Source organism: Vidua macroura, chromosome Z (genome assembly GCF_024509145.1).
Source record: "Vidua macroura isolate BioBank_ID:100142 chromosome Z, ASM2450914v1, whole genome shotgun sequence".
NCBI classification, from domain to species: Eukaryota; Metazoa; Chordata; class Aves; order Passeriformes; family Viduidae; genus Vidua; species Vidua macroura.
This window is the reverse complement of record NC_071611.1, coordinates 29,994,676-30,138,854: the sequence shown is the minus strand read 5'-3', so window position 1 is coordinate 30,138,854 and position 144,179 is coordinate 29,994,676. Positions and strand designations below refer to the sequence as shown.

Sequence of the window (144,179 nt, the reverse complement as noted above, 5' to 3'; positions counted from 1 at the left end):
GAGATTTTGCAGTCCCCTACAGTTAATGATTAATATATATTCAATAACAAGACATGATCTGTTCATATATCTTTCTATACATTTTTTATCTTAATGTAATTATGGTAATTAAAACATCAGGTTTAAAAAGAAAGGCTATTGTGCTCTTGGCCCTTATTTAGTATTTGGCAAAGTTTGAGTAGTATATATTGTGTAAAGGATTATAAACGAGTTTTTACATTTTTAATAGCAAGCTTTCTATTTGTACACTAAGAAAAGCCTAGAAATAACTTCTATATTCCTATTTTATCTGTCTCATATTTCTCTGTTGTGATTCTTCAAACATTGTCCCATTAGGAAAAAGCCTGTAAAATTCTTTTTCCCAAGAGGTTTCACTTTGATAAATGTGAAATATTCACCTGAGGAGGTAATTTAGTTACTGTTTCCAGTAACAAATTCAGAAGAGCATTATCAGTAGCTACTTCTATAAACAGCTTTTCTCTCTCCTTGAGTTACCTTAGTCAGTGAAGGTAGTTTGGAGCAAACTTTTATTTCTGTACAGTATTTGGTTTCTCTTGCACCCATTTTTTGGTGGTTAGGTAGAGAAATCTATTTCAAGCCTTTTCAAGAAGTAGTAGCACTGGCCATATTTTTAATTGAGAGGGCAGATGGAAATTCATATCAGTATTTAAATTAAAAAGTTTAGAAAATTGTTCCTGGATTAAGAACAGTGGAATTTATTTGGAATAAATCTAACTATTAAGAGGTTTGAGTTTGGTTTCCTAGCTACTGTAAATCAGGATAGTTAAATCAAAATGTAAGGGCCACAAATTATAACAAACCTGAGAACACAGTTAGATTCAATGGAGTCTGTGACAGCTAAAATTCAATATCCTCAGTCACATGGACACGAACAACAATGTAGCACTCATTGCTGTTGAAGCTGGTCAGTGAGTGTAGCATGAAGATCTTGGCTGCTCTACATATTAATCCGTTGTTCCACGTTTAAGTTTGTTGAATGGAAGAAAGAAGGTAGACTGAAAAAAGATGTTGTTGAATTGTTTCTTGATTACTCTCTACCACAATAATAGTTGTATCTTTTTAATCTAATTAAGCATGTTCCACCTTTCTTAATGAGATGCAAATGAAGGGGATAGCACCAGATGCAAGATACTGAGTGCAAAAGTGTCATTCCTTTAAAGCACAAGTAGTGTAAAAATGCATATATCCAAGACCAGTAAAATCCAATGGATATATCCAAGACCAACTGCAAACTCTTCTATGAGACAATCATGATTTATTTCTCCATGATGCCTGTAACCCTGAAGGCATCACTATTCACTCACAGGATCACCTCTGTTAGAGCTACATTCCTGACTTTGGGCATATACCAGGTTTTTTTTCACTCTATAATTGTTGTGACCTATGTAAAAATCTGTTTGTCTGCTGTTTTGGGGACCATTGTAATGAAGGCCGCCTCAAAAGTTCTGGTTATGGCATATACATGCTACTTTTTCTAACATATTTTTCCATTTTTTATTTGTCCTCTGTTGAGATTCACTGAAAGCAAATCTTTATTAGTTTAATTATTCTATATTAGATTACTGTTTTCCTTCATACCTGAGGTGGATCTTACAATTTCTCATAGGATGATGCTCACAGAATGACCACAACAGGAATGTAGTTAGTCATAACTTAAAGCAACTTGTGCTTCAGGGAAACTACCACTGATTTTAGTGTAAGTTCTACAGCTGTAAGGGCAACAGGTTTATCAAGTGTATATGGACAGCTTCTCAATACAGTTTTTCTGCAGAACTACATTAAAATAAAGACTGAGGTAAGCAAAAATCAATTAATAAATGGATTCTTGGAATTAGAGTCTTCATCAAACAACAAATTGTTTTCTTCTTTCCTCAACTGCTGTTTATTTCAGCCAGAGAGTTGAGTATGCTGGTTTTGCAAAGCATTTTAAGCACATATGTAATACTCATAAAACATATAGTTCTGCTTGCGTGGATATGTCCCTCTGATATATATAGGTAAGCCAGCTCCCCCAAAAATATTCAGAATTCAAACAGAAAAGCAATAGGTTAAGCTCTGATCATATTAAAAACAAGATGGTTTTGCACTGAAGATAATTTCATTGTCTTAAATGAGGACAGGCTTTTTTTCAACATTTTGTTTTTATGTTTATAATTGCTAGGTGACACAAATTTATTCCTTATTTCTTAAATGGATAAGAATAGTAAAAGAAGTACAAAGCTAGAATTTCTCTTTCTAATTTTCTCTTGATCAAAAGTATTTTAATTTCTGTAAATAAATAAAGATTTATTAGTCCACAGGGAGAGTTATTCACAAGCAGGATCACCTTCTGTAGACAAGGTTGCTCAGAGTCTTATCCAGCTTGGCCTCCAGCATTTCTGGGAGATGGGCATTCACAGCTTCTCCAAGTAACCTGTTCCAGTGCCTCACCACACTTTTGGTAATGAATTTCTTCCTAATATCCAATTTAAATCTACCCTCCATTAGCTTAAAGCCATTCCCCTTTATCCTATCACTCCTTGAATTTCTAAAAAGTCCCTTTCCATCTCTCTTTTCAGTACTGGAGGGTGCTACAAGGTCCCACCAGAGCCTTCTCTTTTCTAGGCTGAACAACCCCAGCTGTCTGAGACTGTCTTTACAGGAGAAGCATTCCAGCCCTCTGATCAACTCTAGACTTCTTTGGACTGGCTGCAACAGGTCCACATCTCACAGTCATTGCAATCAAGATTTCTGCACGAGGATGGAGTTTTCCCAAGAATTTAGAATAAAGCAAACTAGCCAGGTATTTTCTTCCTGGAAGATCAGTTGTGGTAATTTAACATCTTTCTCTGGATTTGTCATGGTAATGGCCTGATTTCAAAGGTCCAGGATGCGCATTTGTCTCTACACTTTTGGTTTTAGACTGGTAAACCATGATTTGTGTAAGAGACCAGAAGTTTTGGATATCTACAAGCAATATCTTCTTTTTTCCACAACAGGATTCTTAATTGGACTAAATGTCTAATACTTCCCTGAGTGCATGTATGTGGTCACACCTCTTTACCTGTTCACTGGATACTAAGTGTAGTAGGGTTTGTGTTTTTCAAAAATATCAACCTGCAGCCCACAGCTGCATAAAATGGACATAAAATATAAAATAAAAGAGATAAGATAAAAATAAAATAAAGAGAGTTTAAAGTATTAGTTTATTTGTTAATGGTACAAAAATATTCTCTTCCCACGCTCCAACAGATTTTCTTGTGCATACCTTGGGGGGCACACACCACTCTAAAGACCATTGTCCTAAAGTTCTGTCATTGCTGTTTTTTTTTTTTCTAAGCAAAGTCTTGTGTAACTTACAAGTCACTATGAAAATGTTTTTCTGCATTATGCTTTAAATATGGGGGAGCATTCAGCAGTTTAAAGTGTACAACAGTAATGAAGCAAAGCCTGCCAGCTCTGCCATCAGGGTTTCTATAAGAGTAAATGTCCTACTTGTTGTCCAGGAAAACAATGCAGAGCTGGTTTTTTTCTGCAAAGACATCACATGTCACCATGTCAAACAACTGCAAACATACAATTGCAGATGAAAATGTAGATGTCACTGTAGACACCACATATGATGCAAAATATCTATAAGTCAGAGAAACAAACCAGAAAATGACCAAAAATAATCTAATAGATAAGAGTATGAAACTTGTGAATAAAATCCTAGTTCCACTGAAATTCAAAATTCTCACACACTCCCACAAGGTAAAAATTCTGCATCAAATACAGACCGCAAGCAGCAGACTCTAAGTCAAAGACAGGCAAGATTTCAAACAGGAACACTGGAACTTAGATCAATGCATATCCTTAGAAAGATAAAATATGTTTTTTTTGCTGGAAAGACACTAGTCTGGTGGAATGCATTAGGTAACAAGCTGTCAGAAAGGAATTCCATCTTTTGAAATTGAATGAAAATGTGCTTAAATGTATTTCAGCTGGCAAACAGAAACTGCCAGTTTAATTAAGTTTTAAATACATCTCAGCTGCAGGAAGGTAATCCAAATTTTGAGCATTCTATTTAGAATTCGGCTAATAGCTATGAAAAAGAGCACAGAAGAAGCAAAAGCTATGCCAGTTCTCTTCAAAAAGGTATAATGTGGAGATTGAAGTGGAATGGTAGATGTTCTGCTTTTGGCAAGCCTTTTTTTGAAGAGTTTAAAGCCCATAATTAGAGTAGCAAAACAGATCCTTTAACATATAGTGATTCCAGGGACCAGGGATTATCTGAATGCTTAGAGATAACTCCTGATTCAGCAAAATACTTATAAAAATGTTGAAACTGGCAGGAATTTACATTTTTCAGGGCTACTGAGTGAAATCACACAGTCTCATGTCTGCTTGATGTTACAGGTCAGTACTCTTCACTGATTCAGTGGTGTTTCTGCCTTAGGGAAGCACATAAATCTGTCAAATGTCTAAATCAGATCAACACATTAAATGATGATATGGACACAATAGGGAGTTACTTGAGCATGAGTCTTGAAACAAAGGTAGGTAGAATACTTTAAATATGTATGTGCAAACAGTGGCTGGGATGAAGCACCAAACTGTGGTACTCCAGAGAGGCATCTTTAGTTTTTCCTTTCAGACACCTGTGATTAGCAATCAGTTATTAGGAAAAATGCAAGAAGCCTGGGAGTATGTAATACTTAATCCTCAGAAGTTCCAGGATGAAACGCCTCAGGTTTGAGCTTGACTAATAGAATTTTGTAATCTTCCTATAGAGTTCGCTCTCTCTTAGTCATCATTTCAGTTCAGGTTAGTGATCCTAAAATTGAATCAGATCTCAGCTGCTGCCTAGGCTGCAATGAGGTACAGAGAATTGCCAGAGATGCTGCCAATACCCTCACGTGCACCTGAAAACACTGAAATGGGTTGAAATTGATGTGGAAACTTACACAAACCACTTCTGTCTTAACAGAAGTAATCCAAGCACTGCAGTACCAGTGAAATACATTGAATAGATCTAAATATGAAATGAGCTCAGTTTATGTCATATTCTCTAGGACGTGTTTATTTGGGGCTGGGAAGGGGGATTTTTCTGTTGATGATGTAAAAAAAAATATATTTGGTATTAGTGCGTATGGGACTGGGAAAATACAGGTTAGTAAATATTTAAAGAGGAACCTAATAGATCGATTACAGATTTCAGGAAGTCAATTTCACAAAGACAGTAGAAACAGGAAGAACTGTTTTCACAATGTAGAAGAATCAATTAATCAGCACTCTAATGAAAGAAGTGTCCTGGCTGACTTGAGCTACTAAAATTCATTGTTTAGCTGAGAAACTGCCAAATGGTCCTCATATACAGACAGTGGAAATACTAAAAAAAAAAAAGAATGAACAAATAAAAGCTGGTAGGATATTAATCTCTTATGCAAGTAAGTCTGTGAGCATAATGGAATTAAGCTGGGGAGAACTTTGTCACTAAATTATTGGTAACTGAACTTTTAATACCCTGGTCAAGGGTTTATGCTATGTGCATTTTACAGCTGGAGTTGAAAGAAGTACAATAAAAAATATTATCTGGAATGAATATACTCTACCATCAAAGAAAGTCATCATTTAAAGAACAATCCTTCCTTTAAAAGGAAATGATCAAATGACTCTATGTAAGTTATACCAGTCATAGCTATATATATATTATATATGCAAATATTGGAGCTTGTCAGTCAAAAACAGAAGACCATCTCTGCTCCAGAAATCCTTTCTGCTCATATTCAATAAGTTTCTCATGCCTGTAGGCATAGAGGTCAAACACTGTAGAATCTGCCTATGTGCTAGGACCAAGAGACAGCCAGCTCACATCTTAGTGTTTTCTCCAGGATCATCTCCCCTCAGGAAGCCAGGCTGGTTTTGACAAATGGTGAGAAAATGGACAGAAATATGTCTGATCAATTTTTAGCTACGCATATCCACTATTTATCATTCTGAGATGTGGGGTCACAGCTGACATGAAGTAAAACAAACATTTTTGTAGTTGATTAATATTTATGGGCTGGAATTTAATGGACATCAGGGGAAGAAATTAGGCTAACACTGAGTACAACTAAAAGTGTTGCTCTAATGGAAAGAAAGCAGTAGCAGAACAAGTAGGCATTTTATTGTATTTATTTACTACTTAACTACTTAACTACTAGTTATTAGTTTCTATTAATAATTTAAACAGTTTGGGAATCATCAGCCATTGACAGCACCCAGTTCCATAACCACATTTAGTATAAACTGAGGCAGGTATTTCACACTATTCCGGTCAGTTAAATTGGAATGCTCTTGGGCACTGAAATGAGATGTGTGAAAAGGCCTGCAGCTGTTCTGACAAACTCTTAGCACCCAGAAGGTGGTAGTTGATACCATATGTCTTTTAGTAACACCATGGAGGCACAGGAATAGACTGGAAGTGCAAATGACCAGAGATGAAGGCATCCCAGGAGAAGTACATCTGAGGGAAAGTAGATTCTAGTGCATGGGCACATTTTAGCCACTGTTTAGCAATTGGGAAGCAATGGTAATTCAGGTGTATTTGTACATTGCAGCACCTTGAGTGCTGTGTCCAGTTCTGGCCCCTCAGTTTGGGAAGGACGTTAAGACACTTGAGCACGTCCAGAGGAGGGCAAGGAGGCTGGTGAGGGGCTTGGAACACAAACCCTGTGAGGAACGGCTGAGGGAGCTGGGGGTGCTCAGCCTGGAGAAAAGGAGACTCAGGGGTGACCTTATCAATCTCTACAACTCCCTGAAATGTGTTTGTAGTCAGGTGGGGGTTGGTCTCTTTCACCAGGCAGCAACTGACAGAATGAGAGGACACAGCCTTAAGCTGCACCAAGGGAAATACAGGTTGGATATTAGGAAAAAGTTTTTTATGGAAAGAGTGATAAAGTACTGGAATGGTCTGTCCGAGGAGGTGGTGCAGTCACCAGCCCTGGATGTGTTTAAAACAGACTGGATGTGGCACTCAGTGCCATGGCTTAGTTGGGATGTTAGGGAAGGGGTTGTACTCCATGATCTTGAAGGTCTCTTCCAACCTAGTCATTCTTTGAATTCTGTGAATTTGTGACTTGATGCCCAATGTGTCATGTACACACCCCTGTACCCAAACCTGAATACTTACAGTTGCACACTTCAAGAATTTTCTGTGATGCACTGCCTGGACTATGGGAGAAGAGGGATTGCTCCTTTATCTAAACAGATACAAATTCATATAGCTCTGAATATTGTTAATCTACTTCACTTCCACACCCAGATTTTCTTCTGTTCATTTTGTTCCACGTTGGCACTAAACTAGGCTGCAGCCTTGGCACAGGACTGCTACAATGGGATATTGCTGAAATTAGCAATATTCATAAAATGAGAAAATGTGTAAGGTCTGTTTATGCAGAATCTTCAGCTAGTGAAAGTGCAGGTTTAGCAGTAGTGGAAAAAAAAAAAAAAAAACCTTTTCCCAGAAATTGATAACATTAAATCCTGAAGGAATTTCTGATCATTTAGCCTGGTCGTTTACATGGCAGAGGCTGTTCTGTTTCTGCCAATTACACCAACACTTATCCAAATAATTTTGATTTGTAGGCATTTGATCATTAAAAAAAAAACCAAAACTTTGGTTTGTCTCCATATTTCATACTTATTTTGTTACAGCCCATGCTCAACATCCAGTTTTAATTAGTCTCATTTGAGCTTCAAGTTCTAATTTACAGCAATTACACTTCTAATTTTTTTTTATATAGACAGAGAAAAGAATGTTTAGCTGTAGACTATTCCACGGCAGGCAAATTGAAGGATTATAGTAACTTTTAGAATAATCATCTCTCCCAGTTTAGAAAAGCCTTTTAAAATTTTGTGGTACATTATTTCACTATACATCTCCATAAAGAGTCATATTCACCAGCAGGTTTGGAGATATTTTACACCTGTTCATAAGCATTCAGCTGCTTCCCCTGGTTTATTGTTGGATCATTAAAGTACTCACCCATTTTAAAAATAAAAACATTCAAAACCACCTTTCTTTTAAAGGAAAATCTGTATTTAGTGTATTTTTAATCTTAACAATGACTCTTCCAGTCTGTGAATACATAATAATTCATAAATTATTTTCACACTAACTGGATATGATAAATGCATATTTAATACACAAATTTCTCTGATTATTAAAAAAAACAAAACTGTGATATTCAGTAACTAATTTGCTTTGCAGAGCTTTTGCGGCCATCTGCAGACTACTGGTCATTTCAGGCAACCTGAAAACTGGTAGACTCAGGGCAAAGACAAGGTTATGGCTGCAGTCAATCAGTGTATGTTACTTTGCCCCTTCCCTTCTTCTTTCCATGGTAATTTTAGTAGTTGTCATACATGGGTTTGCACCTTGTCTCCCACAATAAACCTTGTTTTGGCCAGAAGAGCTTCTTAGTTTTGTTATGCATGATATGCTACACACAACTATGACTACTCATTCCTACCTCATGCCACCGGGCGTCACACCTCATTTGGTTTTGCACAGCTTAGTGGAATCTGTAGATTTAATCATTGAACCACTGAAATTTCCCAGTCTAAAAAGGATTAAACAAGGAATAACATTTTGGAGTACACTCAATTCCCATGGCCCAGGGTGCAGCCCAGCTCATGCATTCTGACAATGCCAAAAGTGAGTTGTGACAAACTGCAATGTAGAAATACGAACATGCATCCTGTCCTGATTTTGGCTGGGGTAAAGATCATTGTCTTCCTCCTAACTGGTACATTCAGCATGAGAATAAACTTGATAACACACTGATGTTTTAGTAGTTGTTAATTTGTGCTTACCCTAAATCAAGGATTTTTCAGTTTCACATTCTCTGTCAACAAGCAGGTGCATAAGACACTGAGAGGGACCATGGCCAGGAGACCTGATCAAACTGGTCAAAGAGATGTTCCATAACACAGCAAATCATGCCCAGGATGTTAATTGAGGAAAGGTGATTAGGAGGATAGGGAATGGGCTAGGAAGTGGTCAGCAGAGGGTAAGATCTTGTATTGTGTGTCACTTGTTTCTCTTGGGTTTTATTCCTCTCTCACAGTCTCTTTCTCCCTCTCTTTTTCATAACAGTCATTGCTATTATTATTGTTATCATTGTCATTGATATTATTGTAATAACGGTACTTTTCTTCAATTAACAAATTGTTCTTATCTCAACGAACAAATTTTACTTTTCTTTTCCATTTTCCTCCCCACTGGAGGGGAGGCAGGCAGCAGGGGAGTGAGCAAGCAGCTGCGTGGTACTCAAGTGTGGGTTAAACCATGACACATGAAAGGAGGAGTTTTTTATACCAGTTGGGATGTACTTGCAAAAATAACTGCAACTGAGGCATTAGTCCACAGTTTCATCACACACTGAGTCTGACTTTAGATCTCCCAGTAACAGATCAAAATCAGTACCATCATATGACACAAAGCAGTGAACCATCACAAATTATTGGCAGTTTGAGATATTTCTACAGCTTTTGATGGGCTGACTTTGTACAATAAGGCCAGTATTATTTAATCTCTTATATCTGTTTTTTGGCTCAAAAGCTGTCACGAATTTCACATAAGCAGTCTAGCACAATGATGAAGGAAGGTTGTTGTCCACACAGCTTTCCTGGTCAAATCACTCTCTTTACAGCCCTCACAGGAAAAGTGGACCAAGGATTCTACTAATCTATTGTCTTACAGTAGAGAAAGTACAAAAGGTTCCCCCAATATCTTGCCCCTTCAGCTCAGAAAACATACACACAAAAAAAATTACAGATAGAAATGTTAAAGGGATCCCCCTATCTTTGTTTATTCTAATGAAAAGCTTTAGAATCACATGTCATGGAACACCACTGCAGACTGTATTCCTCCATTTCACACCAAATGGTAGGTGGTCAGATGCGTCTCCACTGACACATTTCCAAGAAAAAATCTAATGCAGCTGCACTGAGGGAGCACAAAAGGAGTCTGCAATACCAAACACAGTTAGGAAAAAGTTCACAGTTGATTACAGGAGTCCTTTTCCACACAGAAAATCCACAAAGGAGAAAGAGATATCAGGAATATCTTGTTTTGCTGTGATAAAATTATCCTCCATTTGTATAAATTGGTGTTGTCAGTTTACACAGCCTGATGGTTTGTTTATGTATCCTCTCCCTAGCAGTAACAATATGGCCTGTTGTGCAGAATAGGGCATTAGCTGTTCTTTTAGATTTCCTTTCTCACTGTCATCCTATAATAATAGACTCTATCCCTTCTGTTCTCCTCCCATCACATTCCAATAGTATCTCCCCTCAGAGTAATCAGTTCTGTGATTTTTGCCCATATATTTTATATATGCAGGGCCAGGAGTTGCTCAATGATCCTGATGGATCCCTTCCAACTCAGTATATTCCATGATTCTGTAATTCTGTGCTCATATGATGTGTGATTATGCTTGATTGCTTGTTCCTAAATGGGCACTACCGCTTATTTCATCTATCCAGCCTGGTTTTCTGGGCTAAGTTAAAACAGCTTTTAATCACGTCAGTTGCTCAAATAATAATGAGAATCTTACTCAGATATCCCTCAAAAATATATGGGCATCTTTGTTGTGTTGTGGGGTTTAGTGCAACGAATACCAGGGTTACTCAGTTCTGTGAAGATGACTGACTGCTAATTAAGTTTCCCTAGTGTCTATATACTCATGCCTTTAATTTAAAGAAAAACTAATCTTTAACAACATAGTCTATACAAATAAAGCTAATATTATTTGCCTTTTTTTTTTTTTTTAATGGGATTCACACAAGGAATCACAGGAATGTCCTTTGCAGTTGAATCACAGGAATGTCCTTTGCAGTTTCAACTATATTATAATAAGAACACTTTGAATGCCAAAAAGCATTTAATCCCTAAATATTCCAGAAATATCTGCAGACTTTCTCAATATGTTCTGTTTTCCTCCCTCCAGGCCATTAACTAAAATCTTGAACATAAGCATGCTCTAGACAGGCTTATGCAGTACTGGAATGACTTCCCAGACTGAGAGCTACAGTTGAGAAGGGTACACTGTTTCCCCACTGGATGACCATTTCATCTGGACCATCTTTCCTTAACTTGCAAATAAGAATGTCAAGCAGGAGGATGACATACCAAAGCTAGTATCTCATACAATCTGTTTGTCCCTTGTTTGCTAGTCTTTTCTACCAAAAGAAGAATTGCACTGGGTTCCACTATTTGATATTGAGGAATCTACTTTGGAGAGTTAATTGGTATTTGGTCCCACAGACACTCACAAAAGTGGTTGTTCTTGGACTTTAACCAATGCTAACATTAGGCTGAAAAACTTAAAATTCTACAAGTTCTTTCCTGCTACTTTTCAAGTTGTGTTTCATACATGCCTTATATTTTGAAGCAGTAATCTCGATCAGTTTCAAGACTGCTCAGGACTTTTTCAACAAATAAAACTGAGCTTCACCAGCTCTTGCAACCTGTAGTCATGCAGCACATCCACATACTTTATTTTTCATTATGTTATGGTCTGGTTACCATTGTAAAGAGAATTCATTAACCAAGTTGTAATAAACAGCACTTTGACAGCTGTTTCATCCTTTCCTGACACTTATGATTATTTAACCATCACTCCCCTTTACAGAATAGGTCTCAGTTTCATTCTCTTACAAAATAATGCCTGATTCTCAATGGGGGGTTTTGTTTCATTTATTCTTATTTAGCCTATTTAATTCTGACCTTATATATCTGGTTTTTCTCATCCATTAAATAACAGCACATGCAACCATATTTCTCCCTTTTTGTTACTATTTTTTTTCTCCACAGCAGGTCAGTTTGCCATCCAGATTTCAATGAAGTTTCTTTTATACGTATTTTCTCTTATATATTCCTTTAAATGATCATGCCAAGATCCCACTGACTAGCTCTTTACATTCATTCAGGTATTCTTTCAGGAAAGTAAGAACAGCTGAATTCTGTCTTATATCAAAGTACTCCCAATTTCTAGTCTAACTGTATTCTTACTTCTACTTTCATGGTTATGATTGCTAAATATGTGAGTCTAAACAGTTTCTAGCTGCTATATAGTAATTTCTCTTCCCTAAGGAATTATCCTTTTCTTCAAAAATATGGTTATTCCAATTGGTTCTCTGATATAATGCATTAGCAAACACCTCCTACTAGTAAACAGTTGTTTCCCAATTAGTTGTTTCCTAATTTTCTATTTGTTTCTCCTAGAAATTACTCTAGACACAAATTCAGAACAATACCAGATTCATTCAGGATTGTGTCTTGCAATAAAAAACCTAAAAAGAAAAGAAATTTTATTACCCCTTATCTCAAGAAAACACAGATGATTCAAGCCAAAAGGTAATAGTTCTGTCGTTTGTGGGTTACTTATGTATTATGCAATATATATTGGGGGAACACTCACATGATTGGTAGGTAAGATGCTCTGGTGTGGTACTTCACAGAGGTTATAATCTCACTAATTTGGTAGGCTAAATTAAAACCGAGCTGATTTTTGAGTGGTCAGGTGGATTTACTTTAAAGCCAGCAGTGCTGTCAATGAGCTAGGCTGGAAGGTTAGGCCAGGAAGGTGTTTGATTTTGCTGTGACATCATCTGTGACATGTTAAAGGGATGCAGCTATGGCAAGTTGCTCAGGACTACTCCAAATTTGAGTTGTGTGGAGCCATTAGATTAGGACTTTGCTCAGCGGCAGATCTGTTCAAAAATCCATCCATACATGTCTTCTTCAAGACTAATTTGAGCATTAACAGCACCCAAGTTTTACCACACTTCCAGGGTAGGCCAGTTGGTGAAAACTTAAAACATTGCCTATCTGTCTCTAAGTACTTCTGGGTTCTCCTAGTGCTAAAAGGACAAGTTTTTATAATTTAATACTTTGTCTTTATGCTATGCAAGTCATATATGCCCACTGCAACAGGGCAGAACAGACAGACTTGTGCTGAAATATTACAAAGGTATATAATCTTAAAAACCTCATACACATAAGTCTGTACTACACAGAACTTATTTCTCTTCTTGTGGATGATTTTTATCCTTTATTACCTTTAAAATTCTCCACTTTACAATAATACATAGCAAATGCTAAAATGCTGCAAATATCAGATGAAGTATTTTATGTTCCTTTTGCTTTGATGCATACAATATTATGCGTGATAATAGTGACTTATTCTGTTAAGGGCCTAATCTTCATATAAAATGTAGCAATAAAGAAGTTTCTATTTCACATTTTTTAAATGACAATAGAAAAATGACGCTCAGTTTGTAATTTCTGTTTGCCTAAAGGTAGTGAATCACTCTTGCTATGCAACACTTAAAAGCTGTCAGCAATAACTTTCAGAGGCATCTAATCTTTTAGAAATCTCTCTGCAGTATTTACTGATTATAGAAATAATATATAGCTGTATGCCATGCATCACGTGGGGGAAAGGGTCTATTGTTTAACATAGATTTATTCAGCTATTGTATAATAGTGTCTGCAGTGGAACTCATGTTTAGTGATAGATCAGATTCTACTGCATCTGTATGAAATCACTAAAATAATTAGTCAAGATTGTAAGTCAAATAAACCTACTAGATGCAACACCAAAGCTGTCTTAGTCTCATTGTTTCTTGATATTTTTCCAGCTGAAAAGGATACCAGAAAGAATAAGACAGGTAAAGCTTCTCAGAACTATACAGACTTTATGCAGCCAAAGATGTGGCAACTACACAGCCAGACACACAACGTGAAGTAAAACTCTTTCCATTAGCAATCCTCATGCTTGTTACAAATCAATCTCATTAATAGGGAAGGAGAACAAAGTTCCTCTTTGTTGTTCCTCTTTCCTTCTCAGCATTTAGATCTTTAACATTTTGTGACATCCTTCAAAACAGGGCAACCACTGTGTTTCCATAAGCAGGATCCCAAAGGCCACGCTGATGCCACAGGTGGATTGTCTATTAGTTCCCTCGTGAGTATTGCACCCAGATGTCCGGCAGGACTCATCCACTCACAGGTCTTCACTTGTGTTATTAGCATTTTGCCAGGGCCTATTCTCATGTGGCCCAGGTAATCCAAATGTCAATACAATGGCATGAGGGAGGAATCCTTCCCTTGTTATTAATGTTTGCCAGGTGTAAATTCAGAAGGAATCTGCAGATTCTGGCATATCTTTATGAAAAGTGTAAGTATGAATCTTGCATGTGATACACACTCCCATTGAACAGCTATGCTTCCCTTCCAGTATTAAAAGCATGTTTGGGGATTTTTGCTGGGTTAAGTAATTCCTGGAGATGTCATCATGTGTGTCTTCTCCTTAGCAGCTGTTCTGATCCTTTCAGAAAAAAAAAATCATCTTGTTATCACAGGTGTTAATTCCACAGTTAATCAAACCAGCTATAACTAAGTTTTTTAATCTGTGGGAAGATGCTTGCCCCTTCTCCCCTGGGGTGCTCTGTTCTCTCATTCTTTTGCCTGTGTCTTTGATGATGACATTTACCACTTGTATGGTCAGTTTTATACAATTATAACTCAAGAAATGTAACTGACATTGAAACCCCAACCTTACTGGCCAGTTTTTTTCTTCCACAGTGACTTACACAAGCATATTTGTGGTATAATCTTCTAGGAATAGAACTTTTAGTACTATCTGTGAGAAGCAAGTGAATGTCTGCACACTAATATTTTTCATGTGCTCTTCCCATGAGAACTTTACGGTCAGTTTTCCCTTTAGTCAAGATACTTCCTTCTCAATGTTTGCCACTGAGTGAGGTAGATTCTGTACCATCAACAAATGTTAATAAGTATATTTTTATTCACCAATACATAAAAGTGCAAGGTTTTGCATGAAGATGGACAGAGATCAAAGTGAAATATATGCAGGAAATATTTTTCCCAAAGCCTGAAAAAGCACAAAACAGAGCAAATGCCTCTAAAAGTTGCACAGATAAAAAATAGAAAACAAAACATTAAAATTACATTATTATAATGAGCAGTTGCCTCTTTTTTGTACACAGTTCACAGAAGTGAAAATAATTGCTTTCTTCTCAAAATAGGGCTTAGTTATAGCCCTAGTGATGAAAATATTGTATATTTTTACACTTTTATCTGTATACACAGTATAAAATTTTATTCTCTTTTGATCACAGATGAGTGAACTTTTGCATTAATACAGAATTCTCATATGCATTAACAGAAATGTAATCCTGCACATCTGTCCTTTATTTGATCAAAATTCATGATTGATACACATTGATGTTTACTTCATCTCTATTTTATCCAGAGTGATTTCTCCTATGCAGTTCACTGGCATAGAATCATAAAATTAAAGAGCAAGATTAGGTTGGCCTTTGAAAACAGGTCTTTTGACTTCACTCCAACTGTGGGAACTTTTCCCTGGTGATTCTGTGGTAAGCATTTACTGCAGTTTTGCTGCCTTTAAAGTTCAGTCACGTTTAGATAACTATCTTTTGAAAAAATCTAAATCAACTTATTCTCCCAAAGATGTTAGTTTATTTTCTTGATCATAAAACCCATTAACAAATATAATGTAGCACAGATCCTTATGAAGTGAGGTGGTTTTTTTGTATCTTTAACTTGAGTCTTTACACCAGTTAGAAAATTAAGAGTCCATGATGTTTCAAAAAAAAAAAAAAAATCTGTTTTCCCTTAAGGAAAAAAGAAACAAAAATCCGACCTTGGCACTAAGCTTGGGTAAAGTTGCGCAGTCTTCTACACCCAACAGATTCGTATCTCATAATAAAAAACAGTTCTTCAATATGCAGATGTCTGTTATGATTCAGGATACCAGGAGTTGTTTAGATGTTTAGTTGTTTAGTTGTAAGAGCAACTCCCTGGGAAAGTCCTATGGAATGCAAAAGTGAAGACAAGGAAGAAGTTAGAAAATTGGATTGCAGAAATTGTTCAAACAAAATATAATTTATACTCTAGAACGACATCCCTCCAAAATTATTTTATTCAAATAATGGTACATTTTTTTGATGACTATTAAAAGCTCAATCATTTTTCCATTAAGTTCTGTTGATATTTCTCCTTATAAGTGTTACTTCAGAAAAAGTGAATAGTATCTGATGTTAGGATAAGTTAATTTGATATAAAAATTTTAAAAACAGAAATTAGTCCTCAGTAGTTGAACACTAAAAAATCCTAGGAGAAAGGTCATTGTCTTCCAGAACACTGGGAAATAAAAAAAAAAAAACCTCTATTATTGTAATATTTTCTTATTTTCTTATACTTCAGGTTTCACATGTTCTAGAAAACAGGTTTTCAGTTTTAGATCGGTGAACAGATAGTGGGGTATTAAGAACTTCTTTGTCTTAATAACTAGATAAGGATGATGAAATTCGGGCCAAGAATACTTGAGAACAAAGCCCATGATAGGCTGATGACAGCAGCACTAACACACCTTCCTTGGCCAAACTTTCAGAGATTTCATGTCTCTATTTTATTCTACTTAAATATTTCCTTTTTACTTTTTTATCCTGAAAAGTCTCATTCACAATCTATTGGTTAAGATACTGAACTATTAAAAAGATACCAAAAGTGGTATCTTCCAAGGGCAAATCTACCTTACAGAAAAATTAATACGATTAAACTGTTTTACAGAAAGCTAGCTTTTACTGGAAGCATGTGTATTGCATGGCCAGGTCTTGGTAGCAGGGGGCAACAGAGATGGCTTCTGTGAGAAGCTGCAAGAAACTTCCTCTATGCCTGACAGAGCCAGAGCCAGCTGGGTCCAAGGCCAGGTCCATCAGTGACCATGGTAGTGCCTCTGGGATAATGTATTTTAGAAAGAAGGAAAAAAACTTTGTGCAATTGTAGCCAGAAGAAAGGCGTGAAAATATGTGAGAAGAACAGCCCTGTAGATACCAAGGTCACTGCAGAAGGAAAGGAAGGAGGTAATCTAGATCCTGGAGCAGAGATTCTCCTGCAGCACATGGAGAGGCATCTGAGGCCCTGCAGTCCATGGAGGTCCACAGGTGTCATGGTTTGGGAATAGCACTCCCCAAGCTGAGTCCCCCCTCAAGTAAGACTCTTCCAAACCAGACACTGTTTGTTCACTCCCCTCACTCCTCTAGTGAGAGGGAAAAAAGGCTGAAGTAATGAGCAGAGATAAGAACAATTTGCTGGAAAGAGCAACTAGACAAGTAAACAAACAGTAACAGAAACAATACTGAAAAGTATACCAAAAGAGGGTGACTTACAAGCAAAAAACCCTCACCAGCTGATCCAATGCAGCACCACCCTGAGACAGTTAACCATGGTGGATGGACCCTCTGTGTCTATGCAAGAAATCCCCTTCTTCTGAGCCTGGGGATGACATGAGGAGGTATAAAACAACAACCTAGACACGTTCACACAGCTCCAGTCTCTTCCTCCTCATGACTACTGCAAAATATTAACATTGTTCTGGCCAAAAACCAGGACAACAGGGAAGCAGAGTCTGTAAGTGTAAAGAAAATATGTGATATGTGATTTTTATGGTTTATTGAGTGCAGCCTATCATATCAGCACAGGGATAATTCTAACTAAACTGCAGAATAAGAAGGACAACATTTTTCCTTGGAAAATGTTTTGCCTCTGTGTACTTCTGCTAATTAGCCCTAACAAGATTGACTTTCTAAAGCAAAACATCTTTACTGGACTTCCATTTTTGAGCCTCTGAAGATGAGCATTTTCACATTTTTACATACTGGTCACCAAACTACAAAAAGGGCCTTAATGTACAGGCACTTAAATTAGTTGAATACTTGTTTACATCTATTTTGCATGAGTAACTTATAGACTCAAGTTAATTCAGTCAAATGATAATTACCTCCATTTTTTTTTTCTTAGGTCTTTAAACTGCTGTAAACTTCAGTTTGCCCTATTGCAACATTTTGCATATGTAGAAAATCCAAAAGGATCACAATTTGTAAAGACTGCCTGCTGCTCAGCACACAAGGACAAAATGAAGGATTTCTGTAACTGGAAGAATCAATGTTGCTGCAATTTGAGCTAAGAATTGGCTCAAACTGCAATGGTTCGAAGGGCTAGGCACAAAAAGGAAATTCAAATATATATGCAAGCATATAGACAAATCAGCCAGGCAAATCTATTGCTACATGCTCTCCCATATGTGGTAAATCACTAGGGTACATGAAGCACAGCACTGCTGCAGAGTTGAGGAAGGTGATTTTCCCACTGTGCTCTGCACTGGTACTGGAGACTGACCTTGAGTGCCATCTGTAGTTTTGGGTGCCTCAGTAGAAGGAGAACATAAAGATATTGAAGAGTGTCCATGGGAGGGCAAAGAAGATGGTGAAGGGCCTTGAGGTGAAGAGCAGCTTGAGCAAGACAGCTTGGTCTGTTCAACCTGGAGCAAAGTGACAGGAATGCCTTATCACAGTCTACAGCTTCCTCATGAGGGTAAGAGGAGGCACTGATTTCTCTCTGCTGAATACTGAAACAACCAAAGGGAACTGCATGAAGCAGTGTTGGGGTACGTAGGTTGGATATTAGGAAAGGTTTTTTCACCTGAAGGGTGGCTGGGCACTGGAACAGGCTCATCAGGGAAGTGGTCACAGCACCAAGTCTGCCAGGGTTCAAGGAACTTTTAAAAACGTTTCTTAGGCACATGGTGATTCTGTGATTCTTGGGGTGTCCTATGCAGGGCTAGGAATCGGACTCAATGATTCTTGGAGGTCCTCAAGATATTCTATGATTCTAAGACTCTATTACATTATAATATTCTAATATAATTTCATAATCATAAATCATAGTAAATATTAATAGTATCATATTTACTATAACTACAGAAAATTAATATTAATATAGTACAAAATAGAAGTAAGCATGTGGTATCAAATTCTTAAGCCCAACTAGAATAAATAAATTATTCAAAGTCCCAAGGGCTGTCAATTTTACTGTGTACAGCTCTTCACCAGGAGACCAAGTGAAAACTGAAGAAGCAGGAAAAGGAGCAAAACTCCAACCGATGGGGCTGAAGAAGAGAAATCAACATATTCCACCATGGAACAATTATCTCTTGCTTTTCCTATTAGAAATTAATACGCAATAGATACAGAGAAACTTCATAATTTACTCTTCTACAAAGAAAAACTATTGATAATTTCTCTTTCTCAAACCATAATTGATTTTGGATGGTTGCAATTTTTAGCTAGTTACATTACCTTGAGATTGTTCTTCAAATTATTTGTTTCATTCCACAGTGTTTTTCTATGTCCTTCACAGTTACTTTGTCAGATATCAGCAACATTAATGGAACTTTTGAAAAGTTTGAACTCTGGTCCTCACAGATAATTTCTTAAATGTAACAACAAAAGCAATACTTCAATGCTACTGCAACTGTAAGCAAAGTGGTGGGAAGCAGTTTCATTTTTACCTATGATTTCCCTAGTAAATTTGACCTTCAAGTGGGTTGTTAGGTAAGACAGATTGTTCCAAGCCAAGGTTGCAATACAAAATCTGGTGTATTGTTGTTCCAAAAAGTGTCCTCATAAAAATGTATTATTTGGATCTTCAGTGCTCAGTATGTTTTGTGGCCATAATGCAGTGCTTTGATTTAATTACTTGAAGGGCCCACTTTAAAAATCAGAAATTAAAAAATCAAAATATCATATTAAGTTCATATACAAAGCCATAGCTCAAATTCAAGGGAGTCATCAATATAATGATCTATATAAGAGTGGTCTAAACAATTAGTAGGATTCAGCACTGTTGTGCTTTCCCATTTAAAAAGCAAGGTAGGATGTTTGGTTTTGTATCATTAGACTTCTTAGATCATATATAAAGTCTGACTCCCATGGATGTCAGTAATAAAAAAGCCATAATGAAAAAATTCAAATCTGTCAAGAGTTCAGTGAAAATCATTCAGTGAGACAAACTTGCAAGTCACTTTATTGTAATTCATAACCCATGTAGCCATATAAAGAAAATAACATTTGTGACTGTGTACTGACTACATACTGCATTTTCCCTCCTCATCCATCGTCTTTTCCTTATGGTCATACTGAAAGTTCCTAATGTGGAGACTCTAATATTTCTTACTAATACTTTGAACTACTGGTGATCAGTCAGTTTCCTGCTCATCTCTCCAGAGCTATACAGCATACTTTACATGAGGAGAAGGATCAAAAGAGCTGTCCTTATGCTCCAAATCTTTTCTATCTGTGAGTCCAACTGCTTTTGCTTTTAACTTCTCTTCAGGGTACACTAGTCTGAGAATGATGAAAAGATAAAACTGAGGAGAGATTGCAAGAGCAGTTGCCTAAGAGAAGTGGCTGTGTACTTTTCCTGAGGTGTTTATTATTTGTGGAATATATGACTTGCAGTCAGAAGAATTGCAATATTTTTGTCTCCCTTTCTGTCAAATCCAAAAGTAAGTAACTGTAGGACTTCCTAATACCTCATTTCTATGCAATTTTAACATGACTAATTATAAGGTGGAATGATGGAAATAGACTCAACTTTTAAAAAAAATCTATATAGATTAAAGGCAGATGGAGATACTGTCAATGAACAGACATCACACTAATATGCAGTCCCCATTCCAGTTTTGTCTATGCTTTGTATTAATTATCTTTAGAGGGAAGGAAAGAAAGTTTTCAAACTGGTATCTTCAAACAGATAATCCTTGAAATTACTTAAATCTTCAAAATAGTTTTCCAGACAAGACAAAGAAATGCTGCTCAGAAATAGTCTCAGATATTCCCACATTTATGGCAGTAAAGTTCCAGCCACTCTTGATTATGTACCTTCATTATTTGGCTCTTTGATTTTTTCACTAGAAGCTGCAACACCACAAATGTAGTATATGACAAGCAGAATATTGTGCTGTCCAGGAGGAAGAATGAAGCTGCTCCAGGATGAAAGAAGGCATCAGGAAAAGGGAAAAAGGATGCCTTAAGAACTAGCAGTCACAGTATGAGACTGGTGTCTCAAAAAAGGAATTCCATTACTATCATTGGCGATGAGATGAAATGTTTGGCTACTTACTTGGACTTTTGCAGAATCTATTTAACTTTGATGGGTGTGATTAACTTGTAAATCTTTTGCCTTCTTTATGCTTAAGAGTTTCTTTTATACCTCTATATTTAAGCATGTAGGAAATTGCCCTTGAGAATATAACTTAATTCATTCAGCTACATCACTCTATTAGCAATTGTTTTTAAGTAAAACTAATTTATCTCCCCAGAGTCCCTTACATCACAGTAGTTTGCACTTTGATCATCTTTAGTAGTTGACCTAAATTGGATGGGTAAGCACAAAACAGATAGGAACATGTTTTAAAGTGATATTCAGAAACATAGTTTGTACTTTGCCTGGTTTATGTCTTTGGGATTTCTCTCTTATAAGACCTAATTAAATTTGCTGCAATAGCCTATATTGTCTGTGATTTTTAGTGTACATTTGCAGTTTTACGTTGATGTTTTCTGCCTAGTTTGAATGAGAAAAGGTACTCACAGATGCAATTTAAGAAGCAGGATCACTACTTTCACACTAGGAAATCTTATGACTAAGAGCTGGTAACAAGTTGCTTGTGCCTTAGTAAGCAAAGAGTTTTTAAAATTAGCATCATCACTTCTAGTTGAGATTTGAGGGAAGGAGATAAAACTTGTGTATCAGCTGGTCTTAGGTCACTCAGACAGATGTAAAGGAGACATGGTCGTTCTGGCTGGCTACTCTGAAAAAGGGAATAAGTGAGCCTTACAAAGTGAGATTGTTACTAGCCCTTCCTTATGCCAATGAAAAAAAATTATGTAGTCTCTCTTGAGACATTTTTTATACTGTAAGTTTAGTTAAATGTTCCTGAGTTATGGTTGCTGACACACACTAGGAGAGAACAGCTTACTTCCACACTCCTAAATAATTTTAGCCAATAAAGCCGCTTTGGGGCATGCAAACTGACTAGTGGAAATGATCCATAATATATCACAAACTGAGCTTGGAAATAATTTGGAGCAGTGCAAACTCACGTGGGACAAAGATAAACTACTGACTTGTGCTGGCTTTGGCTAGGGTAGAGTTAATTTTCTTCACAGTGGCTGCATAGGAATGTGTTTTGGATTTGTGCTGAGCAAAGGGTTAAGAATATAGAGATTTTTTTAATCAATGAACAGTTCTTATTCAGCACCAAGCCCTTTTCTTATTTAGCACCAAGCTTTTCGTACTGCCATAGTGCTGAGGATGTTGAGGGTGCCTGGGACACTGGAAGGAGACACAGCCAGGACAGGTGACCCCAGATGATCAAAGGGATATTCCAGACCATGTGACATCATGCTCACTATATTAAGTGGGGAGAAAAAAGGAAAAAGGGGGAATATGTTTGGAGAGATGGTGTTTGTCTTCCCAAATCACTATTACATATGATAGGGCCCTGCACTCCTGGACATGCTGAACACTTGCCTGCTCATGGGAAGCAGTGAATTCATTCCTTTGTTTTGCTTTGTTTGTGTGCATGACTTTTGCTTTTCCTATTAAGCTGTCTTTACCTCAACCCACAAGTATTCCAACTTTTACCCTTCCGATTCTGCCCCAGATCCTGCTGGTGGGGAAGTGAGCAGGTGGCTGTGTGGTGCTTGATTGCTGACTGCTGTTAAACCCCAACAGAACCACAGCAAAAATTTCACAGTATGTACAATTGAATTTCAGCTCTCAGGAGTACTCCCCACACAGTTCAATTTACTAGAAGGTTTCAAAAAGACAACTCATGACAGTGATGTTCTTATGTCCCTTAGAACTGTTTGAGGTAGTTTATTCAGTTAATATAATTGTTAACATAATCTAGACAGTGATGCAAATGTCTCTGTGTATGAAGAATAATGGCTACACTTCCTGTAATAACAATCACGAAGACAAGAGGTGTGTTAGGTAGATACCACACTGAAAGAAAGATGTTTATTGTTTTTCTCTACAAGAAACTTGTAGATATAATTGCACCCTTGTATGAGCAATTCCACACAATTTCTGCGCAAGAATACTAGTAGCTACAAGGTAAACAGTATCAAAAGGTTTTTTTTCCAACACTCCTATTCACACTGTGTAGCAGAGTGCTGGAGAACCAGGCAGTCTCTGATGCAGTAACAGCTCTCCAGAGTTTCCTCAAAATTTACAGAAGAAAGAAGGGGAAAAAAGCCTAGTCTGAAACATACTGAATTCCCAAAGATATTCTAAGCAAAAGAAAATGGCTGATATTAAAGAAGTTCAACTTTTAACTGACTTAAGTATGTCTTTATGATCCATGACCTTGCTGCTTATCTAAAAGTATTTGGGGTATTACTGCTAAAGCTGCATTTAGAAGGAAAAAGTATCTTAAAGATGAAAAGGATAAATTCAGAATGATTTTTTTTATTCCCATCCCCCTTCTAGGCCATCTCCTATTTTCATATGAGCCTAAGAACTCTCAAACCAGAAAAAGTAGAACTAATGAGCTTTCCAGCAGAAACCTTCAATGAGACAGAAAAAGAAATAAAATAATCTTACTTATGATGCTTTCACTGAGAAAATACTATAAGAGAGATGTCAAATGTTATGAAAATCCAGCTCAACCAAACAGATCAATGGTCTATCTGTGCATTTTTAATATATCCTAAATTTCTACCTAGTATCTAAACTTTCTTGCTTCCTCTTTCCTATTGTTTGTCTGGGGGCTTTTTTCTCTTCTTTTTTTCTTGTTTTCTTTTGTGTTTTTTTACCAAAGATGAAAAACTTCTCAATGTTTTCTGAATTTCAAAGATTTCTATCAGGACTTCCTTAAATTTTGTGTGCCTAGCAGTCTTGCAGATCACGCCTTTCAGATTCTATATGCAGCTGTGATTCTGGGCTTGAAATGTCTGTGTGATCCAAATGAGAATGCAGATCAGTGATGGGGAACAAAAGTTCTGAGAAAAGACTTCAAATGGCTCATTTATGTCTGAGGTCTTAAATGTGGAGTCAAATGTAGACATTTGAAATACCAATAGTGTTAATTATGTTATATTCAGATGAGAAAAATTAATCTGAAAGGACATTCCGGGAGGGGATGACAAATCATTAGCCTTGAGGGTGTTATGTCTCACTAAGAATACCATTACCAGCTCCAGAAGTAGAGGAAATGTAGCTGTTACACTGGTGTGTTTGCCTAGGCTGGGGACTCCTGTCCCCTGGTCAACTGTAACAGTTAACAGAGGGTAGAACTGGAAGAGTTAAGCTTTGGATTCAGATTTCTTCTACAGGCACTGAGATTATTCCATGTTTTCAGTAGTTCTGGCAGCAAACTCACGGGCATGGAATAGGATTCTGTGAAAGGCAAGTAAGTAGCAACCACTTCTGAAGAGGTGGAAAATAGCTTCCTTCTGGTCTTGCTCTGCTGCATGATACTACCTCAAAAATAAGGAATTTTAACTGAGGGTTTGGAAAGTACAAAGCACTGAATTGTCTCTTTTTGTACAGAGGTAAATATTACCTATATGTAGAAGCAACCACATTACGTTCCTGGACAACACCTAGAACAAAAGGACTCTACTATGCCATGATCCCAGTTGCAAAAAACAGCCACAGCAAGGTGGAGTATAATCTAAACAAGACACCAGTGTATTCTCATTCCTGCATTTTCTAAATTGTAAATGTGGGTTTACAGCTGATTTGCCTTATTACTAGATACTTTTGCCCACCCTCCCTTTCACCATGCTTTAAGAAACCACTAGCTGTTACAGTAACTTTTGAGCAACACCTTTCATTTTGGGAACAGAGACTGTTGTCTAGAATTAACATGTTAAACTTTTTGCATCCACTGAGGAAGCTCTGGTGACGAAGCCCAGAATATAAGGCAAATTTCAGCCCAGCTGTTTTTATGACAAGACAGCAGAAAAGTTCATCATAGGCTAACAGGGTGGGGATTTTTTACCATATGTGTTTCTTCAATTTTACCATCCTTCTGTTTTGATTACTGATACTACTCTACTGGAATGCAAGAAGGGTTAGATCTCAGTGTAATGAATCCAAGACAGGTTCCAAAAGAGCAATAAGCAGTGCACTCATCCCTAACATGAAGAAGATATCCAACCAAAAGTTAAAATTATATTAAGAAATTATCAAATTGTTTTCATTTTCTAGTCTTTCATATGCTGTGTCCTGGGATTTGCAGTGTCCAAAGAAGTGGGGAAAGGCAACCATAAGCTTTTAAGTATATTCATGTTAAATTAGTATTAATTAGCATTAATATCAGCATTTAGCTACATATTCAAATCCATAAGACAGCTGGCAACTTCAAGAAGACTTCTCAGGTGCACTGTAAGACAAGTGTCTCCTCTGTGTCTCTTCATTCCAAGCTGCAGTATTATTACTTCTACTCTTTCTCAATGCCTTCATCCCGTTCTTGTCTGTGCTGTTCTTCATTCAGGTAGTTGACTTCTACAGATGGGGGAGGAGCACCCAAATGGCAAACTCATTCAGCCAAAGATGAAGACAAACATATATATTCTTTATATCTATGAAGAAGTAAGGGCCTTTCATTGGATTTCAGAATAAGATAAACAATTGGAATATCTCACTGAAAGTCAGAAATACTCTTACAATAAAAGTAGCCTAGAAGAGCTCTGTGATTTCCAGATCAGTTTTAGAATTTTAAGAAGAGGTCTATCTGACAACTTATGGCGCAGTGTTCTTCTGCATATCTTCAAAATGAGGAAAAGGATGGCCGGTATCTAGCCCTTAAAAAACAACCATGGTTGTGGTGCTACAACCATGGTGCTACAACCACGGTTGTTTTGGGCTATGAAGTGCTTTAAGATGAGCCATAAAAACCATCACCCTTCCTGGTAGTCCCTTGGTTTAGTTTTGATGAAGAAAAGGCATCCATCTTTAGTTTTTTTCCCTCAGGAATAGTCTGGAAGGAAAGAGGTTCATTGCACTCTGTTGATGGCTCATCATGGTTTTTTGCTATTCACAGAAAAATCTGTGACTTCTGGGCAGTATTGAAGAGCTAATAATCAGAGAATTATGTGTTGATTTGATCTGTTTGTTTGGTGTGATGTGAATTCTAAAGTTATGGCAGGCATGCTGGGAAGGCCAGTTACAGTGTACCCAGACCCATACACACTTTACACAGGAAACCAGTCCGAGCCAGTAGAATTAGTAAATACACACTTGGAGCATCCTGTACCAAGACACATTGCAGTTTGTACTTAAAGATACAGACTAGATATTTAGAGGCATCTGAAGAAGAGTTATTATTCAAGTTTTTTATATTTTTGATGTCTAACATCTGAAAGCACTTTTCATGCCACAGGGTAAATTCTGACAAAAAAAAATAGGTAAAAACAGGGCCTCACCTAAATTCTCTAGATAAACTGAAGGCACTATTTCCTATCAATGCACTTAAAAATAATGGTAACTTTTAAACTAATGAAAATAACAACAATGTGAACCACAATTCAGAGTGAAAGCCTGCTGCAATGGTGCTTGGGAAACCCTCAAGTATATATGTCTGTGAATACTCATCACCATTCAGCATAGCAATCATCACAACTTTAAAGAAGCTAGCTCAGGAACCTTTGACAGTCTAGCCACAGTCACACACCTCAACAGAAAATGAATTTACCCTGACAAATGCTGGTTCTTAATGTTGTTTTCAGTGGACAGTTCTTGATTTTCAGGCCAAATTTGGTATACCTTTATAGTTTAGAGCAGGTCATAACCTTTAAGAGCCTATAGAAAGAACCCCAGAATGACCAGAGCAGTATGCCTTCCTGAAAGATAGTGCCTGATCTACAAGAGGACACAACTGACTTTTTGGAAAGGACTGCTAACACATATGACTTCTTTTCACTGACATGCAAGATTTTTGGTTAACTGATGTGTGCTAATATTTGTTTACCATATATTCACACATTGAGTATTTCTTTGAGTGTTTCTCATTATTGGACCTAACTTCCTAAACATTGCTCCCTTAGACCTTTTAGAAACTACACAACTACTGTACTTTGCAAACGTATTGCTACCACATGATATTCTTACTAACAGTGTGCCCATGGACACTAAATTTTTTAAATTGACATAAAAGTCAGTATCTTTTTAGGAATACTGTCTGCCCAGGGAAGCAGTGGAGTCCCCACATAGCATTTGGTGCTGTAGTTTATTTGATGGTGGTGTCAGTCAAAAGTTGGACTCAATGATCTTGGATGTCTTTTCCAACCTGAATAGTGATTCTGTGGGATAAGCAAGCAATAACATCCATCTTCTTTTTAAGCTACTACAAGTTTTTCTTGAGGTAAATACTACTGGTATTGAGCTGACAGCTAATTATACCAAATATAAATGATGACTACAGAAAATCTAACAAAACCCATTAAATATACCTTAGGTAACTACCTAGAACAATGCTTGACAGAGCAAGGAAAGCTCTTCAGAAAGGTCTAATAGGGAACTAACATCTCTGAAAACACCAATTTTTACTGGTACTTGTTGCACTTGGGAAGACCTAATTATAAACACTAGGTTTTCCCATTTCTTCATTAGATTCTGCTATCCCTTGAAGCCTGCCCCAAGTATTTACTAAATAATATGTTATTAATTTCCAGAGCTGGGGAGTGGCGGGGGGAAGGGTAAACCATCACAATCATTTCACAAACCATACATTTTTATTTCCTCTTGAAAATATAGAAAAGTTGAATATATACTTTTTGGTCAATTTGCATTAGCAGTCTTCTCCAACATACACTATTTTCCTTGGAAGAAGTATCCCTAGAATATAAACAATGCCATAATGCCAGTGCACTTTGTATTTTGGAGGCTATTTTGGAGACAGCTTGATGGTGAGACAACAATGGGAGTTAACATACATGATTAAAATGTTATTGATATATGTCACATTTTAAAAAGGTAATTCATTGACACAATTATCAAGAACTTAATTAACCTGGTGACACTGCAGAAGATGCTTTTTGAGGATAAAAAATCAGTGCAAATTCATACAGTTTGTCAAAATATCCCTGTGGATGAAGATGAAGTAAGTATAGATACATGTCTTGAATAAAGTCTCTGTCTTGATCTTGTCCTCACATATACCTAAGCCATTTACATCATGGTATTGGGATGCTCTCCTCAGTCTGTTTGTATCTCTTTTTAAAGAAGAGCAGCCTTCTGAAATACTGTTTAATTTTTTTTCTGATCATATCATTTAGCCTAAGATAAGTTATCAAACCCTCCCTCAGAAACCTGTTCACCCTCTCCCCTAAAAATAAAAGGAACTGTCTCAAATCTAAAAAATATCCTAAGAATGGCACCTGCTGCCAAAACACTTCCAAATACTCACTCTGTCAGAAATTTATATATATTCCTTCACATATTAATATCACACTATGTCTTTTAAACCCCATATTTATATTAAGAAGAAATTCACAGTAATTGCTTTCCTTAATTCTATATAAAAATAATTACAGCAGGTAGTGTCATAAATAACTAGTGGATCAGCCACCAGTTATCACTGTCAATATTTCAGTTTGTTCTTGTGAATGTTACATATTGCAGACCCAATGATATAATTCAGAAATCTTCACAGTAATCATCACATCCTTTTGAGAGGTCCACTGCATACAGTCTTTGCCATCCCTTAGTACTTCAGTTTTATTGTTTTTCACTGCTAACAACTTCAATTTCCCTTATTTTTTTTTTATTTTGATTTTCTGTTTAGATCTAGATTATAGGTATTCTAGTCAAAAAAAGAAATTAAGGAAAACATTACCTAGTATCACTTTGCTTTCTGAGAAGAATACAAATTTGGCTAATGTTATCAAACCACTAATTCCAAGCCTTATTTTCAGACTGTAACAGACTGTGAAAAGAAGTCACAGGTGTTCATCACTTGATACCATGTTTCTGTTTTATTAGATGACAATACCTGTATTACTCACTGACGGTTCACAGTTTCAGATGAGCTATTTAAGAAAACATTCTGTCTTAATATGGAATGAAGCACAATCTGCCTCCCTGCCTCAGCTGTGGCTACTGTGAAATTACCACAATATTTTGCAAATAATTATGGTGAGCAAGATGCTTCTGAATTCTTCCTTTGAATTTTAATACCAGATATCCTTAATGTAGCTCTTAATGACCAAAGCTATGCTGAGTTCTATGGTGGCAGGTGCTGAACAAAAACATAGCAAGTAAGTAGACAATGTTGATAATTTCCAGATAAATTTGCTTGGGGGGTTCCATCTACTTTGTGTTGAATTCTAGAAGTATTTCCAAATATTAAATGAGTAACAGTTGTGCACACTCGATAACATGGTTTTCATAAAGTGAGATAATGCTATAAAAACAATGTAATCCTTTCTCCAACCAAATAAAATATCCTTTTACTACCCAGCCCATTGACAACAGTGTAGGTTAAGTATTACTTCAGTGTTTGGCATGACCTAAAGATCAACAAGACTAAGCCTCCTTACTTTGCCCAAGTTTCAATCAATCTATACATATTATAGATTGGATTACTTACCCAGAACTCCACTAGGTGTGTTTTAGGTTGTGACTTAGCATTCCCTATTGTTAACAAACTTTGCTACCCTATGCTTTTTGAAAATGACACACTTTCTATAATTTACTTTTATCTTGTGTTTTGATCCTAGAACATTGGCAATCCATACATTAAAATGTTATTTAAATCATTAACAAGTTTGTATTTTTTCTAACATTGACTTTTTTTGAATCTTGAAACTTACCTCTGCAAACACAGTTTAAATAATTATTTTTTAGCTCATAATCCAAGTTTTGTTTCCAATCTAGAGCTATTAAGGGATTGTTGCCCAGCAGCCTTATTTTTTACAGAACTGAAAATTAATTTCAGTAAATTATGGAAGGAAGGAAGGATATCAAACATAATAAAAACCTGATTTGGGTCAATTTAATTTCTGGGTTGCTTTTCAGGTTAGTCCACTTTGTCTGTGCCTCACGTCTATTCACCCTTGTCTGCTTCCAGTCAAAACTGAGAGAAAGCAATAGCTAAATACTTCAGTACAGTCAACACCTTTTTAATGCTAATTACACATAGAGATCAATGACTGCTTTCAAAATGTTGACAACTCATGGATAAATTGACTTGACTTTTCTATTCATTCCCAGGAAGTTACCTTGGGAAAACCTTTGGAGTCATTAGTAACAAGCATTAGGCAAAACACTCAGAGATTCTTGCCTTGCTACTGGGCCAGTACATATTGAACAAATACCAGGCACTACCAGTGAATTAATTTCTCTTTACATATGTCAGTTTTTATATGTTGTTTGTTTTTTTATCATTTATTTACATCATTATCATAGTTAGTGGTAAAATTTTTGTTAACCAATAAGTATTTCAACAAAAAGAGGTAGCATTTTAGTCTACCCTTTAATGAACTGGTATGATAAATTACATGTTCCAGTAACTAAATAAATTTACAGATTTAAAATCACTTCATCAATATTTGATTTGTGGCAATTGTGAAGACAAATATCACCACCACTGTTAAAAATATTTCTTGCACAATACTTCACACTTCTAGTTAGCTGGGGGTTTGGCTGGCATAGAATTGATTTTCTTAGTCACTGGTTCAGTGCCATGTTTTGGATCCAGCATGAGAGTAATGCTGGTAGCATGCTGATGTTTTAGCTGCTGCTGAGCAGTGTTTACCCTTTGCCAAGGACCTTCAGCATCCCATTCCCCGTCAGTGAACACGTGCACAAGACACTGGGAGGGAGCATGGCCGGGATACTGACCTGAACAGCACAAAGGGATGTTCCACACCACAGAACATCGTGTCCAGGATGTAAACTGCAGGGAGCTGGCCAGAAGGGGCTGACTGCAGCTGGGGGCTGGGCTGGGCATTGGTCGGCAGCTGGTAAACAATTGAATTGTGCATCACTTGTTTCTCTTGGCTTTTATTCCTCTCTCTCTTTTCTGTCATGATAATTATTAGTAGGAGTAAGAGAAGTAGGAGTAAGAGAAGTAGGAGTAAGTAGCAGCAGTAGCGGTACTTGTAGTAGTAGTTATAGTGTAATAATATTCTGTTTCAATTTTTAAGCTGTTCTTATGTCATAACTTGAATTTACTTTTCTTTTATTCTGATTTTCCTCCCCACCAGGGGAATGGGGATCGAGGAGTGAGCAAGCAGCTGTGTAGTACTTAGTTGTCCACTGGGGTACGACCACCATGACAGCTAATCATTATTTTTGAATCTTACCTTCTAAATTCTTCAAACTTTTTTACTAGTTAGATAAAAATTACAGCCATTTCAAGATAGTTCTTTCTTTCCGTTTAGGTAGTTTACATATTGTGTTTTAGCTCTCTCTTTTTGCCGCACATCTCACAAGGTTTACTGTCATGCCTCTGTCGACACGGTGATGCTCCCTCCCTGAGGCTGGAGTTAAAGGCATGCGGGCAGAGGGATATTGGCTGAGGAAATCACTCCCTCTGCTGGATATTCGAGATTCTTGCTCTTACTGCAATCTCAATCCAGAGTTTATCAAATGGATGTCAATTGAGGATTTACATTTCCCGATGTGTTGGTGGCCCGCTGAAACCACAGACAGTAGTCATCTCATATGTATTCCTGTAATCAGCAAAAGATACAGTCTACATGTTTCTGCTCGGCTCAGAAATTAAGAGAGAGAGAGAAGTCTAATGGAAAGAGAAGATACTTTGTAAATAAATTTTGAAAAAAATTATTTTTGTAAATTAAAAAAAAAAAAAAAAAAAAAAGCACTGACAAATTAAAAGAAAAAATAAAAATTTAAGGCAAATAAGAAAACGGTAGGTAAAAACCAGAACAAAATAATATTAGCACCTTGCCAAAATAAGATATGTATGTGCAAATGGCACAAATGTTTTAAAACAGATACACATATCAACACTGAACAACAGACTTCCAGAACCTAGAGAAGCCTACAAGAAATCTGGAGAGGGACTTTTTACATGAGCAAGTAGTGCTAGGTAAAGCGGTAATAGCTTTAAAGTGAAAAGAGAATAGGCTTACGAATTTAGGGTATTAGGAAGAAATTATGTTCTGTGAGGGTGATGAGACACTGGAACCAGTCACTCAGATAAGTTGTGCATGTCCCATCCCTGAAGTGTTCAGGGCAGGGTTGGATGAGTCTCTGATCAACCTGGTCTCATGGGAGGTATAAATCTGAAGCTCTTCTCTTTGTCTACTGATAGTCACTCCATCACAGAAAGCCAGTGGGTTGATCAGGCAGGACTTGCCCTTGATGAAGCCATGCTGGCTGTCTCAAACCACATGGTAGGGGGGATGGAACTAGATGATCCTTGTTGTGGACCCTTCCAGCCCAAGACATTCTGTGATTCTGTGGCTACCTCAAGCATGTGCTTTTTGCAAGGCAAGGTGAGAAATGCATATGTCCTGTGCAGTGCAAGATCCTAACTGTGCAAGACCATCAGCTTACATCAAGGCTGTACTGCTGTCAGTCATTGACAATTCTTCTGGGAAGAATATGAATAGCTGAAAATTCAATTATCCTGACATCTGTATTTCAAAATGGTAATGTTAAAAATATGCCAAAGCATACATCTGATTTCCCAGCTTAGAAGATGTATGAACATGGTTATGGACATGAGTCAGACAATAATATCTATCTGATGCAGAAATAGCATCTTTAGCTCTTTTGGTCAGTGATGTGATATTTGAAGGCCTCAGCACAGATGGGTTGCTTCAGGAAGTGGCTATGTCTCAGGATCATTCAGAAGCATCCAGAGCAGTATCAGATATACTGCCCATATCTGATTCCCAACTACCTTGGCCAATTCCTTCAAGACTCTGGGATGTACCTCATCAGGTCCTATAGACTCAAGTATGTTCAATTTCCTCAAGTGGTCACTAACTTGACCTTCCCTTAAAGCAGGTGTGACTTTGCTCCTGCAGAGTCTGCCTTGAGTTCCATCCACTTGAGAGGAGTGAAAAGAGAGTGTCAGAGAAGGCTAAGGCAAAAAGGCGGTTAATCTTCTCCTTGTCTACTGTTACTGGATGTGTTAACACATATTTTACTGATGGATTTTTTTTTCCCATGGTAGAAATCAGTAAGGTGTTTGGATGATTATTCTAAAAAGAATCTCTTTTAAATATACCGATTTATCATAAAAAAGGCTCTGAGTTTAATTTTTTTTCCCAGTAGAAAAATATAGATTTGAAATTCAACATTCTTTTCTTTCAAAAAGGAGCATGTCTCTGTTATTAAAACTTGAGAAATACAGTAATTATTTAGGGATGCTAGAGTGTCTCGATGTATGCCTTGTACCAAAGTTAATTTCTTTGGAGCAGTTACCATATTTCAAGTTCAACAATTTTTTTTTTCATCTACAAAACACATACAAAAGTATTTTATATGCCAGGATGTGAGAATATGCTACCACATAAACACATTTTAGGGATGGTTTTATTTTTTCGTATTTCCTGCACTTCCTTCTTCTAATTTTCCTTTGCCTTTTCCTTCTTTTCTATTTTTTCATCCTTTCCATTTTTTAACCTATTTATTTTATGGTAACCATGATAATTAGGCCAAGTTTCAAACATATGAGGAAAGATGGGAAAAGGTTTCCTGAAGTTCAGTCTGCTATAGCTTTTCTGTCCCATATATTTTTAAGATTCTTCTGAAACGTGTCAAATACTCATCACCTATCAGCTCACTATAAATCATCATATTTTTCTCATATTTGGAAAGTCTTGTGTATAAAATGTTGTGACTAACTACTATGTATTTTGGGCTCATTCAACAGAATCTGTGTCCTGAGACATGACAGGAATGGTCATTTATCACAGTATGAAATATATGATGCATACAGCCAACTCTACTGGACTGATGAGGCTGCTTAATTTCAGGTTCCTTAGTCTATTTTAAATCAAGGGAGTGAAAGCAGATGGAAATAAAACTTAACTGCAGACAACTGTTGTCTTACAGAAGAACATTTTCATTATCTTCCCTGGAATGGTTTTTATCTGCAGATTTTTCCCTCCTATTAACAGCAGATATTTTTTCTGTGCCTTGTTAAAAATTTTGACTCTAAGCAAAGTTCATAGTCACAGCTTAGTAAGTTTCATGATAAAATTAATGGGCATGTTTTTACTATGTACAAAATAGGGAAATTACCTGTGATACCAAACTGCATTAGAAGTCCTGTATGATCTCTGCAGTTGCTGGAGCTTTCTCTGTGTATAAGAAACCTGGGAAAGAGTTCCTATTGGTCCTAATGGACATACCTGGCCACATACAACCCACATTTCAAAACAGCAAGTCTTCCTACCTTACTGATCTAAAGGTGGATTTTTGACACCTTCTTTCAAAAATGATGCAACAGTCATTACCTCCATTGAGAAGAACAGCATCCCTGTGTTCTCGCTCCTGATGAGAAGGCAGACAGGGAAGACATTGGCTTTTGGGGACAGACCCCAGGATGGTACAGAGCAAGTACCCAGGCTTTTGTGAATTGTGCAGTTTTTCCATCGTCAGGTCAGAGCAAGCTCCCAGGCATGGCATTTCTGGATGCAAGCACTCGTTTTGAAAAACAAGATGGAAACATAAAAGGCCATACAAACACTGCAAGGGCTGGGGAGATGAGAAGACAGTACAGACTGATTGCAGATGCTGTGAGTTCCCATATGTTCAGAAGCTCTTGCCAGGCTCCTGGCTAGAAAAGCTCTTTTTTCACACACCACAAAATGTTTCTACAGCAGAGGTCCATACAAATTTCCCCAAACTGCTTGCAACACACCAGATTATGCTGGGAAGATTTTTACAGTGAAGAGGATCTTTGCTAAATCCAGAGCATCCCTGGGGACTTGGTTAAAGTCATTCCCATCCTCTGCCCAGGAGATGAAAGCAAATGGGATTGTGCCTCTGCTCTTCCCAGGATCTGAGCCCCACCCTGCCTGCCTTCCACATGCCTGGGATGGAAAGGGAGATCCTACACCGCCACCCTTGAGCCCCATGGATCAGGCCATGGCCATTGCCAGTAGCAAGATACAAGCTTTGAAGTCTGCTCAAGACCTCACAGACTAACTGCTCAGGCATGCTCTGCCAGGATATGGTCTGGCCAGCCTGGAGATGGGCTGCCACCAGGCTGAGCTGCCATAACACTTTCCCTGGTGACCAGACAGCCATGGTGCTTCTACTGTAGTCCTGCTCACTTCATCAGAGTACAGTGACAGCTCTGCACAAAGACCAGCACAAAATTGTGCTTCTGTACAGAAGGAAGTATTGAGTTCAACCATATCAAGATTGTAGTGAGCAGCAAAGGCTGGAGAAGAGCTTCAAGATGTCAGCACAGAGTGAGGCACAGAGGAGGCAAGGTCTGGGCTCATGAGCAATGAGGTATAGGCTGGACCTGAAGGCCTCCCTATCCTGGCAAAAGAGTACATGGCTGTACCCCATCCCACCAGACAGGCCCCATCAATCTCAGGCTGCTGCAGACACATGAGGGGAAATGTGCACAGCACCCAGAAAAAGAGGAAAAGACTTCGCAAGAGGGCATAGCAATAGCAACTGCACTATTTTGATGGGAGACTAAGGCTTTTCCTGCAGTTTTCATAGTTTTATATTCTTCTTTTACAAGTGCCTTCAGGTACTTTTAGGGGCCAGCACATTTCCCAGCATTGACCTGCCCCTGGTTTCACTCCTCTTGTGTTGCCAACAATGTTGATGAACTGACACGCAAAAATGACTGTCTGGTTTTGTAGAAGGCTGCAACTCCCAAACCAAGGTCTCCTCACCCAGCACCACAGATTTACTCTTTTGCCATTTACATGGCCAAAGCCACATCCACTAGTGGCCCCATACAGCAACTGTTTTAGCCAGAGCAGCAGGGCTGCAAGGATCTCTGAGCAGTTCTAGAAAATGCCTGCTGAGACATCAGGCTGAAAGACACCCATGCAGGTCCTGGGCTCACCTGGTGATCCTGGTGGCTGACTGTCGGAACCCAGAATGTCCCTTGGACACTCTTGGATGTTCCGGGCCCAGGTGAGAAGCATTTGAGACCCTGGCAAACAGCTGGAAACCCCTGTGGCTTTGAATCTGATCCATGGAACAATCTACCAACCTTGCAGGAAGAACAAGAAATCACAAAAGTTTAGATATTATAGTAGAAGTAGTCACAAAGTGAAAGGAAGGATTTTTGAGTGCTGTACAGGGGTGTTTCAGGCCTTGTACAGAGGGGTCTGAGTTTTGTACATGGGGGTCAGAAGTTCTAAGATGGAGGGATTTGGGTGTGTCCTGTCCTCCTTCTTTCTCCTTCCTATCCTCCATGTTCATGGTGATGTTGGCACTCACAGATTGGTTTAGAGTAGAAAATCACCATTCATAATAGGTAATAGGCATTGGGGGAAAACCATAAACATTTAACATGTAATGTATGATATAAAAGATGGCACCAGCCCCATGGGAAGTCAGTGTGTCAGAGTGTGTGTGTGCCTTTGTCTGACCTGCTGAATGGAAGGCAGCAGTTCAGGAAGAAAATCTTTTAGATAACATACAATAAACTACGTTGAGACCGGATGACTGAAGACTACTGAGTCTTTCTTTGAAGGCACAGGTTGGAGGAGAGACTTTTCCATCTTTCGGGGTCACCCCAATCTGGGGGTGAGCCCTGGCAGCTGACAACTGATGGATCTGAGGGTGCTGTTGAGCCATCTCCAAAAATTGACTCCATTGAATAAATGCTGATGTTTACAGCCTGCCTGAAAAGGGGGAAACTCTTGTTTTCCTCATTGTCCACCACACAATGCATTCCAGGCAGAACTGGTAAAGCAGGGAATAACATAAGCAAGATTCTATTGAGCAAGATTCTATTGAACAGATGGGCAGCTCCACTTGGTATCCACAACCATGTTTGCATCTTGCAACAGGCCAGAGAAACATGAGGACAAGGAGCTGCTCCCCTTGGCCAGCACCACAACAGCAGTCACAACTGCAGAACAGAGAGCACCATCTTAATTCACTGCTTCACAGAGAGGAGGAAGAAAAGCCCAAGTCCCTCAGGAAGGATACTTATCTAGTTCCCCATGGCCCAAGCACTTCCCAAGCACTCCCCACACAAACAAGTCCAAGCTTTGTCTATAGCACCTAATAAGTCCTGTTAGGAAGCTCAAAAACAAAGACATAGGTTACATGGAAAATGCCCTGGATTCAGCAGAAACATATATCTCACTTTCAGAGATGTGCAGAGGTGTTCACTACTGGAAACTGATGCCCAAAAATGGCATTCTCTGATTTTGTTTTCCCAGTCATCATCCTTAAAACTGAAATACTTAGGCAAATAAGAACAGTTACTTTTTAGACATCTCAGATACACTTCAATGGAACATTCAGCTACCAGTAAATAAACTCTTAGAGTCATCTGAGATGCCCTCAGGAACAAGACCTGGCTTCTAAGTGCTGCTTTAGAGGACCATGTCATATCTGTCAACATCATAAATAAGAGAGAACTTTAGAGAGAACTTAGAGAACTTAGAGAGAACTTTAGAGAGAACATTGAAGACATATGTGTGGGTATCTCAATCAAGGCTTGTATTAAAATTGAAGAAGAGACTCAGAATATCAGCTTTCCATGGCCAAGCCACTCCTAAATTGTCTGCAGTTTATAATTCCCATAATATAAACTACAAGACTTTTTAAGTACTTAAGCCTAATATCTTGCTCAGAGACTGTGGACATAGTCTTTTCCTTAAGCATTTGTCCTATAGCTTAAACCTGAAGTGAGAGTGTGACTAAACCATGTCAAAGGGAATAAAATCAAGTGCAGTGTTAGTTTGTGCCAGTACTGCTTCTGCCTGGAGTTCAGTCATGGCTACATGGTTGGTTGCTCTTACTGAGAGCTTTCTAAGCATCCTGCTCAGTGTTGGAATAGAGAACATTTTAAGGAATCTCACTCTGCACTGACTCTGCAAGATGTATAGGTAAAGCAGAGAGCTTCCTTTCAGCCCATCAGTACTTAGTTTTGGCAATTGAAATGGTTACTTTAACAGACCCATTTGTTGGGATAAAACCAGAACTTATATTCAAGTATTGGAGAAGGACTTCCATGGCAAAAGCATGGAGGAAACAATTTATGTAGAATCTGGTAAGAGATAAATAACTGAAGTGAAAACACTATTTACTGTAGCATCATATTATATTACATATTTTAGATTACTCTATTATAAGAATTGTGGATCTCTATGAGATCTGTCAGGAGAATTCCTAGGCATCATTTCTCAGTAATAAGGAAAACAATATGCATAATCAGGGATGAGTGTAGGAGGTTCTTTCAACTACATCAAAAGAGTATTTGAACATAGTCTCATGTTAGAAAGCTTCAAAGATCTCCATTTTGGTTTTTTTATGCCATCAAACTGCAAATAGCAAGTGCAATATAGAATTTGTTAGACCACAATTCTCAACTCATAAACTGAAACAATTTTCAAAAAAGTAAAGCTAGAAATTATCTCAAAATTCTCCATGTCCTCAACTGAAATTGGTATCTGAATGAAGATATTGTCTTCTGAGTGTAAGACAAGTAAGTTTTTCATAATTACATAAATGGAACTGGAATACATACATTATCAAGCTAATTTCAGAGTAATTTAGAGATTAATTGATTGCCCATTGATTTATTATGTACCAAGATTTTTATCTGCTAAGTTCCAGCATTTTCACAGAATAGAGTTCAGAATGTCATTAAAAAGGAAATTTAAAAATTATTTAATACAACATAAAAATATGTGGAAATCATTATTTCTACAAAAATACTTTGTTCACAGTATATATCCACTCAAACAGATCATATTAAATTAATATTTTGATCTTTTCTCAAGGATAATGTGATTCTTTAAGCTGGAGTGTCTTCTAAAATCAAAAACAGGTTACATTTTTTCTTCAGCAGTCAGCCAAATTAATAATTCTCTCTACTTACTCTCTAATATTTGTAAGGAATAAGATTAAATACATTAGGCATACATAAAAGACAAACACAGCTTAAAAGCTAAACTCAAAACAATTTTCAGTTTAATAGGATAGTAACCAGGCAAGAAGCTGGAAAAAACCCAGCCATGTGCACTCACAGCCCAGAGAGCCAAACATGTCCTGGGCTGCATCCAGAGCAGTGTGGGCAGCAAGGCCAGGGAGGGGATTCTGCCCCTCTGCTCTGCACTGCTGAGACCCCACCTGCAGTGCTGCATCAGCTCTGGGGTCACAGCACAGGAAAGATGTTCTGTTGGATTGAGTTCAGACACAAGATGATCAGACTTCTGAAGTCAGCTAAAAGAAAGGCTGACAGAGTTGGGGCTGTTCAGCCTGAAGAAGAGAAGGCTCCGGAGAGACTTTATAGCATCTTACAGTGCCTAAAGTGGGCAGCCTACAAGAGAGCTGGAGAGGGACTTTTTACAAGAACAAGTAGCAATCTGACAATGGCAACAGTTTTAAACTAAAAAAAATGGCAGGTTTAGATTAGATATTAGGAAGATATTATTCACAGTGAGTGTTGTGAGACACTGGGACAGGTTGCCCAGAGACTTTGTGGATGCCCCACCCCTGGGAGTGTTTGAGGCCAGGATGGATGGCGATTTGACATACTTGGTCTCATAGGAGATTTCTCTGCCCATGGCAGGAGGGTTTGGAACCAGATGATCTCTTAGGTCTTTCTCAATTCAAACCATTCTATAGTTAATTTCTTTATATCTCAGCCTAAGAACAAGCCTGGTACATGCAGGTAGTAGGACTAATAACTGAAGGAAATTTTCACTCTTTCTACCCATTGCTGTTGAAAAGTTAAACTGATAATTCTAGAAAAGAAATGCATTCCAAACTGCTTCATATAATGCTGCAATAAAATTTTTTTTAATGTAATTTTAAAATTAATCTATGAAAGATTAACCTTCACCAAATAGAAATTACTGTGCAGAGCTGTTCAGAACATTTGAATGACAGCAGCATTGAAAAAAAAAACTGAATTCCTTTATATTCCCTCTGAAGGATATAAAAGATATTTTTACACTGCTTAGGAAATACTATCTTTATATACATATTAAGCACTGACAAGGCAGTGGCTCTAATTGGAAAGGAAATCAGGACTAAGAACACAGAGACCGAGTCATGAGGTAGCAAATTACCAAGGGTAATCTTCTTTTCACAAAAAGCATAAAATAAAAAATAAAAGTGCCACCACCAACTTCAGAAAACTTAGTTGGTGTTTTTTTTCTCCCATATTTTTCTTAGGACCATTTTCCAATTATTTCCCTGGTAGTACAACTACAACTTTTCAACAACTAAATTTCTTATTGGTGAGTTAATTTTGGGCGTTTTTTTTTTTTTTTTTTGTTTTTGTTTTTGTTTTTTTTTTTTTTTTTTTTTTTTGGTATGTATTTCCTAAGTTATATATGGCTGCAATAATAATTTATTTCTTCAGTGATGACCTATCAAGAAAAGCTTTTCACAGCATTTGTTTTGCTGAACTGAGTAAGCAAAGCCATTCTGTTTTCCCATAAAGCAGGCTCTAAGCATTTTTTATGACCTTATTATCTTTGTGTCTGTTCTAGCCCAAATTAACTTTTTAAAAAAATATTATTATCACTATCCATATTATTTCAAATTAAAATCTACCACAGCAGTGATATTCACCTGCATGTACTGGAAATACACCCCCTGTTCAGGGCAGAATTAGTCTTTTCAGAGCTACATCACACAGTCAATGCACAGACATCCTGTGATCAATTAATATACTCCATTACTTAACCTCTTTATTGCTTCCAATTGATGAGTCACCACCTGATAGGAGAAATTCTTGCCAGCAATCTCAAAGTGCATAAACTTGTATATTATTCACCTGAATCTCATTCATTTTCCAATTCTGTGACAGCTAAGGTTATAAAGTTATATTCTTTGCAAGTGATAATCTAGCTTCAGTTTAAGCAGTTTTAATTGCTATTCCACATTCTCAAAAAAGGTGTCATCTGCTGATCAGTATTTTTTGATTTTTTCTGTTCTTTTCTATTTGTTGAAGGTCTGTTGAAAATACTGCTTCAAGTAATTATCCATTTCATTCTAACATTACTTCTGAAAGTATTATCCTTGCTGCGATATAAATTCATGGGTTTTTAAAGAAATTTAACTTCAATTTCAGGTATCTTCCCCAAATTCCTGAGCAGTTCAGATTGGCTGAATTTCCTTAGCTTATCTAAGCTCACTTTACAAGTCAAGCACTTAAGCTGAAAACACACTTTTGTTTTTCTTTACTAAAAACTAAACTGAACCAACTTAATCAAAAGCCCCAGTGAAAATTTACAACGATTGCCTTAATGGTATTACTTACACAAAATAAATATCACATAGTACAAAATCCCCTTCAAAGGGTTGTTAGTGCAATTTTATGTCTATTAGGCGAAAAACACTTAAGCTCTTCCTTGAAGACCCCTGACTTTCCCTTCTGATGTAAGCTCCACTATTCTTTGGGTACAGACATGTTTTTCTCCATCCTGTATATTCCCACAGAACATAAATTCTTTGAAACCATGCCACCATGGAGAAAAAAACCCAGTGCTTTTATTTTCAGCTTGATAACTAGTATGTTCTCCCAGGTTAAGGGAAATGTGGGATAAACTTCTTTTCTGTATAAGTAGTTTCCCTTCTAGGAGCTAGCTTTCAACAGCTGATAAGCAATAAAGTTCAGTGACTTACTATATTTGCAGCATATGTTTTTTTATGTTTTCTTTTGTCCTCTCTCAAGATAGCAGGATTCTTTGATGACCAGGATTGTGAAGCATAGAAAGGATCCCTACATTTAACATAGCTCTGGATTCCATTCCAGGGAATAAGCAACCACAAATTTTAAAAACTATATAAAGAATTACTTTATTAGATTTAGTCCTGTGACTTAAAAAACTTTTTCCCTAGCTATAATCCAGTCTATCATCACAATTTTAGATGGATTTGATTATTTTTCAAAAAGAAGTAAAAAGCAAAGCAAAGCAAATGTTCTGTTAATTGATGGATATTCTGTATAGACTTTACATTTCTTATAGGAGTATGACAAGATTTACAAATCAAATATAAAACATTATCTTCAAGCAAAAGGGTACAAAATGTCATTTTCTTACAATTTACCTTATAATAGGAAAAGCTTTTCCACAGTGTTCTCAATAGAAAGTCAGGCTGTATTCTCAATAGGATTATAATACACAAAAATAAATTCTCCATACAGTAAAAATTTTATGCTTGATGGATATTGTAGTACCTAGTGTTAACAAAGTTTATCCAACAGTTAATCCAGTAGTGAAGGGTGAAAGAGGCCAATGTTGCTCATTGGGCTTCTCCTGATACAATGCTGTTCAAATATGCAAGCTGCTTATAAAAAAAAAAATTTAAGGGGGAAAATAAACAAACAAACAAACCAAACAAACAACAAACAACAAATAAATGAACAAAAAACCCGAACAAAAGCAACCAAAAAAAAAAAACCCAGCAGGTAATGGCAAAGATTATTTTCCTTCTATGCTCAGTATCAAGTCCCAAAAGTTCTACCCAACAATTTCTATTTTTTTCATTCTTTTCTCCTAATGCTCCCTCTCTGGCTGTTTTCCAAGATATTTTCCTCCAGAACATATGACCAAATAATAGATATGGAGGTCTTGGAGATGACCCCACATAATGGAGCAGCCTAATGGGTTGAAGAACTAGGGATAATAGACTGGGTTAATGCCTTGGGTAGTCATTAGTGCATTACCAAATAGCTGCAGAAAATTTAACTTCTTGTAATGAAAAAGTATTTTGGTAAAGAAACTCTATATGAATGGCAATTAGGTCATTCCTCCCCCTAGGCAGTTATAGCAACACAATTGGAATGGAAATTACATGTTCTTGGTGTCATCATTGGAATACATGACCACTTGTTAGAGGTTCTCATAAAGTACCTGTGAGCGGGATACACTCTGCTTTGTCATGGACATGAAAACAGAATGTGCCACTATAGCCCTGCAGGGTGCTTGAGTGCACAATGCCCCCTGCACAGACCTTCAATGCAGTCTTCCCGAGACACAATCAATACCTCAGAACAGCAAAGACACTCTCTGGTTTCCGATTTACTGTGTTAGTTTGGCACTGATCCTTGAACTCCCACCACAGACTTACGGGGTTATCCCAGCAAAAGGCATTCCATATATAGCCTGCCTTGGAATTAACTACTGCATCAGCCTGTCATGAGTCCTAAAGCCACAGCACAATTCATCCTCTTTAGTCTTCCACAGTCCAGCTGCTCTGTGATAGACAAACACTATCTATAACATAATACAGTTAACCACACAGTACACATGAATGGCTCTGAATATAATCTTGTAGCCAGCAGCAAAGTTTCATTTTTCCCCCTTCCATTTGCTGTTGGTGTTATAATGAACAGTTTCCACGTGTTCCCCAGAGACGCGGGCAGGGCCTTCTTAGTTCCCATGGCAACACTAAAAAAACTACTAACTCTAGCTAAGTACCGATATTGAAATGCTAATTAGCTAATTGCTCTGTTCGTTTTCTCTAAACTACCTGAAGATAACTGGCCTCCCACCCCTCTACGCTGCCACTCTGGGACTAACATGCAAATAAAAAACCCTTAGGATCATGGGAGTATTTTTAGGAGATAAAAAGGACTATAAATCAAAACCTGAACACAGTAGAGGAGTCTAGACAAATGCCCTAGCTGAGGAAGAGGGAAACACATCCCCTGCTTGACTTTTACCCATCGCCATCACCTAAGAAAGAATAGCTATGTTAGGCTGTGAGAAGCAGGGAGACGGACGAAGAGAGAGCCCTGGTGCTGCCACCATGGAAGGAGCAGGGATAGGTGTTGTTCTGGACTTCAGCAACAGACTCTGCATGCCACGCCTCCTCACCCTCTGGCCACCGGTGTGCCACAAGGAAAGAATAAGGGACAGCTGCTGCTCTGCACTTCAGTGACAGACTCTGCATGCTTCCTTCCTTTCGGCCACCTGGGAAAGCTACAACTGCAGGGGTGAGCTCTGTGTCGAGCCCCCTGCCCAGCTGATCTTTTTAATAAAGAGCTGAACATTAATAAAGGCATTAGACCTGTTCATTTCAGCTGTGACATGAGCCATATAGTCCTTTTCATCTCTTAACCCCAGAGCAACCTTCATTACTATTTCTCTCTATCTGTCCGATGCCATTAAATTCAGGTAGTCCAACCCTACATCCTACTTAAACTGATGTAAATGAGATGAAAAAAATTAAAGTATCTCTCTCCTAATATTTTCAACATTATTTTATGTCAGAAGTTGAGGCCTGAAATGTCTTTAAATCATAATTTAGTCTGTATTTTATTTCTTCTGTTCATCTATTTCATGTGTTGCTCTATAGCTTTATCAATTAAGTTTGCTAAAGCTTGCCCTACAAGCTGCAATTCTTTGACTGATAAATATTGATTTTTCTAATAGTAATTTTAGTCTAAATTTAAGCATACTATAAAGTATGCTACAAGCATCCTACTTGTGATGTGCTTTACTGTGTCTACACTAAGAAAGAAAAAGTAGCAATTACCACAACATCTCACGTTGTAATCTTTGTGCAATTCGTAATCTTTGCAGTGCACTTGGGTCTCCATGACAGCCCAGATCTTACTGTGTCCTACATTATCCAAAAGAGCTACCTGATAATATAATCTTGTCTTGACCTGCAGGGATTGTATATTGAAATACAAGAAAGATCATGGAAATTATATATCATAAATATAGAAGAAAGCCTGAAATGGAGGCCTCAGTTTTCCAAATCACCTCCAAAGGCAAAGAAGTGAACAGACTCTAACTTAATTTTCCTCAGCAATCTTCCAGCCCTCCTTACTCTCACATTTCTTTAAGATTGTTCCATTCTCGTGTCTGAAGACTGTCATTAGCATCATCAGCAGATTGTCAGCTAAGAGCATGTATCAGTTCCCGGTCAAGCCACAGTGTCACGGGGAGACCCCACTGAGGTGCAAAAGACGCGTCATGGATGGAAATCGCCAGCTTGTTTCTCTTGGCTGCCGCGGCACACGCGCTCACCGGCCTGGGGCCGCCGTGCCGCCCTTCCTTCCGTGGAGCCCCGCCTGATGTGCAGCAACTTCCTACACCGATTCAGAAGTGTTCTTCATTCCCTCGCCCCATTTCATTTAACGCTTCCTCCTTTCTCTTGGTGTACATTAGGACAGAAGGGGGCTGCTGAGGACACCCAGCCTAGTAGGTGACGGCCGACGGGCGCTCACCGCTCCCTGCCATGTCCCTGGCCTCGCTCTGTGAGAGTACGATCTCTGAGTTTGGGTTGATTCCTCGGACCTGGAAGAACGCAGTTTCTTTCCCAGAGCCCATTGAAAAGTTAGCGTTCATTCCCTCAACCTTAATTCCCTTCGCCTCTCTTCTCCCTGGTCACAGCTTTCCGCCGGCGCTGACCCCACCCCGCTCCATCTCTGCCAGTCAGGAGACGAGAGGACGTGCCAGCCTCAGGGCTCGGCGCGGCGCAGGCTAGCGCGGGCATTGCTATCGTATCCGCGACAGGAGGGCCGGCCCCGCCGCCGCCGAGTGTCCCCCGCCGGCCGCAGCGGCCGCCTGGGCGGGCCGGGCTGCCGCTGTGTGCCTCCCGAGGGCAGGGGCGCGCTGGCGGAGCGCTTTTCGTTGCCGTTTGTCTCCCGTCTCTTCCCGTTCGCGAGAGCAGTTGCTGCTGCGCAACCCCTTCCCCGCCCGCCCGGTCGCTCCAGTGCCGTCGCCTCCTCCTCGCAGCCCCGCACGGCGCGGCCCGGTGAGATGAGCGGGGCCGAGGCGGCGGGAGGCGCCGCAGCCGCCCGTGGGGCCGAGGCGGGTCCGGGCCGGGGGGGCGTGGGGTGCGCGGGGTGAGCGCGGCGGTGCGGACACCCGCCGGGGGAGCGGCCGGGCTGTCCGACCCCGGGTAAGCCCGGCGCCCGCCTGAGGGGCAGCCCCGTGCCTTTCTGCCCGGGGTTAGGGCCGCCGCCGGCCGTCAGCACCCGGCGCGCCCGGTCGGGCCTGGGCGGCCTCGGGGGTGTCCGGGGGCTGCAGCAGTGCAGGGACAACGGCACCCTACTCCTGCTTGTTTCGGTCTTCACTGTGCAACAGCTAATGCCTGTGTGTGTAAGAGCATGAAACAGGCAGCTCTGGCCTTGGGATCTCTTGGAAAAACGAGATTACACACTGATCCATGGTCTTCCAGTGACCCGCCAGGTCTGTTCCCTGTCAAAGCCATTTACACACTCCATATCGTAGCTGCGCCTGGACGACTATAGGCAGTATGCAGCATGCTAGCAAGTCAAGAAATATGTTGCAAGTAACTTTTTTTTTTTTTAACATCTGTTTATTACATGGGTTAGTTTTGGTACAAAAGTATGACACTGGCATTAACTGACATCAACTTCATCATACAGAAGCTGATCACACAACGGCTGAAGTGGTAAAAGAGTTCATAGATTAGGAGATGCACAGAAGCAGATGATGCATCTTTCTGCTTCCCTTCTTTGGCAGCGTGGAGACAGTTCTTTAAATTTTCTGTCTCCCCATCTTAAGTTCTATTTTATTGAGATACATTGTTGAAGTAGGTTTTTTTAAGCGTTTCTTTCATCAGAAATACTTTGGAGATCAGAAACTAGCAGGAAGTTTTTAAAGTGTACCCTAATGTCTTCCATGGTTGTCTCTGTCTGGTAAAGTATCAGTTCCTCCTTTTCTGGGGACAGGAACTTGGGGTATGGACTGTTGTTGGCTAGGACAGCTCATTTTCTCTGTCATCCTCCTACAAAGCTGACACTCACCTAATTTTTTTTAAGACTACCTATAACTGTTGCTGAAGTTTCAGTGCCCTAGTTTCTTACTGCAATCTAATTATTATTGTAATTTTCATGGCTGCAATATTCTGAAGGGGTCATAGGTGATTTTTGAAGAAAAGGCATTGATAACCGCTTGTGCTGCTACACTTATTTTCTCATTTTTATGTATTTGTGAATGAAAGGCAAGTTAATTGAAATTCTAGACCAGATTTCAACAGAAATTTAGGTAATTGTGTCTAGTTTTTCACTGTGAGCATATGAAAAATTTTAATAGGAGTTGTACTTCATGTTTTTTAGCAATCTTTTTGAAGACAGAATGACCAAAATGTAATATATTATACAATTTGGACTTTATAAGAAATTTAGCTATAAATAGACATTATATTTTTTTCCCCTTGAAAATTTATGTAATCTGTCTAGTCTTCTCAGCTGGTAAAACTTCAGTGAGTTCTGCCTCCAGAACTTGCATTCAGCAAGAATAGCTGACCTATTTGAAGGAGTTCACAAAATAGCAGTGGTAGTTGGAGATCAAGAAAGCATTATCTCTGAGGAAAATAAAGAAAGATTTATTTAGTTCAAAGACAAGACTGAAGGGGAGCTAATATCTAATAAGTGTTTAAAGTTGTAAAATGTTCTACATGGAAGAAAAGGAGCAATTCTGTTCTCTGTATTCACAGCAAATAAGGGAAATTAGAAGAAAATTCAATTTAAATATTAGAGGAAAAGTTAGTAATAAGAGGTAAGAACACAATGAAGTAGTTTGGGAAGGCTGTAAAATCTTCATCAAACTCTAAGAGAAGATTAGACCAATGATTTCCAAGAAAGGGAACTGAGACTGACTTGGAAAGGAAGTCTTAGGACTCTGCTACTGGTTTTACTGGGACTAAATGAGCTCACACAAAGCAACTGACCTGAAAGCAGTATAGCCACAACACACATGACCTAGTACTAAGATAAAAAGGTCCACTCAGAGCCTGACACTATTTTTGGAGTTCCAAATGGAAAATATTTTATCTTTATGTAGGCACTTTTTCCTGAAGGAGAGAAAGATGTCTTTTAATAGTCTTAATGCAAACCAAGACAAATGAAACTTAAGAAAATATATCTAAAACACTAAGGTTAAACTGCATTTAGTGAAACAAAAAACCTTCAAAATCCTGTGTTCATATGCATTTATTTGAACTTATGTGCAAAACAAAAGTGCATGCCAGTGTGATAAGTGAGAAACAAGATGTGTGTAGAAACCTCTGCAATGTGTTAACATGCATCTGTAGAGTTTCTTTTGTCCTTTGTGAGGACTGCAAAAGACACACACATGCAGATTTTTAATACACCTACTTAATTTTTAAATACTCCTAGGCCAGAAGAACACTTCAGCCTGCTGTACCATAATATTAAAAAATATTAAAAGAATATTAAAAGAAGTATCCACTTGAGTTGGATTTTTTGCATGTAGTCCACTATCAGCACTCTTGGTTACACAAAATACAACAAAATACAACCACGCTATGTCATTACACATATACTATGCACTCATTTCTCTCATGTAAGTGTAATTTAAAAAAAAAAGATATATGCTGAACTAAGAAGAACCTCTCAAAGGGTGTAACTAACTAAACAAAATAAATAAATAAAAGACCTTTTATTTTGCAGTAAAGCTTGGAAGATGTTATATAGATGATGAGGATGTTTTACATCAGCTCAAATGCCAGTGATCCTTAGAGAGTCTTTGTTTGTATGACTTGAACCTTGTCTTTTAAATACAGCAGGTGCATTTATTCATCAGTCTTTTATCTGATTGTTGAGAGGTCTGTCACCAAGTGGTTTTTGCCCTGCTCCAGTCATCAGCTTCAAATGAAGCAGCTGTTCAAAAAGATAGCAAGATATCCTCTTCTCTAAGGGGAAAAGAATGTATAGAGAGACTTAAATATATCATTTGGATTAAAAAAGTACAGCATAAAAAGTGTTGCAAGGGATGTATCACATCATATCAAGAAGGTATTTGAGTAGATGAGGATATGCTGTACCTAAAAAGAATGTCTGAGAAAATGTCTACATGCAAAAGAATGTCTACATGCAAAATGTCTTTCAGTCCATCCTGGTTGATCTTAGATTTGAGGGTCACACTGAACTGTTGTAAAATTAAATTAATTCTAAAAGTGTATTATGAATTTGTGAAGAATAAATTAATTAGAACAGCTTTAAAGTGTTTGAAATTCATAACTGATAATCATTCTCTCAATACCCTGTGGTGCCTACTGTTATAACAGTAAAGGGATACAAAGTACATCTAAAATTTATCAGAGAATGAATTTACATTAAAAAAAAAATAATTCATAGACAGGTTCATTATTTGATATGTTCCACTTTTGAAATGTGTCTGATACGGAAAGTAGCAGCACTGACATATGTAGGATAGTAAAAACTAAGTTTTAGTTAAGTAAAAACTGAAGTTCTGCTTAGGTCAAAGCATTTGAATAATTCAATTTTTGTCAGGAACAAGACAGGTTACTAGTATAAGTTCTTAGCTTTTATGTGTCTTTTGCATGATCTTTTACTTGTCTGTCTCAGGATTCGTTAATGAACCCTTAATAAAAATTCATTTTAATTGTGATATTGCAAGGAAATATTTAATGTTTGCCTTAATTGCACTTCTTAAGCTGAGAGTGGATCTGATTGTTGAAAACTGCACATATACTTGAGCTCAGAATCTGCTGTATATACCCATGTTTCTGCTTGTCCTTGTCAAACTATATTTCAGACCTTTACTTTTGTAGAAAAGTAAAAAATGCGATGAATGAAGATCTCAGATGTAAATAAAAATATTTAGTAACTTCTCTGTCTGTTTCATTGTCTTTGATTAAATCAGAAAACAAGGCAGAAAAAGGAAAGGTAGAAATGGGGAAAATGCAAGTCTGTATGTTTCAACAAGGCAAACTGCTCTTCAGACAACCTTTAGTGAAGACCTCAAAGTTGCTTTAGTTAGTGAAAACTAAAAAAAAAAGTAAATGTTAAAATTGTTGCAAAATTAGATGTTTGGACTCTGAAACTTTTTACAATGATTTTTAGTTTTATAGTCCAGCATGCCCGTCAATGAGTGCTGTGCACTTTAGCACTCTGAGTAGGCCTAACTCTAGTATAGAGCTTGAGTTGCCATGTAGATGGAAAAAGAGGGGTTTTTTTTCATGTTGCTAGCACAAGGGGGTAAAAACATAAGTACTTTGAAACAAAAGTTGGAGGATCTTTGGAGAAAAGGTGACAAAAAGGGAAGACTTTGGAACAAGGTAGAGAAGACCAGAGAGACAACCAGGATGCAGCAAGACACAAAAAGAGAAAATATAATATTTGTCTTGTCCTTCTGATAGGTCCTTTCCTTAATGTAGGTCCTGTTTCACAAAGAGGTTAATATAGAGGTCCTTGAAAAATGGTTGTACCAGTAGTGCTCATCCTTGCACACAAACTAATTTAAGGGAGCAAGCCTCCAGGGGCATGTTGAGAAAAGAATCTGTCATCTCTGGTTTTATGCTGGCATTCATTATTGTTATGTGGCATTATATGTGTGTATGTTTATTTATTGCTTAGGGTAGCAATGACTTATTGCTATGGACATATTCCAGAAAAACTGGAGTTCTCTTATCTTTTGTCCAAATATTGGACAAGCTTTTTATTTCATTGGATTGGTCGGTTTCATTTTATTTTATTTTGATTTTAGTTGTTTTGTTGTTGTTGCTTTTTCGTTCTTTTTGCAACCTATAAATTAAAACCAGCTGTTTCACATTACTATTTAAAACATCTAGATGGCATGCTATATAAAATCAGAGTGTATTTCTAAGTATTAGTCTCCTCTGCAGTGTTGAGAATATTTATGGACTTTAAGGTCTCAAGAGAAAAGTAGTGTTTCAACAGGTGACCAAATTGTATGCTTTGTGGTCTTTACAGGTCAACATACACAGCTGCAAAATCCCAACTTGACATAATGAACAACCAAGAGGCTGGTGTTCTCTGTTGCTGGAGATGTAGGAAATATATAGCAAATTCTGGTTTTTTTGCAAAATGTAATGGGAAAAAAACATCCAAAGTAAGTATCGCTTCTTCTAAGGGAGTTTGTAAGTTCCTCCGGTGCAGTTTATTTTAAATGGAGGAGAAGTATTAGACTTAGCCTCACTTTGTAATTAATTTCTTGTAGAGGTAAGTAGTAGAGACAGTTCTGTAGAGAGTAGCGTAGGAAATAATTTTAGTGAAGCCAAGTAGGCAGTGATCACCTTCATGTTCTGCCACATGCAGGCTGGTGCTCATGGACACTTGACTAGTAGCCTGTATAGAGCACTACCATTTCTAATATAAAAATGGGATTTGGTCTTGATGGTTTTAAAGCAGTCCTTTTTTTGTTTTAATATCTCTTAATGGAGAACTCTTTGTGTAGAAGATGTATTTTAAAGACTGGTTCTAATTTCCACTGTGGTAGTTAACTGTGCGAAAATGTCCCTACATCAGAAAATTTTCCTCTTAATTTTTTGAATATGGGCCATAGTCTGTGCACAAAAATAGCTCAGAAGATTATTCTGCCCTGAGCAGGGTTATTCCCTGCTCAGTAATTTCTATGTGTATTTAAAATAAACAGAAGGATAGTTACACTGAATAAAACCATGACAGAGTATTTCCTACTGTTTTGTAATGGCAGTTACTAATAATAAAGAGCTAGGGTCTTTCCAAATGTGCCAAAAAGGCTTACAGCCTCTTGAATCAAAATTAAAAAGCAAATAGAAGAGAAGGTGGTGATGTTTTTTATTAATGTGTTAGTAATGCAATAACATTCTTTTGCACACTAGAGAGGCCAATAGATGTAGAAACAAAGTTAGTTTTTAAGATCATGATAGTATTATCAATAAACCCCATTTTAATCACTCTGCTTACAGAGCTTGAAGTTCTGGAATAATTTTCACACTTTATATTTGATGGTTCTTTTGTGCATGGTTTGAAGTGATTTTTAGGGGGCAATGTGGAAACTCCAGCTCCTTCCATGGAAAAAAATGTAGTGAAAAGAAAGATATCTTTGTCCAAGCTCCCCATGGTGGATCTTTCAGTTGTGAGTGGAGATCCACCCATCATTGCACACAACTGAAGTAGCTTCTTCTCCACTTACGTAGATAGCAAATAAAAAAGTGTAATTTAACACTATATCTAAAGAGATTGGGAGAGAAAGACAGTACTATGATTAGAAGACTAATATTTTCAGCATGTTTTCACAGATGAATTTTAGACCTTCAGACAAAGACATAGTTGAATAGTGAATGAAAATGTGGAACAAATTTTAAAACAAATGTTGAAGTTACAAACACAGTATAAACACTAATAATTATATCCATATTGAAGTGCAGGTGGTCTTCACAGATAGGACAAAAAGCCAGCATAGACATGATAAATGGATTTGTCTGTCTTCTGTCAATACTTGGAGAATTTTTAAAAGCTCTCTTCTGTCTATAGTTTCACTTTTAATTTGCAGCAGAACGAAATTTTTGTTTCAATGACTTTAATAACATGGGTGTCGACAACTTTCCTTATTCATAAATTTTAACAACTGATTTTAGGACTTTCTCGCCAGAGTTTCCTTATAATTTTAGCCATCCCTGTAACACTAATTTAGTTAGGTAATTGCATTTATATTAGTATTAATTAGTGAAATGCTACAGGTTTTAGATTTCTTTTTTCCTCTTCAGTTAATCACATTGTTGCTGTAAAAACTCTAAATTTGCTAGGATTACCTGGTTACTCTGTTAGTTATTCTAAAAAGAATAAGAAAATTAATTCTACTCATTGCATTTGTGCATTGCTGATCACATGTAAATGATAACTTTTTGTCTTTACTGAAAAATTATGCCAGCTGACAGTGATACTAAAATCAATTTCAGATATTCTTGGAAGGCCTGCAACTGCATACTTTCTGTTCTTTTAAACGAAATAAAACCACCTCCAGACGCCTACATTTCCACAGGAGTTTGCCCAGTATTCTTAGATTCAGAAATAGAGAATTACTGACAATATCTACCTGATTTTTAGCTTAAAGAAGTACATCATATTCGAGATTTATTATTTGTTAATGTTTACTGGTTTTAGGGAGCTGGCTTCTGGCTATATTCAAAGAAAAAAAAAATTACATAAATTTTGATTATCAATGTAATTGTTTTATTAACAGATATCACAACCTTCAGCTGCTGCTCAGAATTCTTGCAATGTTTGGCATGTGAGCTTAGAAGCCATTCCAGAGTGGGTGAAATGTCTCATTGAAAAGGTAGATTATTTTTCTTGCGTCTTCATTATTCAGAATGTAAAATAATTAAGGGGGACAAGTTTCAAGGATACTCTGCTGGCAAGGACCAGAGACTTTATGACTGAGGGAATTCTTATCAGGAACTTCTATCGTTACCATTTACAGATGGTTTTTTTCCTCTCTTAAATGTTGTTTGATTTTGTTTAGTTTTTAATATATGCATAAGTGCTACAAGTGATAAATTCTGTTTCCTGCCCTATAACAGATGAATGTGTTTATGCTTGTCCAGATAACTGTCATGTACATCTTTGCATGTTTGTCAATGCTTAATATTATATTTATTACCTAATCTTTGGGGTTTGCTTTGTTTTGATCATCATATCTTGCAGTATTAACATATAGGTTGACAGTGACATCAGGAAGCATGTTTCCCCATAAAAGTGGACTGCAGATTTGTTAAGAGATCAGTTTTTGGAATATGACCTATTTTATACATAAGTCTTTTATACTTAATGTGCTCTTATGTCATATGAATATGAAGTAGATACCTTCCTGCAAATTCAAAGGTCTGATGACAAGCCAGCATCACTGCTTTTGAGTTTTAACTGCCCATTTGTAATTTACAAACCATCTCATAAATTTCCAGTTGTACTGACTGCTTCAGTTCGTTATTTTTTCTAAGTTGTTTTAGCTCTAGAAGTTAATGTGGTGGCATAGATACTAATAAGCAGAAGCAGCGTTTTTTGCCACACAGACTTTTGTTTTATGAATCTTTGATTTTGGTAAGTAAATTATATTTACATTCCTTAGACTACTTCTTAGACTTCATTGTAAAATTTTGCTATATTTTAAGTAATTTCTGCCCTAAGCAAACCCATACTGAAAATGATGCACAAAGAGAAAAAAAAAATCGTTATGACTGTAGAACTAAGCATTCAGAAATTTAAAAACCCTTCATCTTCCTTCTTTGTATTGCTCTCTGTGGGGTTTTTTTGTTAAACATTAATTAATTAAACTTTTTAAAATTAGTGATCTCTTCTATTTCAATGAATATAACAGAATAGTTATGTTCAGAAACACTAATCTTGGAGGTGTGTTTGAAAATTCCAGCTCATGAGTTATGAGTTATGGTATGAGTCACTTTACAGTATTGCCTAACCATGAATCTTTAATAATAAGAAGGCAGTTTTTACAGGTTTTTTGCCTCTTAAATTATTTCAGTACAATTGGATTCAATATTGATAGTAATAAATTCTTTTCACTTTTAGCTTTTAAATTATTCTTTTGCACCTTTAGCTTTTGCATTTGAAAACCTGGAGGGTCAAATTGGGGACTGAGGAAATACAAAACCCATAGACTGCTTGACACATTTGCTTAAGGCTGCAGAGGAGCAATTCTCCTCTGGTGAAAAAGGCAGGCAGTGCAGTTCTCTGTGTATACCTTTGACATCTTTGTGTTCATTGTGTCACTTAAAAACCTTGGAACTCTTGCCTCATTCACTTTGTCTCCTCTGGCAAGATCCTGTGTTTTTATGGATAAGTGCAGGGGGGTGCAGGGTGTTAAATGATTCTGACTTATCTCCAGATCCTCCTGAGCTCTGAATAATTTTGTGATCATGTGTTATTCTCTGATCATGTGTATGACTCCTGAATCAAAGGCTAAATGATTTTGCATAAGCACAAAGTCTATTTGCAGGCTGTAAAAACCCACTGCTTCCCAGCCGGTTCTTTTTTGCCATCTGTCCCTGTTCTTAATCAATCTCCTTGGATTTCATGTATATATTAGTATAGTTAATCTTCAATAATTACAAATATGTAGCTAGTGCTGCTAGTGACCTTTATTGACCTGGATTTTCTGTTACCCAGTTGTTTTGGTTTCCTTTTCTAACCATTTCCATTTTTTCCTCTTTATGCAGTCCATCACTAAATCTGTGTACCCTCAGCTCCCTTTCAGATCCTGGTGATTTTCCCCCACCACCTCCTCCACTAGTAGGCTGTTACTTCTTCTACTGATTCAGTGCTTCCACATTCCATTGCCAAACTCATGCTAAATCAGTCCCAGGCTCCTTGGTACCACACCTCATCTCCCAGTCTCTGTGCACACAGGATATAGGGATGTCCTTTTTCCTCCATACTGTGTCTTGCATGTCCATTTTTTCCAGTCTTCTAGCCTTCTTAATTTTCATTAATCACTCTGCCTCTCCATTTGAAGATTCATTGCTATTTTATTTATTGCTAGGATGCTATTCCATGCCAGAGAGACTCAATGAAGTCACTAGAAATTGCTTTTCTCTTAATTTTAGTGTCTAGCCCCTGGCATCTGGGAAATGGAGTGTGGGAGACTTAAGAGTATATCTCTGAACAAGCTTAATTCTTCTTTGGGAATGACATGTGTACACATTAGTCAACCTTATAAACTGAGCATGATTGTGCATGTTTAAAGAATTCTCAAGAATTTGAAAGCCTGTGATTATATGTAAACTCTTCTTTTTTCTCCAAGTTCAAAAACTGTCCAGATTTAAATGGATTCTCATAGGTGCAATGAAAGACACATCTTTGATATTTTGAGGTTTTAACCTGCAAGGCAGAAGTAAGTTTCTCAAGTTAGTGTTTCCAGAACTTCCAGCATTATATGTGAAAAATAACCTTTTTTCCCACAAAATTTGCCGGAGGCTTTTTTTTTCTGAAGCTGCTTTCTGATGTTTTCTGTAGCTTTCAATAGGACAAGCATCAGTTATGGACACAGCTTTCCAAATCACCTTGAAAGACATTTACAACTGAATGCAATGCTTAAACTAGAAATGTCGGGCAGCTTCTGTATTCATGGTTCTTTAGACATTCAAGTGAGTGTAGTGTGTCTGGAGTTGATAATATTGTTTCTCATCTGGGCTTTGATCCTACAAACACTTGCGTAACTTTAGTCCTCAACAGGTACTGCTGACAGATTAATGTAATTGCTGAAAATACTAATAGTTGTCTAAATATATGGGAGGACTAATAGTTGTGTTAATGTGTAGGTGTTTATAGATCTTTGATATGTATTTCCATTTGAAAAAGTGCCTTCAAGGTTGAAAAGAAATTAATAGAATTGTAAATAATGAAAATAACTGTTTCCTTATATATAGAGTATTAAGGATTTGTCATGGTTTCTGCAGAGATTATGTTTTAATGCTACATACACCAAAATACAAGTACCATTTTAATCTTTTGTGGGGTAATCAAAGTGAAAAGCTATATTCTTTTTGTAAGAAATCTTCTTCCACCGTACTTAGTAAATGTAAGAAATGTAGCAAGAAATGTATCAGCACTCAGAACACTGAGCTGTGCTTGCCAATTCCAAATTAACATGGGAAATTGATTTCACTGCTTTAAATATCTAATGTTTTCATTAGTATTGTAGCATTATTCTATCTGTGGACAAATTATAAACATATTTCAAAGCTTGTAGATTTTACAATGTGTGTTTTAGTTTTCTTAGAGTTAGTTGTCAAAGCCAAGCTTTGACCAGAACATTATTTATGGTGGATTTGCTTTCTGCTGTGAAGTGTCTTTTATTCTATTTGAAAAACAAGATAAAAATCCTCTTACTAAAAAAGAAAATAACTTCAGTAATTATTTGTTGCTCATTTATTTTCAGTGAACATGTTGTGTGTTTTATTTTTTTCTCTTTGTCAATAGGCACAGTGGACAATTGGAAAACTGCATTGTCCATTCTGTGAGGCCTGCTTAGGGGGCTTTAACTTTGTTTGCAACAAAGAATGTTCCTGTGGACAGTTAGTAAATATACATTTCTTCAAAACTTGGACTGAGAATCCAGTTAAATTGTCAAAATCATCAGAGAAACATTTGCTTCTCAAAATTCAGTCTGGTTTTAACAAGGATACCTGCCATGAAGTGGTAACTGCAACTTTGGAAATCATAAATCAAGGGCTTTCCTACACAGCTGGAAGTAATAATGGTGCTGGAAGATTAACAGAAGTACTTTGTCTAGAAGAAAGAGCTCCCAGATACAAGATAGAAAGTAAAAAACTTCCCTTAAAGGCATTAAATCAAAAAAGAAATCTCCCTTCTTCCTATCTTATAAAAGATACATGCACTGCAAAACCTTTTCACAGAAGATCATGTAGCTTGGATTTAAATATCAGAGAAAGACTTGTTTTGTCATCTGTGTTATATGAAACTTGCAGCATGGGAACACTTTACTGTGGCCAAAATGAAAATCCATCTGCTTACGTACAAGGGAGCTTGCAATTAGAATCCAGTAGGAAAGATGGTAGTTCTTTCCAGTATCTGTATAGTTCCAGGGCTGACATACTACAAAACAAATTTCAAGTTACTTCTGTTACCACATTACTACACGGAGACACTGAAAGTGAGTGTGATTTTGAAGTTACTGGACAATGTTCTGGGAGTGTCATTGCTGATGGGTCACCATTTGTGATGAATCTTTCCTTGCCTGCAAGGGCTGTAGAAGACAAACAGTACATCACACCTGGTGGTCTTGCGCAGCCTATGAGCATTTCCTTCAACCAAAAGCTGAGTAAAAGAGAAAGAAACAAGTCAAAAAGCCTGAGGAGAAAACGAAGAAGGCGAGAGCAATGTCTACAGAAGCAAGTAAGTGTTTAAAATTAATTGTGCTTCTTTTTTGGTAAAGTTTGACTTGCTTTTAGAAATAATTCTGATTTTTTAATGTTGTCTTTTAATACTGGTTTAATGTGGAACTGTCTAGAGTCAGCTATCATGCAAGCAAAGATTTATGACCCCCTTCCTACATGTAGTTTTTTTCTAATTCCATTGTATCAGGTTTTCTTTCTGTGCAGAATCAAAACATGATGGGTTTTCATTGGCCTTCTTATTGTTTTGTGATGTAATAATAATTTCTAGTTGGAAAAAACACAATGAAATTTAATCAGTGGGATTAAAGAAAAACTAAAAATTTGAATCTTCTAAATGAGAAACCCTACCACATCAGAACTTTTAACTTTAAACTAATGGCATTTTGAATTTACTTTACAGTTAAGAATTTTTTAAATGCCTTTATTATTTGTTGTAAGATATTATATTATAAGAAAATATTTTTCTATGAGTAAAGAATTGTTTACTACTATTTAAAATATTAGTCCTTAATAGGTAAATATTTTGCCTGCAAATCTTACACAGATTGTTACATATTCTTATCAATTGTACAGCAATGGTTTCCTTCTTTAAACCATCTAAAGCAGAACAGAATTAAAGGCGATAGGCAGTCACATTTTTTTGGTGGAAGGCTGGGAAGAAAAGCCAGTCATAAAATGAATAACCCAATTTTGGTTTGCTCTCAAATTTAGTACAATGACTAATGATAAATATGCCTTTAAAAGATAATTTCTTATCATAAATTTCCTGCAAAAAATAACTGTGTGGTAAGCAAGAGCAAACTTATTAACTAATCAGAGAAATAGTATCTACTCAAGCAATTATTCCTGTTTTGGGTAGGTTTGTCACTGTGAATTCAAGATTTAATAGAGATACTTAGAAGGTGTCTCTCTCAATTATATGTGAGAACCAGCTTGAAAACATAATGGGTCTGGGAAATTAGTCTTTTCAGTATGGTATGCATATATTCTTTCTTCTATAGGAAGGCTTTTTGTTTTGCTTTAAGACTTAAACTACTATTGAGACCTTTTGAAAACTTGCTCTTATAAAATGCATCTCTAAAGCTGAGAATCTGGATGTCTTAATATTGAATACTTGTTTTCTAATAGGCCTAAAAAGATTCTTAGCTGTCCAGATCCTTAAAATGGCTTGAAAAATTGCAGATCTATTGTTTTGGTAAAAGTAATGATGATGCAGAAGCACAGTGTATATTTTTCATTTTCATCACGTCACCTACAGTTTCTCCAGACACTTTAATCTTTAGATGTTACTTTCAAGAATAAAGCATTGTACAAATTTTCTGAATTTTTGATAGCTAAGAAAGAAAGATACTTTCAGACCTTTTTCTTATTAAAACATGCTTAACCTATTCCTACATTATTTTAGTTACATTTGTTAAGATCTGATTATTGGAGAGACACCTCTACCCAAATTAAGGTGCAAATGAGACCATATGCTGAAGGCAGTAGTATGAATTTCATTTAACAGTAAATGGGAGGTAGAGAGAGATAGAAAGAAATAGAAGAAGGGAGGAGGAGGGTGAAAAAGAGTGAGAGAGACAGATTAAGTAAAAAGGTATCGCCAACCATGGTTCCAGACATCATCCACTGGTCGTCTTCCAGTATTCTCAGTAGTGGCTGTCCAAGGTCACTCAAAACTTCTCCCCATTTGTACACTTTAGCAAACAAAGGAATCAATGCTCATTCTCTTGGTTAAATGATCCACTTGCTTCCAATGCTGATTAGTCCCATGCTCAGTTTTCCTCTTCGTTTGAGTCAGTGGGCCATGCCTCTTCCTTCTGAGCTGGACCCTGTCAGAGCTGATTGTCAGCCCAGTTGCTGAGGTGGCTTTCCTTGTGGATTCTTTGTGTGTTCGTTATGAGTGTATCATATATTCCTTTATGTTCATTATCAGTGCTCCCCCAGCTTGTTTGCCTCTTCCTAGTCTGAGATAATTGGACAATATTACCACCTTTATCTTATCTCTAGTTCCTGTCATGTGACTTAACTTACTGTACAAATTTCCAGGAATTCACAAAGGCATATTCAACAGTGTCAGGGTGGGGGGCAAGTTGGTAACCAATGAAGAATTGCGTCTTGGTATGGTTTGCCAGAATGAGCGAAGTCCTTTGGTGATCTTGATGGTGTTCGAGGCAATTTTGATATTTAAGTCTTTTACAATATTATATAGAAAATTATATATCGTTTATAAATGTTAGTTCTCATCAGGAAGCACAGTTAAGAAATACAAAAATTTCAAAATTAGTGTGTAAACTAAGTGATTGCTTTCAAGCTTTCAGAAGAAGGTACTTTGGTTTGGGTTGATTACTTTATCCTTGGTGAGAGTTTGCAATCATGGCATGGAATATTTAAATGGGTAGTTTCTTAGACTGTGTCAAGCTGCACATGCGGCTAGTGCAGCTGTGTTTCCAAGTGCTGAGGTATCTTCCCAGGAGAATGTTATTCTAGAAAGTCACATCCTCTGTACAGCCTGACATGTCGTAAATGGCAATGGTCCTCTGCCACGAAAAAAACTGTAAACCTCTGGCTAGATGGAGTCAAAGAGTTTTAATAAATGGCAGTGACAAGTATATAATTTAAGTACTCTTTTAAGAATTATTTCACTGCAGCAGAATCCTGATGTGAGGTAAATATTTTCAAAGATGCCCCAAAACCACTGAGCATATCACTTTTATCTTTAATTAATAAAGGCTTTTATGGAGAGCAGTCTAAGATTACAAACCTGTTCAGACTTTGGAATTTCTTTGTAAATGCAAGGGCTGCTTTATTTTGTGATGAGATAACTATCGGTCAAAGGTTTTCTTCTGTCCTGCAGAAAAGCAAAGTGCAACCATAAACATTGTGTGGCAGCAGAATGCACTCTGTTATTAAATTGACCATAGGAGCGATTCTGGGAGCTCCTAACCTGCACTTCCTCCAGAGGCTTGCATTAATGCAAGTTCTGAGGTTTAGGGGCAGGACTGAACTAGCTAGCTAACAGTAGAGGGACCCAAGCTTCCTCTCCCTGTTCTGCAAAGGGTGGCTCTTCATGCCTGTGCAGGGGATGCTTGCATTTTTTGTGTGTGCACATCTGTGTTCATGGAGGATTTTTAGGCTTCTGTTAGAGTATGATTATATTGCTAGCACATGTTAATTACATAAATTGTTAGGATATGATAACAGCTACTTAAGTCTAGAAATTGCCAATATTAGTAATGTTTCTTGTTACGGTTGCTGTAGCTAAGCAGATGAAGTACTTCTTTTATAAATTCCATTTTGTGTGTATCTTATATTTTATATTGTTTGCTAATGAGGAATCTTGTAGTTTTCTGGAAGATCTCAGAAAAATATGATTTGTGATTTCTCCAGATACATTGCATTTTTTCTCACAATCATTTTACATAGAGGAAGACTCTGTAGTCAGCTTCAAAACCACAGTATCCTCTAGGAAAGGATCCTGATTTGTAGGGAAAAATGCTGGCAGTCTTGCTTTGTTTCTTAATGACACTTCACTGATTCTTTTGTATCTTTTTGAAAACATCAGTATTTTATCTGACAAAGATGGCTAGCAATCAGTTTCCAAAAAGTCAGTTTGCTTTTCATGCTCCCAGTGATAATCTAAACTCCAGATAAACAGGTGGGTGAGATATAGCGTTGTTTATTCACACTGTCAGGTGCTATTATCTTGCCCCACAGCCTTGAGTTTTCAAGTTCATACTGATACCTTCTAGCAACCAAAAGTCTTGTAATGAAAGTGTTTGGCTTTCAAGGCTTGTGACCAAAGTTAGCTTCATCTACGTAAGTCTCTTGTTAATGAACACAATAGTTCACAGTTCTTTTTCTTGCACGGTCGTGTTTTTATTGAAATTGTAAATCCTTCATATGTCTAGTTATGCATTTATGTACTCAGATTTCGTTCACTCTTTCTGTGATGATGCTAATAACAAGATTTATTCTCAAGTTGCGTATGGATCTCTCAGCTGGCTGCTGAGGGACTAAAAACATATGGAATAACTGCTGTTAGTTGTTGTATCATAGAAAGATAAGAAAAGTAAAACAAATTAACTGCAGACATCTGGTCAATTAGAGAAATTGCTGTCACAGCTAAACAAAGTAAAGCTAAGCAGCAGGCAGGGCAAGGGGAGTCAGCCACATCAAGCATGGCTAGCCTCAGCCCTGATGCCTTTCAAGGTCAGTGCTGAGACAGTGGCTGTTCTTACAGCAGCAATGCTGCATTACAGGGGTACATGAAGTAGTGTCTCTTTTTAGCTTCCTGATAAAAGAAGGGGATAAATTTTGGGCATGGGTTGCTGCTGAGCCAAAGTTTCTCTTTGCTTTTGCACTGGTTATAACCATTGTTGCTATATGAGCTTTGTTATTAGCACATTAATTCTGTCACTGATTATAACTGGATTAAGAAAATGGTATTAAGAATGATGGATTCATACCCAAATGTGTGATGTACCTTTGTAAAACTGCAGTTGTGGTTTCTGTGGAAGTTGTATCTGAATAAAATAGCATGTAACAGCTACTGTTTTCTGAGGTGCACCTGAATGTCCTGTTGCAAGCATTTAAATGTCAACATTTTAGAGTTTTAATTACTTTTAGCTGCAGTCTTTTTGTGCCATTATTTGTGATTACAGCTTTTGAGGGTATTTTCTGACCTGACCTCTTCTACTGTTTGACATGTCTTCTACACATGTTGGTGTTAATAATAACAAGTGGAATAGATAGTTTTGCAAATTTGCAGGGAGAACCTTTGCTTGCATTTGGTTATGAGTTGTGTTGTAAACAATACTTATGTTGGGAAGGAGGGAAAATTGCTCAGGATGCTACTGGATAGAAACAGTATATCAGGATTCTCTGAGTGTATCTGTATGTATTTTAATATATTTTATGATCATCTTGAAGCTAGATTATTTAGACTAGAATATAGTGTAACTGCACTGTAATAGTAGCTCTAATGAAGGCCAAAATAGCTGGCTGTGCTGTGAATTTATTCCTTAATTTAAATGAAATATAGGTTATTAAGCTGCTTGTCTATAAAATGCTTTTAGGATATATAGAATGATCACAGCAGAGTGGAATTCCATGAGCTGTTACACATTATGTGCCCATCTTGCAAAAGACAGAGGGGATCATCTGCTACTTGCTGTGCCAGGCCTCCACTGGTGTTCAGAATGTCAAGAAGGTACACTAGTGTTCACTGACATATTTGTGCTTTTCTTGCATCCTTGGTAATGTGTAGTTTTTCTGAAGAGGGACATGGAAAGTCTGCAAATGCAGCCACCTCTGCCTTAATAATGTACTTATAGTGCTACAACCCAAAGGGTCAGTGGCTGGGGTAATGTCCCATGCCACAAATAAGATCCTGATCCATCCTCACAGGCACTGTATCTTGCTGAATTGAAAACAACAAAAGGAAGAAACAGCCCATTGAAATTAATTACATATTTTATTGCTGTCTGGAAAAAAAAAAAAAAACGCAACAACCAAAAACCAGTGTGTTTTTTGTGTTTTTTCAATAGATAATCACAGAATCTTTGCTGCTGTTCCAAGGCTCTATTGATTGCTATTCCAAGAAAATACTGATGATCAGCCTAGAACGATAGAAGTACTGTTTGCTTTTTTTTTCTTTTATGAACTGTAAGGTTTCAAAACTATTATTTTAGTTTCTCTAGAAGCTTACAGACAACTTAGATAATAAGAATTTATGAAATTTGCTATCTCTTAGCTGAGAAAAACAATGACCTGTTCACAGAGGTAGGTTGCAGTATTGTGCAGGTAGGTGAATTCTGTAATTTCAGCAGGGGTTCTCATTACATGGACAGAGTGAAGAGCACACTAAATTGCAGTTACATAAGATGCTTTGTGGCAGATGAAAATCAAAGTTCAGCAATGGTAGGAACAATGATACAATATTGCTTTCATATTACGAGTTTTACTGTGTATAACCAGAAGAAAAACATCAAATACACAGTGAGGAGAGGATTTAAGATAGAATTTTACAAAAAAACCCTTGAATTTTATGCTCCTACTTCTTCCTTTCTACGAATTGTTATTGACTCATTCTCAGTGACTAAGAGTTTAAGTAGGTTTTGTATTTCTGATTAGTTTTCAGGGTATTAAACTCTCTGAATTCATATAACTGAGGTAAATTAAATATGGCTTGTATGGAAATTTGAGTGCAGGACTTGGTTCTCCAATTTTTTTTTTTTTAAGAGAAAAAAAATCCTAACATCTGGGAGAAGTAAAGCTCTCTGCTATTTCACAGAATTATAGGATGGTTTGAATCAGAAGGGATCTTAAAGATAATCTCATTTTTACCCCTCTGCCCCTCTGTCTTCCTTCCAGTAGACCATGTTGCTCAAATTGCATCCAACCTTGCCCTGAACACTTCCAGGGACAGGGAAACAACAGCTATTTCTTCATGCTTTGTAGCAGTCAATGTGTCTATGAACGTTATTAATGTACAGTCTCTCATTAACTTTAATGGTATTCAACTCCAAAGCATTTTTTTTCATCATCATTTCTTCTGGGAGAAAATAATGCTATCCAAAAATATTTTTTTTTTATATTTCTTTCATTATGCAGGCAGTCACTGAGCAAAAGACTAATCAATCTTGTACGATGAGTAGAACTATGTACAATCAAATAAATATTTGACATTATGAACACTCAACTAAATAAATAATTTGATGCTTCTCCCAAATGTAATGGCATTCTCCCTTTCATTTGTATTTTGTTCAATAGCTTTTAAAAGCTATTTTGAGTTTTGCTTTGGATTTAGACTTTTTGCTAAAGTGCACTGCTAATACAGATTCTGAAGCAAATTGAAAATAATTAGCAGCTTGGGAACTAAAATGGGATTTTACCTAAGGGAAACTGAGAGGAAGAAACTGGTGAAGAAAGATGATTCTCACTTTCTTCCATAAATGCAAAAATTTTAATTCATGTTTTGGTAAAAGATGTATAGAAATTGGAGAAATTACTAACCACAAAATCCTTGCCAAACAAAAACAAACACACATGCACCAAAAATGTGTAAGAAACAAGAATTTCAGGGACTTTTTAAAAAGTAAAATTAAAAAATCAAAAATAGATGTAATCTAGAATATCTCAGTTTCTATTTTCAGATTAAAATTAATATGTCTGAGGAAGAGGAGAGCTAGAATTATAGTGCAGTTCTGAAATGCTCTTTACTAGAAAAACAAAACTCCATCTGTCTGCTTATCCCACTGTTTTTCTTGTCATACAAGTTTTCAAGCCAAGCAATTTACAGATTAAGAAAATAAGTCATGGATATTATTTAATTAATAAGAAACAGAGCAAATAGTGTTCATTAAAATATCAAAAAGGTCAGACATGGTGAAGGAACTAAAATACATTAAATAGTGAAAGAATCGAGGCAGTGTGGAGTATTACATTGAGTAGGCTCCTTGAATTGGAAAGAATGGATGACTCTGGATCATTCTGACTGTGCTCCAATTGGATGTAGCAAAATGTTTGTCAAAAAAAACCAACAAACAAACATGTATGAATAGCATGAAACATTACACTCGTGATTCTTGGAAGAAGGTAAAAACTGCGTGTCAGTTATTCTTCTGGAAAAAGCTAAAAACTGTGGGCTGGTCATTTTTATGGAAAAATCTTCCTTTTTGTGTGTTTCCTCAATGTTTTCTGCCCTCTTTTTTCATTCCAGCTACTATTTATGATTTGATAAGTTTTTTTCATATAACTGCTAATATTTAGGAAATTTTAGGAAATTAGGTATACATAGGAGACTCAGAAATGCTCTATGTGAAATGCTGTACAGGAGCTTTGTAATAGGGAAAGATAAAAATCACAAGGCAAAAATCTGTAGCTATCAAGCCCTACTGCAGCAGACCAGTAAGCACTGGCGCATCCAGTAGCAACATGTCCTCCTGCATAGGACGTGCTGTTCTTCAGTCAGATTAATTTGCTTTTATTCCTCTACTGTGATGCATATCAAATATGTAGTTTAGAGAACTATTTGTTTGTTTTATTGACAGTATTGGAAAATGGGATTATAGTACAGTAAAGAGAAAAAGACAGCATTGCATGTGGGCAATTGCATATGTTTTTTATAATTTGCATTTTTCCAGAAAAACCCGTGAAGTGGGTTTGGTGCTCCATCTCACTTTCTACATGACAGACAAGGCTGTAGAAAAATAACGTGAAAAGATTGTTTAAAGAGTAGACATGGACAGACCTGGTAGTTCCTCTTGGCTGCATAATGACACAGTTTGTACTATTAAGTAATCCTTCTTTTGAAGTGGGTCCAAAATCCAGACTGACCTGTGTATGTTAATTATGTTACACTAAAGATGAGTACTGCTGTTGGCATATTAGCAAACTGAATTTTGGGTTTATGCATTAGAAAAATTGCTGAACAGAAAGAATTTTGCTAGATAATCAATTAATCAGTTCTCTTCATCAGGGAACCACTAAACTGAAAGGCAGAACACCATTTTTGTGGTTGCTGTGACAATATGCTGCTGTTTCCATCTGCAACACAGCACAACAGGCTGATCTGGTTTCTAAAAGCTGTTATAAGAGGATATAAATAATGTATTATAATTACTAGTAGATTATTTTTTCTGCATTGAAATCTGTTAATCTATAGAATCCACATTTAGAACAGTATTAACCACTGTGGGGATGTGTGTCTTTTGGATTCCTTTTGTTCTAAAATTAACCCAATTCCCTTTACTTTAAGTATAAATGTAACATTGATTAGTGCATGGAAACTGTATTAATACAAATGTGTGCGCAGTGCTGAATTTTTAGGATAAATGTGGAAAGTATAGTATGTGACCCAACACAGTGGGGACGGAATGTTTTGAGGATGTCCTTGGTTTAACTTGAGCCACTATTAGTGTAATATAATCTTACTGTATAATGGAAAGATGCAGTAGAATGTAGTTGCTCAGCCAGAGTGCAAAGATAGGCTCCCAGTTGTTCTCTGCATTTTCTCTAGATTGAACTTATGTAAAATTTGTTAGGGGCAGCAGCAGTGAACTTCTTATTGTCTCTAGCAGAACATTATATGATTCTCTGTTTCTCTTTATGTATACCACTATTTCATCAGTTACAGCTACAGAAATGCAGGACCCCTGACCATGTACTGTTAGGGTGTCCGCCTTCCCAGAGCGGTCCAGACAAGCAGCTCCTGCAGCCTACCAGACGGTCAGTGCCAGATAGCGTAATAAGTGCCAAACCAGGAAAGCGAGAGGACTCTTCATATAGTAAATCCAATTGGGTTTATTGAAGGATGAAGCAAGGGTCCAGGAGACAGGCACAGAGTAGGGACACAACCACAGCAGAAGGGAGCTAGGGACGAAGAGCCAGGAGAAGGGGCGGGTCCAGGGTATATTACAGAGGGAAGGTGGAAGGATTTGGGATACAAATGCACCAATATGGGTTGTGGATCAGGGGAGGAGCTAGGGTGGGGTGATACAAACAGCCCCAATGAGGGAATGGAGAGGGAGTGGTGATCTGAGGAGGGCCAGTGGGGAAGCTGAAAACATGGAATGTTCCAGAACGGGGGAGTGAACATCTGTTAACAGGACCATGTTTGCATGAGGAGCGAGGGATCATGGGAGGTTGTTCTGATTTCTCACCCTGTGCTAGACAGAGGTGTCATCCCAGGGCATCCTGGCCCTATTATTTCCTGAGTGGTCTCCCACACAGAAATACATTGTTCCCTTGCTTCTATGATGGATTTCATTTGGCATTTTGAATCTCAATACATCCAGTGATCTGATTAGATGAGATTCAGAGTATCTGTTTATCTGTCCTAAGTATCTATAATTCTATCTGTGTTCTTGGCAGCAGTTTTTGTTTTTTTTGCCCTTCCATGTGATGTACATGACAGCATATCAAAAGACTTTGGACCACTGCAGTTGCTTTTTTGAATTCTCATGTGTTTTCTCTGCATTTTATCATTTTATCTTCAATTTCTTATATGAACTTTAAAATAAGTTGGGGAATTTCCACTTGTCTTCCATCAATCTTTTGTCATTTTTCAAATATGGTTGTGCATGTGCTGTGGGAACAGACTTGCTGTACTTTGTATGCACTGTGCTTTTTGTCAGCATTTATTGTACATAGCATTCAATTGTTCAAGTAATTCTTCAGGAGAAACAGGTAGAAAATGGGATTTTGCGTATGGTGGAAGAAAACAATTCTTATACTTCAAAATTGATACCATAAGAAATTTTGTCAGTATTTTCCAGCCATATACATGGTGTATGGAATGTGAACGGTTGTATTTTAGTGCCATAGGTATAGAAATTCTGCAGCAAAACTCCTCAGCTAGTGAATTATGACCCAAACATAGCTCACATCACTGTCTACACTCCTTTGTGTCCCATTCTAGTTTGTAAGCAGTCCTTTATGTGTGGAGAGGGAAGAGACCTGGCACAGGCAGAGCTGATTGGAAGTCCATTGACAAACTGTGCCTCTAGAATCCAAGAGTGAGACCACTTAATTCAGGGTTTTTTTAATTTAGCTGTCTCTTTCTTTAGCTCTCCTGCTATGACACATAGGACTGCAGCTGAAGGTGGAAGAACAACAAAAGGTAGTGGAGTTTGAGTGCAAATGCATGTACCTTCCCTGCTTTTACTGTGCTTTGTTGTGAAGCTGGACTATAAAAAAATAAAAGGGGGATGGGGTGAAACAGAGCAAGCTCACTGGAGGCTATGACTACTTATAGTAGTTGGTGAAATCTAAGCAGAAAACAGGGTGGTGCCCATCAGTTTGCACTTACATTGAAGTTGAAGAAATAGACCAGGAATGGAGAGTGTCTTTTTTTCATTTAGTTCTATCTTTTTACTTTTAAGAAAGAAGTTAAGACATATTAATAAAAACCATTCCATAATTTGCACAAGAACTTCACCTCTTTTGTCATCTGATCTAAGGACACCACCCCCCTAATTTAATGTAGAATATTTATAAGATTTTTGCGATTACTGTCAAATTTATTCAGAAACAAAACAGTGATTTGTTTAAATTTTGTTTCACCAAAAATATGTGCTAAAGTACAGACTTCTTACCAATGCCAGTAGGTCACCTTTCCTGATTTAGAGCCTGTTGGTGTAAAATGCATCTTCTGTGACACATTGCTGTGGAAGCTTACTAGGAGTTCAAGGTCTCTGCTACTTTACAGAATAATCCTTTTGACAATTTACTAACCAAGCTAGATTTTTTTGGCACAAGAAAGAATAAATGGTATTATATTGTATTATGCTGCATCATGTTCCATTCTATGGGGTTCCTACTAGTGATTTTTTTAGACTGTCAGAATAACACCAGCCTGTCAGAACAGTGGATGGGCACAGGGTGTTTGTGACTGAACCAGAAGTTTCCAGGAATTATGTTTTGCTTTTGTCAAGCATGAACATCAGTGAAAGGTATATGACTCACCATCTCACTGATACGCTATTGCAATTTAGTTTTATGAATTATATTCTGTAAAATTGCACAGTTCTTTGTTCAAAATACCAACACAATCAGAACCACATGGCAGTGCCAAAATACACCAGTATCTGATTGCTTTTTTATTTAAATGATAGTGTGAATAGGCAGCGTTGGTGGTGGTTTCATGTTAAAGTGGATGAAAAGGACTCCCCCATACAATTCTGGCCAGAACTGGCTGCTTCTCTTGTCTCATCTGACCCATGTTGCCCTGGTTCAGAGAGGAAAAAAAACTATAACTAACTATTTCTCTATTGCTTTTTCTGCTACATCAGAATCTGTTGGGTTTACTACTTTGCTGTAGCCAGCATAATAATATAGTTGGAATGATGTGATTGGAGGTAAACAAATCTTAGCTGGTATATCAGCTGAGCTAGAACATGAAAATATGGCTTATACTTTTGATTTTTGCTACTAATTTGTTCCACAGTCTAACAATGTTGATAGGAAATGTACTTGTGTTAAAGTCTTGGTTGTTTGAAGTCATACTATTTCCTATTAGCAAATCATCTTCACTTGCTGGATGTTTCTTATGATGGCTATAAAAATGAAATTATTCTCAGTGGAAGTGTATGAGACATTATCCAGAACTGATTTGCTGTGAACAAAATTAAGTTGAGGACTAGAGTATTATCATTGTGTATTGGAACCCTGACTTTATAATTTGAATATGAAACTGATCCAGCTTCTATCTTTCTAAATTTTGAAGATGGACTTTTGTATCTGCTTTTGAGATTTTCTAGCCTCACATGTTTAATGTATTTAATAATCCATGCTTAAATCATATGGCATATGCAGTGATACATTGCTTTGCTGTATGGTCAGGAAGTTCGTATTTTGCCTTTATTGCATACTGTTTTTATTGCAATACTGCTGTAGAAATGATAGGGATTACTGGGTGGGGGTAGTTTTGACAAGGACTACTTTTTCTGCAACAGAGTCTAAAATATTATTTAAAAATTTAAAAACTATGAAAGTAAATTTCCTCCCATGTTATGTAAGAAATCTTAAAATAACTGGGAGATGGGGAGGACGGATGGGGGGAGACCTGGAATAGGGAGAACCTGTATTGTGAAAAAATGTGTTGTTTCCAGTTTAATTAAGATCAGTTTAAGCACCTGCACACTAGCATTTATGAAGGGAATTTATAAAATATATTAATGCAAGTATCTATTTTTTCATTTATGAAAGGACATATCTGAACCCCCAGTTACAGCTGTGTGTTCCACTTCTGTAATAAAAAGTATTTAACAGTAGTCGCTTTAGAGAGCACTTCTTAGGCACTAAGAACAGCCTGCTCATCTAGTCATGCAATTGTCCTCTTTTCACAAGGCACTGAGCATATTTTTGGGTTAAAAAATGGGTATGGTAACACAGCAAAAGTACAATACAAACTATGTATCTGGTGAATCCAGTGTTTCCTAAGATACTAAAATGGTTGGGGGGGATACATTTTAAAATATACTCCATGCAAGAACAATGAAAAGGAGCATCCTACCTAGCAGTTTTGCCTGGGTGACCTTCATGCTGATAATGTTGGATAACCAAAGTCTGAACCCAAAGACTGAACTTAGCCCTCAGTTTATTCTGGGAAAGACAGTTTTTCACTCTTGTTTTTGGCTCCTTGCTTTGTACTAAATTTGGTTTGAGTGGACATGATTGTACATTATAAGCATATTAACTACAGAATTAACTACTCTCTACAAGCATTTTTAAAACTGAATTGAAGTTACAGAACTGACTGTATTTTTAACATTTGATAGCAGAAAATTGCCCAGCCATTTTTCAGAGAACTTCAAGGTCTTAAGAGTCAGTGGCGTTTTAATTTTATCTCTGTAGAAAAATTTTAGTGTCATGTCAGAATTTTGGAAAATTAAAAATATTCTCTGGAAAAGAGAGAATGTTCTGGAAATCGTAGAATCAGGATGGTTTGGTTTAGAAAAGACCTTAAAAGGCATATATTTCCAATCCCACTGCCATTGGCAGAGCACTTTCCATTAGACCAGGTTGCTCAGAACCCTGTCCAACCTGGCCTTGAACACTTCCAGGGATAGGACAGTTACAGCTTTTCTGGGCAACCTATGCCAGTGCCTCACTTCCCCCACAGTAAACAATTTCTGCCAAATATCTGATCTAAATCGACCGTCTTTTGTACTATAGCCATTCTTCCTCGTTCTCTCACAGTATGCTCTGATAAAAAGTTCCTCCCTATCTTTCTTGTAGGTCACTTCAGGTTCTGAAAGGTGCTATGAGGTCTCCCTGGAGCCTTTCCTCCAGGATGAACAGCTCCAGCTGTCTGAGACTGTCCTCAAAGGAGAGATGCTCCAGCCCTCTGATCAACTTAGTAGCTCTGCTCTGAAGACCAGTGGTTATTTCAGTGAGATTACAGCTGGAGAAAAATTTTTAGAGACTGGTGTGAGAACAATGACATGCTATGGTGAGGCTGGAAGACCAGGGTATGCTAATTCAAATTTAAGTTTGAACTGTTGCAAAACTAAGCATGTCACATTTTCCAGGCAGTATTTTCTTTGAGAGTATTGAATACAGTGTAGGTACTTCATTGGAGCACTAGGAATCCTGGGGTATTTCAAGAGATGAAAATGATGAAAAACCCCAACATTGATAGAATGATCATCTTACCCAGTTGCGAGAATTTTCTTTTGTATGTATGTATATAAGTATTTGCCTGGTGTAAACCACAAATCATCTACAATTTGGAAGATCGTAATTTTATGTAGTATTTTCTCAGATGCAGTAAAGATGATACATTGATTGTGGTAATGTGGAACAGTCTGAATTATTAATTTAGTTTCATTTTACAGGTAAAATAGTTTTTAATTTATTATGCTATAAATTACAATATATGCTTTCACAGAACTGTTATCTGTCTTTGAAAGTTTTAAGTGAATATCTAATTTTGATACTCATAAATCAGTATGCTCAAAACCTTTATAATCTAAAACTAAAAATGCATATTATCAGAAGTGTTTAAGAGGCTCTCATTCAGGTAATAGATTTTACGTTTTAAGAGATTCATTATTTGCTGGGTTACTGTTGCAAATATCTTTGGAGTAAATAATTTTATTTAAAGCTTTAATTTGCAAATAACCTTTGTCGATTGGGTAAAACAAAGTCACATTTAACTGTCTAGGAACGTAGACAGTAGTTCTCTATAAGGATAGTTTCTAATGGTAACATACATTTGTTTTGCTATACTGAAAACTGAAGTTAAAACAGCTATACTCAAACCTGGGAGAGCCTGTGTTCTCTGAGGATTTTTCTGGATTTTTTATGCCTTGTAAAAATTGTTGTAATTTTTAACTGAAATGAGTCATAGTTCTTCTAAGAATCTTGTTAACCTTTGAATTCTTAAAAGAATTGCAGCTCTAGAACAAGAAATTATACCAGATAGCCATATGACCATTTTTATTATACGTACAGCTACACATTTTATAAAATAATACTTGATGGTATTTTTCCATTAAAAGTAACTTTTTTCATTATAAAGTATTTTTTCCCATTATAAAGTAATCTCATTTGATACAAGTGGAGAGCTAAATGATGGTATTTTTTCTATAAATGAGTGTAAAGAGAGAAATGAGCCACCTGCATCTGTTTGATGTTAGTGTGTATACCTTTTAAACTTCAGCAAGATTGTCATTTTGAAATACAGACCTAGAAAACTGTATCATTTTGATTGTCAGATTATGTGCTTTTGTTGTAAACACAGAAAAATAAATGTTCTTCCTGGGAAAAATGAGAACAAAGTCATATTCTTTGTCAAGGGCGATGTCTGTGGTCCTTTCTTTTCAAAGTGTCATTGCTACCAAGGCAGTGATGTATTGTTTACAGTATTTTATTTAAATTTTTGTTTGTACCACTTTTAGACACTCAGAAAGTCACCAGTCATTGGAAATCTACAACACCTAGAGACAAGGCAGGCACCATATTTTGACATTAATTTATCAGATTCTGTGTTGATGTGTTATCTTTGCAATCTCAGGAGTATCTTAGTGACTAGATTTGGTGCTAGGAAGAATACAGGTGAAAGTGAAAGCAGGTATGTAGTACATACATACTACTAGTGAAAGCAGGTATGTAGTACAGACCTAGGGTCAAGTTCATCATCTCCTTTCCAATGTTATCTGTCATTGATTTCCTTCCTCTTAGTTTGGGGGGCTTATGGTAATGGATTTTATAAGAATCATAGAAGTAAGATTTCACTGGGTTTTATTATATTATAGAATTGGTTTGGGCTTTTGACAAGATCTTTTTACATAATGTTTTAAAGCACTTAATATGAATTGGTCTTTTCTGGCATTGAAAAAATAACTGTTGAAACTCAAAGTTTACATACAGTAAAGTAAGGAGCAGCGTGAATGAACTGTGAAGGCTGAAGAGCTATTAGAAACTTGTGTACATCATTTAACCTAGTATTATAATGGTTTCTTATTTTTATTGTACAATTGTCATCTATCATTATGGAACAAGTTACTTGGGTGTTTTGTTTTGTTTGGTTTGGTTGTTGTTTTGGCAGGGATTATTTGTTTGTTTTTAATAAAATTATTTATGTATGCCTCTTTATTCCTGTCAAGATACAGTGTTTGGAAGAATAATTAAACACTTAGTAATATCTGCTCAGTTCCTTCAGGACTGTGATAGGCTGACCCCAGCAAGAGCCAAACACTCACCGATCGAGCCCCTTGCTCACTCATCTCTCTTGCAAAGGCAAATAGGGGGGCCGTTCTGGTGGGGGCAAATGGAAGGAAGGTGAGAATGCTCACGGATCAAAATAGTGACAATTTAACAGGCAAGGTAAAAGCTCTGTGTGCAAGCAGAGCAAAAAGAGGAGTTTATTCACTCCTTTCTATCAGCAATTAGATGTCCAACTGCTTCCTAGGAATCAGGGCTTCAGCACATGTAATGGTTGCTTGCACAGAGAAATATAACCACAAACATTCACCCCTTCCTCCTCATCTCCCTGAGCATGTATTGCTGAGTATGATGCTCAGTGGTACGGGTAGTCCAAGGAATGAAGCAATAGCCAAAACACAGGTGTGCTATCAGCACTGTTTTGGCCACAGATACAAAGCACAGACATGTATCCATGCCATATGTCTTTATATTATGTATGAGGAAATATTTTTATTTCTGTATTTGGTTCATTTTTTGACACACCTTCCAGCTTTTCTCTGCATTTTCTTCCCAGCAGCCTCTCCACTTCCTGAGTCTGTTTCATACACTGTGTATCCACTAAATGATCACGGTTAAACTAAAGTTGACATTGATGGACTTCAGAACTAAGACTGCACTCAGGCTTAAGCAGGACAGAGCTCGCATCACTGAGTTTTTCTTTCAGGTTGTCTCTGTCACTTAAATTTTATTACTTTTGAAGGTGTATCTGTAGAATAAGTACTAAAACTCATTTTTAGCAACGGAATTTTAGGTGCTAGAATATTTGAATTTGTCATGCACTCTAAGAATTTGTTCTGGTTGTACCCTTCCCAAAGGCTTTATGTTACATCTTCTGCTTAAAGGCTTTAGCTTGTGTCCTTTAAGATCCAAAATTAAGTGCTACCCTTGCATGAAGTGCACTATGAAAGTCATAAAATGAAAAGTTTGTAGCTGAACAAGTTTTATTCTTTGTAAGATTGGCAGGCTTTTAACAGTGTAAAAGTGAGCTTTGTTGCTCCAAATATGCCCTGCTTTCACCTGAAGAACTGACATAAATAATACATCTAAAAATGCTCACAGTTTGTCAGCTACAAACTTACATTAAGGAGGCAACCAATCCAGCACAATCAAATTAAATGACATTGGTTTGCTTTGTGTGCTTCACTGTATTGTGTCTTTTGTCTTTGCCTGTTATGTTTCCTCATTAGAAAATACTTTCTCTGTCCTGCTAAACTAGGACATAGCATGCTGCCTACATTAAGGAGATGAAAATTACTAGTTAACATCAGAAAGTTTCTAAGACCTCACTGGAGAGTCCTAGGAATGTGAGGGAGGCTATTGGGTGAGGTCCCCTAGCTCAGTCTGATAGGATTATTTTTACAGTAATTCCGTTTTTCCCCTCACTGTTATACTACATGCAAAGTATGAAGTAGTGTCTTTGCCTTATGTCAGTATAGATAATTAAAAATGAAATAATCTTTACCTAATATGTTGATAGTAGTAGGCAGTGTTAGAAATCTCTTGCAATTTTCAGAAAGGGAATAGATATTCTAATATCAAACTATAGTACAGTAATTTGCCACAAAAATAAATTGCAGTTTATTTTACGCCATGTAGAACAATAAGTCTGAAATAACCTTTCCTGGTGTTCTTTTTTTATTTTCTTGAATATATTTTGAACTGCTCTTCACATTAAAACATTGTAAGATGTGTGTTCTAGTTTCTTTGTATATCTACAAATTTCCAAACTCTTTTATATCTTCTTGATGTCAGTCTTGCAAGTATTTTTAGGATGTCAGCAGTAAAAATTTTGAGATGCCTTGTATTTTGATGATTGATTATTTTGCATGTTGGCTATCATAGTCGGATCCAAGTATTCATTACGTCATGTATCCAAGTTGGGTCAAATATGTGAAATAGTAGGGCGATGAATTCACTTCAGTAAGTCCATGTATTTTGAGAATTTTAATGAATGTAGATAGCAATTTGTTGCATGAGCAGTTAAGCTTTTTAGATAAAATTTACCAGTGCTGAGCTAAATACAAAAGTTCAGATTCATTTTAGACATGAGAAGATGACCATACTTATGATGATGGTTATGAAGATGATTATGTTTATGGGGTTTTTTCTGGTCTCCTTTTTGAAAAATTTTAACCCTCAAACAAGAATTTTGCCTTCATCTAAAGCAAATCATATTTTGTGGTAACATTGTTGAAAGGTATATAGTAGCTACTAAGATTCACTTTTCTGTTGGTGTGTTGCAACAAGATTTGTAGTTGTATCCTCATTTTTTAATCCAGGCAGAGAAATGTGAAATAGCAGATGTTCAGCTTGATTTTTCTATTTTAGCATCCTGCAATTCCAAAGAAAAGCTTTACACATTCCATTTTTGGTTGTGGGTTTTTGGTTTTTGGTTGTGAGTTTTTGGATTTTGGTTTTGGTTTGGTTTGGTTTGATTCGGTTTGGTTTGGGTTTTTTTGTTTTGTTTTGTTTTGTTTTGTTTGTTTGGTTTTGTTTGTTGGTTTTTTTTTTTTTTTTGGGAGGGTGGATTTTCATAATCAGTTTCTGAAAGACTGTGAGATACTTCACAAGAAGAAAAATCTACACTGTAGCAAAGAGAAGAGATTTAAATCTTCAGAGGTCATTATTCAGACCCCTCAAGGCTTTTGTAGGAAGGCTCATGAGGAAGGATGACGCACTAAAATTTAAAATAGCCTCACTCTCTTCATAAATAACATCTGGGGAAAATGAAGTAGGGTGCAATATCTTGCTTATACAACAAAGAAAATTTATGCCTTGCATAAAATAGAGTGACAGTGGTTCGGTAGCTGTTCAGGGAATGTAGTTTGCTCTGCATGAGATGTTTATAGACATGTATATGAAATTTCTAATAATTACAGAAATATGTATGCATACAAAATTGTTCACTTATTCTATGAAATAAAAAGTTAGCAATAATTTCTGCCCTGTTTATCAGACAGAAGAGATAACAGCAGCTTAATTTAAGTGTCTGGAAAGTGAATTTATTCAGGTACCAGAATACTGACAATTGAATTCATCAATGTTTAGCACTTTCAGATTGTGGCATCTTACAGTTTACATTTGAGGAAAATAAGCTTTTGCACAATTTGGATGACTTTGAATATGACCAAATACAATACCAAGGAAAGAAAGTACTGCTTATTGCTGACTGCTGCCAATACAGAACCACAATATATACAATAATACTTCTGATAAATTTTCTGACCAAGTATCATAAAGATTAAGAGTTGAGGAGACAAGGATTAATCAAACTGAACATCTGGATATTATTTGTCAGAAGAAAACAATATACAAAACATTTAGGCTGCACTTTATTACTGCAGGTCTACCTGGATTATTTTCTCCAATAGCTCAGGATCAAATTTCAATGTCAGTCTCCAAGGTTTGCATGAAAAGAAAAAACAAAAGGGACTTTTTTTTTTTCTATTGCTGCATGAGAACATCTGAAATACACTTTTGTATTTTGGTTGTTTGTTGTTTTAATCTAGCATTTCAATGTTTACTACAGATGGATTACAAACTGCAAGTTTTACTGAGTCAGATAATCATGTTATGAAAATGGAGATAAAAGTCTTGTTATTGATGGCTCTTAGAGTCTTAATCTTAAATAATATTTTACTTTTAAAAATATTGTTTACAACTTTGAGAAAATCTCCAAAAAGGCAATACAGCTTCTGTAGGAAATCAAACAGATTTGTACTTCTTGTAAGTTTGTAGTAATGGAAAATCTAATGTAATTTTCTAGATTTTTTTTTTCTAAGTAGAAACAGATACTTGTTGTATATTTTGGTGATTTGTTTGCATTTTAAGGGATAACTATATATGAATTTTTCAAGTCATCTTGAACTGTATAAGAAGTGAATTAAAATAAAATATTTGATTCTGATGAATCTAGGGTTATTCCATAGTCATCTTAGTAGATATTAAAAAAAAAGAAACAGTGATGCAATCTGATTACCTTTACCCAAGTTTCTCTTATATATTCTTTTTTGGAACCCTTTGCTTGTCTTAATTTTCTTTCAGAACAGTTGAATGCTGTACTCTAAACACTGTTTTGTGATGGAGTCTATTTAAGAAATCAATATTTAAATTGGTTTTTAAAAACTTAGCCAACACACTTTAAATAGGTGGTCTGATTTTTCTAAGAAAGATAATCACCCAATTGCTCCAGCCAGATAAGGAAACTCTTTGAAAACTGGGACAGTCCTTTAATTGTCTAAATACAGCTTCAGGTTCCTAATTTTAGGGCATCTTATTTTAAAGCAATTAATCTCACTAGGTGAATCTTTCTTTTAATATGATATCTCACAAACTATACCTCACTTGTGGAAACAGAGGATACTTGCAGATTGATAACTTTTGATTTAGGGGTGAACAGCACGCTCAATCTAAGGTGCGCATTGGTCACCCACCCCAGAAAGAAGGATATCACCTTCCACAGGCGTCCAAAAGAAGGGTCAGAGTTGGTTGTACCATAATGCACATCCTGGTGAATAAAAATAAAAGCAGAGACCTGTGTTGGAAATATGTTATTATTATATTAATAAAATTTGAGTGATCAGGTAACCACCATAGCTGATGACTGAAAGGATGGTTGTGGCTACATAATAATACTGAGGAATTTGTTAAAAAATAATTTGAAGACATTTTTGAAAAAGCTTGTTCTGACAGTTAGTTCAGCAAACTCTGAACTCTTTCTGTCACAATGGTAAGTCTTCTGTAACTGTATCTACCAGCCAAAAACTGTGTAATTCTCATTATGTTGATCTTTTGCTAATTGCTAGTAGAGAAATCTTTGTAGTTACTGTAGACTTTATGAGTAGAAAGAACCTTACCTTGGAGCAGGCAAATGCCAGGAGCATTGAGACTGGTAGGAAACTAAAAATCTGTACATTTATCTTACTGTTTTGGAAAGCAGTGTTCCACAAAGGGAGTGACATTGAGTTATAAGTAGTTTATAAGTGCTGTTTAGAACTGGAAAGAACCTCCACATCTGACCATAACTCTTCCATGTTGCCTACTCCACTTTCTGCTGGATAGTGATGGGGAAGAGACCTCTGTAAATGGTAAGAGTCAGAATTCTTCACTAAGTGTCTGTTGTATGCTGTTACCTCAGATTGTGTCCTGCATCACTGTAATTTGACTTAAATTTATACTGAATGACCAGAAGCATTTCAAATGCATTCTTTCCTGTACTATACTTAGGCAAAGCTGCCAAAATGTAGCAGCACTGTTCAAGATATGCTTTTACAGATGTTTTGTTATGAGCATTTTCCCTAAAAGTAATAGTGTATACTTTCACTGAAATCCTAGAGAAAGAATTAAAAAATAAGCACTTGTCTGTTATTTCAGTGCTGCAAATCTTTTTGCTAAAATTAAAAAAAAGATCTGTTTTTGCAGGTAAAAAATTAAAACTAAAGCCAAAATATTTTTTGATTCTTCATCTCAGTGTGTATATAAATTGACAGGACTATATCTTTTTACCAGGAACCAGAACAACTACAGGTTTGTACTAGAGAGGAGTCGCACCAACTGTACTAGAGAGGGGGACTTCAGGTGTAGATAGCAATTGTTTTGCTCTAACTAACAAAAAACTTTTATTTACTTCTTTGGGACTCTAATTTGACCTTCCAGTTCCAATATGTTTTTTAAACATACAACTTCTGTAAAAAAAAAGAAAATAAGTTGTTAAAAAAGAAGAAGTTTTCTCTACATGGAATTCACACCAGAAGGGCCAACAGATCCTTTTATCTATCACTGAGGCATCATATCAAGGCTCTGTGAGATTCACAGAAGTTTCTGCAGGCCTCTGGGAATGAATTTTGCTTATTTTTGTTTGAAATAGTGGTTACAATAAAGATGAATAATTGTTAATATTTGCTTTATTCTTAGATCTAGTGACACTAATAGCTGTGCCTGGATGTTTATTTCTGGTGGAAAGATTAATTTGCTACTTAACTATAAAGCTGACATAATCTTCTTACATGCCTGTATAAGCTATGTATGTGTTTTATGAAATGCAAAATACAAAAAGATAAGCTTGTAACATGGCACTGATTTCTTATATACTAGTTAAGGGTGATTATAATATTAAAGTGTTTATATGATTGTGGTGCAAGAATTTTGAGTAATATTTATTCCAGTCACCTGTCTCAATTCTTCTTTATAATTGAATTACTTTAATGAGAATAAAATCTTATTATAAGTCTATAAAGTAGTTACAGGCATCTTCAAGATATTTTCATAAAAGCTATGTTTACAGATGTTCCTTAAATATGATTCTTCTTAGAGTAACTTCCAAAATGGTATGCTGAGCTGCCAGGATATATGTAGAGCTGCCAGTTTAGATGTGTATTTCAAAAGCCTAAAGGCTGGTGCTCCATAGAAGGAAGTGCAGAGATTAACCAAATTGCATAACAAAAAATGCTTAAATAATTTCAAACCTGTCATAATAAGAAACTGAAGTATATTATATAAGATGCTTGAAAAGAAAGGGGATAAGTGCATAATACTTATGTACAGTGTCTAGCACAAGATACATTCAATTTTGTGTGGCCTGTTTCAACTTGATTAAAACAATATGAATCAGCAATAAATTAAAATAGTCATTATTCTTTTTTCTGTGAGGTACACAAATAAAAAGAAAAGTTTCTAGGTCATTTTCTTCCCACTTTTTTTTTTTTTTTGAGGTTTTTTTCCCACTTTTTTCACTCTTTTGTGAAATTACTGTGTAATTCACAAAATAAGTCTTCGTCTCCTGACAAAGTAAAAATATTTAATTGAGACAAATTGGTTAACTTGCTGTGTCTCAGGCATTTTATAATTCTTTTCTTTCTTAAGGTATATGTGTCCTCTCAGTAGTTGCCTTAGAAGCCTTGGTCTGCAGTGCACTTAATCACTCAAGATCATAGCATGCTTTGGGTTGGAAGGGACCTGAAAGATCATCTACTTCCAACCCTTTTCCATGGACAGGGATGCTGCTCACTAGACTGGGTCACTCAGAACTCCATCCAACCTGTATTTATCAAATTAACAACTTCCATGTCTAAGCCAACTTCTAAATGAGGGTGAATAAAAAACCAACCAACCAACCAATTAAACCTAAACAACTTCCCCCTCCCAAAAAAAACCTGACAACAAAAATACAACCAAAATAACCCAACACGCAATTAAACAAAACCCACTGTTAGCTTCTTAGCTCTAGAAAGAAATTCCTTTACAAGAATAATGAACAAAATTTCTTTCAGTTTTTTCCCCTAGAGCAATTTATCAGTCCCAAATGCAGCAGAGAGAGTCTGAATGAGCCAGCAGTGCCTAAGACCATCCTGGGTGCATTAGGAAAAGCATTGCCAGCAGGTCATGAAAGGTGATTCTGCCCCTTTACTCAGCCCTGGTGAAGCCTCACCTGGAGTGCTGTGTCCAGTTCTGGGTTCCTCAGGACAACAGAGACATGGAGCTCCTGGAGTGGGTCTGATAGAGGGTTACAAAGATGATTAAAGAGCTGGAGCATCTCTCTTTTCAAGGAAGGGTTGGGGAACTGGTCCTGTTCAGCCTCAGAGAGATGACTGAGAAGGAGCCTTATCAATGTACACAAGTGTCTGACAGGAAGGTGTCAATAGGATGGATACAGGCTCTTCTCAGAGGTGCTGAGTAATGGGACTAGAGCTTGGGCAGGAACTCATGCACAAGTTCCACCTGAACGTGAGAAAGAACTTCTTCACTGTGCAGGGGAGCAAGCACTGGAACAGGCTGTCTGGAAAGGTTGTGAGTCTCCCTCACTGGAGACACTCAAGAACTGCCTGGAAACAATCCTACTCCTTGCTGGAGTAGGGAGGTTGATTGAATTGAACCTCTGTGGTCCCTCCCAACCTGACTCATCCTATGGTTCTGTGATTCTAAATGAAGGACATGGCAATAGGTAGCTCCACAGAGCTGCTTAGGCAGCTTGGCTCTGCTTTGAAGTTTTTCGCTTGCTTTGAGCTTTTCTGAAATGTTTGGGGAGAAATTTAGAGTGCAGGGAATTTAGACTCAATTACTGATTTGTAAAGATGTTTAAGCCGTGGGCATTGATCTCTCTACCGTATTATGATTTTTATGTTTCAAGCTTAGTTTTGCCAAATACCTGAAAATATGTCCTTTTGTATTTATTATGCCAGTCAACTGAAACAGAGTGTTCAAAGGCATACAAACCCTGGCATACCTTATGGCCTGATTTGGAAGAACTTCTGCTAGTATAGCTAGCAACATTTTTTGCATTTTTTGGTAGGGTTTTTCTACATTTTAATATTGGATTTTTTTTCCTGAGTTTACTTTTGAAAACGCCATTAAAAGTTACTAGTTTGTTCTACAGAAATAAGTCTAGATTGCTGCTGCACGTTTGGGGGGACCCTTCGGGGTGTCCCCGGGGGGCCCCCTAATCTGTGAGTTTGCTGGTAGCAACAGGCAGGCAAGGAGACTCCACACGGCTTCTGAGGGTGCTCATTAGATAAGGGTTTATTTGGGGTCCTACCCCTGGGAGCAGCATGGTTTCTGAGGGGTGAGGGGGGGAAAAGGGGAGAGAGGGGCTGAGAAAGCACGGGCCAGGAGAGCCAGCTAAGAGAGAGAGCCCTGTCCCCCCAGCACACTTAACAGGGAGATTCAAAATGGGCGTGGAATAAGATTGGGCCAATGGGATTAGAGACACGTGATACTTCAGGGGAGGATCACAGGCTTGGAATAAACCATGCATTTTCGAGGGGTGAGACAGAGCATACCATTTAACTAAAATATAACACCACACTAGAAAAATTCTGTTTGAAGCAACAGAACACTTAAAGATTTTCTCATAACAACAGTCATTTCAGTCCCTGTACCCAATATACCTGTCAATTTTAAAAAATTTTCATGAAGTAATGTACCTGATGTAATAACCCTTGTGCCAGTTTTGTTTGCAATTGACTAAGAGGTTCTAAAGTTGTTGTGGAACAATGTAAAGCTACTGATATTTTTGTCCAGCAACAACTAAGAAGCATTTTTTTCTTTTTGTTCTGTTTTTATATAAAACTATATCAATATTCATTCTTTCTCACTTTTTCAGACCTGAAGTGTATGATTCCAATTCTGCATTATAATTGAAGACTTAAAGTGTGGTTTAGAGCTGTGCGGCGTTGCGTTGTTTTCTCCTGTCCCGGGCAGCTCCGGAGAGCCTAGCTAATGGCGCTGTTTCTCAGCAGGACCGGGGCGCTGCGTGTCCCGGGCGCTGCTGTGTTCCACGCATTGGCGGTGGGGCTGGCCGTGCTCTGTGGCCAGCGCTAGGGCGAGACAAAGAGGGAAGGAATGTCCAGTCTGTCCGCACGGTTGGCTGGAGAGCTTTTATTGTCGCATGGAACTGTGATGGAGAACCGCGGCCGCTCCCTAGTGCCGTGTGGACAAAATGGCACCAGGACCAAGGGCACATGGAGTTTTATAGTGGGCGGGTCGATGGGGGCGGAAGCCCCCCTTGCCCAGTGGGGACAGACAAGGGGGGAGTGACGTGGACTGCAGTAACCAACGGAGACGCAACAGGGGCGGACACAGGGCTCTGGGGCGAACAGGGTTGCATGGACGGGGTAACTCTCAGGAGTGACACAACTCTCAGGAGTGAACAGGAGTGACATGGGTAAGCTCCAATGGCAGGTGACCCGGAGCGGACCCCCGTGAGGGGGAACATGGGGGTCACAAGGGTACACAGAACTGGCTAATTAACATATATCAGAAGCCCTAACCTGAACCGAAACCCAGGATGCAACAGAGCTGCAAGTCATTCTACAGGCAGTTTTCTTTGCAAGATGATCATGTGAAATACATAACTGATCTGTGCTCAGTCATCATTCCTTTCAACTGTGGACATTTTTGCGCTTACAAAGCATTCTGAATAGATCATTTTAAAATGAGCTATATGAGTTTTTCAGGTTGATTTTTTTTTTTCATAATGTGGTATCTTTGTCAAATGTCATATGTGCCTTATTTGGTTTTGCCACTGTTTTGATTATACTTCCAGGTTTTACTCTGTGTGTATGACCACTTGGTCTAGGTCTTCCACATGATTACAGGTAAACCATACATTAGATATCCAGTGGTGTGTGTATTCTTTCGGAATGTGAAACTGAATCAACTACTTTCCTGTAGTCCAGTAGCAGTGACTTCTCACAAGCTCCAGTATCCATATTTTATATCTTCATTCCCCTTCTCAACTACTGCTGTACTAGACTCCTTGTTACTTAACATTCTTTATAGGCTTCTCAAGCAGAAGTTGATTCACTGTTCCTCTCTTTTCTTTTGTTAATATCGTTCAGCTATCCCACTATAGCAGGGGTTACTGTCCAAGCCGTATTAGCAGTTCCCAATCAGTGTGGGAAGATGAAAGGCTCTTACCTTTCCTTCATTTCTTAGGACTAATATTTTGCTTTCAAGCCTTTTCTGTTATTGTTTGACAGTCTTTCACTGACATTGATGTTTACATGTCCTTTCTCAATTTTGTTCATACTACAATCCTGTAAGAAAACTATTTTGTTTATGCTCATAAAGTTTTCATGCAGTAAAGCCCTGGCTCAAGTAGTATATATAAGTACCACTTAATTGCAAATCAAAAAAATAATTACTTTTAAAATTATTGTGCATTAGCTTCTTGCATAAGGAAATTGCTCTGGTTTTAGCATTGCAGTACTGAATAATGCCATGTGCCTACACAGATCTTTCAAAAAGGGGCACCGCTGTAGAAAAGATGTCTCTTCACTAAGAAAATTACTCCTAACTAGATCTTGTTTGTACATTAAAATAATTTTGATCTTTCTATTTGCAATTGGTTCTGAGATACTTCTGTCTGTGCATCTTACCATGATTACAACCTGTCTCAGAACCAACTGTTACCTGTGAGTCCTCAGCAGTTTTGCCTCTAGCTCTCTTAGTCACTTAATTGCCATATGAAAGACATTTATCTTGCAGTTAGCTCCTCTGGACACAAGGTGTATTTTCTTTCCAGACAGTTCTCATCAAAACCAGTTAGCAAAAGCTTTCTGTTTCCTGTATTTTGTTTTTGTGCTAGATTTTAATTATGTTTTTGACATTGCATAGGATCATTAGAGTCATTTAGGTTGGAAAAGACCTTTAAGATCATCAAGTTCAAACACTAACTCAGCACTGCCAAACCCATGTGGCAGTGTTGGAGGGCACTTTCACAATGTATTAGTGTTTCCTGATTTCTGCTGAAGTCACTGGTCATGTAATTACCTGAGATTACTTTCCTCACTTTATCTGCCAAATTATTTTCCACTTTTTTTCCAAATAAATGTTGTTATGAAGCTTCCGTCATTCTAGAATTACTTAGTTGTAATCAATTCTGTTACCCTTCGCCATTCTGTTCTGATGTGGGTTTTCTGTGCTGTAAGTGTAGAGATAGTCTGAGTTAAACCGTTTTACTGATAGTTGTAATGCTCTAGTATTTAGTGTTGCTTTAAGAACCTTTCCTACAGCATGGAACTGGAAGTAATGGTCCCAAGCTGTTCCTGTCTGTGACTAGCTTCTTTGGGTGTTAGTGCAGCCAGACTTATGCTTCCTGCTTAACAGTACATCCCAGTTGCCTCTGTAGTAAATTTCAGTACATGCCAAAGTTTTCTGCGGCCCTGTCAAGTGGAGAAAATCAAACTGGAGCAGTAAGTTCTAAGGTAAGAGAGACACAGTTACTGACATTCATGGTTGTACAAGAGCTTGTGATTGAACACACTGGTAAACCGTAACTATCTCCATGACTTCTTGGCACAGCAGCTCAGAATTTACAAGCCCTCTTGCCACATAATATCCTGTAAATTGCAATGCAAAGGCTAAGGTAAAATGGCAGGACAAGTGTTTGTCCAGAACTGCTAAATCCTGGCTAAATCCTTCTGCTCTGTATTTTTAATGCAATCCACAATACCCATACTGTTAAGAACTTACTCACTATTTGCAGAGTTCTGTATCTCCCATAGGAGAGATATGCTTTGGGAGGAATGAGAGACACAGCAATCCAAACCAGTATAAGCCATAAATGTAATCTTCTCTGAAACATCTAGAGCTTTCCATATTTACATAACAACAATATTAACAATTGTCATTAACTTTTGGTACCAGTGTCAGGCAGTAGTGGTCTGTCATGGCCTATGAGTGTCAAAAGTGACCTCTGTAATACATAGGGTGTTGCATTGACCCTGGCTGGATTCCAGGTACCCACCAAAGCTTGTCTGTCACTTCCCACCACAGCTGCACAGGGAAGGCAAGGATTGAGAGTTTAGACTAAGGGTGATGAGAGAAGAGTTTTGACACTCAGCAGTGTCTTGATATGCTCCTGTCTTGGTTTTTCATGGTGGATCTCTTGGTTATTGGAGTATATTGGGATCTGTGAGCTGTGAAAGAGAAAACCAGAAACAGAAACAAAGATGGATAGAAGAGGCAGAGCATAGTAAATTTCTCCTGAGTGTCTCCCATAAGGATGAAAAGATTGGTTGTTTCTTTAAGCCAATATCCCCATTCCAATCAGGATAGGGTTAACTTCTGCAGTAGTCAGGAGGGGGCATGGCTAAGACCTACAAGGATTGTTCTGTTCTACCTTATGTCATTGCTGGGGTCAGGGGAAGGGAGTCTCTTCCAAAGAGAAGGGCTTCCTTCCAGCTGAGTAAGCATGGTGCAGGTTCTGAGCTGGAGGGAGCAGTTGGATAACATCGGTTCCGAGCTGGAGGGGGCAGTCAGATGGTGCTGGTTCTGATCCAGAGGTAGCAGTGGAGTATTTATCTGTTGTCAGGTGTTTCCATAGTGAGCAATAATCATGTTTTGCTTATACTCTCTGCCTTTAGTGTTGTTGCTGTTACTGTTCATATTCTTATCTCAATCTGTGATCTTCACCTTTAGTGCCTCCAGTTTTCCTCTCCAGCCCTCCACAGAGGGGAAGGGGAGCAGGTTGAGTGGCACATGGTTTGGAGAGTCTCAGTGGGAGCACTAAACTGAAGAGTATCATTCCTAAATCATGACAGCCAAAAACCCAGGGTGCCATTAGTAACAGATCTTCAGATTACTTGGAAAGGTTTAGTCATCTTACAGGAGCAAAGCTGGAACATGGCAATGCACACAAGTTGTTACATTCATATGGAATGAGCACCATTTGGGAAGTCCAACTATGTCTTCCTGCAAATATAGCAGTGCAAAGAAATTTGGAGCACATGTGCTGACAAAGGCAAGCAGTTACTAAAGATGGTAGGAGTTCCTAGACTTTCTACTCTAAGGTTTATATTGTGCTTTGTAGTAATAAAGTTGTGACTTGTTTTGAACTCATTTTTGCTGGAACATGGCCTTCACAAATTACTTTTCAAAGGCAGAAAAATTCACAGTTTATTTTTAGAGATTTTTATTTTGTTTTCCTTTCTTGGCAAAGTAAAGGTATTTTCACACCTGAAGGATGGGATGCCATCCAGAGGAGCATGGACAAGCTCAAAAAGTGGGTGTACAGGAATCTCATGAGGGTTTAATAAGACCAAGTGAAATGTGCACTAGTTGGATTCAGCCCTGATACCAGTACAAGCTGAGGCATGAAGGAATCAAGAGCCCTGCCCAGAAGGAATTGGGGGTGCTGGGGGATGAGAGGCTGGACATGACCCAGCCTTGAGCACTCACAGCCCAGAAAGCCACACGTGTCCTGGGCTGCATCCAGAGCAGTGTGGGCAGCAGGGCCAGGGAGGGGATTCTGCCCCTCTGCTCTGCTCTGCTCTGCTGAGACCCCACCTGCAGTGCTGCATCAGCTCTGGGGTCCCAGCACAGGAAGGACAGGGACCTGCTGGAGTAGGTTCCAACGAGGGCCAGAAAAATAACTGGAGGAATGGAAACACTCAGTCTTTCCTCTTATGTGGAAAGACTGAGTATTTGGTTTTTTCAAAGTTTGTTTGTTGAGTATTTGGTTGGAAAAGAGAAGGCTTAAGTGTGATGTAATTGTGGCCATTTAGTACCTGAAAGGACCCTACAAGATGGAGAGAGACAATTTACAAGGGCATGTAGAGATAGAACAAGGGAACATGACTTCAGACTGCAATAGGGTAAGTTTAGATTTTATATTAGGTAAAAATTCTTTACTGTGAGGGTGGTGAGGCACTGGAACAGTTTGACCAGAGAAGATGTGGATGCGCTGTTATTGGAAATGTTCAAGGCCAGGTTGGATGGAACTCTGATCAGCCCAGTCTAGAGAAAGGTATCCTGCACATGGCTGGAGGGTAGGATCTAGATGATCTTTAAGGTCCCATTCAAGACACACCTTTCTATGTTTCTACCTTTTTGTAATGTAGATACATATAAACTGTAAAATTTAATTTTAAAAGAAGAAATCTGATTATACATAATACAGTTTTACTCAGCCTTTTTGGTTTTGTTCCTTCCTTCTTTTACTGTCTTGTGATTTTTCGTCTTTCCCACAGAGGACTTTTTCTGACATTCGTGTTTTATGTTTCATCATCTTGTTAAAAGTAACCTGTATTAAATTTAAGAATATCATCTGTGTGTACTGTCTTCTTAAGCATTACTGAAAACTATCTTCTGGACAGTTGGTTTATCAAAAATAGTTATGAGCTGAATGGGAAAATATGTTCTCTTTTTCTTCTTGCAGCCTGCAAATGATAACCTGCATACAAATGATGAGCATGAACTCAGAGGAGATAAAGAAAGCTATCTCTGTGCTGTGTGCCTGGATGTTTATTTCAACCCTTACATGTGCTATCCATGCCATCATATCTTTTGTGAGCCTTGCTTAAGGATGCTTGCCAAAGACAATCCAGCCAGCACTCCATGTCCACTGTGTCGCACTACAATTGCCAGAGTCTTTTTCCAAACAGGTATAGAAATGAAAGTTTCTACACATAAAAAAGATTTGTACTTTTCTTCTTGTATGCATTCAGAGCAAATTTTGGTAATGTTAATCCACTGTGAGATTTTCTTTCCATTTCTTTGCATTTCCATTCCTCCTAAGAACATTCCATGCAGGTTCTCTTCAATGTCAAGAAGCTATTTGGGGCATATAAATTTTTATAAACTTTTCATTTTACAAATGAGATTCTGATCATTTTGGTTTTTGGTAGAATTCTGGTAGATTTCTTTTATTTCTTCTTCCTGAATAATAAGCTCCAAACATAATAAGCATTTCTCAAACTATCCTACTGGAAAAGTATTTTTTAAATTGCTCATTTAATGGTACACACAAAAAAAAAAAAGCTCTTTTCATTTGTGACATTAAATTTGGACACAAGTGAAAATAAAGGCTGGCAGAACCCTTGATAATCTTCTTAAATTCTACTGTCCTGGCCTCTTATACCCTCATCTCTAGTGTTCCTTACTCTTAACAGTAGAAAAATATGGTGTGTAGGGAGTATTTGGTGTCAGATTTGGTATAGAAATAGAAGAGGGTAAGTAGTCCTGAAGATAGAATATCTGGAACAGTGTGAGTCAGTCTTTTATGTCCAAAGCTTATATGGTAGATTCAAGTACCATTGGTAGAATTGCACTATGGTATCTGGAGTTAGGTCATTTACAGCACTTAAAACTGTACATAGACAGTTCACAAACTAATGGAAATGACTCAGCCATGCAGGAATGTTTGTTTCATTTTAGATGCTACAGAGATCTTGCAGAGATCCTCTTTAAGCTGTTGTGAGTGCTGTGGTGATGACAGGTTAGGGATGCAGACTGAAGTATCGCTTCACATTGATCAGCAGAGCTGTCCACCTTCTGTTTCTGGTTGTGCACAGACGCTGCTTTTGTACAGGCCTAGCTTCATATGATTTGATGGCAGGTCAGTTTGAGGAACTGACTGGGATAAATAAGAACTCATTTGGGTGGGAAGGAGGCATTTTTCAGATGAACCTATTGCCCCAAGATGATTCATTGAGCAGCTGCTGGTTGCCAGGAATAGAGACTGGCTATCTCTGCACTGATGCACTGCAGCAGAAAAAACAGGTGGAAAGCTGCAGCCTGAGCACTCACAACCCCCTGCCTGTCTGCTGTATAGAGATTTCAAGCTGTTCTTATTTCATTTCCCTAATGTTTGATGCTCCCTTCAATTTGATGTAGAGATGAAGTGTGTTTCACTGATAGTTAGGTTTTTCTAGGGATATTTAAATTTTTAAAAAGCAATTTAGCAGATTTGCTGCAGAAAATTACTACTGGGAGAGCACAAAAGGAGAATAAAGATGCTTCCTAAAATGTATTTTCAAAACTTTTCAACATCTTACAGTTGTCTAAGTGAAATATTACTAGGATTATTTGTAGCCTTTAAGTACTTAACATACAATGCATAAAAATGCCTGGTGGGAGAGAATGAAGAAGAAGGAGCCAGATTCTTCTGAGTGGTGCTCACTGCCAGCACAAGAGGCATTCAGCACAAATTGAAACACATGAGATCCCATCTGAACACAAGAAAGCACTTTTTTTTTCATGTGAGGGTGTCAAACAGGCTGGTCAAAGAGACCATGGAGCACCCATCAAAACCCAGCTGGACATGGTTCTGGGCACCTGTGCAGCTGACCCTGCTTGAGCAGGTTGGACTAGCTGTTCTCAAGACAACCCCTTCAACCTTACCCACTCTTTTAAAATATTAAATAGGTATGTAGCTTTTTTGAGGAAAAGGATTTATATGCCTAAGGAGGAAATATGGTGTCATAGATTTGTAAATAGAGTGGACTATATAAATAAATAGTGGACCATAAATAGTGGACCATAACAGTATATAATATGTTTTGTATTATCAACTTCAGATGAGCGAGATCTGCAGCTATTTGCCATTCAGTATATAGCAATATGTGCTTGACTTAGCAATATATTCAAAAATATGTACAGTAATTTAGCTTTGTTTTATTATATATATTAAGAAAAAGATTTTGAAATTTTCCAGTGCATAACATACTGAACAACTTTTAAATGAACTAAGGGATATTGATGATACTATCATATCCTTAGAGAAATTAGTAAAATCATTAAGAAGATTAATGGTGCCAGAGCAATGTAAAGCATAGTAATTTATTTTTTTTCCACTCTGAAGAGTTCTTAAGCCTTTTAAAATTTACTGCTGCTATAGGTTTGTGCAGGCAGCAAAGCAAAGTTGCTTGTAGTCTTTACATACTTCTCTAATGCTGCAATTTGGATGTCTTATTTCCCTCATTATTTTTTTTATGCTTTCTGCAGCTTTCCTTTTGTGTATGTGTGTTTATTTTACAAAAATAATTCAAAAAGAAAAAACATTTAAGGATATATTCAGAAGTTCACTTTTTAGCTTGTACAGTTTTGCAGACTGAACATAACTGCAAAAGAAGGATACATGTAAAGTGTGGGGGAAAAAAAAGGGCTAAGAGGTCAATTATCCATCAATTATGGAGAAAAACAGTGTTTAACTGAGAGCTACAAAGACTCACGAGGGTAATTACTCTGGCCAGTTGCCTTGGTCAACAGAGCCTTTTTTACAGGATCCCTTAAGCGTGAGTTCCAGTCCAGATAGGTTGCTCTGATGGTGCTTACTATGCATTCTTATCTTTCTTAAAGGCTTTCTTATAAGCCCTTCTCCCATCAGGATAAACTCACATCTGATCAGATGACAGCATGCCCAGGACATGCCTAACAAAACAGCTCTTGAGCTGATTCCACCAAGTAACTTTCTAAGTTACCAAGTATCTTCTACATGCTTCACTTACAGGGCAAGATCTTCGACACTTCCATTCATATAAAGTTTCATTTATGTTGTTTGCAAGAAGGGCCAGATCCGACACGTATGTGCAATAAATCCACTACTTTGGAGAAATGCAGATTGAGGGTAGTGGTTGTGCAAGGGAGGTCCAGGCATGTGGCAGGGAAAGAGAGTCATGTACGTACAGAGGGACGGGTGACCTGGCCAGCCTGAGGGGATCTTTCATTGAAAAGCCTAGCCAAGCAGCCTTGTAAAAGTCAGTAAGACTTGTCACCACTGCCTTTTCTGAGAAACAGGAATTAGATGCCTCACCAGAGGTTTCAGTATTTAAATTTTAATAAAATTGAAAGAACTGTGTTGATTTCTGTGGTCTGTAGCAGGAAAATAAAATATTCTGTCTATGCTGTGAGAGGCAAGCAGAGGCTCATCAGAAGCTTGAATCTGAATAGTACTTAATCCAAATATGTTCAGTAGCATATAAAGCTCTTTCATAAACATAAAAAAATAGTGAAAAATACACAATTTGTTCATTTTACTTTCAAGAGAGAAAAAGGCCTTTTTTCATTTAGTGACAGCATTTTATATGTACAGTAGCTCTATTTTCACATAATGAGATAGAGGATTTGAAGATTCTGGGCTCTTCATGCATTTTGTAGCTTCATTTCACCTGCATTGTGACATGGTGAAATAAAGAATAATTTTTAGAATCAGACTAGCATGGGGTTTTTACTTCAAATCTGTTAATGTCTTCATCTTACACAGAAAAAGCTACTGGAAGCAAGAGAATTTTTTTTTTTTTCTTTTTGGAGCTGCTCACAAAAAAGCTTAACTTTCTTAAATTTGCCAGACAAAAAGATTTTATCCTTTCATAAAGTATTTATTACTAGAAAAGCATGTTTCATTACATTGGACCACATGAAGTAATAAAACAAAGCCTTCTCAAAAAACCGGTGAATGTCTTTTCTTACTTTGAAGATACAGAAAGAATTATGGTACCAGCTACTCTTCATATTTATCTGGAGCCATCTTGGTTTGGAGACACAAATTGTGCATGGGTTTGATGAGCAGGGGATTGAAGTTTTTCCTAAGTACTAGCTTAGCAAGCCTGTTTGTTATCAGTAGATGAATTCTATGGTAGGAAAATATTGTTGTTTTTAGTTTTCCATTGGATTTCTATGGATAGATTAGTTTGGCAGTTTTAAGCTGCAATTATGTAGATATCTCCCCAGATTATACCCTGAGAAGATATTGATTTCTTGAGATTAGTACATAGTGACAACTTCTCCAATGTGTCATGAATCATCCTACAAATGTTTTCTTAACAACGTATAAAATAATTAATTAACAGGATTAATTACTTAACAGGATTAACTTCCTGTTAATCCAAGTATCTTAAAATCTCAAAAAAATTTCAGGCTCTTCCCCTTCCTTTACATTGCTGACTATTACTGAATGTTGATGCTAACCAAAAAGCTGAGAATACCACACTCATTTTTATGGATATAATTTTTATTCATAGAGATCATAATAGTTTTGGAAGTTAAATAGCTTGATTTCTTAAATACATCATTTTGCCAGAAATTATCATCGTGACATCATCTTTTCTAATTTTTTTTTCCAAAGAAGCAGAATGTTTACAATTTGCTCTTACTACATATGGAAATGGTTGGGTAAGTGTGATTTTAAAAAATAGGTGTTAGAAGAAGAATTACACAGTAGCTATGGCATTTTTATTTTGCATTAATTTATGCAAATTATTATGCTAATTATTATTATGCTTTATTTAGAGCATTGATGTATGTATTCTTTCCCCTTAATTATTGTAGATCTGAATAACTCTACCAGATCTTTTTTCCCTATGGAATACTTGAATCTAATGGAAAATTTTCAAAAATCCAATTCTGCTAAATGGCCTCTACCAAGCTGCAAGAAAGCATTCAGAGTTTTTGAAGGTAAGGTTTTTAATTTTTGCCTAAATGTCATTCAATCTCAAGTGTAATATTTGAAAATAAGACTTTGATTAATACAGGCCATTGGCAAACAGATGGATGATTCTTAAAGTAGAGATAAGTTTAGTTCTCATGGGTGATTAATACACAGTGCTCTGAATCTAAAGATAAATTGCAAAGTGTAAAAAGACAATTGTGTATGTAACTTTTCACTTCTTTTTGAATCTTTAATTCTGTGAACATTATCAGGATAATTTTATGTAACTTCCTCCTTAGAAAAATTTCTGTCTGCATTGTGGAATAAGGAAAATTACTCTAGGAAAAAAGGTGCTAGTTCTGAGTGTGGTCAATAAAGACCTCTCAAAAAAAATTAGAGAAATGAGTCTTTTATGAAAGAAGTCAAACAAAAAGTTTTGAATAATATGTATTATTCCATACATAATGCATACGAAATGGAGTAATGGGTATGGGTGTTTTCATTTAATTTTCTCTTTATAATATGAAGAAAACTTAGTCCCCTTCTTGCGACTTTAACACTAAACATTTTCATGATTAACTGATCATGAACTGAACAAATTTAAGTTAGACCACCTAAATGCAGGATTCACTGCTTACCCATATTTCCCTGTTGTCTTCACCAGAGCTCATGTACATTTACTTAGTTACTTGTATATACTTTTCATAGTGCTGAGTCTAGCTAGCAGTACTTTTCCTGTTTGTAAGAGCAGATTGCTTCTAAAAGTATGTGGAAAAAATAAAACAGGCCATTTTATATTCCTTTTATAAGTCTACCCAGGCCTTTGTAAAGGTGAAATTTGATAAATTCTGGAACTCCATTTATAAAATCGTGTCAAGTAATGTCACAGTTGGATACTGAAAATATCAAGAAATGTTCCTGGCTATCAAAAATAGAAGACTTGAGAAATTTGAGGACTTGTAGATTATCTTTGGTATTACTCAGAGAAGAAACTGTTGGTAGGAAAAACTAAGATGACTATTTATTTTCTCTAACAGGAGTTAATGTAGTATGGGTGTTAATGCTGGGATTATTAACACCCATATTTATTTTAAATATGTTTATTTTAATATATATTATGTATGTGATGTAGTTCCTTTCTGTCTTGTAGTCTTATACATATTATGCCTTTCACAAATATGTTTCACAATGCTAAGCATTGTACAAAGCATAAATAATTAGAAATAAAAAAAAGATCTGGAGAGGTCACACAGTTTCAGTATTGTGCCACCTGAAAAATTGCCATATTCTTCAACAAAGGTAATTTTGAATACATAGCCTAAAAGTCCCACACTAAATGGGAACATGGTTAGATCTAGTTAATAAGATACACAAACCACAAAGCTGTCTGAAACTTTGTCTTTGCATTCCTAAATAAAAGGGTGGCTGCCATGTGTCTCTTCTGACTTTTTATTTCAATAAAAATTCATGCTTTTTATTTCAATAAAAAAGAAAGGTTTGTGTGCTTTCAAGTGCAAATAAATAGTATTTTCTTCCTGGACTATTTATTTGGGCTTATATCTAAATTGTGCTTGGCAACACCTAAAGTTCCAGATTTGGTTTATATAATTGCTTGTGTTCTCTGGCTCAGGATGCTACTAGGAACTTAACAGGCATAAAATACTGAGAATAGTGACAGCAAAAGTCTTCTGTCACCATATTAGATTCCATTGCAAAGGCAAACCCTGATACAACTGAGATCTGAAGGGATAAAGAGGGCACTTAGATTAATTTTCTGTTAATTAAGAACCTAATAGCCTAATTAGATCTTATAATTTCAGAAGTCAAATATAAAGAATGGGAAAAGGAATAGGGTGGGTACATGAGTAGACTGACTGGAGTGAAAAGGGATATGATCACTGTGCTTAGAAAGCAATGAAATCTTGCAAATTTGAACATGAAAATAACCACCTCTATATAGGAGTGCATTGTCAAATACTGCAGTACAATACTGCATTGTCAAAGAAGAAATTCTGTAGCTGTGTTAGAAATGCATACACTCTTTCACTTTTATATCCATCAGGTCTAGTGTTCACTGAGAATCTAGAAGTTCTTTTCGTATGATTCCAGCTTTCATTGTGACAAAACCTCTTCCACAATATCATTCTAATACCACAGATATAACCTTAGCCAGTAAATCACTCATTAGAGATGCTAGATAAAATCAGACCCCAGAAGTAAATTGGGATATGAGGAATAAAAAATGGCTGTTAGGAGGTCTAGATTATAAACAAAATTTATCTGGTTAACTAATTTTGACTTTATGAACAGTGCAAGGCTGCTAGAGAAACTCAAGCATTTCCTCTTTTTTCCTTTTTTTCCTGAACTGATTCACTAAGCCAAATATATTTGCTTATCTACATGTGACTCTTCTTTCATATGAGATTTTCCATGAGGAATGTAGAATTATCTTTAATAATACTACCAACCATAGCTTTTCAGTTCTTATACAAAAAGAAAGAAACCTCATAACTGCAGCACTTTTGGGTTTTAAGCTGATGAAAATTGCTCCAGATTAGTTTGCCCTTGTATTGCACTGTATTTTTTTCCAATAAAATAATCAACAGAATTCCCAATTGTTTCATAAACATTGCTTATGGTATTGCTCTCTATATGGTATGCTGTGTTTGGTCAAGGATAAGTTAATGGTAAAGTGGAATTGCTGTTCATGAAGGAAAGCAAATCTTCTTTTCCCATTCATATTTTTAATACATGGAAAAGTTAACAAGCTAATTTTAAATATTTCTCTAAAATACCTTCTGTTTCATATGAGATAAACAGAGATATTATATTAGTTATTCTTTTGAGTACTGACAACTTTAAGAAAATGTAATTGCACAATAGAAATAACATCTTAATTAATGGTTTCCTTAAATAGATTTTAAAACAGATAAATAGTGTAGTTTGAACAGGAGAGTTAAATAGGAAATACACTCAATTGGATCGTATTATCATCTATCATAACTGAATAACTTAAGTGAGGCCTTTGTATACTACTAAAGTGGAATTGCATTCTGTAAGAGCTGTGCAGTCACAGGAATTTCACCAACTAAGGGTAAGTCTCCAACAGTAATTTGATACAGAAATGTGGGCTAAAAGAAGAGATTAGAATAATTTAAATTGCAAATATGATACTTAATTTGACAGTGATTTTGGTGTAATCAAGTGCAGAAATTAAAAATGACTGAGACATTTAGTACACTGTGCCTAAAAGTGTTATTTCTAAAGCTTTTGCATAAATCTGAGATAGAAATACATTGAACAGATAGAGGATAAAGTAGTCAGAATAATGATGATAGCATTGTAGATGGATGCTGTCTGCCTGCATGAAGACTAAGGTTGTAGAGATGGCTCAAGAAAAGTAGAAGTTGGTGTTCAGAATAGGAGAAGGAGATTATAAAACCTCTGAGTTACAGACCTTGGTTACTATTTGAAATCATAATTATTCCTAGGCTAATAGAAATCCCCTCCAACTCCCCTCCTTACTGTTGCTGATGTTTTTGTTTAAAACATGGCAATTAAATTGAAAGTCTAAAATAGAATAGAATAGATAAAAATAGAATGTCTATTTCTATCTTTTCAAATCTTTAATCTAGAAGACATTCCCCCAAGTGTTGCATACTTTGAAATCTATGCAGATTCTTTACTGATCTCATCTCTTTAGGTACTTAATAAAAATACTGACTTATGCATCAGTCAAGGATTGCACAATAGAGTGTTTTCCAAGCCTACTAAAACCTGGTGGAAATTACTAACACCTCAGTAGGTCACATCTGCCATGTCCTTTTATGTAATCATTCTCTAGAGAAAATGGTGAACAATTTCCTTTAGAGAAAGTTTTTAATCATACCAGTTGGTACATTTCTTTGTATTTCTGTCTTTCAAATAGGGGTACAATACTAAAATTTACTTTCTTGATATCGTGATTTCAGTTTAATAGGCAACAAAGGCACTATGTTGAAAACAGAAAATTTACAGGTTTTGAGTTCATACTTCCTTGTTTAAAAGAGCCAAATAAAGTGATACTTGTTTGCAAGTTCAGATACTTTGATCTGTTGAGAAGAAAACAAGACAGGTGTTACTGAACATAGTAGGTGCAGTATTTGATTTTAGCTATAAAGAGTAATGCTGGCAAAAGCTCCCAGAATAATCCTTATTTCAGACTATTTTTCTCAAGTTCTACTATTCCATCCTATCAGGGTCACCCAGAGCAGGTGACTCAGGAACTCATCCCAGCTGGGTTTTGAATGTCTCTGGAGAGGGAGACTCTACAAGCTTCCTGGGCAGCCTGTTCTAGTGCTCTACCACCCTCAACACAAAGTTCTTTCTGATGTTGAGGTGGAACTTCTTGTGTTTTAGTTTATGGCCATTGTTCCTTTCCCAGTCTCTGGACACCACTGAACAGTCTGGCATCATCCTCTTGGCACCCACTTTTGGGATATTTATATGTGTTATTGAGCTTCCCTCTCAGTCTTCTCCTCTCTAGACTAAATGGGCCCAGCTCTCTCAGTCTCTCCTCACAAGATTCTTCAGTAGAGCTTGTGAAATCACAGAAAGTTAATTTGCACACATCTATTTGTCACAAAATGCATTTGCAATCTGCAGTCTCCACAGAAAGTGAATTTTCTGTCTAAAAAAGACACACTTCACTGGAAAGTGTTGTCTCAGAGTATCTGTTAAGCTTATAGTACACTAATACAGAAAAGACAGAATCCAAGCCTGCTGGCTGAGTGTTTTAGGTCAGCTCCACTGATGGCCACTTTGTCGTTTTACTGATTTGTCAGAACTTGACCCTTACTCTTGCACCCATATTCCTTGCCCGCAAGTTCTGTCTGCTCCTGCTGGTAAAAAATGCAAGACTGATTTCTTGATTCCAGAGTCCCCTTTGGGTCCCATGGAGTAGCTGTGCTCTAAACAGTCTTTATGCCTCTCCTTCTGTACCTTGCCCAGTAGAAGTCAATCTGAAAGGAAAAGAAAATGGAAGGGGAAACTTAAAATAAAAAGGTCATTGCCACAGACATGCCTTAAGCTAGGGCTTCAGGGCTGCTGCTTCCTTCCCTGTTATTTTGCCAACAGTGTTAGTACAAAGCATTGTGTATCAATGGCCTTGTTTAAGGTGTTTTGCAGAGGCTGTTCTTTAGGGACTCCTTCAGAGCCACATTCTCATTGAAAAGGATATTCCAGTCCTAAAGACTGCCTCCAGCACTAGCCTGTGTACAAGAGTAATTTACTACTCAGAAATTATGATTGCTGTTTTGTCTCTATTGGTTTATCAATGCACTGAAGGGAATCAAATTCGATCTAATTTGTATGTGTCACCAGGATTGCTTGTTTCCATTTAACCATGATATTGTATGACTGATATACAAGGAATATTGATAGCTGTAATTATGCAACACCAAGGGTTGTGATAGAATGGCCATGGCAAAAAAGTATACTGTAGCCTTTCCCCATTTGACATGTTCCTGAATGGACGTTAGATTGGCATCTTTAGTTCTGCTTAGGCAGCCAAGTGTTCATACTGGTCAATGAAACAAAGAACGTCTTGGACCTCTTATGAAAACATGGCCCACAGCTATACCAAATGAACTTGCAGGGGAGTTAGAGGTATCACAGTTTTGATTCTGCAGCTTACATTTAGTAAAAACTCTTCAGAAGGTCCTTTTCTAAAGATGCGTCATAAAATATAGCTGTGTTGAGGATAAGAGGGAAAGTCCTTTGAAGCATTAATAGCCAGTTAAAAGATGCCAAACAAAGAATAGAAGTACATGATTAATTTTTCTCACTGGAGAGATATCATATGGGTCCTATATGGGTCTAAATTACAGTTTGTATTATCCAGTGTATTTTTTACAAGGTAAGAAGTTGTAAGACTTGCTTACAGTATGAAATATTCAGGATAATAAAAATTAAAACCAAGTGCAAGCAGTGGCAGGAGACTGTCTTGGTACCTAGTGTTCTTCAGCAATGTTTACATTGTTTTCTTTTCATCACAAAACAAGGTAGTTAGAGGGAAGGGTACAGACAAGATAAAAGAGAAAGTCAGTTTTAAATTGTTTCCTGGTGAGGAATATGTAAATAGACTAGAATACTTCACACAAAGAAATAGATTACTAAAAGAGGAGGGATGATTGCAGTAATTAAGATCACAAAAGGCATGACAGAAGTGTATGTGTGCTGCTGTTATTCACTGTCTCATAATAAAAGAACTAGAACTCTGCAAAAGAACTAAAAGGCATTAAATAAAATTATCATTTCCCCAAAGCATGGGTTCAAGTAATGACAGTTTCTTGTTCCTGTTAAAGATACCACATTTGTCTGCAGAGATCCTGGAAATGCAAGGCCCTGGGATGGAGAGAGAAAAGTGTTGCAATATACTTGCCTTGTTCTTACTTTTTTCAATCCCAGCCAGTTCCTCATAGTTTGACTTGTCAGGGAAAGAATTATGGGATAGGAAGACCTTTAGACTACTCAGTATGCCTGTTTTATAAGATGTTCTACAGTTTGATAAAATAGTGTTTTCTGTTACAATTTTACTTAAGCCATCATAAAGAGGTTTTAATGTATTTATTTATTAAATAAGATCACATAAATATTTACTATTTGCTCTCTAGAGATGACTGAAAACAATACATAATGTTAGTTTAACCACATTAGGTATACTTTGGATTATTAATTTTTGAAGTGGTACTCTTTCATTACAGAATTTGTTCAGAGCATAAAATATTTCTTGATTTTAATGTTTGTGTTTTGTGTAGAATTCTGCTGTGATTAGTTCAGGTTTGGATTGGTTTGGAACAAGTGAAAGCAAAGATGGCTTTTTTCTTCACACTGACAGGAATTAGCAAGTGTTTTTTATGCGTTTTAGTGGAAGTGAGGAATAATCCTTGCCAACTATGCTAAGAAGAATAGGGGATAGGGAAAAAAGGTTATATTGTATTCTTAATTAGCTATTAGTTGTTAGCTATAGCTGTTAACTGTTATGTTTAATACATTTTATGTTGTGCATTCTTTCCCAGCACTAAAATGCACTGCCTAGGAGAGCAGTTTGTACTAGCAGTTTGCACTCTGCTAGTGTAAATACATCTTAACTCAAAAGTTAAGTTTGCCTGGTGTTCAGTCCATTTATTTGATACCTCACAGAAATTCTGTTTGCTCTAAAAATAATAATTTGTGATTGATAAATGTTTAGATGGTAGATGTATCAGTTGGCTTCATCACTGTCAATGAGTTGATAGGGAAGAAAGAAGGACAACCATGTACAGTGTTTTTCCTGCCTAATGCCTGTGATTACTATTTTGTACACCTCATACCAGTGACAGATAACTCTGTGCCCATTCCAAATTTGGACATAAACACAAGTTCACTTTGATCCTGGAGCATTTATAGGCAATATTTTTTAGGCAATACAGAGTTGTGGAGACCCTTTAAAAGCTGACATTTTAATTTGATGAAGGACAAAAGAGGATCCATGAAAGCACTCAAAGTGATGTGTGAGAATAATAAGCAAGAAAAAGTGATCATATTTTAATTAGTTCAGGAGCTTTGGTGAATATATACTTACTGAGTAGATAAAGTTGAATGTTTGAAATGGCATCAGAAAAAATCAGAGATAACAACCATTACACATCTAATCAAGAATTAAAGGAAGGAATTTTTAACAGTTCATAAGTATTTTCTTTTTGTTTCAAATAACTTCTTTCTGGTTAACTTTTTAATAACCCTACTTTGTGAAAATTTATTTTCAATTTTATATTGAACAAGTATGAAGGCTTTTTAGACAGCTCTTTCCGTGAAGTCTTGGCTAACTTCCTAAAAACTGGTTAAGTACTGTCAGCATCAGAAAACTTTCAGTTCAGAAAAACTGTGTCAGCTTTCTAAAGATACAATCTTGTACTTTGGATTTTTCATTATCTGGAGGAACATTTCTTTTGTTTGCTCAGATGGGAGATAGGAATTTTGGGCACTGACACTAGCTAAATGTTGCCAGATTTGCAAATAAACTGGAAGTTTTGTGTAAATGCACAGAGCCATGTGTTACAGAGGGGTATGGTGAGGCATGCCTATTATACCTCTGATCTCTGCTATCACACTGTCCCTGTCTTAAGAGAGGTAGGGCCAATTCATGAATTTATTTTTAAGAAAGTATTTACATTACTATTATCTACTGTTATCACTAACACTGGCTTAAAACATTAAAGCTTTAAGCACTGAAAGGGTTTTAACAATAGTACAAGACTCTGCAAAGTTTTTTGTTAAATCATCATTCCTATTAAACATTATATTTTGAAAAAATACAGGTCATAAAATAAGAATCTAGAGAGAATTAAGCAGCATTCACAGCAAAGACAAGAAACAATATGACATATTTTTTTAATGCTATTCTATACTTATTCAGTCGTCTCTTATTATATAATAAGTCTACCTATAAATATCAATAGTGTTTGTCTCTCTATATACTGTGAGGTAGCAATCTGTACAAACAGAGCATAAAGGGATGTAAGTACTTAGGGAAGAATGAAACTAGAGGGAGCCGATGCCATTACAACAATATGACACAAACAGGGGAAGGCTTTTGTGATGATAACTTAGCAAGAGTTGCTGGCAGCTGAAATACAGTATTTGGTCATCTGGGAAAATGACAAATACAATATGATGTACAGAAATGTTCAGTGGTAAAATGTAGGAACAGCAGGAGAGAGGTGAATGATGTTGATGAGGTTAGATAGAATGGAAGAGAAACAGAGAGTAGATTAAAAATAAGAGTAAAACTCATTGGTTTAGAATATTCTGAATACTTTTAAATTTTTTTTTTTCATATAGATTATTGATGAACATACCACAGAAAGTTAAATACCAAGTTGCTGTTTGAAATTCCTTGGTTTTCATTGTCTGCATTGTCATGGCAAAGAGAGAAATTGACTACATTAAATTCACTGTTAAGATACAATTTATTTAAAAGGAAACGTGAACAAAAGTCATTACAACTCCCCCTCTTAAAGGCAAATGTATGAAAATTACCATAACTATAATTTGTATGTCATCAATATACATGTACAAGTCTTACCTTTAAAATCAAAGCAACACATTTTAAAGTCTAGAATGTATGCAACCTATGCATTTAGATCTTTATGACATGCATGAGACCATGCAGCTTCATTCCTCAATATCAGTCCTCAAGCTGTTACATAATATTCTGACTGGTACTTTCTGTGTTATGATTTGGAGGAAGAAAGGAAAAGCAAACAGGTAATTCACCTAGTTACTTAAAAAAAAAAGATCTGATTGCTGACTATCTTCCAAAATTCTTTCAAGTCTTCCAAAGTCAAGTGACTTTTATACTGTGACATGTGGATTAATTACTCCCATTTTAGTACATATCCTAGCAGTTACTCTAGCCAAGTGGCCTCTGTTTGTGAGTATTGATAATTAGAGAATCATCACAGATTCTTATGCTTTCTGTGATAATAATCACAGGCTGAGCATGTTTTCTAAGGTCATTATGCCCTCCCACAGTCCTTTCATTTCTTGATTCCTTTATTTTCAGGAAACTAAACAGCCCAAGACAGAAATTATGAGTTGTTCTACTTTTTCTTTGAATTTGTGAGAGGAACTGGACATAGTAGTTGTTGAATAGTTCTCATAAAATTGGTAAATATATTTCTTATTAAATAAATGAGTGGGATATTTAGTTATTATACAAATGTAAAATGTGTATGCATGCATTTAATGTGGCTTTATGGATTTTGGCCTTAATTGTCAAACTTCTTCATTTTCTTTTCCCACAATCTGCTTATTTTTCACAATATACAAGCTAACTTCATGGTCTCATATTTTAATTGGTAAAAGCTGAATCATTTAGCTATAAAATAGTAAGAAGTAACTGTCTTCAGACTTTTTATTTCTTTATTTGCTTAGTATTCTGAACATCATTGTTAACATCATTGGTAAAGAGGTGCTATATTTTTTCTTAGAATTCAAACTAAAAATAGGAATGTGCAAAAAACTTCACTTATAAATAATTCCCACTGATACCTAACAAGCTGTATTTGAATGGAAAACGATCTTATATTTATTTCCACTCTAGAGTAAAACCATCAAATTTCTTTGTCAAGTGAAAATAATTGTAATTGTAATGGAATGCAATTTGCAGTATTGCACAGAGGAAAAAGTTCAAATGACAAGTTGGCACTCTGTCCTAAAGGCCTGAGAGATGTTAATTTAAGGGATCGACCTAAAATGATCCAAAGAAATGCTAAATTCAAGTATGGCTTTTATGTATTGATTCGTAATTAATATCCTTAAATTCTGGTTTTATTTTGTTTACACACCTCTGTAGAAAAACTCTGAGATTAGCTACCAAAAATTGTATTTATAATTTTGAAAATAATTTGGGAAGTTAGAGCTGTATGAAATAAGTATTTTTAAGAACTGTCATTGTTACAGGAACTTCTATTAATTGTTTTGGTTGGGGTTTTTTATCGTTCCCATTTTGTATATTTCTGGTTCATTTTGGTATATTCTCTTCTCAGATTCATGAAGGATTTATAAAGTTTTAAGAGAGGGGAAACTATTCTTAAGATATAAATGCCAATAGTTTTGCTAATACCAGACAGCAAGAAGCCTTGTTTGCCTGGTGCTTGATTCTGTAGGACTGAAGTTTTTACAAGACTTTTGTTTTGACAAATGAAATGTACATCGGTGACACTTCTACATTTTGGAATTTCTGCATAGTTTTGTCTGTAGCATGTTGCTCTTCTTTTCATGTTAAATACCTTATGAAAGTCACAAAGCAGACATCTAGCTGTAACAGTGGTTCCCAACTCTGCCTTATGGAAAGGAGTGTCCCTTATGGAATCAAGTCTTGTGTCCCATATGAAAGGCCTCAGAACATGGCATTTTCAGATTTTCACAGTAACTGATTGCTTATCTAGACTCTTTTAGACTCTTTTAGATAGAGTTCTTTGACACCTTTAAAAAGCAGTTACTGTGTGTTCCTCTCTAAATTGCCTGCATGCAACTGACTTGTTCATGTGCAGAGGCCGTCTGTATCATAGGCACAGTGAGTTCAATAAATCACATTTTAAGCATGCACAAATTACTGCTTAAACACAATTAACCTCCCTGAGACTGTGATAGAATTCAGCACTTAAACCAAAAGACCAGCAAAAGTCTGTAACTGCTAAGACAAGCAACATAGTGAATGTAAAAATGGTTTCAGGTAAGGAAAGTAAATTTTTACACCTTAAGTACATTTTACATCCAGGTTTTCTAAAGCCCAACAGCTATCAGAAAGTAGGAGTTGGATTTGGGGGATGGAAAAGAAAAGGAGAGATGTTTAGGCTATCATGTAAGTTTAGTCATGGGTATAAGGTGCTGGCAGCCAGTGAGAGCCCACAGTTAAAATCAAAAGGGCGAGAGCAGAGAAATATGCAAAGGAAGCAGAGAGAAAGTGAGAGGAAGATAAGAGCAGGATAGTGAGGGAGGTGTGGAAAGATGATTTTGCTGTGGAAAAGGCCTTGGAAGGTGATAGTAGAAATTTTAACATAGGAAAGCTGAATGTTCTGGTATGCATCCTGGAGAAAGAAGAGTTTGTAATTTCATATGTCTCTCTCTAGAAAAAAGGATTTCTGTGACAATAGGTGTGTGGAGCTGAAATACTAAGGCAAGAGGGTGGTGAGGTTCAAGCTTTTCATGTAGAAGAAGTGGATCACTGGATCTGAGAAGGATAGTGTCTGTATTGAATGGCCTTAGATTGGGGAAGAACTGGATACTTTGTGAACTTGAGTTATAGTGGAGAGCTTGAGACTGAGTTAGAGCTTGGGGCACAAGATGAGAAGTCAATGGGACATGCCTGCAGTCATTCACACAGGATAAGTACTGTTCTCTCATAAACCTTTCTGGCAATATATGATTTTTCTTTCTTGGAAATACAAATCTCACAGCTCATCTTAACTAGAAAATCTTGCAATTTAGCTATTATGTTAGCATAACCAAAATATAATGCCTCTTGATGTGTGTATGGGAGAAAGCTGGCATTTATGCAAGAAGTTTGGGATGATACCTCATTTGTCAAAGCATGAAAGCAACATAGAAACACCTGAATACTTGAAAAATTATAGAATACTTGGAAATTTTGATTTTTTTTCCTCCATGCTGTCATCAAGTCTGCAGGTGAGAACAAATTGGCAGACTCAGTGGTGGGGCTGGTATTCAGAGAGAATAAGAAGTTGGAGAAATGCAGGTGCTCCATCATACAAAGACCCTTTTGCCAGGCACCTAAAAAGGAAAACAGACCCAAGTAGGAGATGGAAAATACAGTGTAAAAGACCACATAGCAAGTCAAATTCTGACCTTGTCAGAATGACACAGTGGTCTGTGTAGTTCAGAACATTCATATGTGATTTGAGAAAATGATACATATATAGCTGGTAAAATTTATAGTGATATTAAATTATTCACTTCACTAATGATAGTAAATATGAACTTGTCGGCTAACAGTTCTTTTGATCAGTGACCTAGAGGAAGTAACAGAATACATTTTCATCAGGCCTGCAGAGAACAGCAAAGTTAAGGACAGATTGATAGACTCAGCACATAGGCATCCTGATGGAGAGCAAGTTGTGCGTGAGCTGGAAGTGTGCCCTGCCAGCAAAGAAGGCCAGCAGCATCCTGGGCTTTGTGAACAGGAGTATGATGTATGAAAACTTGTAGATGAAGCTTTTATCCCCTACTGCTCAACACACCACATCTAAAATCCCGCAGTTTTGCCTGCCTCCCCTGTACAGGGGAGACAGAAGTAGACTGGACCAAGTTTAGCAGAGCGACCCAGGTTAAGCTGGGATGCTCAGAGGCCTGGAGAACCTGACTTGGAAGGAGAGGCTGAGAGAACTGGCTTCTTCAATCCGGGGAAGGGTAGGCTCTGGGGAGGATCTCCAGTCAACCTTATCATACCTATAAGGAGACCGCCAGGAGGACAGACCACCTGTTCACAGTGGTGTGTGGCAAGAGGATGAACATTAAGGCATATGAAAAGTTCAGATTGCAAGTAAAGAAAACACTTCCACTATGAGGGACAGTCAGATGGTGGAGCAGGTGTACACAGAGGCATTATGCACCACCACAATGCATAATATTCACTGTGATGTGCTGTAAATTAGCTATTGTCATTTAAAAAAAGACATTTTTTTATTTTATACTGGATAATACTGGGATTAATTTTCTGAAATTTATATTATATTGGATATATATTTATATTATATTGGATATATATATGTATTCTGAAATCTATATTATATTGGATAATACTGGGATGGATTATTTTTCTGAAAACATTTCATGCACAGCCACAGTAAAAAGGTAAGTAAGAATCATAACAAAACGTTATGTCATTTTCTAGATTTGTGGTGATTGCACAACTCAAATTTTGCATATAATGATTACATCATCTCAGAGAAAGATAAAGGAGGGTGAAGCATAATGTGGAAAGGATAGTCTGAAGTTTTGAAGCTTTTTCCATACAAAGGAAATTCAAAAGTTCTTTTGTTTGGAAAGCATATTAGAGAAAGCAGATACAAGAGGTCTGTAAAATTATGAATGGCATAAATATGTCATAGGAAAGATTATTCACTGTCTCCCAGAGGCATTCTTGCATTAGCAATTATATCAGCTATAATAGAGCACAAAAATTGGTGCTGTGAAGTCAGATGTCCACATTTGCATGTGAGACAACTTGCAGTCCCAAGGGCTAACTGCCTGTTAGTGGTTGAAGCATATTACTGGAACACTTCTGAGCTCTTAGAGCTCATCTTCTGTTTCTAGTTTTACCTGAGAGGAAAACAATTTATTTACTCCATCAAGGGACACAAAGTGCAGTAAATGGAGTCAATGTGAGATCTGGTTCAAAAGCATGCAGAGACACATGCAATGCTGTTTTAAAACATTGTTCTGAAAACAGCTTCCAAAGACCTAGCGCACTAAGCTGGCAGGTGCTGCAAGGGCACATATGGGAAGGTCTCAGTCTGTACTTGCATTTTTTCTCACAGTCTTTCAATAGCTCTTCTTATCCACTGCAGAAAGAAGAGACTGTGCCAAAATTATGTACTTTGGTATATCTGATAACCTCAGAACACTTGTTCATACATAATTTAATTTTACATGAGCACTTATAATGTAAATGGCTATTGTATCTTGCATATTATTCATTTGGGGACATTTTTAGAGTAAAATTTTCTATCTGATACCTTCTATTTTCAAGTTTAAAAAAAGTAGGTCAATTTATAAAATTGGGAGGATATTTTAATTTTTATGTAGCTTTTTTTTTTTTGTAGTTTTATTTTGTGTTTTGCTAGCTCTTCAACAGAAGGTTGCAAAGTGCAACAGATGTGCCTACTCATGCGTACTGAAAATCCTTTTTGGTTTGCACACTTTGTTGCATATAAAAGTGTGATTTGCACACTACATTGTTTTTATTATCTAGTAACAGGTTCCCACTAACAGTCTGCCAGGCTCTGCCAGCATTGTGCATGCATATTCATTTGATTTGAGTAGAAGTTCTTGTTCAGAGTATAGCAACACAGGCATGTGCAAGAAAGTTAAATAAAATACAATTTTTCACAAATACATGCCCGTGCATTAATTATTTGGGGACTGTATTATTTGGGGATTGAAGTCATGTATGATAGGATTTTTTTTAAGAAGTAGAAAATACATTAGAAGGTGTTTGATGTTCCCTCAGGTCTTCTGTTTCATAATTCAAACCCTATTCCACGTTGCTGTTCACTTTTTGAGGGACTCTACAGCTCTCAGTTTTTATCTGCTGATGGTTAAGCAACATGGTTTACTTCCACTCTATCTGGAGATACAGAAGGTTATTTTTATTGTCAGAATTTATTAAAGAATAGAGAATGCATCATACAAATTGCTAATTACATGAAAATAAAGCAAAAATCCAGAGTACAACTGTCCTTTATCAGAATGGGACAGATTTTCTGCCTTTGCACCACAGCTCCCAGGCTCTTTTTTGTGTCACAGCCTACTGTCAGACACAGCTGCACAGACTCTTCCCTAACCTTATGTCTTGACATAGGGAAGAGGTATGCTTCTACATTACCTTTCCTGCTACATGGAGAAGTCTGGGAAACAATGAAGAGGACAGAGTTTTTGGCAGGACCCCACACTTAGGCCATCTTGGAGACACAGGATTTTTACTTCCACTTGATTTGTTTTCATCTGCCTATATATTTTTAAGGTGTTATCAGCATACAAACAGTGATTTAAGAATTGAATTTTAACCTGATATGCATTATAATAAACATAATGAACATCATATTAAAGCAAGCATAATTTATTTAGAAGACAGTTTTGAAAAAGAATCTCAGATCCTAGAAACAGGAATTCAAATGTGTAACACCTGTTGAACTATGTATTTATGTACAAATGTGAATATTTTTGATTACTGAAGAATTCAGATGAGTAGACTTAGGGAACCCAGTTTAGCTAATTACTAAAGAGATTCATTACAGTATATGGAGGCTTTCACTTCTAGATCACTGAGTCAAACTCAGTGAAAGAAGGCACCGAAAGAGAGTTGTACATAGATCTGGATAACATAAGCAGATATCATTACTTTATTATGGTGGAGAATTCCAAATCCAAACAAACAAACATTATTTTCTAGACATGGAACACAATTACTTTTTAAGGAACACAGTGTTCCTTTTTAAATCTTACAAAATCAATTCCAAAGATAGCTTCTTGTTCCACAAAGTGATGAAACTTAGCAGTGAGGTGTGAGATTTCCTGCTTCTATTTGTCTTTTTGATAACTGGAGGAAGGAGTGTTAACTTTTTTTTGCTAGTCAATCTGGTTCCTTTTAAAAATATTTTTATCTCCTAGTCTGTTTTTTCAGCAGGTTTTCAAAGGCACCCAAATACTGTAACAAGGAGGCATTTCCCACATGCTGCTCACAGGATGGACTATATGGACTTCGAGGATGATAGCCGTGGATGGCGGTTTGATATGGACATGGTGATCATCTACATTTATTCAGTCAACTGGATAATAGGATTTATTGTTTTCTGTTTCCTTTGTTATTTCTTTTTCCCTCTTTAGGCTGTAGAAGTAACAGTTAAGGAAAATGACAGTCATGTGAACAAAAAAATTGTGAATAGAAAAATATTGAAAAAAGGTAAAATGTTTGATACTGCATTTTTATCATTCAGAATTGGAATAGACTTCATCAAGCATGCTGTGAAGCTGTTCAATACTTCTGCTATATAACAAAGTACTTGAGTTTGGTTACAAATGTAATGTAAAATCCATATCATAGTTCATTCCGTGGGAGTTTTGCCTTTGGGAGATTTTGATGGGAAAAGAATCTACCCCTAATTTATAAAATGATTACTCTGTAGAAGTACTCCTAGTTTTGAGGGGGGGATCTGTGTACTACAGAAGAATGTAATTTATAGAGTCATTTAGGAGTTTGACTCTGTGTTGACACACTTCGCTCACTCATTGGTGCTTCAATTCCTCATACATAAAAGCTATAAAGAAGCTTCCCATTTTCACTCAGATCTTTTGGGAGCAGGAGCAATGCTGTACCATGCATTATATAGATATTCATCAGAGCTATTTCAGTGCCATGATCCAAATCCTGGAAGATTTTGACAACTGATAGACCTGTCAGCATTCCACTGTGATATTTTGAGCCTATTAACCAAAAATAAAAATTACACTGCAGTGTGCTGCCAGTTCATCTTTTCATTAAATAGCAATCAAAAGGAATCAACTAACAACCACAAGTTCTGCACAATAAGAGGACCATTTTTGTGCAGATTCCCAGTGTAGCACCATAAATTTTTTACCCATTCATATGAGTGTGTTTGGATCCAGCAAGACTAATGGAGGGCAACCAGCAGGCCTGCCAGCTATGATGCTGTGAGATGCTGACCCAAATAAATACTGGAGACAGAAGCATTCTCCAGAGGAAGAAATCAGTATCATTATTAAATTGCTGTAAAAATTGAGGATACTTTTAAATGTGGGCTTTCCGGGACTTTATGTCTCATGGGAGCTTACATAACAGGGCACAGTATTTATTTGCACCTTTCTTATGAAATGATTCTAAAGCGCTTTATAGTTATTCTGTATATAGATTGATGAGTTACAGTACCAAACTGCAGCCAGTTCAACAATCATTCCAGACTTGCTGCTTTACACAGTATTTCCAAGTGAAAGTGAAAGAGCATCTATTAAATTATAGTAAAAGATACTAGAAATTAATATGGAAATTGGGTTCTGAAGAATGGCACAAGGTAGTTTACAGCTTTACTTTCCAGGGAGGTACAAGGAAGTTTTTATTTCTAGTGGCATGAATCTTCAAAGTACACTGTATTTTCATCTAGAATAGCATGTGAGTGTACATATATTGTCCCTCTTGTATCAGAATTTGTGTGGGAGACCTGTGGTTTTTCAGTAGGTGGTGTACTCCCCTGTTCTAGCAGAGAACAAGGAAAAATGTGTTGTGAAAGGTGCCATCTGCCAAATGTGATGGAATGAAATCAGGGTTTTATTAAGCATGATCTTATATTCCTTCACTGCAGCACCTCCAGCATGGTCAGCCTCTTACAGATTATGAAGGGATCAGGACCAGAAACTTTCACTTAATCTGAAAATCAGCAGTAAATCAACTGCTAATACTTAATTTTCTAACAGGCTGCATAAAAAAATCTTTTCAAGAACTTATAAGTAGAATTAAAAGTTACAAGTATAACTACAATGATTAGACAAAATAATCTGTCATCTTTTTTAATATATGCAAATTTAAAGAGAGGTAAGAACTGAAATTCACCATCACCACATACTTGTGGCTTTGACAAAAATGCATTTTTGTAATAAGAATAATCCACTCAGTTACTTTCCTAAAAGTGACTGGCTCTATTATTAGTGGCATTAAGCATAATGTTTTAAAACCTTTAAGGCTGTAATAAAACATTTGGTAGAAGTATTTTAAAAACTAGGGGGTATAAGTCATAGACTCCTGTTTGGCTACATGAAGATGTGTGGGTGTGTATGCTAAAATATTATCCATAAATTTAAACAGCTCTCTCGTATATGCCAGGACTGCCATTCTAACTGCAATTTTTGTTTGGCTTTCTAAATTTCTGAAATTACTGCTCATATGTCAGAAAAGGGAAGGACCAACTCCCTGTTAAGAAAAAATTGCTTCTATCTTTTGATCTCAAAAAACATAAAATAAAAAAATTGTCATGAAAAATTACTTTAAGTGACATAGTCTAAAATTCCAGTAATAATGTTATTTAAATTTTTTAATCAGGATGTCTGGTAAAGAAATATCTTTCAGTAAGTATTCAAAAATATATAGAGACATAAGAAATGTAATATAGAAGCTAGCTACTTATATAAGAAAAAGTTACATCTTGTTTAATAGCATGCTGCCATGATTTTATTTGAAAATGGGCCACAAAGAAGAGTAAAAATACAATCTAATATTGGCCTCTTTTGTACATTTTCGACAAGAATTGATGACTGAGAGAGACATTTTTCTAAAGTTAGTAGGACTCACAATTTTGCAGGACATTTCTAATCGTTTAACTCTACCTTTCTTCAAGGCCTAAACTGTTTATTGAGCAATATTGTTTTATTTTATATGGGTTGTTATTAATTCCAGAGAAAGATTATTCTTAAATTATTAAAAATGTACATTATGAAGACTACTCCGAGAGATAGATCCTCCATAGGAAAACACCTGAGAGGTATAGAGTGGAGATACGCATTTTTGTCATATATTGGGTTTTTTGGAGATACATACTTTTGTAAAAATGCAGAAACAGTTTAAGGGCTCAAATTTGGTTTTCCTTGAAGTCTGCTGTAAAATGCTGTTAATATCTCTTGGAGCAAGAGCAGACCCTTTGTAGGCTGTTTTCTGGTTAAATTTATCCTGATCAACAAGCTTGTATTTCTTAATACCATAGTATTAAAATGTTTACAATATAATGTGAGTTGTTTTTAGTATTTTGCAGTCATTTCACTAGATTTTGCATGGTGGAATTATTTTTTTTTCATTCATTGTATTCTGTGATATCGCTTTTGTTTCTGCTTGGGGTGCAGCAAAAATTTGCTGATTTCTGTACTACTGGGATTAACTTATTTTATATTAGCAGCCTTTTATTTGTTTCAGTACTTTCCAGTCAGCTTTTGTCAGAAATCACCTGGGGGCATGATCTGGATCTTAACATATTCTGATAATGAAGGATTCTCAGTACCAGAGCAGTTAGTCAAGACCATTTAGCTGTTGAAGACAGCAGAAATCCAGGACAAGACTTAGGTATCACTTTTACAGGCAAGGGAACTACATGCCTACTCAGAAGTGTGTGTTTTTTTGCCAACCAGTGGGTATGTTTGTAGCTCTCTTACCTGCCAAAGGTTCAGTCATCTTGCTTCTCTCATGAGACAAGTCTAAAAAAAATATCCAAAACAATAGCTGCTCAGGGAGCAGCTGCTGTGAAGCACAACAGAGTCTTTCATGGCTTGTGCCTGCCTACAGAATCTCAGACCCAAGTTAAGCTTTTTCCAGTATTCTACATACACACCTCGGGTTTTTATCACACGTCAACAACAGCCTCAGTTAGTGATACTGAGATGGAAGAGAAGGAAGAACCAGTGTTTAGTTGTGTTTTTGTCATTTTTAGAGAAAATTATTGCTGATAACATGAAAGTCTGGGAGTAAGATTATCTATTGTAGCTATCATCTGACAAGTAACTGTCTTCATGTTGTGTAGTGTTGCTTTTGTGGATGTGTTTTCAGCATCTTTTGTTTTTTGCAATCCTGGCAGCATTATAACTATGAGATGTGCACTCTCCTCTGGGGAATTCCAGGTCACAGATGAAGAGGAAAAAAAAAGGTAGGACATCAAGAGCATCTGCTGGTGTTCAGCCCCATACCCAGGGAGAGGCTGGGAGGAAAGATGCTTTGGATTGCTCTGGATCTCAACCAAGACACCAAGTTATCCTCAGAGATGCCTTTTATTTAGCAAAAATTTCTAAGGTAGTCAGTAATAGTATAAGGACTTAAAGATCACAGTTTTCTGTCTCAAACACAGTTACCACAGAAAGACTTTGCCATGAGATAAGCACAGAATGGAGTGACAGAATGGCCTAACTAGGCCTGCAAGGTCTAGTTTGTCGCTCTGTTCTTTTAAAAGTTTTAAAATTCTTCTAAAAGTTTTCTATACCTTCTAATGTTTACATATTTCTACTAGAGTTTCTCACACATGTTCATGTAAATAGTAATTGTTTTATATTCTTTGTAGAAAGAGAAAATTGATAAACTGTTAGTTTGACCAGTGTGGTTGGAGAGGTAGCAATTCCATCCTCCAATCCACTGTCACTTTTAAAATTCTATATATTACAAGATCAGAAATAAACTTCCTCTCTTTTCCCTCTTTTACATCTAGTGCGTAAATTATTTCATGTCGTAGTACAAGATCTGAAAGAACAGGGTGACACTAGCTAGCACATCCTGGGTAATCCAGACAAAAATTCACACTGCGACAAAGCGTGTAAAGTGCTGCTCATATGCTTATCACTGGTCAAACAAAGATCCTGATCAACAGGTTATGGGACAATTGGCATCTGCAACCACCAGATCCTGCCCCGCAAAATATGCCTCTGTGGATACCTGAAACTTGGGCTGTGAATTAAGACACCATGAGGAATACATGAGACAAGGTAAAGGTGGTACTATTGTCTGAGTGTTATCTCAGGCCTAGGGGGAGGTAAACAAAGCTGGAGAATAAGAATGTATCAGTGATAATGGTTGAATTTATGGGCCACAAGGAAAGCCAACTTACCAACTGTGCTGAAGTCAGCTCAGGCTGGGTAAGAGGTAATTCTGGCAGGCAGAGATTGCAGCCACCAACTCACAACCCAGAGGAAGACTGAGCATGGGACTAATTAGCATTAGAATTGAGGGAATCCTTTAACCAATAGAATAAGAGAACTGTGTAGCCAATGACCATTACTTCCTTTGCTTACAAAAATCTATAAATGGTGAAAAGCTTTGAATGACCTCAGAACTCCTACCACAGAGAACTCCTGGGTAAAGAAGAACCAAAAGGACACCTCTGGATCCATGGATGGTGACTATCTTCGGCTTTCTCTCTTTATTCTCTCTCACTCTCTCTCTCTCTCTCCCTCTCTCTTTCACTCTCATTTTATTGTTAAATAAAATACGTTTGGTATATGGTCCCATTTGCACCTTAGTTTATGCCAAGGCTTCTCTCAGTAACAGGATCCTTAACAAACTGTGAGGTGGATTTAAAAGTGGCTTGAAGAGCAAGCTCATTATGCTGTGATTACTGGCACAAAGTCTACCTGGAGGCAAGTAGCTAGTGGTGTATGCCAGAGAACAAACCTGGGTCCTATTCTGTTCATCATCTTCATTAAAGACCTGGATTTTGGGGCAGAGCATACCCTCAGCAAGCTGCAGAGGACAGAATAGGAAGAAATGGATAATACACCAGAAGGTTGTGCTGCTGTCCAGTGGAACTTTGGCTGGCTGGAGAAATGGACTGACAGGAACATCATGCTGTTCAACAAGAGCAATCTTGCACCTGGGAACAGTTCCCCCATGCCTCAATACACGCAGGAGGTAACCCAGCTGGAAAGCAGCTCTACACAAGAAAAGCTGGGAGTTCTGGTAGACTTCAAATTGAATATGAACCAGCAGTGCATCCTTGAGTCAAAAAGGCTAATGGTGTCCCAGATGCATTAGGCAGAGTGTGGCCAGCAGGTCACAGAAGATGATCCTGCCACTCTGGTCAGCACAGATGAGGCCATCTTTGGGGGGCTGTGTCCAGTTCTGGGCTGCCCTGTACAAAAGGGATACAGAGTTATTAGTGAGATGCCAGCAAAGGACCACTGAAATAATTAAGGGAATGAAGTCTCTCTCATATGAGTAATTCTGTGAAGTCATCACACAAGAATTGACTGGTTGAGGACTAGAATAAGTGAATTCATCAATAAGGGGTAAATAAAACAGAAATATCTGAGGAGAACATAATGTTTTCCCTTAATAACAAAAGGCAGTACAATCCTGGAAAAACTTGGCCCACGTTTTTGTCCATTTCTGTACTTTTCTGTACATATCCATCTAGAATTAATTAAAATTTTCTTTTCTTTCACTGTTATCTTGATTCAATACAACCAGTCTCCCTTTGGTAACCAGTTAAATCTTTAAGGGGTTATTTTTCTTCCTACTGATTGAAATCTGTGGTTGTTGCAGTTCTCTGCAGTACTCAGAAGAGTACTAAGGAAAGAATCGCAGAAGGTTTTGTTATATTATTTCCACATTAGTCATCTTAGTGTCAGAAATCCATATGCCAACTTTATATCTAAACTTATTATTTAAATGTTAAAGTCTAAAATCTAATTTTTACAGGTAAGAGTTTGAATTCAAATTTCAAACAGCACCTCCTAATTTTGTCTGCCTCAATTTGTCATTCCCAATATGAGACCTTCCTTCTAAAGTGACCTGATGCAGAGTTGAAGATCACATTTCTCCAAAACTCATTCTTTAGGATTTCTTATGTGGGGATCCAAAGCCTTAAATATATGTATTTGTGATTTCAGCAGTGATCTAGATCCCAGCAGAATCAATGAGAATCACTGCTGTAAAATCTAGTTTCTCATATACACCTGCAATTGGATTTGTGTCCTACAAACTTTTTCTATTATCGTAAAACATATTTTGTTGGCATTTCTGGAGTTTTCAGAATTTCTTATGAAAGCAAGTTCAAATTTTATATTTACTTACATTTGATTTCTCTATGACTGAAACTAAACTAAACCTCCTGAATCTTAAATGTATTAGGATTTCTTTGTTGCTGTGATATAATCCTGGAAAATAAATACTGTCTATATTAGCTTAATAAAATTACTTAGTTAAAAATAATCTATTTAATTTGATACCAAACACCTTCTTTGGTTGAAATATTTCTACATTTCTGATGAGGCACTAAAATGTAGACCTATTTGAAAGTACTTTCCACCATTACACTCTGGAAGTTTAATCATAAAATGTAATAATGCATAATTGAGGAAATTCAACTTTTCACTTGATCATAATTTTTACAGTTTTTTTATTGTTAAAAAAGGGTTCCTAAAAGAAGACTGAAGATTATGTATAATCCCATATTTTGGTTTTACTAAAATTATTTTATTAAAGACAAATCCTACATGACAAACTTCATCTCTGAGGAACACTGCAGAAAATGTCCTGACTAAGCCGACAGATTTGATCAGGGGAACGCTTCTGGACAAGTCATCAGACTGACACTGGAAAAAAAATAGGTCGGGGCTTGCTTCTCAAGGAAGGACTCTCATCAGGGCAGAATTATGTAGGAGACCGAATGGATTTCCTTGTCCTTTAGTGCTGTTCTGGGCACTCTTTATTCTCCCCTAGCACTTTGGGGTCCTCAACTGAGCAGATGTCCTATAACAAGTCCTCAGGAGTTACACAGGGTATCTGATGGCACACACTGATTTTCCCTTTCTGCTACATTAAGAGATTCCCCAATATTTCCATGTTTCTAAAGGTATTTTTGTTCACCTCTGACTGCTGGAATGTATACAAAGTAGGCAAGATATGTACTATTATTTTTCATTTCTTCCTATCCTCTGGGGCTGCTTTTCTATTTCAATCAATTGCTTTTGCTAAGGCATGACATACCCCTCTCCCAAAATTCTGAACTTATACTCAGGTGGGAATCTTAACCTGACTTATTCCACAGCCTTTAATGAAAGTTGTGGCATATATAAATGGAAGGAAAATATATATATGCATGACAAAGAGGAACAAAACTCCTTGTTGTACTAGATATAAATAAAATCTCAAGATCTTTTCAAAGGAACTTCTGTGTCCCTGTAAAAAAGATGCCAGGAGCCAGAGTATGGTTGGTTCTTGCAAGAAAGCAGCGATGAAGGTGTAAAATAGCAGACAAGCAAAGGACAGCAAAGCAACTGCTTCTGGGGAGGTACTGGATATCAATACTGGGTAGCAGCGCCAGATACTGGATGAATGCCCTTCAGCCTGGCTTAGTAAACCAAGATCAGTATTAACAGCACAAGATTATTTTACTGACCACTGCCTAGAAAATAACTGACTGTTCCCTCAGTTCTGTTTGCGGCTGGTAGGAACAGAAGAGTGGCTTAAGAGCCTGTTTGCTCATTGTATCTGTGAAGATGAAATCCCTCAAGATCTTGGCTCAACCTGCCTAGACTTGTCGCTGCAGGCCCCCAGCCAGGTAGTAATTGGCATTGAATCCATGATTGCAAAAGGCTGATCAATTGTTTTATTTTATCATCTTATAGTAACTATAATACTACAATTATTAAGAAACTCCGTAACCCTTACAGCCAGTCCGATACAGCTTTGACGTGATTGGTCAATTAATCTAAACACCATCCAGTGTCCAATTAAGAAATCACCCTTTGGTAAACAAATCTCCATTACACATTCCACATGTGCACAACAGTAGGTGCAAGTGGAGATAAGAATTGTTTCTCATTCTTTGATTTTCTCACAGCCTTCCCTGGGAAAATGCCTGGGAAAGTCTGTGCCTGCTCTCTATGGCCAGAGAGCTGCTGCCACACAGACCTGATCTTCTTAAGGGCTCTTTACATATTGGTCCTTGGTCAGGAAAGTATGCTGCTTCATTCAGGATTGTTCATGATACATGGAAATGTTACTGAAAAGGCCGCACGGGACTGTTCAAAATTTAAAATTTATCTGTTAGCACTTCCTGTAATATTGTAGCAGCAGTCACTGTCCTGTATGCACTTATCTAACTAGTTTTTTAGTTTAAAAAATATTCTGGAACTCAATTCTACAGATACCTCTCTGATACTCAACAGCAGTGCTGCCTTCCCTCAGCCACATTTTTTATTGTCCACTCTACTTTACAATGTAATGAAAGACTCCTTCAGCTTCATGCCCTTGACATCTCAATACTAATTTAAAAATTAAATAAATTTGCTCCCAGGATTTCTAGATTTATGTTATAATAGTGATACAAATCATTATGCTACTGTATAAGTGATGGCTTATTTAAATTTGCACTTTGGTTTTAGGTTGAGAAAACTGCAGTATGTTCTGACTTTTCAGTAGATACCATTTTAACTTATTTAAAATCTATTTCATTTTCCATCAAAAATTTTCAACATTTAGTTGAAGTGTTTCCACATTTCCATTAAATCATTAAAATGTAATCAGGCAATAACTTAAAAATACTCCATATGCAATATTTTATCCTCAAACAAGACAATGAAGCAGAGAATGTAAATGCCACCAATAAAAGGATAATGGTAAGTAATTTGATACTGATTAAAACATTAAAAATTAATTATTTCAAATCCTTTTTACTCTGTCATTCAAAAAAAAAACAGTGTTAAAATGCTAATCATGTAATATATTCCACTATTTCTGAGCTCAATAATGGAATTCAGACTGTGGAGGCAGGAAATCTCATGTAGCTTTTCTGTATTACCTGTATAAAGTGATGAATATTAGATATTGACAGAAAAAAATTAGCTGACCATCCTGGTAAATTAAAATGGAAATGTAATACTTAAAAAAATCCTATGTAATACCAATCTACCTAAAGGAACCCCTGGTTTGGGGGATAGTAACTCTCCATATAATCAGGCTGCTACCCAAGAAATATTGTTTAGACTTACATTCAAACTGTGAAAATAACTGAAATTCTCAAAAAACGCTCCTTAATCCATGCAGTGTAAATCCTTGGGGAGATGGATGATTCCAGAATTCATTACCAGTGAGATCATGGCATCAAATGGTGCCTGCAAGACATGTTCCAATGAGAAACATATGAGGTAAGAATGTGTTTGCCTTGCAGATGGCTCTAGATGGTTAATGTATGCATTTCAGCTGTCAGAAGTTAAACTAGTTCTAAAATAATTTGAATTATATTTCAAGGGAGGAAGAATATGCAAGTTTTCTTGTACATCTTATCAAGCAGAGAATGTATGTAAGAAGTTAATGTTACAGTCAGATTATATCCCTCTCTGGTTCCATCTTATAGAATTGGATTCCACTTTTTATCTTTTTTAAAATTTGGGAATTAAAAGAACATATAAGTTAATAAACAGCTCTATGGTCGCAGATTTTTCTAATGCTTATACTGCAATTTTACATGAACAGCAATTGCAAGACCTACAAAATCATCTGATAGTTTTCTATTACACTCACCTAGGAATCAAGCCTCACAAGCTAACTTTTATTTGTCATGTAGATTATGATTTAAATTCTAAACTACAAAAATGACATAATAGTATTAAACAGTCAAACTGTACTACTATTTTATCTCTAATTCTGCTTAAGACAGGAATATAGTATAATGGTAACAATAGTGTAAATAAAGACACCTTGCTCTTTCCCTGGCTATTATTCCTGAATTGTTTTATTTTCAAAGTAATTTGCAGGTCCAATTCTCATTATTTTTAATCTCTAAAAACAAATTGTTCAGTACTTCCATTTCTCATGCAGAGTCTAGTAGAATGTTCAATGTGCAAATCACTTGGGGCTTCTCAAGTTAAAGGCACTTACAAACACTGGGGAATATACAAATGCAGTACTACAGTGTTAATATAACAGGTTAACACATTTTTTGGCAACAGTAACTAAATTATCTTATTGCCATAATTTAAATCAAAGGGCAGCCAGATTATATATGCATGACTTGTATAGATACTAACTAAATTCTTTATTGACTTAAAAAAATACCCACAACACGCCCCTACCCCTGGGGTAGCATTTACTGCTTTACAGGAAGTTTTACATTAAAAGGCTTTCAGGAATGTTTGTGACCCACTGGCTGGAAGGACATTTCTGGAAGATTCCTACTGGCTTCCACATACTGCTTAGCTAAGTACCCTCATCAAGAAAAGGAGAAAATGTCTAAACTCTTAAACAGAGCAGAGAGCAAATTGCTTCAGGCAGCAAAATATAAATCAAAATGTAATTTAGTAAACAGTGTTTCTGGCTTTTGCACCAATTGAAAAAGAAGTTGAGTTTATTTCACATCTCAGCTTTTTTATAAATACAAGTAAAGCAATCCAAGAGTTATTACACAAAGTCAATAAATATTTCCATTGTTAGCATCATCAGTAATCAGCAATGAGATCATAGCAAACACACTTTTTTATTCAAAAGGATGTTAGTAAAGACTCTGGACTGTCTCTTTGAAAAACACTATCATAATCGGCATTATGTCAGAAAAACATTACAGCTGTTACATAGGATGAATACGAAAATTCTATTTTTAATTTTATTGAAATTATTTGGGTTTTAAATATTAATAATAGGCAGGTTTCATTATCAGGTAACATTAATTAAAATGTAATAATAGTGTTAAATATTTTTAAATCTTCAAAATGCAACAAATGTGGGTAATTTTCTTCCTGAAAGGCAAAGCAGTGGGTTGAACAACTGCACAGTAAACAAGTCACAGTAAAAGTACTAAATCAAGCACTTAAAAGCAAAAATATCAAATCCTAGAAAAGAGAGTCTTCCAAACAGATGAGGATGAAGTGCTGATTCAACAATGAACATTGTTCATCAGCCCCTTCTTTTTAACCTAACCATGACAGACAAATCTACTCTCTCACTAGGCCATTTTATGTACTGCTGCAACAACCATACTGCACCTGAAATTGCTCTGCTTTTCCCAGCTTTTGGTGCAGGAATCCTCATGTGGACTAGAGCCAGCATAGCTGGCTGTGTGCTGTACCACTTAGCATTAGGAATCATACAGATGGCAGGCAGCATGGTCAGGTGACAATGCAAACTGCCCATGGTCTGCCAGAATAGGCTCTGAGTGACTGTTTTAAGAGTGGATATTGAGTGTCTGCACTTACCCAAATATTTTTTGTTTACTTGGAGGAATGAACAGTAACATATAATGAATTAGGTCTGTACTTTCCAAAGATCCTTGACACCTAACTGCCCTTAGAATAGTATTGTCTGTGATGGATAATAATGCATGTGTTAATCACAGATAACAATCTTTTTCTGCAGTTTAGTGGCCAGAGCGCTTCAGGAAAAGGGGTTAAACATATCCTTCTTCAAACTTTCCTTGACCACAGCAAATGCTCTATGTACTAGATAAACATATAGGTATGTCAGGGAGAAACACCACTTTATTTCAGTGTCAAATTAAAGAATGGCTCTGTATTGGCTGGATTTCATTATCTTAAGGGTTGTTTTCAGCCTTAATAATAGTCTTTGCATTTAAATAAATTTAATTAAGTACATTTAATTAAGTACAGAGGATGGAGTTTCTAAGTTTCAGTTTCACTGAAATACATTCTGTAAGTTAAATGCTTTAGTCAGGAATATATGAGAGAAGGGGAAGCGAAGCAAATGCTGCTCCTCGATATGCCTTTCACATTCTAGTATTTGTTTCCTCAAGTCATCAGATGACTATTGTCATCTGTGTTGAAAAACTAGAAGATCTGAGTAGGTTGATGTTGCATCCTGCGTTTTGGGTTCAGATTTTGGGTTCTGGTCTTTGTCAGCTTACCGGTTCCATGTATCCTCGTGTGTCCCCCGTGTCTTCCCCCCCCACCACGGAAGTTAGCCCCAGGCTGCTGGCCATTGGGTCTTCTCCCATGCCATTCCTGTGACCACTCCCCCGTCCAGTCCCCAGCAGTTCCGTGCTCGTCACCTCATTCTTGCGGTCCCACTGGCCCTGAACCCCCGTGTCCGCCGCCGTCGTGTGCCCATTGGCCATTGTGGCACTGTCACAGCCACGGTGTCTGTGTTCATTGGGCGGAGAGCTCCCGTCCTCCCCTGTCCCACCCCTATATCCCTCTGCGGCACCCCAGCCTCGGGGCCAGATTTGTCCAAGCAAGGCTGGGAGTGGCCGTGGCTTCTCCATTGTGGCTCCTGCGACCAATAAAGGCCCAGCCGTGACGCAGATGGGTTTGGACGAATTCCTGCCTCTTCGTTTCCTTCCCTTGCGCTGACGATGAAGCGTGGCCAGCCCACCCAGAGCGCAGCTGCAGAAGCGCCCAGAAGTAGTGGCAGCACCAACCCTGACGAGGAGCCGAGGTGCCATGCCATGTTCTCGGGAGCCGGTCGGGGCGGGAAAAGTGACACGCCGCCGGAAGTGGCGCCCAATGTGGGGCCACGGCCAGCGCAGAGTCGTAGCACAGGCGGAGAGCCACCACAGAGCACCCAGGAGCCGTGAGGAGAAAGCACCGCAGTCGCAAAGCCGCGCTGCCACCGAGACCAACGAGTGTGATCCGTGTGGAAAACCGCCGCCACTGCAAAATGGCGGCCCGTGGAAGAAGTGTTCTGCGCAGGACTGAAAACGGGAAAAGAGCCCCCGAAGTAAGTCAGGGACGTCTCTGCCACCCACAGGGAAACACGCTGTGTTTTTCGCGTGGGACTGGAAGCATAACCATTCACGGCTACAGAAAGCCTAAGAACGGATGCTTCCTGGGAAAGAAAACCCTGGTAGCAGTTTTATTTGCGAAGATTTCGGTTTGGTGAGTACCTAGCGTGGGAGGGTACCCGGGCTATACTCTCCATCACTTGGGTGGGCTTTGCCACACTTCCGAGGGTACGGAACACACAACACACAGTGTGAGTGGCGGCCGCCGGGGTCTTTCGTGGTTTTTTTTGTTTTTTCCTCTTTTTCTGCAGCAGGGGTGAGGTTGTGGGTAGAAATAGCATAGGGACTGTGCTATCTACCCAACAAAGGGAATTTTATACCCAAGTTAAGGGTATTATCGGATTTTATTGGTGAAGGGCCCCTACCCCAAGAGTTCGGTCAAACAGTTTGTGCAATGGCTGTTTTTCTCCTTCCCATGCTTAACTGCGGAGGATGCCCACAAGGCAGAGTTCTGGGAGCGTGTAGGGGCCAGGCTAGCAGAGGGAATCGACAGAGATCCCTCCATAAAAAGCTGCTTCCCCAAGCTCCATTTATTAATATTGGAGGTTGTAAATACAGAGTCCGCGTGGAACGCGAACCAGGAAGGAAAAAGGCCATCAAGAAAATCTGTTGCTTTCCCTGAAACCGCTTCCCCATCCTCCTCTCCTACCCCTTCTTCCCCTAACCTGGGTGGGCAGGGGGGGGTACCCCGTCAATATGGTATACAGGGCAGCTCCACAAACATGGACCATGCTCCTGCCTCCCCTGAGCCCCCCCCCAGTGTCCCCGCCTTAGCGAAACTAGCCACTTCGCTGAGGAACTGACCCCAAACCCCTTTCCCAATCCCTTTTTCCCAATTACGAATCCCAATTTCGGCACTACCCCGCGCAGTTCGGTTTCCCTGAACCCCTTTCTTTGTTCCCCTGAGGAGGCCACGGCCACGTGGTTTTGGGTCTTTGTCTTCTCAAGTTGGAGAGCAGCCACATGGCAGGGTTTCCCCTTCCCACAATCCCTTTGTCCCCACCTTTGACCCCACCCCCTCCTGCTTCCCTGTGGGTGTGGGCACTGCCTACTCAAGGCATGGGGTTGCCACCTCACCCCCTGTTCCCCCTCGGGTGAGTGTTCCCTCCTTCCACGTCCTGCCTGCCACAACATCAGCCCCACCCTCCCCCGACAGGGAGGGTTCTCTCACCTCCGCACCATTGTCTCAGGGAGAGCTTTTTTATATCATGCTTCTTTATTAATTCAGCTCCTAAACAACTTTTGTTTGTACGTCTTAGAAGAAACTTTCCAGTGGTCCAAAAGCAGCAACAACTTGATGAGGCTACTTTCTGTGAAATCCTTTAAAAATTAAATAAATGCAGCTAAAACCACTGTCTATTTAAAATGTCTTAATATTTAATTAATGCTATAGTATATATGAATGTGCTTACTAGGTCTTTTTATAGTTGTTGTCTGTTGGCAGAAGGTATGATTATAGTACTAAGAATATCAAAACCAGATTATATAAAATTAAAACCCTGCAGATACACTCTTTTAAATTGTCATAAGGAAAAATATTGGTGAGCCAAGTCGATCGAGAGCAGCCCTGCCCAGAAGGACTTGGGGGTGCTGGGGGATGAGAGGCTGGACATGACCCAGCCTTGAGCACTCACAGCCCAGAAAGCCACACGTGTCCTGGGCTGCATCCAGAGCAGTGTGGGCAGCAGGGGAGGGAGGGCATTCTGCCCCTCTGCTCTGCTCTGCTCTGCTCTGCTCTGCTCTGCTCTGCTCTGCTGAGACCCCACCTGCAGTGCTGCATCAGCTCTGGGGTCCCAGCACAGGAAGGACAGGGACCTGCTGGAGGGAGTCCAGAGGAGGCCACCAAGATGATCAGAAGGATGGAGCGCCTCTCCTGTCAGGAAAGACTGAGAGAGCTGGGCTGTTCAGCCTGTAGAAGAAAAAGCTCCAGGGACATCTTACTGTGGCCTTTCAGTAGGACCATCTAAAAAAGATGGTGACAAACTGTTAAGCAGGGCCTGTTATGACAGGATAAGGGATAATGGTTTTAAATGGGGAAAAAAGTACTCTACAGGTGGTAAGGCACAGGAACACATTGCCCAGAGAAACTGGATGCCCCATCCCTGGAAGTGTTCAAGACTAGGTTGGATGGAGCTTTGTGCAACTTGGTCTAATGGAAGGTGTCCCTGCCCATGGCAGGGGGTTGGAACAAGATGATCTTGAAAGTTCCTTCCAGCCCAAACCATTCTATTCTATCATTCTATGAGTTTTAGCTAAAAGTTAATCTTCACTTTAACTACTACTGCTTTTTTCTAAGCATTTCTTAGAAATGTTTTAAGATTTTGGACTGCAAATGCACAGCTTGAAAGAAGATACTTCAGAAATACCATTAACATACCATGCAGTGAGTACAATAGAGGTCTATGTACATGCTGAGTCTAATGCATAGGGTGGACTTGAGCTTTTAGTGCCCAGGAGCTTTTCAATGTTCAATGTACATGTATTGTGCAAAGTGAATATGATGATCAATTAATTCATAGAGGAAAGTAAGTTGAAAAAGTATGACAACAAGAAAGAAGAGAGAAAATTGTGAAAAAGAGTAATTTAATTTTCACTGTCAGGAAAAGGAGTTTAAATATGATGTGATAAGGAGGGAGCTAGTATGAAATTCAGAGAGGGAGAATAAGGTGGCTTGTCCTGTATTCATGTGTCAGGAAGAAAGCCCTAGCCCACTGTTCTCATGAGCATTTAAAGGAATGTGTGGACTATGTTAGCTTTGCCCAGGCTGTGAATAGAATGACTTGCTGCAAGAGCATCAGTAGGGAAAAGAACGCCACTTTTATCATCCATCAAAATGGATGGATATAGGTACAGGAGTACCTACCTAGAAGTAGGTACAGCAGGGGAAAAAAAAAGATGACATTTTTTTCATCAGCTTTTCAAAGACAAAAATATGAGAATTGAGGCATTCACACAGCAGTACAGAGATAAAGAGGCACAGCCAATGAACCTAAGGGAATACAGCGAAAGAAAATGTTTAGAGGGAAAATGAGGAGCTTCAGTTTCCCTCTGAACCTTGAGACATCTACTTTAATCAGAAATTAATTCATTATTACATTATCTAGAGCTCTCAATTACAAAATTCTAATAGTGTTTCCAGGTTTCTTTTGAAGATTTGACCTGATTTCCTTCATCCTTTCTAAAAATAAAGCCATCTACTGCCAAAAGAAGTTTTGAAACATTTACAGATATGGGTTAAAAATTACTTGACCAAAATTACAAATGGAAATTTTTCACTTATATGAATTCTTTGAGACAGACTTTTTGGTGTTTTCAAGCACCATTCATAGAAGCATGTGGCCATTCACTTGGCTTACATAATTCAGACCTGTGAAAATGGTTTCAGTTGTCTCTGCTTTTCTCACCCTTCTTTGGATCAAACATGTGCGTGTAACACATACTTATCACAGAATGTCAGGTAGACTATAGACTTCCCTATCCTGTTCTGGAAGAGATTAAAACATACTTGCTATTGCTTCTACTATTAAGTGATTTCTCTGTCTCTCTGTACAGTGTACAGTACATTTTAAAACCATGCACCATATTTTGCATTTCCTTTCTAGGAAGCAAAACAATATCCTAAATAAGAGGCATCATTGCAGATTTGCAAGGTGAGACACAGCACTTTATTCATACTCTTTTGGGTACAGGGAAAATTGATCAAGACACAAGGTATTAGAGTATTAGAACATAACATATAAACTGTTCATTTAAGTTTAAAGATGTAGATGACAAGGAATAATGCCTCATTTCTTGAAAAGTTTGTCTGTTGATACTGAAATCAGCCAGATAGAAACTTTCTAACACAGTTCAGAGTATTAGAAAACAGGCATTCTTTACTGCAGCCCAGTCACTCAGAAGATCCTTCCTCTAATTGAGTGTGCCAAGCATCAGGTGAAGAGTGTTTACCATACATATTGATTGACAAATTCATCAGCTATCCCTGCTTATTTGATGTGTCTGTATCACTTTGTTCATATAGCTGCACCCCTTATCAGAAGTCCTTCTATGGTTCTTTGGGATCTCTCTTCAATGTCTGGTGTCTTTTTCAAGTGGCTAACTGTCAATCCCCACTTCTGAGTAAGCATAATGTAATTGTTTTTGTGAAACTTGTGCTTTGTCAGCCTCCCAGAGCTGAGCTGGCATCCTGCTTGCATTTTGCATGGGTTCTGTTTGCCTGAGTTACATCCTTTATCTATTTCTCCACAGCTGTGCTGTTGTTCTACTGTCCTTATCAGAATAAAATGCTGTTCTGTTCTACTACCCTTATCACTGTCTTTGACTAAACTTATGGACAACTGAAAGGAATTCATTCATTGCCTTAAAGTGCCTGTATATAAATTCCAAATTTTAGCTTTTTCTTTTGCATGTCAAACTTGGGAGTTTGCCTTGACAAAGTCATAGTTTATTGGTATGAAAATAAGAAGAATGTATTTAACCTTTTTTTGACATTAAAATGATTTTATTTCCAACTTTTGTAACCACGGAAAACACTGTACAATAAAACATCTGCCACTGGTGTCTGGAGGAGATAGAGCAGTAAATCTTTGCTCTCTGAAGATATTTATGGATTTTTATTACAAGTTTCTGAGAGGCTAACAAAGAAATGGATATAGATGGTGACAATGCTAAGATGTATCAGCAGACTTATATCCTGCAAAATATTTCTGCCACAGATTCTTTGTGAAGGTAAAGAGGCAAATTTTTCATAAAGGTTTTGTTCCTTGAAAGCCTTATGTGCTAAATCCAAAGCCTCCGTATGTCTAATTCATGTCCCTGCAAGGGGACTAGGATTTCAAAACAGGGTTTAACCTCCTTAAGAGTCCATTTCCATGTCTCTTCAGAACACATCTCTACATGCACGCAGGAGTGGTTTCCCCCAAATAATCAACTGTGAAAAGCCTGTAAAGCAGATTTTATCTGAGGAATTATTACCATATTCATAACATAGCTGCTCTGTGGACTTAGAGAGTCGAGTACTGAAAAGCTGTCACAGATATTTTCTGCCTTTTCTCAGCTACACTCTGAAAGTGTGTGAAGTTCCCATAGACTGGTGCCCAAATATTTTGTATTTTTTGTATTACATAGTTTTATTTGTTATTGCATCCTGGCTTGCATTCAGATTAGGGGTTTTATAATGTTAAGTTAGCCGGTTCTGTGTACCCCTTTGTACACCCCTGTTCCCCCCGCGATGGTTTGCTCCTGGCTGCCTGCCATTGGAGCTTCTCCACGTCACTCCAGTAACCACCCCCCATCCCTTCCTGAAACTTCCTTGTCAGTTACCCCATCCCCGCGTCACCGTTCATCCCAGAGCCCTGTGTCCGCCCCTGTCGCGCCCCCGTTGGTTGCCGTGGTCCATGTATCCGCCACGGTGCCTGTCCCCATTGGGTGGGAGGGCTTCTGCCCTCCTTGTCCCGCCCCCTATAACATCCCGCTCCTACCTGGTCCCAGCGCCATTTTGTCCACACGGCGCTAGGGAGCAAGTTGCGCTTCTCCACTGCAGCTCCACGCAACAAACAAAAGCTGTCCAGCTGACCACATGGACCGAGTGGACATTCCTTCCCTCTTTGGCTCGCGCCCCGTGCATGGCAGCAGAATGCGGCCAGCCCCACCCCAGTGCGCAGAATGCAGCAGCGCCCGGGACATGCAGCGCCTTGGTCCCGCCAAGAAGCAGCGCCTTTGCTGGGCTCTCCAGAGCTGCCCGGGACCAGGAAGACAAAGCAACGCTGCAATTTGTTTTATTAAAATTCCCAATACACTGCATGATTAAAAGATGACCACAAAACCCAAGTCTCTTAGAGAAATAAATAGTCATACTCTCATATATGACAGTTGTGTAAAAGTACACATTTAAATGCCTATTTCAAAATTACTTTAAATTGTAAGGTTCTAAAAGCCTTAGTAATGAAAGTATTCAATTTTGATTTAGTGTATTTTTTTTTTTAATTCCTTTGAAAAATGAGTTGAAATTGCTTGGAGCTACCTTCTTAAATAACTTCCAGATTGAACATTTTGCCTGCAGATAAGATAGAGAGACTGTGACTACAAATAGCTATACTTGATTTGAATATGCAAAAATAGTACTTGCATGTGTGAACTTTACTAGAAGGCAAGTAGAAGAGTTTTAAAAACAACGTTATGTTTTTTAATCTTCTGCAGAATGAATATTTATCAAACTAAAGGCACAGATAGGAGTGTCAGGAAATAAACAAATTTTAAAACTGATGGAGTAAAAAATGAAGACCTCAAATTATAATCCAATATAGTGTCATGATTTAGCACTCATTAATATTTTACTTTCTTCACAAGCATAAATAATAATAATAATGAACATATCAAAACTTACATTAGCGAAATATTTCTTAATATCAATTTGGTAGATGTTGCTCTCCTTCAAATGTAGTTCCTGAGTCTCCTACAGTTCTACATCCTGGTTCTGCATCTGGGTGGAACACAGATTCTATTCCCGCCACCTGAGGAAATCTGGAAGCTAAGAAGTTTTCCTATCCACAAATACTGCATAGGAAAAAGGAATAAATCAAATTAATGAACCATTCAGAACAATAGTGTAAGAGCCAGACTCAGAGCAAAAAAGACATTGCTCTTAACATAAGATTAATGATCATACTTGCACCAAATATTCAATATTTTAAGGTTACTTGAAGCGGTAGCTGTAACCTTTTTTGCCAGCAGTAACTGATATCTGTGTTAAGACACTACCAAATGGAAAGTGTCTACATTTTATATTTAGATTATTTAGTAATAATGTTAGAAATGTTTATTATAGGGAAGTAATAATCATCCTTTGCAAAAGTGTAACACAAGTTTTGTGATACCATTATTACGATTAAATTAAACTGTGTGAAATATTTTAAGTATATTTAAAAAACTAATTTTATTATACACAGGTTGAATAGACTGGATGATCAGTCTACAGACTTTCCATCAAGAGGTCAATATCTGTAAAACACCTTTAAAAAAACTTCCAATAGTTTTCTTCACTGGATTTCCAACTCCTAGCAGGTGATCTAAAACAGCGAAGATAGCAAAAAAAAACATACATTGTAAAATCTTTGGCAGGTTATGCTCAGTTTAAACAAAGGGTATGTACAAAATCAAAACAGGTAATTATGACATTTCTAGTACTATTTCTTTTCCATAAATATTTGGCTAAATAATACCTTATCTTGTTGAAAGATATCAAGTCAGCTGTGGTTTGAGGTTATCCTGAATGAGAGGCAATATGTATTGAAAAGCCATTCAATTAACAGTGATGTTGGAGTCAATACCACAAAGATATATGTATACACATATTTATGTGCGGTAAAAAGCCTTAGAAAATTAGGCAAGCATCTTAAGTTAAGGACTTTTTATTTAAAAACGTGGTGTTTGATTTTGTGAAATTTTGCACACCTGGGAAATGGAGAAGCCAAATCTCAATCATAATTTCATCAAAAAAATGGTATAAAGAGAGTAATTAGCTAAGAAAAAGAGATAGTTAGAGATAGCAATACCATAAAAATATTGTATATGAAGATTTGTTCATCATTTCACTTTTTAAATAGTTTGGTAGCACTTTGGTTTCAAGCATGTTTGGCAATTACAATTGTCCTGCAGATTCAGTTCAAGCATATAAAATGTGGGAAATTTATTCTCTAATTGCTTCTTATTTGATTGAGTAATGGAACTAATTGTGCAAATATGTCTTTCAAGATCAGACCTAGGATTTTACCAAGGTTTATGACTTATTACATTACTGCTGTACCTCAACCTAGTATAATTCTTAACTCTGACAATATTTGTTGTACAGAGACCATGTTCTTGATTTCTGTCTTGTATGTGGTATTTAAAAATGAAAAAAAAAAAAAAAAAAAAAAAAAAAGAAAAACAAACAACAACAAAAAATTATATGGAAAATGTACAGAAAAGTAGATATTTAATTTATAGGACTCACCAATACACTAGAACCTATATATACCAATTTAAAAATTATTTATTGTAAGACTGTGTGTTCATTTATGCACCAATATATTATTGTACTTCAATAATCACCTGTAGCACTTAGCCTATGTGATTAGTTCATGTGTTAACATGCTGATATTTTTAGTATGCATATTGATAGATAAAACATTAAGATTTACTTTTTTTTTTGCTAATTTTAAATTCCTAATTTCTTCAGAGATTTCTTTTAATAGTACTGTATTTTAATGCTTCCTTTTGTGTTACAAATCCCTGACTCTGGATTTGCTCTTACTCAGATATTTTGGAAGAACTACTCCAAACTAAATCATTATGACACATATTTACAGCAAACATTCCTTAATTCTAGAAATATTTTTTTTTAAAAAATTAGTTTTGTAAGTTTCAGATTAGTTTTGTAAGTTTCAGCAGGAAAACAAAAACATGAAAAATATGTATTATCTCTTTAGTCCCACAAATCTGAATAACCATACAAAGCATAATTAGTTTTGCCCTTAAGTGGTGCCAACACTTCTGAAGCCACCTAGTTTATGCTCATGCTTTTGAGAAATTTAACAAAACCAGAAAAGCCATAAAATACATCACTCAAGTTTATCTAATCTGGGGGACTTCCAGTCTAGCATTTCCTTTATTGTATCACATATACGTGATTTGCAGTAATAATAGTAGACAGTAGAAGTGATGAAGACCTATTGTAAGATGAGAAACCCAAGGTATTTCCCCAAGAGTAAAAAATAAAGTTTTATCCATCGTTGTACTTAGGAAGAAAGATTGATTGGATGGCAAGAGACAACTTGGAAGATGAATGAACTAGGGGAATTTGTTCTCATGCAGGAATCAGTTCTAACCTGCAAAGCGTATGTGGGATTTTACTTATGAGCTTTGAAAAGTCAAAATCACCCATTTTTTTTGTTTGTTTCATGCTTCCTCTTCAAAAGGAAGGTAAAAGGATTCTAATTATGCTAATGACTCTTATAGAGAAGACTGAAGAATTTAGACAGAACTTGAGAATATATGAAAACAGCTCATAGTCATGTACATCAAATTAACAGATCGTAGCTTGGTGCTTAAATCCATTCTTGGAACCATCCTTACCCACAAGCATTTCCTGAACAATTTTCTTAACTATTCTCCCAGTTAAAGGTTCAAAACAAATTCACCTATGGTAAGCAACAGAAACACTTCTGTAAGTTTGAGATCAGGGACTGCTGACAACTTCACAGTCAATCTCAAAGTTTTACTGTAATGCTTGCTGGGTTTTAGCATCCCTTGATCTAATGATCTAATTTAAATTGTCTTGTGTTCTCCAGAGTCTTCTCTGAGACTATCTAATATCTCTGAGGGATATAGTCTCTGTATAGAGCATTTGACATGCCAGTCCAGTATATTTTAGACATAGGCCTTATAGGAATGTACCTATGGTTGACTGTGAATGGTATGAGTGCTGTATATCAGAGAAATTAGATTATTTTAAAGTGATATTTTGTAAGAAATATTTTATTCACAGTAAGAATGCACAATGAAACTCAAGAGCAATAACCACATAGGTAATTCAAGTATAAAGGTCTAGGGATTGGATTATGTACTACTAATACATATAATAAAAGAAATAATAAATATAATAAAAGAAATCCTTATAAATGTTAACCTTTCCATTAGAAAGTCCCAACATCTATAAAACAAATGTTATTGGATGCTACATTCTTTCACTCTGCCAAACAACAGCTTCCAACTGTTTAATGAGTAGCTGTCAAGAATAAATTTCCTCTTATTAATTCATATACTATTCATATAACTCCTATGTACATAATTCATATCCTTTTATCAACAAATTCTCTTGAGAATTCAGCAACAGTACTCAACAGAGTACTGTTTTATTACTATCTGCTTTCATATATTATGCAGATAAAGTAATATTTTAGAATCAAACTGCATAAATTGCAAGATTTCTAAATCTCATTTTCATAGTTGAGCTTAAGACTAAGTTTGATGCTGTGATGTTGGCTGGGCAATCACAAACTATATGAAGCTTACTAAGGACATGGACCAGGTTTTGCACCTGGAGTGGGACAACCCTGGATGTACAGACTGAGGAACGAGAGGCTGGAGAGCAGTGCCATGGAAACAGTCCTGGGGTTCTGGTCCATGGCAAGTTGAACATGGGCCAGCAGTGCCCTGGCAGCCAGGAGGGCCACCAGTGTCCTGTGGGGCATCAGGGTCAGCATCACAGCCAGGCAAGGGAGGGGATTGTCCTGCTCTGCTCTGCTCTGCTCTGGGGCAGCCTCACCTCGAGTGCTGGGGGCAGCTCTGGGTGCTACAGCATAAGAAGGACAGTACTGGAGTGTTGCATCCTGGGTTGTGCTCAGATTAGGGGCTTTATAATGTTAGTTAGCCGGTTCTGTATACACCCCTGTTCCCCCTGTGATGGTTCGCTCCAGGCTGCCTGCCATTGGAGCTTCTCCACATCAGTCCTGTAACCACCCCCTGTTCATTCCTGAAACTTTCCTGCCAGTCACCCCATCCCCACAATCCCATTCGCCCCGGCACCCTGTACACACCCCTGTCGTATTCCCACTGGTTCTCGTGGTCCACGTCACCCGCACAATACCTGTCCCCATTGGGCGAGGGGGCTTCTGCCCTTGTTTGCCCACCCCCTATAAAACCCCACGTGCCCCTTTGTTCCCCACCATTTTGTCTGTGTGGACACTGGGGGCAGATGCTGCTCTCCATCACAGCACCACGCAACAATAAACCTTCTCCAGCCAACCGCAAGGACAGGGTGCGCCTTCCTTTGCCTCTTTACCTCATCCCAGCGCCAGTTACAGAGTGCAGCCAACCCCACGCCGGTGTACTGAATGCCACAGCACCCGGACTATGCGGCACCCTGGTCTGGCCGAGAAGCAGCACCTTTAGCCAGGCTCCCCAGAGCTGCCCGGGCCGGGGAAAAAGAACGCAAAGCTGTAGGTGGTGCCCAATGTGAGGCCACGGCCAGCGAAGTAGCTGGCGCAGGTGGAGATTCACCAGAGGCACCCCGAAGCTGCACAGAGAGCAGCAGGCACCGCCGCCACAGAGCCGAGAAGCAACCACTGTCAGCAAGCCAGGTGGAGCCGCGGCTTCCACGCAGAACAGTGCCTCACGCTGGACTGAAAAGTGGAGCATGGACTCCACAAAGTAGGTCAGTGAAGACTCCATCACCCCCGAGGAAAGCACGCAGTGCTTTCCCTGCATGGGAAGAAAGCGCAACTTTTCACGGCCGCGAAAGCCGAAGGGAAGCCGTTTCCAGGAAGCAAGGACCCAGATGCAGTTTTTGTTTGTGGAGACACCGGTTTGGTGAAAATTAAAAACAGCAGGGATGGACCCGGCTAATACTCTCCTTCACTGGGGTGGGCTTTGCTGCAATCCTGAGGTAGGGGACACACCATGCACAGTACGAGCGGCGGCCACTGGAGTTTTTTGCCTTTTTTGCTTTTTTTTCTGCGTATCCTGCAGCCAGTGGTGGGGTCATGTGGGTGGAGGACCATGGGGACTGTGCTAACCACCTAACAGAAGGAATTCTACCTCCAAGTTAGAGAAATCCTAAAGGTGAAGGGTTCTTTCCCCAAAAGTTCTATTAAGAGTTTAGTTTGATTGCTGTGCTACTCGTTCCCCCGCATATCTGCAGAGGATGCTCACAAAAAGGAGTTCTGGGAGCATGTAGGGGCAAAACTGGTGGAGGGAATCGAGCGCAGGGATCCCTCCGTCAAAGGTTGCTTTACCAAGCTCCATTTGCTGATTTTGGAGGTTGTAAAAGTGGAGACTGCACAGGACGCAAGCCGGGAAGGGGAGAAACCGCCAGACGAAACTGTTGCTTCCCCTGAACCCGTTTCCCCACCTTCCTCTCCTACCCCTTCTTCCCCTAACCTGGGTGGGAAGGGGGGAGTAATCCGCCGCTCTAAGGCGCAGGGCAGCTCCACAAATGTGGACCATGCTCCTGGCTCCCCCGAGCTCCCCTGGCATCCCCACCTTCGCGACATTGGCCACGTCACTGAGGAACTGACCCCAAACTCTCCTTCCAATCCCTTTTTCCCAGTTAAAAATCCCAGTTTTGGCGCTACGCCGCACAGCTCTGTTTCGTTGAATCCTTTTCTTTGTTCCCCTGAGGAGGCCCCGGCAGCCACGTGGCCGGCACCACTGTCTTCCCAAAATGGAGGACGGGCGCATGAGAGGGCTTCTTCTTCCCATAATCATTTTCTCCCCTTTGTTCACCTCATCCCTGCCTTTGACCCAGCCCCCTCCTGCTTCCCTGTGGGCGTGGGCACCGCCCTCTCCAGGCATCAGGTTGCTACCCCTCCCCCTGTTTCCCCTTGTGTGGGCATTCCCTCATTGCATGTCCTCCCATCGCGTCATTGGCCCCGCCCTCTCCTGACAGGGAGGGCTCTGTCATCTCCACCCCACTGTCCCAGGAAGGGGACTGCCCCTGTCCACTCCAGGAGGGGGGGGTGGAGGGAGCAGAGGGAGGGGGGAAATGCTAATCTGCACTGGAGAGTGTCCAGAGAGGGCATGGAGGCAGTGAAGGGCCTTGAGGGGAAGCCGTATGAGGAGAGGCTGAGGTCACCTGGTCTCTTCAGCCTGCAGGAGACTGAGGGGAGACCCCACGGCTGTCTGCAGCTTCCTTATGAGGGGAAGAGGAGGGGCAGGCACTGATTTCTTATCTCTGGTGAGCAGTGACAGGACCTGAGGGAATGTCATCAAACTGTGTCAGGGGAGGTTTAGGTTAGGTATCAGGAAAAGGTTCTTCATCCAGGTGATATTCAGGCAATGGAACAGGCTCCTCAAGGAAGTGGTCACATCCACAAACCTGCCAGAACTTAAGCATTTGGACAAGGCTCTCAGGCATGATCATACAAGGTGTGATTCTGGGGATTTTGTTGTGCAGGGTCAGAAATTGGACTCAGTGATCATTGTGAGATCTTGTGGGCCCCTTCCAGCTAAAGATATTTTATGATTCTATGGTTTTTAAGGATAATCAATTCATAGATCCACTAGAGTAATGTTCCATTAAGAATTAAACTGAAACAAATACATAAAAAATAGACTACATTACTCTGTGGTCTAAGTTTACTGAAGTAAATCAAGTTGTATTAGGAAAAAGTATAAATCTCATTCCAAGATAGACAGGTAAACTAATTCAAAAATCCTGCTAAAAATAAATGTAAACTGCGTTTTAAAAAAGCAGGAGAATCCCAGGACTACAATGTTAACACAGTATAGTTAATCACAACTAGAATAATACAGAATATAGCAGAGATTACTTACAGCTTCTCACCACCTAAATTCATGATCAGATGTGAAGTCAAGATGCAGATCTCATAAAACTCTACATCCAAGAATATGGAGCTGCTTTGCGGCCCAGTATTCACAGAATCATAGAATATGCTGAGTTGGAGGGGATCCATCAGGACAACCGAGTCCAACTCCTGGCCCCGCACAGGAAACCCCAAGAGTAACACCTGTGTCTGGCAGCATTGTTGAAACACTTCTTGAACTGTCAGGCTTGATGCTGTGACCACTTCCCTGGGGAGCCTGTCCCGGTATTATTGACATGGACTTTTGTGTTTCATAACTCTAAAGATTGTTTTACTTATATATGTCGTTGCCAAACAAACTAACTTGTGCTTTATCATTTCCTGGGTTACTGCACTGCTGTTCTCAACAGCCAGTTCTGTTAGTTACTATTTGTCACATTCTCATTTGGGAATCTAAACACTTTCTGCCTACAATAAAAACAAAGTCTGCTTCAACTAAGACTTAATTACTCTGTTTATTAAAAAGTATTTCTGTACAAAAGCACACTTTATATGGTTTCCTTGTTAATTTCAAAGAAGATTATAAGCCAATCCAGAGATCTTACATAGGTTCAAATGGTCTTGAATTTACATCTTCCCTGAAGTAATTGTTCCTCAGGACTGGAAGAGCTACCAAGATGCTACTGTACAAAATTGTATGCTTGTCCTGCTGTGACAAGGGCTATTTTGAGAAGCCACTAGTTAAAAACAGTATCTTTTCTACCCATTATGTGAAGTAATTATGCTGTATTGACAGAGAAAATACCACAGGCTGCATGAAAAGTAAGAATGTAAAGATATGTCTGAGACAACTTATGAAAGTCACAGATGAAGTCACACACCTGGAATAAACCAACACACCACAGATATTATGAAATTCAACTTAGATTTCCTTACTGAAGACAGCAAATGGGAAGTACATCTGCAGGAATCATGTGCTATTGCTACAAATAAAGCTGATGAATTTAAGCAATCTCCTCTAAAACCAGTAAGTGCATTCAGGGAATCTAAAACCAGTAAGTGGATTCAGGGAATCAAACTTTTTATATCTATTGGAAGTCTACAAGAAAAACAACAACAAAAAAAACCCACCAGGGCCATTTGTCATACTCTTTATGCTGCTTATCTATATGTGTAGCATCCTTTTGATTGATGTTTTGGTAAAGATTTCATTTGGCATTTTCTCAAAATAACTGAAAATATTTACAAACAAAACAGATGAACAATGTTTAGAACACTACAATTTCTTTCAAATGTCAGTAGCAGGTGTTCTATAAATAGAAAGGGAAGGTAAAATAGAAAAAGGCTACAGGCAAAAATATGAATTTGCTCTTTTTCTGCAGGGCTTTACCTACCCCATGATGGATAACTTCTACCCAAGTGCAGTAACTTACACATTTCCTTACAAGATTTCACAACTTTTACAAAGATGGTATCTTCAGCTTGTCAGGATCACAATGAATTTTCAGCTGAGTTCCAGCAGCTGTCCTTTCACATTTGTGCCATCTAAATTAATAAGTATATTCCCAATACCACCAGCTGGGGAACACAGAAAACACTGAACACTGAGAGCTGGATTCTTAGCAGGTATCTGCTGACCTCCACTCACACTAGCCCTGTGTTAATAGTAACCCACTGATTAAATATTTTTTCCTCCCTCAACTGTAGCTCTCCCCAGAGACAAGGCAAGGGAATAATATATAGGCAAATATTTATCTATATTATATATATCCTACATGTATTTCACTAGATTTCTCCAGTCCTCTGTGGTCACGCGTGGTAGATAAACACAGGACTAGGGTTCTGGCCCTATAAATCTGTCATATAGTGTAGTCTGGGTCTATATATGAATTTTTAATGTAATTTTTAAAGTTCATTTGTATAATAAATCTTCCTCTCTCATAATAAGTTTTTGCCTGTGTAGGGTAAGCTTTGAATTTTGCTCATATTTGGAGGTGTGACATGCTAACCTCACAGCTATAGTTTCACTTCTTATTTAAAAGAACAAAATACAAAACTGTTCTTTGATCACACAGAAAAAACAAATGTGAGTATGGACAACAGAGAAATGAGTGAGAAACAAAACCAGAAAAATTCAGTACAAAACATTTCAAAGAATGATAATACAAGATTACAAGAAAAAACAGAAGACGAGAATGAGCCAATTAAAAATATATGACATAAACTGTGAAGACATAAAGCAAAGAAACAACAGGACAAAGTTTAAAAAGAACAGAAAAAAAAGACAAAAAAAGAAAATTAAAGTCCATAAAATAATATTGGAACCAAATTCTTTGCCCCTACAAAGTAATTCAGTCCTATATTTTTAAGAAAATAGTCATACAGTCTCAGATCTTTAGCTCTTTACTGACAGCACAAGAGGCTCATTCAGGATTTAAAAAACAAATTTCAAGAAAAGCATGTGCTATATATTTCTGAATCCCTTCAGGTCCTCCCACATGCTATGTCATTTTCACAATCTAAGGAAGATTCATTAAAGCTTAAGATGCTTTGCTTTTTCTTTTTTCTCCTTTGAAATACATTGTGAGAAACATTGGTCTTAGTGAGTATGTCTCCCCAAACCCTACCTCTTCTGAATTCATACTTGTGTTTAACTTCTTGATTCTTTATCATTATCATACAAAGCCCAATGAAGAATTATTAGAAAGGGTTCTTCTTGTTTCACCTGCAAAGAAGAAAGGAGGAGGAAGAATTATAGGAGAAGGAAATTGCCAGGCAGAGCCTTCATCCACATGTTTCTCAGTTTCCAAGCAATGCACCTGCCACCACAAACCGAAGGACACTTTTCTCATTATGAATTTCTCCACACCTCAATAACCAACCAACAAGGTAAATCCGGAAGCCTACACCAGCAAACCAGCACACCACAATAACGATTATCAACCTTTCTATACAGGTAAAGGGATAAAATTAAAGCAATCTTCACCTGAGTAAAGTTTGGAGAATTGTGCATATAAGGAGGCAACAAAACTGGAAATTCTGGAGAGTATTTTCTGAGAAGCCACCATTCCACCATACTAATATAATGTGAAGGGGGGGGCATAGAGGGAATCTATCATTTGCTTTCACATGGATGATATGTATGGTTTGGGTTTTTTGTTTTGGATTGGGTGGGTTTTTTGTTGTTGTTGGTTTGGGGGTTTTGGTTGGTTGGCTGGGGTTGGGTTTTTTAAAATTTTATTTAATTTTCATATTCTATTTTTCTGAAATTCCCTAGTTTATTCAGTTCTAGTTTTCCTTAAAATTCTCCCTGCTTCAAGTGAATGTCATTGGATTAACACCAGGTAACACCATCATTGTTCCTCAAACATTTTCTAGATTTTTGAAAGAATATAGTAATATTCAAAAGTTAGGCAAAGAAGAAAAAAAGGTCCTCATTACTGTCCTTGTCTGCCACAATGCACAGCCAGATTATCGGAAATACACAGTGCTCATCAAGAACAATTACAGGTTTTGCTCTGCCTTTTGAAAATGTTACCCATGAATTAAAAAATGTCAATTCTGCAGGTTGATGAGCTTAAGGAAAGAAGGTTGATGACTCATTAAGGACAAGTACAACAAACGCATTTGGCAATATGTATTCCTATCAAGAATGTCTTGATTTCAGGGCAGTTACTTAGAGCAGCAAGGCCAAAAATCTTGTAAGGCAGAGTAAGAGCTCAGCTTTCCCCCCTGGAATCCCCACTGGGCATTTGATTCAATCCAAACTGCTTTTTCATGTAAAAATGAACTGTGCTGTACTTACCATGTACCAAAAGTAGATTAAGTCATGGTGGTGTGCTGTAATGACACTTACATAGAAACAACATCATTTCCCATGAGATCTAAGCTATCATTTAAAGAAATTATGAAAATATGGTTATTGAAATATGTCTTTCAAATGGGCATTTAACCTGCAGTGTAACAATCCAGATGATAGTTCTCAACAGGATGTGATCCATTTCTGTTCATTTCAATAACACATTAATTCTAAAGTCCCTTAATGATAATTTCAAAAATCTCTTCCAATCAGATAACAGACCCAACAGAGTAACTGAAATTGATGTAGGAAATTTGTTTGTAGGGCTACAAGCTCTTTAACATGTAGCTAGTGAATATTTATCAGGAAGAGCAGAGAAGTAGAGATACAAACTAGACCATAAAGGCTGTTTCACAAGGCTAAATTTGGATAGCGAGTAGAAGAGGTTACAGAGCACTGCTGCTTCCAATTATTTTACTTATTTTGAGTTGTATTCTCATCTTTGAATAACATAAATAGAAATTTGTCAAAACTACTAAGCCTGAGTGTCCAGTCTGATCTAGCGTCCAGACTTTCATTAGGTCACTTGCTCTGAAACATAAATACATTTGGATTATTCCTTGTAACAGCACAATTCTTGTGCAATATTTACATTAGATACAGTAGCAAGTTTTACTATCCTTGACTTGCCTTTGCTGTCTGAAAATATTTGTCCTTTTTTTAATGTTATTTGACTTCTGCTTTTAAAAATCTTGAAAGAGAACAGTAAAAAGTTTATAAAAATACTATTTATTTTAAAAATGTAAACACGTAGCCTACCAGCAAAATTCCTCTTGTTGGCATAGTTTATGCTGTGTGCTGTTCCATTCCTGACCTCTGGGACTGCGTGACCAGGAGGCAGTATAGACAGTGGCAAAACCATTTCTTATACTGAATAAACCAGAGATTTTGTATAGGCCTTTTATTTCTAGTCACCACTACAGAACAGCCATGAACATGACAATGAGCACAAATTTTGCCAATTCTCCACTTTTATAAACTGCAGGACTTTTTATAATGTTTAGGAAGATGCAGTAGAGGGCCTCTGCATTGATCCAGGCTTTTTTCCTGTAGACATAAGCAAGATGAAAAGTACTTAGGTCTGGTGTTTATACTCTTGGATTCTTGAAAGACCATACTTGTGGTTTTGAATTAAGTATGTGTTCCCTGAATGCATAAATTACTGCAGTTTATACATTTAATACAAAAACAGAAAACTCACATATTTCTCTTATTGCATCCATCAAGCACTCTCTAAACTACTATATGCCAAATATTGCATTTTCTAAGTAGTGGAGCTCTGATACATCTAAAGACTTTAATTACTTAAACATCCATTTGCCTAAAGCTCTATTCTCTTAGTCCTCTCTCTAACAGCTCCTCACAAATCCATTGTGTTTTCTTTTTCATAGCTCTTCCTATTCTTCTTTAATAACAGTAATCTTTTACTTTGAATTTAATCTTTACCAGTTGATTAATAATGTACAGATTCATTGTAAGACTTTATTAAAATATTTTATTCTGCAGTCTTTTATTAAATTGCCATGAGAGTTCTGACTCTTAAGGAATTTTAATAATGTCATTAAACTTAGTTTTTAGTTGTTAGTTCTTACACATATCATTTAATAATTTTGGGTTTTGTGTTTTATGACACTAAAGATATTTTTTCTTGGTTTTTTTGCAGACTTTAACAGGAAGATTAATCAGTGGTCTCTTATCTTCCATTTCTTGGGTGGCTTTATGTCAGATTTTTTATGATAATATAAAATTTAGGTAATATTAAGGCAAAATTGTATTAATTTATTGCATTGTCTACACTATTTATAGTCACCCTCTATTGCATTGAGTACACCAGAGCTAAAAGTAAATCATTCACTTTCATACTTTCATAATGAGAAACTCATCTTAACCTTGTTCATTTCAGAAATAATTCTTCATTTCTGCAGTTTGAAGATTTTCTGTGCTAATGTTTGGATTTTTAAAGAAGGCCTTTTCCCCCCCTCTTAATAACAAAAGTTCTGATGGCTTTAACATTATGTTATTAATGATACTGTGTTTAAAAAAAAATAGAGGTGAAAGCAAGAGGTATCTGGTTCTATGGACCATTTTTTAGACCTCCTTGCCATTAAATCCTATCTTGTGCTGGGCAAATGCAGATACATTTGAAAAATTTATTTGGCTAGCTTCCTGAGTGTTCCCACAGATATTTCTGTGTAAATTCATGTTGTAAATATATGTGGTAAAGAACTAGAGAAGGTGGGAACATATCCTGGGTTATCTGATTTAGGATTTCCTTCATTCTCTGGTTTAAAGAATGCAATAGTTATTAAGTACCAAATATCTTAACCATAATAATTTCTAGAATCCTCAAGGCATGACTTAAATATTACAATCTTTTGCAACACTTACAGAGAAGGCAAGTAAAGCATACTTAGCCATTTTTACATTTTTGCTAGCTTAAGCATGTTGTTTTATGCATTCCTAACCAAGAGCAATATGCCTGTACTGGGCTGACAGCTACAGACTCTCTAGTGATTACATTTTTTTTTTAATTTGACAGCAAGCAAAGTAAGCCTTTTCCTCAGCATCTCTGCTGCTAATACACTTCATGGACATTAGCTTCCTAAATGAACTTAAAAATTATTGGGACTTCTAAGACTACAGAACTTAGGAAAGTATTCCTGTCTTCTTCAAAAGTTTAACTGATAGACTACCTGTGTTTGTGGAATTGGCTGACTATAATTTTCTCAACACAAATATGTTTCTTTGATTTGAAGGGTATCTTTGTAAACTGTTTTTAGATTCAGAATGCACCTGCAGTCAAAACCACCGATTTCTAAAGAAACTGAATATTATATTTTTATATATCTTGCTATTAAACTGGTACATACTGAAAATACACTAATGTATGTAATCTTTGCTACAAAATAATTTGACTTGGTAAGCATTGAACTGAGCACAGGCTGAAGTGAAAGGGTGCTGGGAGCTGTCTCTGCTGGAGGAATCCTGAAGTCAGGAAGACTTACACTTTGGATAAATAAAATATTTTATGGAATCAGTATGGAACAGTCCCTCTTGTGGCATTCCTTTCCCTAACTTCCCAGTCTTATGAAATCATTTATGAAAAAGAAATTGCCATTAAAGTAGTGATTTTCAAATGCATTATTACATTGTTATTCATCATAGTTAAACAGTTTTACTCCACAGAAGCCTGGTGCAAAAAATCAAGTGCTTTATCTCCAGATACTGACCTCACCCCACATTTTCAGGGTATAAATCTGTGCACTGTCTTAAATCTGTCTTTAAATCTGTCTTTAAGTCACTTCAATTTCTTTAAAATATGTATTTTATAGAAATGTAGAAAAGTCTATATTTTTTGTTTTCATTTTCAATTTAACTTTAAAATTTATAGTTTATTTTTCTGTCTTATGAAGATCATGCAGAAATACTTTCTTTTTTTCTTCAGTACCTGCTTCTTGGTTTCCTCTTCTCTCTATTTATCTGTATCTAGAGAAATGGCCTTTTTTCCTCTTAAATTTTACATATCTCTTCCCCTTTTTTTTTTTTCTACAAGGACTTCTCTTCACATTTCTTGGAAAATTAGTCTCTCTTTCATAACTTATCTAGTCCATTACATTCTACACACCCTTGAGAAATATCATCAGAAGCCAACAACCAGAGCAATAAATGGACAGACAAAGATTACAATGAAATGGAACAAGATAAACCCACAAGTTAAAAAAAAAAAACCTTCATCTCAGTTGCTTTTTGGAATTAGCATGCTGGCTAGGCAGAGGAAAGCCCCCATATACACTTTTGGTTCATTATGAGTTATAGAGCTGCAAAGAATTTGACTGTAAGAGGCCGTGTACTTTCTGAATTTATTTCAAGGTCACCTGCCTGTGGTCTTGAGAGGATGCCATAG

General features: G+C 37.4%; 1 protein-coding gene across 6 annotated transcripts; it reads left to right on the top strand.

Moving 5' to 3' along the window:
* The first annotated feature begins 45,720 nt into the window (after positions 1-45,720).
* Positions 45,721-119,803, top strand: RNF180 (ring finger protein 180). Of its 6 annotated transcripts, none has more exons than XM_054003516.1 (10): positions 45,721-45,802; positions 50,775-50,913; positions 53,029-53,124; positions 56,781-57,716; positions 88,587-88,812; positions 93,476-93,601; positions 109,528-109,643; positions 113,471-113,539; positions 114,251-114,365; positions 119,428-119,803. In XM_054003516.1, the coding sequence occupies exons 2-8, from the start codon at positions 50,812-50,814 to the stop codon at positions 113,522-113,524; spliced, it is 1,656 nt and encodes a 551-aa protein (XP_053859491.1). In that variant the 5' UTR covers positions 45,721-45,802; positions 50,775-50,811; the 3' UTR covers positions 113,525-113,539; positions 114,251-114,365; positions 119,428-119,803. The 6 variants fall into 6 exon arrangements, with proteins under 6 accessions (XP_053859491.1, XP_053859489.1, XP_053859490.1 ...); XM_054003514.1 differs by having other exon boundaries at positions 109,525-109,643; XM_054003515.1 differs by lacking the exons at positions 114,251-114,365; positions 119,428-119,803 and having other exon boundaries at positions 109,525-109,643; positions 113,471-114,079.
* The last annotated feature ends 24,376 nt before the right edge of the window (positions 119,804-144,179 follow it).

Bases quoted from the DNA above. Each gene is read 5' to 3' on its own strand.
- RNF180 (XM_054003514.1), top strand. From the start codon at position 50,812: ATGAACAACCAAGAGGCTGGTGTTCTCTGTTGCTGGAGATGTAGGAAA. The intron at 50,914-53,028 runs GTAAGTATCGCT...TTTTATTAACAG, and splicing joins ATGGGAAAAAAACATCCAAA to ATATCACAACCTTCAGCTGC. The intron at 57,717-88,586 runs GTAAGTGTTTAA...TTCTTCTTGCAG, and splicing joins AGCAATGTCTACAGAAGCAA to CCTGCAAATGATAACCTGCA.